The 144,179-nt window shown below is 39.8% G+C and overlaps 1 protein-coding gene and 1 non-coding gene across 3 annotated transcripts; both read right to left on the reverse strand.

The window, feature by feature from the left end:
• Window positions 1-38,528: 38,528 nt before the first annotated feature.
• On the reverse strand, window positions 38,529-108,309 carry MBD2 (methyl-CpG binding domain protein 2). Of its 2 annotated transcripts, XM_016933740.4 has the most exons (7): window positions 107,643-108,298; window positions 88,936-89,095; window positions 72,776-72,913; window positions 49,795-49,885; window positions 48,242-48,419; window positions 43,487-43,625; window positions 38,529-39,002 (listed from the first exon to the last, which is right to left on the reverse strand). In XM_016933740.4, exons 1-6 carry the CDS (start codon window positions 108,182-108,184, stop codon window positions 43,499-43,501), a joined length of 1,236 nt encoding a protein of 411 aa, XP_016789229.2. In that variant the 5' UTR covers window positions 108,185-108,298; the 3' UTR covers window positions 38,529-39,002; window positions 43,487-43,498. The 2 variants fall into 2 exon arrangements, with proteins under 2 accessions (XP_016789229.2, XP_024206615.1); XM_024350847.3 differs by lacking the exons at window positions 38,529-39,002; window positions 43,487-43,625; window positions 48,242-48,419; window positions 49,795-49,885; window positions 72,776-72,913 and adding an exon at window positions 86,620-87,042 and having other exon boundaries at window positions 107,643-108,309.
• LOC112206298 (small nucleolar RNA SNORA30/SNORA37 family) lies at window positions 105,899-106,027 on the reverse strand. The gene has a single exon (XR_002940531.1). It is a non-coding gene; the product is annotated as a small nucleolar RNA SNORA30/SNORA37 family (small nucleolar RNA).
• Window positions 108,310-144,179: the final 35,870 nt, after the last annotated feature.

Genomic DNA, 144,179 nt, shown 5'->3' on the forward strand with positions numbered 1-144,179 from the left:
TTGGATTGAGGATCAAAGAGCTATCAGAACAAACAGCTGGCATCCCATTCTTGGGATAATAATAACAACAGTTTTCAGAGCCTTCTGGAGATAATAAGCTTCATTAGGCAAACAGTATAAGTGAAAGAATATCTTGCTTCTTCTTAAAAACAAAATTTTTTGTTTTTCTACCACTGGGTTTCATGATGGAAGCAAATGAAATCTCTGGATACACGAGTATGGGGGAAAAAAGCATAAGAAATTCTTCAGAGAATAATCACATTTTATATAATGGAAAAAGAGACGCCCAGAGTAGACAAGAACAGGGCCTCTTCTCTTTACATTCTCTCATCATTTTCTTACTGAGAAACTTTCTACCAGAACAGTACTTTTGATTTGTTGTGTATATTTAAGTGTGTAGAAAACTTGTGTGACTTTCATTCCGAAGTATGAGTTCAATCATTACGAACTAATATATCCTCACAAATTTCTGAAGTAACAGCTACCTCCAGATAGCATTGGGGACAGATATCTGAACACAGGGGACCCAAATGACTACAGCATTTAGGATTCTAGCACCAGGAGGGAACTGTTCCAACTGCAAAAAGAATGTTACTCCAGAAAATCACCCACCTCCTAGTACATTACCTTGGCAGGATTTTTAATCTGTCTGGGAGGACTCATTGCATTTAGTTCAGTACTTAGATGACAAAGATGTGATTCTTTCTAAGCAAAGCCTAGAAAAGAAGGCCTATTTTTAAGAACCTTATCTGCCTATGTGAACAAGCAAGGTTTCCAGCAGAGCTGAGTTCTTTGTATTGACTTGAGAAGTGACTCCATGTATAAGCATAGCCAGCCTCTGAGATAAACAAGTCTGAGATGTAACTGGTTAGTAAAGCTTTTCAGGGAAGCAGCCATCGTTTTCTTCTCCCTCTTTAGTGTTTCATAGTTATTAACATTCAAATATAGTCACAATTTCTAAGCCAAATACTAATTTTTATGATCTGATATTTTAGATGAACTGCATTACTCCTGCCTCTGTGGGAAAAGATAACAGATCAGTGTTTCACCAGGTTTTTGTAGCTGTTTTGCTCAGAGGTCAAATTCTTGCTCCTCTCTAAAACTATCAGTAATTGTGCAATAGATTGCAAAGACTTTCATCCAACAAGCTTGTGTGAAATACTATTACATGCTAGACACTGGATGCATAACAATGAGAAAAACAAAGTCCTTGACCTCCAAATACCCTAGAAGAAATGGTCAAAAACACAGATTGCACTATAGAAATATACATACCATATTAGAGATATGAACAAGACCCATGCGAATCTACGGGAGCTGGTGATCAGAGTGGCTATTTCAATGTGGTTTACCAGTTATAGATAATATTTTGGGGCCCAAGAAATATTTTTGTGCTGTTGCTCAGTGTTCTGCTGGAATCTATCTGCTTTCCCTAGGCAGGGCTTTACTGCCAGAGAGGACTTTACAAGCTCAAATCAAGTGTTAATACCACTATTACTATTCATCAGGCTGAAGGGTTATTTTTCTTGAATTCATCTTTAGGCGTCTCCTCTGCTAATTCAATCTCAGTGAGGTCTTTGGCTTCATAAGGATGTGAAGCAATAGAGTTACATAGGTTGGTAGATGAATAAAAAGAAGTGATACCAGAATGTAGACTTAGAGAAATTAGGATGAAATGGGAAAAAGAAATGAGAAGACTGGTTAAGAGCTCTTTCAGAAATTTATTAATAATGAATGTGCACAAAACTACTATCTGTACAATCATGTCTCAATTTATGTGTTATGTGCCATCTTAAAAACTGGACTGTGAAGTAATATTTGAGTCAAATTCTATTTCAAATGTACCTCAAGGCAATTTAAAAAAAAATTGGAAAATGTCTCTGTAAAGCAGAGACTCTCTTATAATGTGAATAATCGTTTCCCTATTGTATGTCTTGTAAGTTGGAGTTTTGTCAGGTTTGCTTAATGAACGACAAACTGCACCTTCTATTTATGTTAAATAAATAAGTAATATTGAAGAGTATGCTGGAAGACTTCATCTTTCTGTGCAGTCTAGTCATTAGGTGCATGAGATCAGTTGCTCTAGTTCTGAATCACTTGCACCAAATAGACCAGTATCCCAGAAAATAGTCAGAATAGGAGGGGCAGTCTCTGCTCCAGGAAACCTTAGGTAAAAAACAAAACAGAAAGTGTTATCTAAGCCAGCACTTTTCAAAATTTAACTCATACATAAAGCACCTGGATTTTGTTAAAATGCAGATTCTAATTCAGGCGGTCTGGGGTGAAGCACAAGGTTCTGCATTTCTAACAAGTTCCTGGGTGCTGATGCCAATGCAGCTGGTCCATTTACCACACTTTAAGCAGTAAGGATCTAAGCTAAGCTGACGAAATAAATGGCAAGAAGCATGTGTTGTACTCTGCAGTTTATCAGCAACTTGAATATCCAGGCAAAATATATTTGAGGCTTCCAAACCATATCAGTGATGAAACAGGCAGAAAAAAAGGGGGACTCGTTAAGACAGTGTTTTCTGTTTCCTCCTGTTTTCTCATGTCGCATTCCCATCCCCATCCTCACTTCTGTAGGAGGGGGCGCTCTGTTTAGTGCAGGGAGTCGGCTACCATAACATTTCCAGCAGAGTCTTCCTATTTCACAACAACAGTGAAAAAGCAGGGTAACTGGGGAACGGTCAAAGGTTTAGCTTTGATCTCGCACAATATCATTCCTCTGAGCCTCCTATGCTCACTCTTTCAAAAAAAAATTAATGCAATGCCTTTTACTCTGGCTTCTTCCTCTCTTGAGATGTCTCTGGAACAATAGAGAGGTGCTGGATATGCTAAGTTTTTCCTTTGAACTAAGGCAAAAGGAGTACCTAAGCCCCAGAATACCTCTGGGCTCTAAGCACTGTATCAACTTTGAAACTAACTATGAGATTATAGTTCTATATTTTTAGAAACACATCTTTAACTGAAAATTTGTGGATAAGCCATTGCACCAACTTTTTAAAAGCCATGGCCCCAAAACAGGCACATAAAGAACGTCACCCTCTCTGGGCCTCAGAATAATTTCTGTACCTTGGTTTTCTCAACAGTCAAAGAGTAATCCATAAGAAGACACACCTCATATTGCCATTGTAAGGCTTCCATTTCTACATGGTTTAGAGAACTCCTTAAAACCACAGATCAATCATGACACTCAAAAGGATTTAACTTCCAATCAGTAGAAGTAAATTGCAGAAAAAATATTCAAAATCAAAATATTGCCACTTAGAAATTGCAGATCGCTATTCTACAAGCTGAAAAAAAATCAGCATATCAGAATTGTTTTTTCAAAGATATATCAGGCAAAAGTAGGATATAAGAGCAAAAATTCTTGCAAATGGCATGCCATGCCAAGTAATTCTACATTTATTTCTTCTTAAAATCTCTTTTTTGTATGATGACTATTTTATGCTTCAAAGGAAAACCAGGGTATACAAAACAATTTCTATTGCTAAATACCCTGTCTGTGTGCACAAAACCACTATAAGAATACACATTCACTTAGGATAGATATCAATATTATATGTACTAATATACTGTAGATGCTCATAAATATTAAAGACATGCAGAGAAGGATACAGGAACATAATTTTTAGGTGACATTTTTTAACTAATGTGGTTTTTACTGTAAAACATAACCTGTGTGTGTTTCAATAGATATGCCATATCTGCCCTCTAGTGGAAAGATGGGATTAGCACTTCAAGCTTGCTGTTCTGGTTTCCACAACAGAAATTTGCCTGCAACTAGAGGAACATCGTTACTGAACTACCAGAGGAGTATGGATTCCGTCTTGACTGTCATGTTATGCTAGGAAAAAGACACATCTGGGTATGTCTTTCGGTTAGTTGGGTAGGCTCTGCAGAGGTATGAGATATGAGAGACCAGAGAAATGGAGAGCCCTTGGGTAAGATCTCAAGCGGAAGCCATTATGCCCATCCACTTGGTCACATGACAATGTTCTAGACGCCAAGGGATCATTTTGGGCACAGCACGTATCCTTCACTCAGACTGTCCTCTGGCCCAAGAAGCTCTGGTCTTCTGCTAGAATTTTAGAAAGCTGAGAGCTGCTCGTAAAAAACGATTTATTTTCAGGGTTATCATGGAAGCAGAAGGTAGCACTGCCCTGGAAACAAGAGGGTGTGACACAAAGCTAGGGGAATGATGTCCCCTCACTTCCTCTGTCAGCACAGCATGGCACCATCACATCAAGGGCACTGGACATGAAATAGCCTCAGCAGTGTCAGTGTTTGAGCACAGGGCAATAACTACAGGACCCTTTAAGGATGGCACAGCACAACTTCAGGGGCCAAGAGCAAATACTGGTAACCAAGAGCTGCTTAGCAAGTAGCAGCACCAGAACCAAAAACAAGGCACCATTCATTGCAGGGATCCACATCACCAATGACCTTGGCAGAACAGGTCAGGATATGTTGTCGAAGAGAAGGAAAATGGAAACGTCTTGTGGTGGCTGACAGGATTATATTCATAAGCAGCATGAGATACTCTCTGAAGATCGCTAGAAATAACTGGCTTTTGGAAGATCCTAAAATTGCAGGACAGGAAAGAGCCAGACAAGTAGTATTTAGACTACTATTGTGAGCAAGCTAATGTGGCTTGATAAAGAAAGTCCCATCAGTCCTGTGCACCATCTGGAACATTGTCATGACTTACCAATATGCAACATAAATTTTCTTGCTGATAAGGCAGCAACAATTCTGATGAATGAACACACATCAAGAACAAAGGAAACAGAAGAAGGCTGGAAGAAACTAAATAGTTTGGTTAAGACTGGAAAAACCCAGGCTCCATAGAGAATAAACCCCAGAGAATCTTCAATCGTCTAAACCTCAAACATACAAGGAACCTGTCAGCATCTTCACTGTGTTAATTATTCCCACCATGGGAGTTCATGTTTTCTATGTTTCAATTGGGCTTTTCATTTGAGTATCAGAACTCCTTATCATCATTCATACCAAACTTGTCCCACAGGTTTTCACCTCTGGATTTTTCCATGCCACTTTAAAAATCTTTTTCGTCCGCAATGTCTGGTACAAAGTAAGGGACCAATACATTTTAAATAAACATATTTTATAAGTTAAATATCTTCCCCAACACAGAAGGCAACCCATTCTTAAAACTTACATGGAAATCAGGCCTCACTTCACTCCACCTGCTTTTTACATCTATTCCTTCAGAATTAGTTAGACATTAGGAATATCCCAGGAATAAGACATATCAAAATCACCAGATGCTAAAATTCTCATCCATAATTTCTGCACTAAGTTTCCTAAAATCAGTGTGTATTACTTTTAACATCAAAGTCAAAAAACAAAATTTAAAAAATCTTTTCAGCTTAAGTATCTTCTCATAAAACATTTTTACCTACATTTTTACTCTCTGTTAATGGTAGGGCCACACCTCCCAATCACACAGTATCAAACCTCAGGTGTTTCTGGATTCTTCCTTTCCCTGTTGCTCACCTCCCAGATGCAAACAGTCTCCAGATTACATTTGGGCTTTTTTCCCACCTTCATAAATTATCTTGCAAACATCTTTTTTTTTTTTTCCATTTCCTCTGCCGCTACCCCGCTGAAGATTCTATGACCTTATGGCTAGATAGCTACAATCTCCTGTTGCACTTCTAGCTTTTCCCTGCTACATCCTGAAAATATTGCAAGGTTAACCTTAACTTAAAAATATATAGGCTGGTTGTTCATGCCTGTAATCCCAGCACTTTAGGAAACTGAAGTGGGAGGATCCCTTGAGCCCGGGAGTTAGAGACCAGCCTGGGCAAAATAGCAAGACCCCATGTATATAAATTTAAAAAAATAGCCTGACTTGCTGGCATGCACCTGTAGTCCCAGCTGCTTGGGAGGCTGAGGTGAGAGGATTGCTGAAGGCGAGGAGGTAGAGGCTGCAGTGAGCCATGATTGCAACACTGCACCTTATCCTGGGCAAGAGAGACCCTGTCTCAAAAAATAAATAAAAGATAAATAAATAAATATACACACACACACACGTATAATTTCTTTGGTTTTGAGCAAATCACTACAGTCAAAACTGTCATTGGTCCCTGTATTAGTCTGTTGTCACACTGCTAATAAAGACATACCTGAGACTGGGTAATTTATAGAGAAGAAGAGGTTTGATAGACTCACAGTTCCACGTGGCTGAGGAGGTCTCACAATCATGGTGAAAGGTGAAGAAGGAGCAAAGGCACGTCTTACTCTTACATGGCAGCAGGCAAGAGAGTATGTGCAGGGGAACTGCCCTTTATAAAACCATCAGATCTCATGAGACTTATTCACTGTCATGAGAACAGGATGAGGGAAACCACCGCCACGATTCAATTATCTCCACCTGGTCCCTCCCATGACACACGGGAATTATGGGAACTACAATTCAAGATGAGATTTGGGTGGGGACCAAAAGCCTAACCATGTCAGTCCCTCATTGCCTTGAATAAAAAATCCAAATGTTCTAGTTTGACAAAGTTCTCTCCAGCTCCCGCTTGGCATTCAGCTACCCTCCTAACTTCTACAGTCCCTCTTCTACCCACCTCATCACAACCTTCTATGAATTCTCTGCTCCAAATAAATGGGCCTGCTCTCTGTTATTCATACAGACCATCTTATTTCCCCCAGTGAATTTATGTCACTCACTTTTCCATATTTTAACATTTTCTCCCACCTCCTCTCACTAAAATAACTTCCTCTTTCTGGCCGGGTGCGGTGGCTCTCACCTGTAATCCTAGCACTTTCAGAGGCTGAGGCAGGCAAATCACCTGAGGTCAGGAGTTCGAGACCAGTTCGACCAACATGGAGAAACCCTGTCTCTACTAAAAATATAAAATTAGCCGGGCATGGTGGCACATGCCTGTAATCCCAGCTACTCGGGAGGCTGAGACAGGAGAATCACTTGAACCAGGGAGTTGGAGGTTGCGGTGAGCCAAGATCGTGCCGAGCCGAGATTGCGCCATTGCACTCCAGCCTGGGCAACGAGAGCAAAACTCCATCTCAAAAAAAAAAGAAAGAAAGAAAAAGAAAGAAACTCTTCCTCTTTCTTCAAGGCCTAGGTCAAGGCATCCCTCTTCAGAGATTCTGTGAACTCCCAGTCTTGTAGTGATTGCCTTTTCCTCTGAACCTAGAACATTTATGGTCCACATTACACATCTGATAGTCTTCCTTAATGGGACCAGTTGTCCCCAGTTTGTGTGGAACAATCCTGGTTTGCACCTGTATTGCTGGTGAAGTACTTAATAGCATTTACAAATGCTCAAAAATGTCCCAGTCTGGATGATAAAATGCAACCATCCACCTTATCAAACCTATCTTTGCAAAAATCTAATCTCCCTGGCTGAGCTTCAAAGGACTCAATGATGGAACTGTGTCCCATTCCTCTGTACCCCATCTGCACACACTACTCTGTGCTTTGCCCAAAGGAACGGCTCAAACAGTGCTTGAAAATCAAGTCTTATTATCCTTGACAGTGGAGAATGCTTATTTTGCTTATAAACAGATAATTCCATGGGTAATTACCTACCCCATCATCCTCCCCTACACATACACACAGAGAGAGAGAGAGAGAGAGAGAGAGAGAGAGAGACCCACCAGAGTACAATGAGTCTAAACTTCCACAGACACCATATTATTCTCTTTCTCATCCCAGCTGAGGGTGGGGAAGGGGTTCCTTTGTGCCTTGCGGAGCACAGAACTACACTTTTAGATTTTAAATGTCCTTACTAGGGATTGGCCTGAAGCAAAATTCTAACATTTTGCCATCAATAACACTCATTTTCTCTTTTAGCACATCCACTGCCTCCTTCATTCACAAAACAATGAAAGAATATCTGCCTTGTGCTAGACATGAAGCAAGATCCCGTGGACTCAAAAACTCAGCAGCAGTCTTTCCCTCTAGGAGCTTAGAATCTGTCGTCTGACAAACAATCAAGACTCTACAGGATACACTCTAGGAGCTTAGAATCTGTCGTCAGAAAAACAATCAGGACTCTACAGGATACACACTATTGAGAAATGGATCCTGTGCTGGGGGAGCATAGTGGAGAAAGCACCTAATTCTTATTGGTCTGCTTGGATGAGTTGAGGAAGATTTCCCAGAAATGACATTAGAGCTCAGTGACCAAATAGAGAATTAGTAGGAAAAGGCACGCCAAACAGAATTGCAAGGAAATTGTCCTGAAAAATGTCAATTAAGTGTGTAAGAAACATGCCAGGCATAGGGGCTGGATGTGGGGAAAGGAATGGGCAGAAAACATGGTTGAACAGGGAGCGTGGAGCCAGATAGAGCCTTGCTAAGAGGTTTAGGATTTATGTTATAAGCAAAGATACACACACACACACACACACACACACACACACACACACACAGAGAGAGAGAAGATTTGTTAATTTGGGAAGTGGTATGACTAGATTTATGCTTTAGATAGCTCTCCCATGGAGAAAGCTCCAAAACTCATACACAAAAGTTTAAGGACAGCTTTCCTCAAATGAGAGGTTGCATGGAGAAGCTGTGTTTGCAGAGAAACTACATCATTATACTTACAATGTATGTTTACATAGGATGGCTGGATGGGAAGGGTGGTTTAATAGAGATTGTGAAAAAGCGTCTGGGTTCGTTGGCTCAGGCCTGTAATCCCAACACTTTGGGAAGCCAAGGCAGGCAGGCCACTTGATGTCAGGAGTTTGAGACTAGCCTGACCAACATGGTGAAACTCCATCTCTACTAAAAATACAAAAATTAGCGAGGTGTGGTGGCACATGCTTATAATCCCAGCTACTTGGGAGACTGAGACAGGAGAATCGCTTGAACCTGGGAGGTGGACGTTGCAGTGAGCAGAGATTGGGCCACTGAACTCTAGCCTGGGTGACAAAGTGAGACTCTGTCTCAAAAAAAAAAAAAAAAAAAAAAAAAAAGCTAGAGCCCTCTCCACCAAATAATTACCTATTTTACTCATTTGGCACTTCATATATGCCCTTTGTTATGGTTGGATTTTGAGGGAAAGGAAGCAGCCATGGTGGATCAGGAATGTGAGGAATTGAAAGAGAGGAAGAGAAGCACCTGGCTTGGGCCACTGGATAGATAATGATGCCATTAATAAAGGTGGAGAATATAGGCCCCTGAGATTTGGGGGTGTATGATAAGCTTCGTTTTGGACATGCTAAATTGGAAATGTTTGTAGGAGTTCCAGATGAAGTAATTCAATTGGTTATAGAACTATGTTAGAAGAAAAACTTAAGACAAATTAAATTTAACAGAGTTTAATTGAACAAAGAACAATTTGTGAATCAGGCAGCCACACACACCAGAATAGGTTCAGAGTGATTCTGGGCCTGCCATACGGCAGGATAAGATTTATGAACAGAAAAAGGGAGTGAGGTCCAGAAAACGGAAGTGAGGTGCAGAAACAGCTGGAATGATTACGGCTCAGCATTTCCCTTATTTGAACACTTGAATAGTCAGCCTCCTGTAATTGGCAGATGCGCCATGATTGGCACAAGAGTAGATTACAGTCTGTTTACACATCCAGTTGGGTTACAGTTCACTATATAGGAAGAAACCTTTAGGCTGAACTTAAAATATGTAAGGAGGTGACTTTGACTTAACAATTGTCAGTGTTAGAGATCAGGGGAAAGATTTGTTCTCAAGCTAGAGATTGGCATATTTTTTGCACCTGAGTACTAATTGAAATGGCAAGAAGAGATGATGTCATCCACGGAAAGGATGGATATCAAAATGAAATGGAATCAAGGATTGTAGGAGAAGCACAATTAAGGGAGGCTGGAAAGGTGGTTTCATTTACCGTGTTGACATTGATCAATTGGTAGTGTCTGCAGGGAGTCCCCAAGGAGGACTCTAGGGCCACATTCAGGGTGCCAGGATGGATTCACAGAGTTGTTAGTCAGCAGGAGAGGTGGAAGTGGTGGCACCTCAGATTTAGGAGGCTGACAGAGGAAAAAGGACGCAGCAAGAGGTGACAGTGCAAAAGAATGACAAGAAAACACATCAGAAAGACATGTTTAATGGAGGCAGGTGCATCAGGAGATGATACAGAATTACAGGCTGAAGCAGGGAGGCTGGAAATTAGACATTTGCGATTTCATGGAGAGCTGTCTCATTGATTTTGAGGGGGCAGAACTGAGGAGAGTTGAAGAGCAAAGGGGAGGAGTTTAAATGACCTTAGTGAGGGAAGTCAATGCCCTCAAGAAACTCCCAGTGTCTTACCCACACTGTGAAGCGGCCCAGTTCTACCTAAAGGAGACTTGCCCTTCCAAGACAGTATCTTTGGTTTTAAAACTGGCTTTGTTTGCACCTGGCCTAGCTAGATCAGGACTCAGAGCCACCTGATCGCCACTGAGTGGACGATGCTCCCCAGCTGCCCTGGAGAGTTCGCTGGGGTCAGTGGGAGAAGCTACATGGTGTCTGGGATCCTCATTGCCAGACTCTCTTTGTCTGGGCATGCAAGAGTTCCAGTGAGAGTCCTAATCAATTTTCCTCTGAGTAATTGCACTCCAGCCTGGGCGACATAGTCTCCAATGTCTGCCCAGGAATCTCAGCAGAATTCTTCATCCCAGCCTACCACTTTGGTATGTCCTGTGTTTTGGGGGGTTTTGTTTTTGTTTTTGTTTTGAGACAGAGTCTCACTCTGTCACCCAGGCTGGAGTGCAGTGGTGTGGTCCTAGCTCACTGCAGCCTCTGCCTCCCAGACTCAAGCAATCTCCCGCCTCAGCCTCCTGAGTAGCTGGGACCACAGGCAACCACCACCACACCCAGCAAATTTTTAGTTATTTGTAGAGATGGGGTCTCACTATGTTGCCCATGTCCTGTGGGTTTTTTTTATCATCTCTCCCACAAAACCCCACACTACCCACAACATGCCCTAAACTTAACTATTCTTTGATAATATAACGAAAGAAGTTAGGAAGTTTCCAATTTAAAAGACAGGCTGGGTATGGTGGCTAACGCCTGTAATCCCAGCACTTTGGGAGGCCGAGGCAGGCAGATCATCTGAGGTCGGGAGGTTGAGACCAGCCTGGCCAACATGGTGAAACCCTGTCTCTACTAAAAACACAAAAATTAGCCAGGTGTGGTGGCACATGCCTGTAATCCCAACTACTCAGGAAGCTGAGGCAGGAGAATCACTTGAACTCAGGAGGTGGAGGTTGCAGTGAGCAGAGACTGCGCCACTGCACTCCAGCCTGGGCGACAGACTGAGACTCTGTCTCAAAAAAAAAAAAAAAAAAAGGCAAAGGCCAAAGGGACATATACATACCAAAGGAAAAGGAAACACACACACACACACACACACACACAACAAACCGAGGCTCTTTCACTAAAAGAAATGAAGTTGGGGGCAGCTAAAGGGAAGTAAAAGAACAGCAGGCCCTGCCCACCCTGGCAAGAACCCATGAAAGGACAGCGGGAGGGGAGAATCTTCTAGGTTCAAACAGAAAATGTGAAAAGCATCATTTTTGAAAATAGCATTCCCAATCCTAAATTTCAAATTAGAGCTGCCTTTGATTGCAAATGTTTAAACTTATATTAAAGGAAAATGACCATCAAGGGGATTGTTTCTGGAGTCAGGCTCAGCATGAAGTAATGGGACTGTTACCTCATTAGAATGAAATAGGAACAAAGCTATGCTTGAAACCTTAAAGACCCGGCTCCAGGGCCTGAGCTTTGGCCATTTTTTACGCTGCACTGACCCCTAGAGGTTCTTCCTTTTCATTCACAATGTGCTATACACTTGGCCCAGGGGAAAAAAATAAAATAAGAGAAAATGTTGCTTTTCTTTCTTACAATCAAAAGGGGTATGAAAAGCAGGAAAAAGAAGGAAAGCGTGATCTCACTGCCAAGTGCTATCAATTAAAACCGCCTTAATTAGAGGAGCAAATCTCGTCAGTGAATTTCTCGTGCCCCGAGCACCAGCAGTTAAGCTTGCTGCAATATTAGTAAAACAGATTGGGGACAAGCACTTGCATTTTAAATGTGCATCTTTGATTCCCTGCCCCATGTGGCAGCTGAGACCCTAGACCAGCTGCCAACCCCATCCAGTCCCTTCCCAATACAAGGACGGTGGGAAATTGTGGCCCTGTCTGAAGACCCAGTTGCTTGGATTGCCTTATCACTGCCACGTAGCTTAATATCTCACCCAGAGGAGAAGGTTGAGTCCCCAGAGTGCCCACATGCACATTAGGTTGAAACACACCTCCGCTGGGGGAAGCAAGCTGCATCACTGTTATAGGGTAGGGGGAAAAAGAGCGTGGCATGTCAAGTCCTCACAAGAATCTTAATGACACTCTTATGGCAATAGAAAATGTGGTTTTTAACCCACAGGCCATCCAGAGATCTGTCCTCTTATGGAGAAGAAAGGGAGGAAGTCAGAAATATTGAGGGAGCTGGAATTTCCAGTCTGCAAGTGTGACTTGGGGGCAATTTTAAGAGTGCATGTCCCTCAAATTAAGGAATTAATCCCTCTTCAGGGCAGACAGTCCAGAGGAATAAGGGATCCAAGAGGGGCTGGGACATGTGCTCTAAAATTCAAATAATCCACAACTGTGCATCCATCATTATAGTTATATAGATTATATGACATAGTTATATATAATCTACATCATCCATAGTCTCACTAAAAGGGAAGAAGGAAAAATGTAAGGCCCTTTGGAAACAACAGTTTGAAAACAATAGCTTGGTTACTCTCTAAACATCACGTACAGATTTTCTCACATGTGAAGCTGCCCAGTCCTACCTAAAGGAGCCTTGCCCTTCCAAGACAGCATCTCTGGTTTTAAAGTGGCTTCATTTGCAACCAGCCTAGGATCAGGACTCAGGGCCACCTGATCGCCACTGAGTGGACGATGCTCCCCAACTGCCCTGGAGAGTTCACTGGGGTCAGTGGGAGAAGCTGCATGGTGTCTGGGATCCTCATTGCCAGACTGTCTTTGTCTGAGCGTGCAAGAGTTCCTGTGAGAGTCCTAATCGATTTCTCTCTGGGTAATAATGGTCTTACCTGCACGACAGCTACCCGAAAGCTCCTTTCCTCGGCGGTGGCGATCGTTACCACCTCAAACAAAGCTGGCCTCTCCAGAGCATGCACCTGGGAAGAGGCTGAATGTATTGAAAACTGGTGAGCCTGAAAGAGGAAATCTTAGGTAAATCTCTTTATCTCTACGAACTGTGGAGGAAGCATTTTTAAACCTGTATATATATGGGTGAATCTTATTCTTTCTTATAAAAAATGAATATGAGAAAAGAACTTTTATCTGAGGAATGCAAGTCTTTTTAACTGATCAGGCCTACAGAGACACAACAATGAGACAGCAATCACGCACGACTCCCCACTTTGATCTATGTATTCATCTCTTGAAACTGCTTGCTAGTGCCACAAATAGCCATAGATTCACCTAAGAATGCTGCACCGGACACGATTACCCACATCCTGTAGCTTAACAATGTATAGCCAATCACTAATCAGTGTCATTTCTATAAACCCATGAGAATTCCTGGATTTATACAAAGCAATTTTGTATCAACCCACTCCCTTTCCCTCTTTTTTGCCTTTAAGAACGTGCTTGTAATAAAGGCCAAAAGAAGCTCATATCCAAGATTACTAGGGGTTGAGTCTTCCAGGCAGCTGTCTTCACTTTGACTCAATTAAACTCTTTACGTTGTATGTTGTGTCTCAGCCTCTTCCTTTTAGGTCTACAAAACTTACAAGAGGAGGGAGTTATTTCTAGTCTAGACATTTGATTTGACACCAAAAATAAAAACATGGAAAGTAATTAAACCTCTTATGTCCTGTGGTTTAACCACTTGCCTTTTTCATGAAATTACACTTGTGCCTTAGACACTGGCCCAAGCATTATGCATCTGGAATTTCAGGCTGTCTTTACTACTGATCACCTAGTAATTGATTGGGCAGTGATCTGATTTAATGGGTGAGCTAGCTGAAATAATTGGATTGACAATTTCCATAGATGAGGTGTTCACTCACCACACCATCTTTCACCCATTAGGATGTTATGCATTTACTCCAATAGATTCAGAGAATCATAATTATTCACAAAATTTTCCAATTTCCCACTGCAGTTGTCACTCAGAAAGTATGCCAAGAAGCTCAGCAGAAAAAATGCCTAAATATGTAAGCCCTTATTAAATGATTCACCTCACTGTTGCCAACCTTCAGTCTAGGAGCTCCCATTTTCATTTACTTAAGGAACCTTGACACAGTCCTAAGGCATATAGGACTACGAATGCCTTAAAAATGTATCCCATTTCCTTACACATATATTGAGTTTCCAGATAGTATCAGAACAAACACCAGTTGCAAAATTACAAGGCTTCACGGTTACAGCTATAATTCTGGAAAACTGGGAGCATACTCACATTTCCCAATTACAGAAAGATGTCACTAATATTTACTTTCCCTGCCAGTTGTGTTTGGTTAATTAAACATCTTTTGCCTGAGGGAATGAGGAACTTCTTGTTCTCCCTGGGTTTGGAAGGTAAAAGTAAGTAGAGATTAGGCAGCCACTGGAATCACAAAAGCAAGTGCTGCCTGGCTAACTCCAGTCCCCACCCCAGCCTGAGGCAAATGATAGAATGTTCTATTTAAAGAAGCCCATTGACAATACTACTGTTCTTTCAAAGCCTAGGAGAATGTAAAAATTGTATTGAGAGTGTCTTTTTTTCCCTGCCTTCAAAATGTTGGGTATACATAAAGTGATTGAGAAAAGAAAAATAACTAAGGGAAGTCTGAGCTATGTGAGCTATGCAAAATGCATCAGCCCCAGAAAGGCAAGAGTATGGGACTTCAGTCATTTATCAGGCCCAGAAAGATATGAGTATGGGACTTCCACTCCTACCAACCCCTGCCTGGGGACAATTGTTTAAAGGCATTTTGTTCCTGACTTGCTGTTTCACTCGTAGTCTTTATGTTTCTGGAATTTGTGACACAAAGAACAATGTATAGCCAATCATAGCTTATTATTTTAATGTAGATTTTTGGTTAACAATTTAGGAACTCTCTCTTTTCCTTTAAAAACCTACTTGCGGCTGGGCGCAGTGGCTGACACCTGTAATCCCAGCACTTTGGGAGGCCAAGGCGGGCAGATCACCTGAGGTCAGGAGCTCGAGATCAGCCTGACCAACACAGAGAAACCCCATCTCTACTAAAAATACAAAATTAGCCAGGTGTGGTGGCGCATGCCTGTAATCCCAGCTACTTGGGAGGCCGAGGCAGGAGAATCACTTGAACCCAGGAGGCCAAGGTTGCAGTGAGCTGAGATCACGCCATTGCACTCCAGCCTAGGCAAAAAGAGTGAAACTCTGTCTCAAAAAAAGAAAAAAAAAAAAAAAAAACCTGCTTGTAGCACCTGCTAATAGGAGTACATATTCAGGGCAACTTGAATCTATGCTTGCAATCCTCAAGCATGACCCAAATAAACTCTCTACTTTTATTAATTTTGCTTCTGCTTCTTCCTTTTAGGTCAATATACTATGACATTCTAGAAAGCTTGATAAAGTTTTAAAGATTGTTATTTGTATTATTAAAGCGATTTCTGATTATTATAGAGTTTACATGCAATTATCATTGTCCATATATCCCAGGCAAATATGAGAGTTTAATTTAGGAGGTTTGGATGTTGCTTGAATGCATGATTGTAGAAACACAAAATTATTGACTAAGTGGAGGTAGAGAGCTCTAATACTAGCAGTTACCAAAGTGAGATGCATACACAGCAAGGGCTTTCACAGAACTTTCAAATTCCTTCTCATTGTAAGTTTTGGGTAAAAAAATGTAAGTTATGCCAATAGTTATTGATATAGTTTGGATATTTTTCCCCACCCAAATCTCATGTTGAAATGTAATCCCCAGTGTTGGAGGTGGGGCCTGGTGTGAGATGATTGGATCATGGAGGAAGATTTCTCATGAATGGTTTAGCACCATCCTCTTGATGCTGTTCTCAGGATAGTGAATGAGTTCTTGCAAGATCTAGTCGTTTAAAACTGTGGGACACCTCCCCACTCTCTTGCTCCTGCTCTGGCCACATGATCTGCCTACTCCCCCTTCACCTTCCACCATGATTATAAGTTTCCAAAGGCCTCCCCAGAAGCCAAGCAGATGCCAACACCATGCTTCCTGTGCAGCCTGCAGACCTGTGAGCCAATTAAACCTATTTTCTTTATAAATTACCCAATCTCAGGTATTTCTTTATATTAATAGCAATGCAAGAACAGACTAACACAGTAATGAAGATCATTGATTCTGTGGGTGCAAATAACATGGCTTGGAATTCTCGTGTGTATTATGATGAGAAAGGACAAGTAGTCCAAGGTCATGGTTAACACTCTTAACCCAGGCACCTAGTTTTGAATCCTGGCTCTGCCATTTGCTAATTCTGTGACCTGAGTTTCTTAACCTTTGTGTACCTCAGTTCCCCATCTGTAAATATTACCTTCCTCAAGTGTCCCTGTGAGGATTAAATGAGATCCTATTTGGGAAGCACTTAAAACAGAGTCTGGCACATTGTCAGGGTTATACAATGCTATATATGTGTTTGTTGAATACAATAACAAAACATGGAGTGTTTGTTATTAATTGGAAAGATGTTGCGAGATAAACAAGACAAAATCCCTTTACATCAGTCATTAGATCATTTTTTTTTGCATGACAAACATTTTAAGAGTCTGATAGAAAAATGTTCATATTGTATAACATAATAAATTTTGGCATATGATTTCAGCATGTTTATGGACCCCTACCCCAAGTAGCCCATGGGCTCTAGATAAGAAGCCTTGCATTAAACCAAAATCATGTTTATAGTGAAAATATGCTGGCACAATGAACATTCACATACATTTAACAAATATAAATGGCCAGGCACGGTGGCTCAAGCCTGTAATCTCAGCACTTTGGGAGGCCGAGGCGGGCGGATCACGAGGTCAGGAGATCAAGACCATCCTGGCTAACACGGTGAAACCCCGTCTCTACTAAAAATACAAAAAAAAAAAAAAAAAAAAAAAAAATTAGCCGGGCATGGTGGCGGGTGCCTGTAGTCCCAGCTACTCGGGAGGCTGAGGCAGGAGAATGGTGTGAACCCAGGGGGCAGAGCTTGCAGTGAGCCGAGATCGCACCACTGCACTCCAGCCTGGGGGAAAGAGCAAGACTCTGTCTCAAAAAAAAAAAAAAAAATATATATATATATATATATATATAAACATCTGAGATGTTGTATGAGGTATTTAGGGTGTTAAGTGCAGAGCTGTGTTCCCACACCCCCAACCCCTGCCAAATTCATATGTTGAATTTCTAACCCCCAGTAGCTTAGAATGTGACCATATTTGGACCAAACTTAATCCTTTAAAGAGGTGATTAAGGTCAAATGAGGCCATTAGGTTGGGCCCTAACCTAATGTAACTGGTGTCCTTATAAGAAGCAGAAATTTGGATATAGACAGGCACAGAGTGAAAACTCAGGGAAGGGAAGATGGTCACCCACCAGCCAAGGAGAGAGACCTCAGAAGAAACCAATCCTGCTGACATCTTTATCTTGAACTTCTAGCCTTCAAAACTATAGGAAAGTACATTTCTGTTGCTTAAAACAACTCCGTCTGTCATACTTTCCTATGGAAGCCCTAGCAAACCAATAGCCAGGGTAATAGAAAGAGTGGGAGCAATGAAGTACCCTACACCAGAAAGTGGAAAGGTGGCAAAAAAGAGGAAGAACATTTATTCCTTTATACTTTGATGTGTTGATATTGAAAAAAGATGAAGAAAAACAGTGAATTCTATTGGAATTGCTACTATGAATTTTATTGGGACCTTGTTTTGAAATACTATTACATGCTTTGAAATTCCTAAAATATTATAATATGATACTATGTAAGATACAATTTATTACTCCCAATGAGTCAGCAATAAATACAAAGCTTTTCATATCCACATAAATTCAATTACATGGTAAGAGGAAAAGAATTCATAGGCAAGTACTCACAAGCATGAAAGATGTAGGTGTAGGTATTTATGTTTGGGGGAAAACTGTGGCTGTCCCTTGTTAAAAACACTCATTGGGTTTGGCCAGAAGGCAAAGATTGCATCTCCCTGTATAGTACCTAGACTATCAGCATACATAATTGAGGGTAATGGTAGGGCTCTATTTCAGGTAGATGGGATGTGAATGTTAACACCAAATGTAGGTTCAAGGGAAATAATTGCTCAATTCTGTCAGCCAACCCTGATTGCTTTTCCTCCCCTGAAGCAGATTCTGAAATGAAGCTATGCACGCTGTGGTGCTAATGAGAGAAAAGAAAGAAGAGGAGAGGAGGATGAGTGGGGTGGCTCGTGCCTGTAATCCCAGCACTTTTGGAGGCCAAGATAGGAGGGTCACTTGAGGCCAAGAATTTGAGATCGGCGTGGGCAACATAGCGAGACTCTTTCTCTACAAACAACAAAAAAAAATTAGCTAAGGGATGGTGGTATATTTAAGCCTGTAGTCCCAGCTACTCAGGAGGCTAAGGCAGGAGGATTCCTTGAGCCGAGAATTCAAGGCTGCAGTGAGCTATGATCAGGCCACTGCACTCCAGCCTGGGAGACAGAGTCAGACTGTTTCGAAAAGAAAAAAGAAAGAAAGAAAGAGAAAGAAAGAAAGAAGAAAGAAAAGAAAGAAAGAAAGAAAGAAAGAAAGAAAGAAAGAAAGAAAGAAAGAAAGAAAGAAAGAAAGAAAGAAAGGAAGGAAGGAAGGAAAGGAGAGGAAAGAAATGGTTCCCCATCCTAGAAATGGTTCTCTTTCATGTAGCCTGGGCAATCGTTACATACCGGCTCTGTAAAGAAATCACGACAAAATGTCTGAGTATGGTAAACTTGAATAGGACCTCAGAAGAGTTATTTTAGAAATTTAGCAGTAACTTTTTAACGCCTGCTTCACGGAACACATTTCATTTTAAGTATTTCACTGACATTGATGAATGAGCTTGCAATGCTCATCTTAAATTTTCTTGAATAAAAACAATTCAGAAACTGGTTTGCACATATTTTTTATATTATTTTTAGAAAGAATGTAGCATTCAGGAAAGACATTAAATTGATGACTTATTCCCAAGAGTACAGAAAGTTTCCCATTTACCCTGCCTGGGTCATTAACTCTGCTTGGCCCATCTGAACCTGAGCTATCTGGACAGCTAGGAAAAAAATGAAGGTAATGAGGCTGCCTCCCCAACCAAAGGCTAGAAAAAGTGAAGCATTAAAGAAACACAGCAAAGATGCAAAATGCTAAAGAAGCAATATTTTCTAACATATCTAAATGTGGCTGCTTTCACCATGGGACTAACAAAGATGCAAAATGCTAAAGAAGCAATATTTTCTAACATCTAAATGTGGCTTCTCTCACCGTGAGACTATTCCTTTATTTTCTTTCAATCTTTGACGCAAGGTTTTGTTTTTGCTTTTTTTTTTAATCATCATTTTTCCTTATCATTTCCTGTATATATGAGTATGGTCCCATCTATACATTTTTAAATAGGGCATAAGGAATATATATGTATGTATTTCTATCATAAGCCACATTTTCTCACCTTTCTCATTCTTTCCTCATTCCCAATTCCCCTACTGCTCTCAAACTCTCCATTCACCACTTAATAGAGGTTATTTTACTTCTCTCAATTCTGGAGATTTTACAATAATTGTTGCCAAAAAGGTTGTTCTCTCCCTTTAACACAATCTGTCTTGCTCTAGGATCGTGGTGGTTCCCCAGTGCCATTATTTCTGCAAATATACTAACCTGACCCACACGGAGAGAATTGAGAGGTGAAGATGGTGTCCTGTGTGGACCCTGGCACCACACTGCTGGGGTTCAAACTCAGTCTGCGGCCCACCAGCTGAGTGGCCCTGCTGAAGGTCCTCTAGGACTCAGTTCTCTCATCTGCAAAATTGGGATAGTAATCTCTCTCTTGTAGGGTTACTGTGAGTTTAAATTGAGATCATGTATATCTGGTGTTATTGTTATTACAGTTGACCCTTGAACAACATGGGTTTGAACTTACATGCAGGTTTTCTTCTGCCTCTACCACCCCGAGATGTCAACAGCAACCCTTCCTTTTCCCCCTCCTCCTCAGCTTACCCAATGTGAAAACAATGAGGAAGAAGGGCTTTATAATGATGCACTTCCACTTATTGAATAGTAAATGTTTTCTCTTCTTTTTGATTTTAATAACATTTTCTTTTCTCTAGCTTACTTTATCACAAGAATGCGGTATATAATACATATAACATACATCATATGCATTAATTGACTGTTTATGTTATTGACAAGGGTTCCAGTCAACAGCAGGCTATTAGTAGTTGAGTTTTTGGGAAGCTGAAAGTTATGTGCAGATTTTTGGCTGTGCACATTATTCCAGGGCCAACTATATTTCATGAGCTAGGCTCTGGAAGTTCACCAATTCAGTAAGGACTGATTAACATTTTCTATGGAAGCAAAAATGGATTGTGGTAAGAAACAGGAAAGTAGTATTTATCCTGGATGTATCTTACCTATGTAATTTCCCAGGCAGGAAGGGCAGTCATTGCAGGACATTCTCTCCCTTTTCCAATGTGGCCCCCTAATTGATCACAAGAGTGACTCTGGGTTCTTGCCTCCTGTATCTCTTCCCCTTCTCATCTGTTTCTTCACACAGGGTTCTAAAAGTAGTTGCATCTTTTGATAGCACATCACTGAATCAAACTGAGAGTTATTTCCTATGCTCACTAGTTCAGCCTGCCAATTTTTCATTATTTAGGATTACTACAGATGATGAAATCAGATTTCACCTTTTCTTCTTCAGGAATTAACCAAAAATTGTCCCACAACTATCCAAAAAAATACAGAAATTGGTCTGCCATCAAGAAAGGAAAGAAATTAAAACTGAAATGTATGTAGTAAGGAAGATGCTATTATGACTTATAAGTTCCACATTTGGACTACCATGGCTAAGATCTACCTGGAAAGTCTGCCTTTTCTCAGAGCTTGAGGAGGGTCATATTACCATATTATTTTTATAATATGGTAAAATATACATAATATAGAATTAAGTAGATTCACATTGCTATACAACCATCACCACCATTCATCTCAAGAATGTTTTCATCTTCCCCAACTGAAACTTAGTACTCATTAAACATTAACTTTCTTAATATCCCTTTCCCTAAGCCCCTGGCAATCACCATTCTGTTTTCTCTGATAAACGATAATTGAGAAAGGCAACATACCCTTTTCCGGCCAGATCTGCTGAATCTATCCTGCAGATTTGTGGTATGGTAGATGTTGCAGCCAGATGTGTAGCCTCCTATCCACATTTGTTTAATAGTATGACAGCCAAAGAAATTCTGATCTCTAAGGATGAAAGTCACTAAGATAAGAAAAAGGTCACTCAAAAATACTACAGAAATGTGGAAATAAATATCAGAATTAAGTTATAGTTCCATAAGAATATCATTAGCATTATACTATATTGTTTCCTTTTTCTCTTTAGCCCTACAAAGATTGTGATTACCAGGCAAATCACATCCCCGTATTATCTTGGGTTAGGCCAGAGGATAAAAATGATGTCCAACTCATTATCTAACATAACTATCTTATTTTTATTTTTATAATATGGTAAAATATACATAATATAGAATTCACAGTTTTAACAATTTTTAAGTGTACAGTTCAGTGGCATTAAGTACATTCACATTGTGGTACAACCATCACCACCATTCATCTCGAGAATGTTTTCATCTTCCCCAACTGAAACTTAGTACTCATTAAATACTAACTTTCTTAATATCCCTTTCCCTAAGCCCCTGGCAATCACCATCCTATTTTCTCTTTCTACGAATGTAACTATTCCAGATATCTCAAGCAAGTAGAATTATACATTATTTGTCTTATTGTGACTGGTAGATATGGTTTGGTTCTGTGTCCCCACTCAAATCTCATGTTGAATTGTAATCCCCAGTGTTGGGGGAGGGACCTGGTGGAAGGTGATTGGATCACAAGGGTGGATTTCCCCCTTGCTGTTCTCATGATAGTGAGTTCTCATGAGATCTGGTTGTTTAAAAGTGTGTACCACATCCCTGTTTGCTCACTCTCTTTCCTGCTGCCATGTGAAAATGTGCTTGCTTCCCCTTTGCCCTTCTGAGCCATGATTGTAAGTTTCCTGAGACTTCCCAGCCATGCTTTCTGTACAGCCTGCAGAACAGTGAGTCTATTAAACCTCTTTTCTTTATAAATTACCCAGTCTCAGATAGTTCTTTACAGAAGTGTGAGAATGGACTAATACAAAAAAATGGTACCAGAAAAGTAGGGTGTTGCTATAAAGATACCTGAAAATGTGGAAGCAACTTTGGAACTGGGTAATGGGCAGAGATTGGAACAGTTTGGAGGGCTTATAAGAAGACAGAAAGATAAGGGAAAGTTTGGAACTGTCTAGAGACTTGTTGAATGGTTGTGACCAAAATGCTCATAGTGATAGGGACAGTGAAGTTCAGGTTGAGGTCTCAGATGAAGATGAGAAACTTATTGAGAACTGAAGTAAAAGTCACTCTTGGTATGCTTTAGCAAAGAGACTGGTGACATTGTGCCCCTGCTCTACAGATCTGTGGAACTTTGAACTTGAGAGAGATGATTTAGGATTTCTGGCAGAAGAATATTCTAAGCAGCAAAGCATTCAAGGTGTTACCTGGCTGCTTCTGATAGTCTATGCTTATATGTGTGAACAAAGAGATTATCTGGAACTGGAACTTATGTTTAAAAGGGAAGCAGAGCATAAAGTTTCAGAAAATTTGCTGCCTGACCATATGCAAGAAAAGTAAAACCCATTTTCCAGGGAGAAATTCAAGCCAGCTGGAGAAATTTGCATAAGTAAAGAGAAGCCGAATGTTAATAGCCAAGATAATGAGGAAAATGACTCCAAGGAATTTCAGAGACCTTTGTGGCAGCCCCACCTATCACAGGCCCAGAGGCCTAGGAGTGAATAGTTGTTTCATGGGCCATGCCCCGGGCCCCGCTGATCTGTGGCCTGGACATGGCACCCTGCGTCCCAGCTGCTCCAGCTCCAGCCATGGCTAAAAGAGGCCAAGGTACAGCTTGGGCTGTTGTTTCAGAGGGTGCAAGCCTCAAGCCTCAGTAGCTTCCACGTGATGTTGGGCATGCAGGTACATAGAAGGCAAGAGTTCAGGTTTGAAAACTTCTGCCTAGATTTCAGAGTATGTATGGAAATGCCTGGATGTCCAGGCAGAAGTCTGCTGCGGGGGCAGAACCCTCATGGAGAACCTCTACTAGAGCAGTGCAGAGGGGAAATATGGTATATGAACCCCCACAAAGAGTCTCCACTGGGACACTGCCTAATGGAGCTGTGAGAAGAGGGCCACTGTCCTCCATACCCTAAAATGGTAGATCCACCAACAACCTGCACCCTGTGCCTGGAAAAGCCACAGGCATTCAATGCCAGCCCATGAAAGCAGCCACAGGGGCTGTACCCTGCAGAGTCACAAGGGCAGAGCTTCCCAGACCTTGGGAGCCCACCCATTGCATCAGTGTGCCCTGGATGTGACACATTGAGTCAAAGGAGATTATTTTAAAGCTTTAAGATTTAGTGACTCCCCTGCTGGGTTTCAGACTTGCACTGGGCCTGTAGCTCCTTTGTTTTGGCCAATTTCTCCATTTTGGAATGGGAGCATTTACCAAATGCCTGTATCCCCATTGTATCTTGGAAGTATCTAACTTGTTTCTTATTTTACAGGCTCATAGGCAAAAGAAATTTGTCTCAAATGAGACTTTGGACCTGAACTTTTGGGTTAGTGCTGGAATGAGTTAAGACTTTGGGATACTATTGGGAAGACATGATTGTGTTTTGAAATGTGAGAAGGATATGAGATTTGGGAAGGGCCAGAGGCAGAATAATAGAATTTGGCTCTGTGTCCCCACACAAACCTCATGTTGAATTGTAATTCCCAATGTTGGGGAAGGGACCTGGCAGGAGGTAATTGGATCATAGGGGTGAATTTTCCCTGGGCTGTTCTCATGATAGTGAGTGATTTCTCATGAGATATTGTTGTTTAAAAGAGTTTACCACTTCCCTCTTCATGCTCTCTCTCTCCTGCCACCAGATGAAGATATGCTTGCTTCCTCTTTGCCCTTCCACCATAATTGTAAGTTTCCTGAGGTCTCGCATCCATGCTTCCTGTAGGGCCTGCAGAACCATGAATCAATTAAACCTCTTTTCTCTTACCAGTGTCAGGTGGTTCTTTATAGCAGTGTGAGAACAAATATGCCAGCTTTGTTCCATCTAACAGTTATTAAAGTAAGCAATAAGTGCTTTCTGGTGATATAGACTGGCCATTCATTCAAAAAATATCTGGTCTCCTCTATGCCAAGAACTGTGGGGAATAAAAAACATTGCTTAGTCACTACAATCTGGTTATGAAGATGAGACAAAGCAATAGGATTGGTTAGGAATAAGACTGCATAGAATAACAACCCCAAATGACCGTAACCAACTGCCAGAATGTGGGATACAGACAACTGATGTCATGAACAGCAGAGGTGAGAAAAGATCAAAGTCGACTGGAGTAAGGGTGAAGCGATTTATAAAGAAAGGGCCTTAAAGAATTGATTATATTTCTGTAGAACTAAAGGGGAAAGAACTGGGGACAAGAACAAGAGCAAAACCAACAATAGTGGAAAGACAAGGACAGAAGATGAGCCTAACAGGGTGTGCAGGTTACTCAGTGTGGCCCCTTGTCCCAACCCATCTTTCTCTGACTTGCCCTGTGTTCCAGAAAGCTGGGCTCTACACACATGCCCTCTGGCTTCCTGTTCGGTTCTTGGTGTGGCTGGTCTCTGAATGTTTAACAAGCATTTGATTCAAACACTGCCAACACCTATGAAAATAATCCCTTCATTGAGTTCCTTCCTTGAGTAACATTTAGTTAATCTGTTCAAGGGTGGCATCAATTTCCTGCCAGGCTTTGACTATTATGCTGGGATATGTGTTGCATTTGTAGAGTATTTTACATTTTCATGATTGCATCCAGCACAATCTTGAGCATATATTGAGGTGAATGAATGCAGTTCTCTGAAGCAAAAAACACAATGGTTAAAAACAGAGCAATTGCATCATTTGTGCCTTTGACCTACATTGAATTTGGAACTTCATTATGTACAGAATATAAGGCTTCTCTTGTATTTGATTCTCCCAACAACAAAAAAATTTCAAAATGTGTCAAGGTTATCAATCTTTGCTATTAGAACAGAATGAAGTATTATCCTTCAACAGGTGAAAGGATAACAATGGATTTTAAAAATCTATGGCAATAAAATAATAAACTCTTGATATGTGAATTATTCTCAATGTATTATGTTAAGTGAAAGAAGCCAGACCCATAAGTCTACATACTGCATAATTCCATTTATACAACATTCTGGAAAAGGCAAAACTATAGAAACAGAGAACAAATCAGTGGCTGACAACAGATCAGGGTAAAGAAGGTGTTGACTATAAAGGAGTATCACTAAGGAATTTGGGGAGGTGATAAAATAGCTCTGTGTAATTACGGCAGTGGATTCTATTCATTTGTCAACACTCAGAACTGCACATCAAAAAGGCTAAATTTTAATGTATATATATATTTTAAATAAACTCAAGTTTCGTTTTAAACCAGAATGGGGTGGGGCTATTGTCTCTCACTCCAGACAGAGTTCCAGTTCCTGTCTTCACTGCTCTATGTTCTCTGCTCATATATGGCCCTGTGACCTGAAGGTATTGGGAGATCCCTAAGTCAAACACCAGGATCCCTGGAAGCCAGGAAATGAAGCTGTTGACATTATGTGGCCATAGAATTCTCTCTGGAGAAGTGGAAATTCCTCGACCCTGCTCAGCAAAATTTGTATAGGGATGTGATGTTAGAGAACTATGAAAACTTGTTCTCCATTGGCCTCACTGTCTCTAAGCCAGGTTTGATCACCTGCCTAGAGCAAAGAATAGAGCCCTGGAATGTGACGAGACATGAGACAGTAGTCAAACATTCAGCTATGTCTTCTCATTTGACCCAAGATCTTTAGCCAGAGCAATGCACAAAAGATTCATTAAAAAAAAAAAAATACCAATACTGAGAAGGTATGGAAATTGTGGTGGTCATTATAATTTACACTTAAGGCAAGACTCATGATATGGTATGGCTCTGTGTCCCCACCCAGATCTCATCTTGAATTGTAATCTGAATTGCTATCCCCAGGTGTCAAGGGAGGGACCTTGTGGGAGGTGAGTGAATCATGGGGATGGTTTCCCCCATGCTGTTCTTGCGATAGTGAGTTCTCACAAGATCTGTTGGTTGTTTAAGTGTTTGACAGTTCCTCCTTCACACGCTTTCTCACCTGCTGCCATGTAAGACGTGCCTGCTTCTCCTTCTGCCATGATTGTAGGTTTGCTGATGCCTCCTCAGCCATGCGGAACTCTGAGTCAATTAAACCTCTTTTCTTTATAAATTTCCCAGTCTTGGGCAGTTCTTTTATAGCAGTGTGAAAATAGACCAATACAACTGGGAAAGTTTATAATGACTGTACTGATTTACATCCACACCAACAGTGTGCAAGCATTCTCCTTCTCCAAATCTTTGCCAGCATTTGTTATTGTTTGCCTTTTTAATAATAGTCATTCTAAAAGGAGTGAGTTAATATCTCATAGTGGTTTTCATTTGCCTTTCCTGGATAATTATTAATGTTTCACATTTTTAATATATCTATTTGTCATATGTGTGTCTTCCCTTGAGAAATGCCTAAGCTTTTTCCTTATTTTTAATACATATTTGTTTTTGTTATATAGTTGGTTGAGATTCTTAAATATTTTAGATATTAATTCCTTGTCAGATTCATAATTTGGAAATATTTTTCCCATTCCTAGGTTATCATTCCATTGATTGTATCTAGTGCTGTGCAGAAGTTTTTCAGTTTGAAATAATCTTATTTGTCTGTGTTTACTTCTGTTTCCTGGCATTTTCAGGTTAAATTCAAAAAGTAATTGCCCAAACCAATATCGTATTTTCTTTTACCTTATGTTGTCTTCCAGTAGTTTCAGATGTTATATTTGAGTGTTTGATCCATCTTGAGTTGTTTTTTATATGTGGTATGAGATGAGATGAGGGTCTCATTTCTTTGTTCTGCATGTGGATATCCATTTTTTCCCAACACCATTTACTGAAGAGACTGTACTTTAACTATTATGTGTTTTTGTCACCTTTGTCTAAAATCAGTTAGCTGTAAATGCATGGATTTATTTCTGGGCTCTCTATTCTGCTCTATTGTACTATGTGTCTGTTTTTATGCCAATACCATGCAGTTTTGCTTATTATAGCTTTGTAGTATATTTCAAAGTCAAGTACTGTGATGCCTTCAGCTTTACTTTATTTTGCTCAATTATTTGGACTATTCAGTGTTTTTTGTGGTACCATATAAATTGGGTGATTCCTTTTGTATGTGAAGAATGTCATTGTTATTTTGACAGTGATTGTATTAAACCTGTAGATCATTTTAGGTAATATAAACATTTTAACAATATTAATTCTACCAATTTATTAATAAAGAACATCTTTCTTTTTGTTTGTCTTTTACTTAATTTTTTTTTTTCCAGACAGAGTCTTGCTCTATCACCCAGGCTGGCATTCAGTGACACAACCATGGCTCATGCAGCCTAAACCACCTGGGCTCAAGTAATCCTCCCAACTCAGCCTTCTGAATAGCTGGGACCACAGGTGCATGCCACCATGTCTGCGTAACTTTTAAAATTTTGTAGAGATGAGGTCTCTCTATGTTTCCCAGGTGAGTCTTGAACTTCTGGGCTCAAATGATTCTCCTGCCTTGGTCTCCCAAAATGCTGAGATTACAGGAGTGAGCCACCATGCCCAATCTTTACTTAATTTCTTACCTTAATATTCTTTGGCTTTTAATGTAGAGCTCTTTCACTTTCTTGGTTAAATTTATTTCTAAATATATATTTTATAGCTATTGCAGTTGTGATTGTTTCTTGATTTCTTTTTCAGAGAATATGTTCTTACTGTATAGAAATGCTACTGACTTTTGTGTTTTAATTTTGTATCCTGAAAGTTTGCAGAATTTATTAGTTCGACGTTTTTTGGTGGAGTGTTTAGGATTTTTATTATATAAAATTACATCATCTGCAAAGAAGGACTATTTAACTGTTTCCTTTACAATCTGGATGACTTTGATTTTGTTCTCTAAAGGCTCAGATTTGGACATCCAGTACTATGTCGAACAAAAGTGATGAACGTGGCCTTACCTGTCTTGTTATAGCTCTTAGAGAAAAAGCCTTACTTGTTTTTGTTTAGTATGATGTTACCTGTGCATTTGTCATGCATGGTCTGTATTGGGTTGAGGTACATTTGTTCTACACTGAATATACTGAGAGTTATTATCATAAAAGAATGGTGAGTTATGTCAAATACTTTTTCTGAATCTATTTAAATGGTATACTTGGTCCTGAGGTCAGAATTTGGGGAAATGCATCCATACCTAGAGGGGTCCCTGATAGGGCATCACATTTAACATTCTGTGGACATGACCTGTGAGTGTCTGACTCCCAAAAGAGAACTGAGGCCCAGGATTGTCATCTTTGTTCACTGAATTATGCCTAGTTTTTTAAAAAGCAACTGTACAAATTAAGTGCTTAATATATGTGTTGAATAAATGAACCCCAACCAGAAACACAAAAACAAAAATAAAATGGTATGTAGCTTTTCAGGCATGCGGGAACACTTTAGAATTCTCTACCCTCCCCTCCACCCTCCATTCACTTCTGGAGATTGACAGTTACCTGAAAGGCAAAATGAAAGGATCAGACTTCTCCATAGAGCCTTAAAAATAGGTATTTCCTTAAATCGGGTTTTGGCACTATTGATATTTCGGGGTGTGTCCTGTGCGTTGCAGGACTTTTAGCAACATGCCTGGCCTTTATGCACTTGATGTCAGTAACTACTGCACTATTCTCCCTTCATTGTGACAACCAAAAATGGTTTACTGTTGTCATGTATTTCCTAGGCAGTCTAAGGCAAAGCTGTCTTAGACTGAGAATCACTGCTTTAGACTAATTTTAAGAACTACTTTGGCCAGGCCCAGAGGCTTATGCCTATAATCCCAACACTTGGGAGGCCAAGGCAGGAGGATGGCTTGAGCTTGGGCAACATAGTGAGACCTCATTTCTATTTAAAAAAAAAAGAAATTAGCTGGGCATGGTAGCATGTGCTGGTAGTCCCAGCTACTTGGGAGGCTGAGATGGAAGGATCACTTGAGCCTGGGAAGCCAAGGCTGCAGTGAGCCAAGATCTTGCCACTACACTCCAGCCTGATTGACAGAGCAAGACCCTGTCTCAAAAGAAAAAAAAAAAAAGAATTACTTCATAGAATTGAATATGCCAAACTATATATGGTGTACTTTATAGGGGTTTAGAAAGTTTTCTAGGGTAATTTTGACTGGGTGGATAGAAAGAGATATTTTTCACCTTGATATATCGACTTTGGAACCTCAGGACTGCCCAGATAATGATGACTTTATTATAGAAATAATATATGTCAAGACTTTGTCTCTTGTCCTATAGCCTCACTGAGTTGGTTTATCTCTTTTATTAGAGTCATAAGATTAGAACCAAAATAGTTCTAATATGGTATAGACAAAAAATGTATTTAAAAAGGTTTAAAATATATTAAAGATAGGAAAGACCTATGGCTTTGTAATTGCTATAATAACTAAGTATTATTGCTGAATTTTAATGGAGATCATTGCCTTTGCTTTCCAGGAGGTAAAGTGTTTGCAAGATTACTCGGTCTATGCCCTTGTTGTATATTCTTGAACTATTTATTTGCTCCAGATTAAGGAAAAAGAAAGCAATTATGTCTTAATTATCTTATCTAATTTGTGAAGAAGCACAACAGAGAAATTATCTTGCTTATTTTATGCGATGATTACAAGAAAGTATTCCTACATAGAAAGAATAAAGTTGAAAAACAAAGCGTTAGTGGAATGGCATTAAATGCTAATTGCTCTTAAAATATGATAATTCTAGAATACCTAAATATTAGTTTAATTATCAAGGGAACTTTTCTCAGGGCCATAGTAATAAGCAAATTAGTGTTTACTACCAAAATACTTATCACAAAGTATGAAATAAAGAATCTGGCCTTGCCCAAATAAAGAACTAGCCTTTCCCCTCAGTGTCTGGGGGATATTCTAGGTCATATCTGATAAAAGGTGTCTTCTTTTTAGGGTGTGACCTGGTCAGACTGGATTTTAGGGTAGGGCCACATGTGTCAGGGTAGGATCTGACCACTCCAGAAAGATCAACCATGTGAGTTAGGGTGGGGATTTTGTGTTATGCATTCAGTTGACCTGGAGACTGAGTAAAATCGTGTGGGCAGTCAATCAGTCATGTCTTAAGCACAGTCCTGGTTAAAAACTCTGAACACCAAAGCTTAGGTGAGTTTTCCTGGTTGGCAATACCCCGTATATATCACACATCAATGCTAGGAGGGTAATGTCTCCTCACTCAATGGGAGGAGGACAATGTGGGCTTTAAGTTTGGAACCCTTGCAGACTGTGTATCTCTCTGGCTAATGTTAACATGTATTCTTTCCCTACAACAAATCATAACCATGAACATAATAATTTTTAGCAAGTCCTGTGAGTCCTTCTAGCAAATTATCAAACTTGAGGGTGGTTGTGCAAGTTTAGGAGATTGCAGTGGTGTCAGAAGTGAGGGTGGTCTTGTGGAAGACTGTGTCCTCCAACTTTGATACTTAACTCATTTGGGAATGAGTTGATGAACTCATGCCCAAATCCATTCTTTTAAGAAGTCATATTCATGTCTTAGAGGAACTTATAACTTAGGTAATATGAGAAGCATTTGAGGAACAGGCAATATGTACTCATATACAAGGTGTCAGGCAGAGTCACGCTACTGAGAAGGGACAGATTGGAGGGAGGAATGCATTTGACAAGGCTTTAGGAAAGAAATGTGATGCTTTTTTTTTTTTTTTGGCTTAAGTAAAAGATGGGATCTGGAAAAAAAAAAAAAAGAAAAGAAAATATAGGGTCCGGACTGATTGTGAGAAAAAAAGAAGCTAATTCTACAGAGAAACCAGTAAAAATGAAAGCACAAAGGTAGGGGAAAGCACAAAAGAATAGCAGGCAGTTTGAGACAGAAGATTGAAGCAGGTGTTGTGGTTGTCCCCCTAGCAGCCCCAACACTCCCATATGATGATTAATCTAAGCCATCTGGGGTAATTCCAACCCCCTTTCTCAGCAACTAGTTTAGGAATGGGCGTGTTAACCAATTCTAGCCAATGAGGTACAAGGGAAAGTGTTTGGGGCCTTCTAAAAAGCAGGCATATGGCTGGGTGTGGTGGCTAATACCTGTAATCCCAGCACTTTGGGAAGCTGAGACAGAATTGCTTGAGATCAGGAGTTCAAGACCAACCTGGTCGACATAGCGAGATCCTATCTCTATCATATATTTAAAAGAGTAAATAAATAAATAAATAATAAAAAGCAGGCACAGGAAGACATCTATCTTCTCCTTCTTGCCATTGTCGTGTCTGGACACCTGGAACCATCTTGCTACTGAGCTGAGGCTGAAGTCAATTCACGAAGGAGAGGCCATGATTAGAAGACTACACAGAAGCAAAGCTAGAGCCCTGTGGTTTGCATTAAGAATCTAAAGTAGCCTAGAATTGTCTTTTAGATACATTTAATGTACATTTCCTTATTGTTTAAGCCATCTGAGACTGATAATCTGTTACTTGTAGCTAACAGTACGTGGCAGGCAGAAGGCCCTTTTCCAAAAAATTACCCATGCTCTAATGTCTAGAAATTGTAATCATGTTAGGTTACATGGCTAAAGTGATTCTGCAGATACAATTAAGTTTGCAGATCTCAAAATGGAAAGATTATCTTGGATTATCTGGGTGAGCTTAATCTAATTAAATGAGTTTTTGAAGGAAGAGAACTTTCTCTGGCTGGAGTGAAAGACATGAGGCAGAAGGGGAAGTTGGAGCAATAAGACAAATTGACCTGATTTCTGGCTTTAAAGATGAAGGCAGATGGCTGGGCATGGTGGCTCATGCCTGTAATCCCAGCACTTTGGGAGGCCGAGGTGGGCGGGTCACCTGAGGTCAGTAGTTCAAGACCAGCCTGGCCAACATAGTGAAACCCCATCTCTACTAAAAATATAAAAATTAGCCAGGCATGGTGGTACGCATGCCTGTAATCCCAGCTACCCAGGAGGCTGAGGCAGGAGAATCACTGGAACCCGGGAGGCAGAGGCTGCAGTGAGCCAAGATCAAGCCACTGCACTCCAGCCTCCAACCTGGATGACAGAGCGAGGCTTTCAAAAAACAAAACAAAACAAAACAAAAACAAACAAACAAACAAACAAAAACGATGAAAGGAACCATTAGCCGAGGAATGTGGGCAGCCTCTAGACATTGAGGACAAACCCCGACTAACAGTCAGCAAAAAACCAGGGACCTCAGTCCCACCCTATCACAAAGAAATTTCCCTGAGTAATTTGAATTATCTCCATTCTTTAATTCACGCCCATATTTCCTCTTGCCTTTCTACTGATCTTTAATAAAATGGCAATAGAGCCTATGGAATGTCATTTTAAAAAAAGAAGAAGAGGAAGAACAACAACAACAAAGATTGTGACCATTCCTTGAATGAATACAAAGTTCCAGTAAAGTTGAGTGTGTTTCTGACTCACTGAGTAATAATGCATTCACCCTTCCCCCAGCCCTCCACCCCCAGTGTTAAATGTTTTCAGAGTTAGGTGACTAATTCATCCTCTTCTCACAGCAGCTTCTGTAAAACCAAAATCTTGTTTGTTCCAAAAAGCCACATGAGTTTCTTAAAATGAAAGTCATAGTTGGAAGGTTATAGTTTTCTCATTTGTAAAATTATACTAAGTGACTCGGCTCTTGTAGGAGACAGAGGAGAGGAAGAGAAAGGTTTAAAAGAAGGCATTCATTCCCAGTAGCACATTCTACCATGTTGCTATTTGTATCAGTCCCCTCAAGTTTCCAAATGTTTCCGTTTTCTCACAACTAGCTACTGTTGGGTGTAAGGCCTTCGTATGAATCATGCTGTGTTCAACAAGCATATTCTTGCTTGCTATCAACCTCTCCCAACACACACACAATTAACTCCCTGCTTTGGTTCTCTCTCAGTCCAGGGAATATTTATCCAGTCAGCAAAAATCAAGGTAACTCCCCAAAAAGCATATTCCAATACCTAACAATTTACCAGCGTTTTTTGTTTGTTTGTTTTTGGGGGAAGCGGTTGCTCCCATTTATGAAATACATTACCATACGGAGGCCACTCTGTTAGGTATTTTGTTAACATTAATTCATTAAATCAAAATGAAAAGTCATTTGGAGGCTACCAACAAATGCAACAACAACAACAACAACAATAACAAATCAAGCTGTAGATGATCTGAATTTGTATGTGACAGCCATTCTGCCTCAAGAGTGGAGTGAAATCACTAGACCAGCCCTCAGTGTTTCATTCTTGGATATACATTCCCCACTGAGAATTCTACAGAAGCTACTGATACTACCCCAGGAGAAAGGCACATCGTCATAAAATTGTGTATGTAATGGCAAGAATCTGGCAGGCTCCTTGACTCCAGGGGAATATGGACCCCCGATGAGGAGTCCTGCACTGGAGCAGTGGTCTCAAAACTCCTTTGCTAATAAATCCTTTCTGAGACAAAAACGTATTCCCAAATTTATGGATATTTACTTACAAATAATATACATGTACTGTTCTACTAATATGTATATTAAAAAACACTCAAAAATTAGAATCACAATAACATTAGATAAAAACAAATATTAAAAGGTCCCAGTCCCAGTGAATGGTTTTACACATGCCCTACATCAGGGGCCCCAAGCCCTGGGCGGCAGCAGGCTCGTACTGATCTTCAGCCTGTTAGGAACAGGGCCACACAGCAGGAGGTGAGCAGGTGAGCAGGCATTCCCGCCTGAGCTCCGCCTCCTCTCAGATCAGCTGTGGCATTAGATTCTCATTGGCGCACAAACTCTACTGTGACTCCCACATGCGAGGGATCTAGGTTGCACACTCCTTATGGGAATCTAATGCCTGATGATCTGAGGTGGAATAGTTTCATCTCAGAACCATCACCCCACCCCACCCTGCTCTTTGGAAAAATTGTCTTCCATGAAACCAGTCCCTGGTGCCAAAAAGGTTGGGGACTCTTGCCCCAGGGCCTATGGTCCAGTTGCATCTTGCTGCCAGACTTCTCAAAGGATCAAGTTCATGAGGCAAAAAGCTGAAAGTACTACAAAGAAAAGGCTAACCGTCGGATAAAAATAATTCCTAACATTCTGTGATTAAGAAGCTTTACCTATTCTCACCTCTTTTATAAGATAAATAATCCTAGTAAAGATTTCTCAGCAGGGAGGTTTACTGGAAAAGCTTTGACTAGTCACCCACAAAAGGACTAGATCTCCTAGGAAGAATCGCTCTGCTTTCAGGCCACAGTCATACTGTACTTGTTAAACCAGACTGTGTTGCTTTTTGTCAGCTTAAGACCCGAGTGGAGAATAGCATTGGAAGGTTGTGTGGCGTTCTCGAGACAGAAAACCTTTACATTCAAATTTCCCTCTCTGAATCTTATTGGCCAGGATAAGTCATTTAACTTATCTGGGTCTTAGATTCCTTAACTCATAAATGAGGAAAAGAAGAATATGTACATATTACATGGCTTACATGTAGATTAAAATTCAAAGATAGCATTAATGGAGGTGAAAGTGTTCCATAAATTATTAAATGCTATATAAATGTGAGGAAATAAAACACTTTTTGTTTTCCCATCATTAAAAGTCAAATAATTGATAAAAGTAACTATTTTCACATAAAATTTGCATGTGCCCTTATAGAGAAAACCAGCATGCAAATTAAAATTTTAAAGCCTACTCCAGATCCTTCGAGGCATGCATTTTGACAGCCTGCTGCTCCAAGTCCAAATCCCACAGCTACTGCTAGCTAATTGGGCTGTAACTGACTGGTGTTCCCTGCCCTACCTGTGAACTTTGGGACCCCACCCCCCAGTCTGATGTCCCCTGTGCCCGAGAAACATGATCCAGAGATGTCCTTCATGGATTAAGTCATTGAAGATGACTTACACAAACAGTTTTAAAGCTTCAAAATTTATTGCTGTACATTTTCTCATAGCATTTACTATGGAAATACTAATAGTGCAAATATTTATTTTGGACTTCATAGCATTTGAGAAATCACAAAGCTTGTTTATATCTTTGCAATTATTTATGAAGATCTATATTATTTTAAAAATCCAAACGAGTAATCTTATATTCAAAGAGATTGTATAACACTCTCTAGATCTCCTCTTTAGACCAAAAAAAAAAAAAAAACACCCTGGAAGCCACCAAGGGCATTTCTTTCCTTTATAATACATACAGCTTCTAACACTTTTCCAACTGCATGACTCTTGTTCATTCACAGATTCATTCAACAAATATTTAATGACAAGCTATTACGTGCCAGGCACTGGGCTAGGCTCTGGGAACATGAGGATGAAACAGCACAATCTCTGCTTTTACGATGCTTACAGTCTAATAGTAGAAACAGACATGCAAAAAAAAAATTACAATACAATACAATAAAGTGCTTCCATGGAGGTATTTACAAAGTGCAGTGGGAACAGGGAAGGCGGGAAAGAACATCTGCCTGAAGAAATCAGGGACAGCTTCACAGAGGAGGTAGCCATTGAGCTGAGACTTCATCAATGATTAGGAATTCACCATGTAGACGGGCAGGCAAAAGGTGTTTCAGGCAAAGAGAACAACAGGTACAAAGACACAGAGGCCCAAGGGGCACTTCAAAGAAGCAAGTAAAGAGGTTTTTCTTGAGCTGAAGGTGCAATGAGGAATAGTGGCAGCATGAGGCCAGACAGACAAGCAGGGATCAGATCAAGAAGAGCCTTTTGACCAGTCTTCCATTTATTCAGCAAACAGTTACTGAGTGCTTACTAGGTGCCAGTCACTCAGCTAAGTGCTGGGGCTGTAACGGGAAATCAGACAAACACATCCTTGCTCTCATGGAGCTTACATTCTAGTAGAGAAATAGACAAAAAGCCAACAAATAAATAAAATACAGACTTAGAAAATGTCTACAAAGGAAATAGGGTGCTGAGGCAGAAAATAGTGTCACAGGGATAGGCGGTAGTTAGGGTTATTAGCAAATGCCTCTTGGAAAGGATGTAAAACTCACACCTGCAGGGATAGCGACAATAGTGTGCTCCAATGTGAGCACCCACTATGTGCCAGGCACTGTGCTACACACTTTAGAAACAGTCTATCTCACTGAATCCTCACAACAACTCTATGAGGTAGGTATTATTATTCCTATTTCACTGAGGAGGGACAGGCTCAAAGAGATTAAATAACCTGACAAGTCACACAAATGGCAAAAATCAGGATTCAGACACAGGTTCTCCTAATTTCAAAGTGTGTGCTCTTAAAAATCACTCTAAACTGCATACAAAGATAAGTGAGGGAAATAATACAGTCACATTTGCCTGTTTTGATGATCTTTCTGATGACTATGTGGAGGGATGGAGAGAGGGAAGGGGAAGAAAGTGGACAGGTGAGCAAAAAAGGAAGCCACTGAAAGTCCAGAGGACAGGAAAGGCAGTTCATATGAAGGCAGTGATCGTGGGGATGGAGGAGAGGTGGGGTGCAGTCAGTAGTTCTAATAGGATTGATGAGAAGTCAGAAGCAAGGGAAAGGGCAGCATTGTGCTCACTCCTGGGCTTCTGCCTTGCGTAACTGGAGAAGATGGCTTGCTTTTACCAGAGTGAGGGAATGGAAGAGGGTGGTAGGTTTGTGGGGACCAGGTGATGAAGTTTTGAACATGTCTTGTGGGTATATTGGGAACACCCTGGACTTATGGGATGGTCCCCAAGGGACACCATATAATGGCTTTCATACCTTGTTCTCCACCTGAGCAAAGTATATAAGCAAAAAAAAAAAAAATATATCAGTTTTATATGTGTATACATTGTGTTTTTGCTTTTACAAGCTGTTTAGAAAAGCACATATATCTTGGCTGGATTGGTTTGTAAAAAGAATATATGATCACCAAGGTGAAGTTACCCCAACCCTGATCACAAATGAAGAATCGTGGACTCGGGGGAGGAAGAGAAAAGCCCTTGGACATCCATTCTCACTAGTCATACTAGCTTTTAAAAAGAAATCACTATGATCCTCACCCCCACCCCAGTTGGGACAGTCTGATGGGGCGGGCAGGCACCCTCTACCAATTGGCCTCCCAGGGTCTACAAGTTTCCCTGCTCATCCACCAGCAGGACTGCTTCAAGGAAACTAATGGCCCTAGGGTCCAGGGATCAAAGTTGAGCGTAAATCAGGAATTCCAAGAAGTATTTATGTAGTTTGGCATAAAAGTCCAGGAAAAACAGCAGCCCAAACAGCAGCCCAAACCTAGCTAGTCATATTGCTTTGACTATTCCCCTCTTCTTCCCTGCCTTGGAAACTGGAGGTAGTGGTAATAAAATGTACAGGTGACACTCATGTGGAATTGGTCATACCCCTGACTGCATCATTTAGGTTCTAATTTTAAAAGAACTCAAGAGTTAAGAAATAAACACACCTTTTCTATAGAATGATTTTACTTTTGCTCTGTCTCTCAAAATTTGTTTTCATTTGCTTATAACCACTCCCTCCCTTCCTTGGTATCAGATTAAGTATGTTTTGATTTTAGAAATCGTTTAATAATGTAATGCTAGTTTTCATAATTAAATATCAATAAATTCAAGTGGTATGAAAGTTACACTCGCGAGTTTCAACAGAAAAAGAATGTTAATATTTTGGAGGCCAGGCCAGGTACAGGTAATGGTTTGTAAAGTATTACAAACCCTTTCATTAAGCAACTCTACCTAGAAGCTGCCTCTAACTGTAGCCAAGAGTCTGACCTGCACCTGATAACTCAGTAAGCTAGTGGATGTTAGAGAGTGCCAAACATTCTTTAAAAAACAATAAACATGGACGCCTTCTAGTAACACCTGAAGGGTCCTTGTGTATCTGACTCATGCCCAAGGGAAGAAAAAGCCTTATTCTTATAGAACTATCAAAAGTCCAAGTCACAGGCAAGGAAAAAAAAATTACACATGCTAGGTGATATTTAGCAGAAATTCTTAGAAATTCTGGTGAAAGCACAATTCTCACAATGTCCAGAGGCAATAGTTCATACTGCAAATATATGCGCTATCTTCCTCCACCTCCATGTCAAAGCTAAGGCCCAGGGATCAGAGTTGAATGTAAATCAGAGGAAGGCTAACGAGGGGTTTTTTATTGTGTGCTCTTCAACAGAAAGAATTCCAATCAGTCTGTGAATATAATCATTTATTTGTCTTTACAGTGATGATGGAAGAATGTACAGGTGTCCCCTTTCAATAAAGTATAAAAATATGTTTATATACAGTGAAGTCACAATAATCTTTAACTGGGAAATTTATTTAGAATTCCTGATCTGTTCTTATTAAAACTGTGGGGGAAACAAATGTTTTACGTAAGTGCTACATTTCCAGTAGATTGCACCTGGCATCAAAAGCTCAGCTTCATCTTAGGGTCCTGCTTGATATTACAAAAGACTAATTTTAAGTCCTAGGACTCAAAATAAACATGATTTTTTGAATAATAGATATATACATCAAAAATACATCTAAAAAGGCATTGGTTAGTGCTATTAAAAAGCTCTATGTGCTCGGGTACATTGTTTTTCTTACAGGCAAAAGCCAGTGGAAACATTTTTGTTCAATTTCTAGGAATTTTCTCTTGGGGAAAGTCGGTCGAAAGTTACCTGTAAAAAAAAAAAAAAAAAAAGAACAAACTTAAGTAATCCAGTGATTTATCAGGTGAGAGGTCAGCAATACTCAAAAAAGAATTAGAGATTGAATTCCACTTAAGAACCATGTTTTTACAGCCTTGATGAACATGTAGTTACAGCACTTCATAAATAAAAAGTGCTCAACATATCCCCTCATTGTTTCGTTTTATTTTGATGATAACCTTTACTATCCTGTTAATTTTCCAAAGAAATCATATGTATTCTTCTATATGTTTATGAAAATATTTTCTAACTACAATTAACTACATCAGCATAAAAAGAGAGTTCAAAGGGCATACAAATGAAAAAGCAGAACAGATACAGACCAATCCAAATATATTTTGAGAAAATGTAGAAAAATTTCTACTCAAGATACTTTATTTTACTTCACAATTTCTTTCACAAGAGCATTTACAGATGACACGTATGCATCGAGTCTTCCTATTGTTTAACCTGGGTGAAATGGCACTGTGCAACTGCAAATTGAACTATTTATGTATTTGATATCCTATCTCATGTATAGCTAAATATATTCACACCTTTGTTTTTACAGTCATCTTCTTCTTCTTCTTAAATTTTACTTAAGTAAAATTTAAGTAACACAGTAAATTGCGGCCTGTTATTTAACTAACCAAATAAATAAATGAATAAACATCCACCTTACTAATAAGCAGGATTAGAAAGAGCTGAGGCATGATGAGGCTGGCCGACCTGAAGGGACCTTGGTTATCTCTTATGAGCCCGTGAAGATGGCCACGTCTCACCCTTTGCCCAACTAAGTCCTACCTATACCACAGGTTATTATGGACAGCTGATTGAGTCATGTGGTCATGCTTTAGTTTATTAAAACTTTTAGATATATATGGGGTTATTTGAGTAAGGTAAATGTAATTTTCATAATTAAGAAGTACATCTAAATCTTCCGCAATCTATAAGTCTAATGGCTTGATCTAATAATGCCATTCTCAAGTTGGGAAGATTACATAAATAATTTGAATCTCTCCCTACCTAACATGCCAAAATAATGGCTACTTTTAAAGAACTGATTAAAATTCTAATCATTCAACATTAGTTTGTTATTACTATTATCCACATTTGTGCAAGGCAATGAGCAGTTGCCAAATTCTGTGTAAGTATAGTGCCAGTGCCTACAACACAGCCTCGCTCACATAAACAAGGGTATAGCCTGGATGTCAATCTGCAAAGTAATCTGTAAAGGAAGCAAAAGTCGGCCGGTAGCACATGCTGTAATCCCAGCACTTTGGGAGGCTGAGACGGGTGGATCACCTGAGGTCAGGAGTTCAAGAGTTGAAGACCAGCCTGCCCAACATGGCGAAAACAGTCTCTAGAAAAAATACAAAAAATTAGCTGGGCATGGTGTCAGGCACCTGTAATTCCAGCTACTTGGGAGGCTGAGGCAGGAGAATCGCTTGAACCCGGGAGGCAGAGGTTGCAGTGAGCTGAGATTGCACCCCTGTACTCCAGCCTGGATGACAGGAGCGAAACTCCATCTCAAAAATAATAATAAAAAAAAAGGAAACAGAAGTCTAGTAAAACCTCAATTAGGTGACCCTTGATTATCTGAAATGATTTCATGAGAAAAGTCTAGAAAAAAACCAAAAAGCCCTGACAGAAGAGAAGGGCTTTCTGAGAGTCTATTCCGAAGCAACAGTGCAGAATCTGGATCAGGTGAGATCCAGATCCCTCTGTGCTCCAGAGACGGTGTGGCTGCAGCCATGGACAGTAGAAACACACTTCAGACTTCCCTCTGAAAGACTTCCAGCATATTAAGTATACTCATCAAAGCCCATAAATACATCCTTGCCAGCTTGGAAAACAAAATCCAAGTATCAACACAGCATCTTCATGTCTTCAATAAGGGAAGAGAAAAGAGCTAAAACAGCACTGAACTGGATTGAAATGATTTTTTTTTTTTTTTTTTGAGACAGAGTCTCACTCTGTCACCGAGGCTGTAGTGCAGTGGCACGATCTCGGCTCACTGCAACCTCCGCCTCCCAGGTTCAAGCGATTCTCCTGCCTCAGCCTCTCAAGTAGTTGGGATTACAGGTGCCCGCCACCATGCCCAGCTAATTTTTGTATTTTTAGTAGAGACAGGGTTTCGTCATGTTGGCCAGGCTGGTCTCAAACTCCTGACCTCAGGACATCCACCCACCTCAGCCTCCCAAAGTGCTGGGATTATAGGCGTGAGCCACCACACCCAGCCTGAAATGATTCTGTATAGTCAGGAAACTGTGACCCAGAAGTGAGTGCTGCCATGGATGGACATGTAAATGTAAGACATTATATGTATTATTGGATTTTGGTCTTGCTGTGGCATGAAAGATAAAGGCACTCACGGACGGGGATAATTGTGTTAACAATTAAACTCACCCTCCCTGCAATCCCTACCCCTAGCCTATTCCCCTACCAAACAGAGTTCTCTCCCACCCAGCTCAAGTGATGGCTCAAGTGAAAACCCTGAGGCATCCTCGCCACTCTCTCACCCGCACTTCCAGGCAGTCACCTGGTCACGTGATTCTTTCTCCAGATATATCTCAGATCTACCCATCTCTTCTTCTCCCAACCCATTGGCATGTCAACATCCTCCTAAAGCCACCATCATCTCTTGCGAGACTACCGCAGCAACATCCCAACTGGTCTCCTTGCTTCCAAGCTTTCCCTACTCCAATCCTTGTATTCATGCAGCAGCCATAGGGCTCTTGTAAAGAAGCAAATCTGATCATGCTACTGACTCTTCAGTGATTCCTGCTAATTTTCATGATCAATCTCAAGTGGTCATCAATCTCCCTAACAACCCACAGGTCCTACGTGACTAGGTTCACCACCCACACATTCCCCCTACCCCTCCCCAGACATACTACATTCCAACCACGTGGATAATTTCTTCATTCCTTAAAGAAACCAAGTTTCTCCTTGCTGTTCCTTCTAATGGGAACACTTTTACCCAAACCTCTCCTGGCTCACTCCTATATATCTTTCAGGCTCAACATAAATGTCACTTTCTCAGAGAGGCTCTGTTGACCCTTGACAGCATATTAGCACCCCATCCCTCCCTCTGTTTTGGCTTCAAAGGAAACTAGTAAATAATTGGTTTTGGGGTGCCAAAAAGGAAGACATGGCCTGCTGAAACAAAGCAGGATGGAAGCCGGGAAGCAAGACGTCACAGAAAGCCTTAAGATCTGCACGTGCTCCTCTGAAGACAAGGTATGCCTATGGCACAGAGCCATGAGCCTGGAATGTGAGTTTGAGATAAGATCAAAATGTGCATTTTTGTTGCTGTTTTTTGAGTCAGAGTCTTACTCCATCCCAGGCTGGAGTGTAGTGGCACAATCTCGGCTCACTGCAACTTCTGCCTCCCGGGTTCAAGCAATTCTCGTGTCTCAGCCTCCCGAGTAGCTAGAATTACAAAATTACAGCTATTCTACCACGCCCAGCTAATTTTTATATTTTTAGTAGAGACAAGGTTTCACCATGTTGGCCAAGCTAGTCTCAAACTCCTGACCTCAAGTGATCCGCCTGCCTTGGCATGCCAAAGTGCTGAGATTACAGGCATGAGCCACCAAACCCAGCCTAAAAATGTGTATTTTTTAAGGTAAAGTATTTATTATACTTTTTAGTGTCTTTCTTGTTCTCCCTGCATCAAATCTGTGCTAGGGAGAATCTAAGAAAAAGAAAGAGATTTTGCCTGCTTTGCCACCATAATTTTAAAGAGGAAGCAATATGCCCTGGAGGCTACTGTGATGGAGATGACAGTCACCTTCTTCTTCTGGGGCCGTTCCTCCCTACCTGACAAAGTCCTTTTCTTCTGCTGCTGCTCTTCTCTAGTGAGCAGAGTAAGGTTTTCTAAGGAAAACCTTAGAGGCTTTCCACCTGGTCTTAATAAAGGAGACTAGATCCCTTGCAAGTGACTGCAGGGGTGTGAATGTCCTCCCAGTATGAGAACAAAAGAATGCAATAACTTATATGGTCCTTCAATCCAGAGAGAAGAAACAAACAACAGCACATGGAGAACCCGAGCAGAGGAGTAGCTTTTTCATTCACTGCTGAGGAAGCTAAAGGGAAAATAACAAGAAAATACAGCGACACCTTTTTTTTTTTTTTTTCTGAGATGGGGTTTCACTCTGTCACCCAGGTTGGAGAACAGTAAGCACAATTTTGGCTCACTGAAATTTCTGCCTCCCAGGCTCGAGTGATCCTCCCACCTCAGCCTCCTGAGTAGCTGGAACCACACACACACAACACCACACCCAGTTAATTTTTTGTATTTTGGGTAGAGATGGGGTTTTGCCATGTTGATCAAGCTGGTCTCTAACTACTGAGCTCAACTGATCGCCCGCCTCAGCCACCCAAGTGCTGGGATTACAGGCAGAAGCCACTATGTCCGGCCAAGAAAACACACCTTAAGTTCCAAGTCACTCTCTCTGGTGTCAGTTTACCTGATCATATTCTTAGGCTTCATCTCCACTGTCCATTTCAATATCCATCTCTTCTGTATCAGCAGCTCGCGACAAGATGTCTGCCATCAGTGCTTCTTCCAATTTCTTGCGTACTTGCTGTACTCGCTCTTCCTGTTTCCTTTTTAAAAACAGAATAAAAAGGCACTGAGAATTTGGCAAGTAATGACAATATGAATCTGCTACAGAAGTTCATCCTTACTTCAAAATAATTAAATTCCTAAGAAGAATAGACTTCCTTTTCAGATTTTTGCAGAGGTTGCTTCTACACACAAATCAAACCTCACCAATGAGCCTTGCCAAAAAGAGGAATGTTCACAGAGGCAGTTATCCCTCATCACACATGAAATTCTAGAAAGAGCAGATTGACGTCAGTGACCTTTTCTTCAACTTTGAAAATGTCAACTGTGTCAAGATTTGGGTTTATTCCTATAAGGACAATTAGAAATAACTTAGAAGCAGGAATAAAAGATGGAGGGAACATAAATAACGAAGGAAAAGTGACTTGTTCATAGAAGCACTGAGAAAGATGGAGGAAGCAGAGGCGTGATAAGCTGGGGTTTGATTGACATTCTGCGGCTAGGTTAGTTAGGAGAGAGCTCTCTCCTGGGTTCCCAGGTCTGCAGGCAACAGGTCAGCACGAAGGAGCCAAGACTACATGATCCTGCACACCGAGGACAGACACTGAAAAGCCTCTCTTCAAATAAGAAAGTGAGTTAGTTAAGAACATGCCATGAGTTTCTCTGTGTCTCGGTGATTACAAAGGAACCTCAAAAGTGAGGGTTAATAACTCCAAGTCATTAAAAAGGCTCTGAACCATTAGAGCACAGGAAGAAAGGCTATCAGTATACACTTACCTTTAAAAAGTAAAAAAAAAAAAAAAGAAAAAAAGAAAAGAAAGTAGATCCCCCAGAGGGTAAGAGATAAATTCCTAATATGTGTCTAGCAAACAAAGCTCGGTAAATAGAAATTGACATCCAGAACCAAGTAGAGAAGCAAAGGTTGAAGAAAGACAAGAGAAGAGAGAAGACTGGTAGGAAAAGATTCCAGTGGGAACAAGAACAGAAGGCAATGGCAGAGGAGGGAGGGTCAGCAGAACAGAAAAGGGGGCAAAGCTCTTGAGACCAGAAGAAAGGAGATAAGGAAAGATGCAGACAGGGAGATGAAGATGCAACAAGGAATATACAAAGGGTTCTACTGAAAAAAAAAAGTAATTTTCTCTACCAATAACCGAGGAAGACAGATTGCAGCAATTCCCAAACCTGGGACAGCAGAGAGGTAGAGGAGCAATGCTATAGAAGATTGCACTAAGGGTCCCTGAGTATTCACTCCATTGGGGCTCAACCAGCTGCCAAGTTATATTCAGTCTACTCAAGATCACACCCCTTTGACCAAATAAGACTATGTCCAAGGTAGTCAAGGTAACATATATGTACTGCTTCCCACAAAAACTTTGGATATCTTTATTAAACTCCAAAACACCACAGAGTTAAAAGGTATAGACTTCCACTTATTAAATGAATTTTCAAAAAGAGGGAAGCTGTCACTGGGTCAGTCTTAGCTCTATAGCCTCTGTCATATTAAAAGAAACTGGAATTTGACAGATTTTCATGTCATGGGGCAGGGTCAAGCAGAACACATTTATTTCTTATACAGTTAGTCTCACCTCTGGGTCAGTGACTCAAAGTTTATGACAAATGACATATTGGTTTCACTGGCAGTCTCTCACTAGTAAGAGTACAAGAATCTTCACAGCTGTCCTAGAGTAACCTCATTAGGAAGATGGAGAAAATGGAGCAAATGGCACCATATGCAGTAATTTGGATGGAGAATTTTATCTTAAACTCTAACATTTGCCATTGATTTTCTTCTATCTTGAGCATTACTTTCCACATTTGTGAAAGCTGAAATTTAATCATTTGCCCATTGCTGTAGGCAGAATTGTAAGATGGTCCCCAACAGTCCCTCTTCCCCAAAACCACCCTTACGTGCACTCTTTATATAATTCTCTCCTCTTAAGTGTGAGCAGAACTTGTGAATATGATGGGATATCTCTCCATGATTAGGTTACCAATCAACTGATTTTGAGTCAATCGAGAGAGATTATTGTAGTGGGCCTGACCTAATAGGACCCCTTAGTGGAGCTGGGATCTTCCTGACAGAAGCATAAAGGGGCACATGGAGGAGCCACAAGACAAGGAACTACAGGCAGCTTCCAGGAGCTAAGACAGCCACCATCCCATAGCCAAGAAGAGAACAGGGGCCTTAGCCCTAAAACACAAGGCATGAATTCTGCAACCACCATATGAGCTTGAAAGAGAACCCCAAGCTTCAGAAGGGAACACAGTCCGGTGACACTTTTAAGACCCAAACACAGAAGCCAGTCATACCAGGCCCAGACTTCTGACCCCACAGAACTTTAAGCTGATAAATGGGTATTGTTTTAAGCTGCAAAGTTTGTGAGAATTTGTTACAAAGTATTAAAAAACGAAAGTACTCATCAATGCAAACATTATAAAATACGCTAAAAATACTTGAGATATATCTTGTTGGGGTCTTCAGTTGGAGGTTTAATGTAGACAGACTATTGGATACCCAATTAGGTAAAGAGTAACAGTTCCATTTGCAGTAATTTATTTTGAACATGTACTAATTCAACAAGGAGTATTTTCTTCCTAATTTCTGTCATGACAATTAAATCAAATGAGCAATTTGTTGACAAATTTACCCAAAAAGGAAATCATCCAGAATTGGCTTTGAGATAGTTTCCTCAACTATCAAAAGAACTGGTGTTGAAGCCATCAACATTCCTGTGATATAACTCAGAGAACCTCCGTCAACACATATAAGGACCTGGCAGAATCCCTGCTGATTAATTCAGCATTCATTCCAAGATGGAAAAGAACTTGTCTCTGGAGTAATTTTCTTCCTCAAGGGTAAGAACAATCCAATGAGCAAGTTGATTCCTTTCATTGATTTTACATTTTGTTTTCTTAAAAAATAAGGTTTTTAAGAAACTTCATTCATATTCATATGCAATCAAGGCATATGAATACAACTTTGCACCACTTTTTATCTTTGCAAAATAATTACTTTAAGACCCAAGAAGGGCTTTCCCATTATAAACCTAGCTAGACTTACCCATTTAAAAACACTTTCATGTCAACTTTGTATGGATTTTTTAAAAAAATACAAATATAGGCTGGGCGTGGTGGCTCACACCTGTAACACCTGTATCCCAGCACTTTGGGGGGCCGAGGCAGGCGGATCATGACGTCAGGAGTTCAAGACCAGCCTGGCCAATATGGTGAAACCCTGTCTCTACTAAAAATAAAAAAATTAGCTGGGCATAGTGGCGCTCGCCTGTAGTCCCAGCTACTCGGGCGGCTGAGGCAGGAGAATTGCTTGAACCCGGGAGGCAGAGGTTGCAGTGAGCTGAGATTGTGCCACTCCACTCCAGCCTGGGCAACAGAGCAAAACTGTCTCAAAAAACAAACAAACAAAAGAACAAATATAAAACATTTTAAAATTATATGATTTGAAAGTGTCATCTGCTGATTTTGTCTAGGAATAATACTCAAATTAAACTGATTTACATTCAGGGGACAGAAATAGTGAAGTATACACAAGGTCATATTTTTAATATACTATAATATAATATAAATGCAATATAGTACAGTATCACTATAAAATAATGATATTGAGGTCATAAAACCCACATAAGAATTGCTCTGTGGTCTTACTAACTGGAATACTTTTGCTTTTCCTATGCAATGGTTTGCTTCTACTTTCTGGGTTCTACCAATCTCAGCTGGATGTTTTCCTTTTACCATTTGCTGCTGAAACCCTAACTTGTGAGTCAGCCTTAGAAAGAGTGAAAGATGTCAGTAGACATAGTTTGTGTCTTGTCTCATTCCTGGCTCTGTTTTATTGCTTTACCTGTGGCTTCTTGTTTCTTACTTGCTTCTCTTCTTGCTCTACCGTGTCACAAGTAAGTTTAAGAGCAGCATCACTATCATCTGATTTAAAGAGAGATTGGTTTCCAGACAAACCAGTGAAGGAGGCAATCAGAAAAGGCATAACTGAGTGAAAGGGGTTCTTTATTTTTATTTTTCTAAGACAGGATCTAGCTCTATCACCACGGCTGGAGGGCAGGGATGTGACGACAGCTCACTGGAGCCTCGACCTCCCATGCTCAAGCAGTCCTCCCACCTCAATCTCCCAAGTAGCTGGGACTACAGTTACATACTACCATGCCTCACTAATTGTTAAAAAATTTTTGTGGAGATGGGGTCTCACTGTATTGCCCAGGCTGGTCTCAAACTCCTGGGCTCAAGCGATCCTCACACCTCGGCCTCCCAAAGTGCTGGGATTATAGACATGAGCCACTGTGTCTGGCAGAAAGAGGTTCCTTAGAATAGAAAGTCAGAATCCCAAATTGCAAAAGACACTGTAAAAATGATGCTTAGGGAATATAACTGATCTGGTGCCTGTCCTTTGGACAGGACCATGATGATACCCCTGGCATGCAGCATTTATACCCCTTTCAAGCATGTATTTGTTATAATGGTCTTTTTTCACCTTCTATCAGTTTCTGAAAAACTCTGTTAAAAAAGAAAAGTATAACTTTCTAGGTGATATATCACTTACTAGATATGCCACTGAACCTAATGAACAGTATAAAATTTACCCAAATGTAAAAACCCAAGTTTATGAAGTCATGTTAAACTGCATTACCTGATGTCTTCATCTGTGACAATAAAAGCTTTGCAGAGGGGTTGAGATGTGTTAAGCCAAACAGCGGGGTTCTTTTCCACAGCAGCGGAGACTTGCCCTGTGATTGGCGCAGAGCTTGTGTGCAAAGCACTGGCAACAGCAGATAAAAGGGTCTCATCATTGCTACCTGGACCAACTCCTGCAATGAGAAACAAGTACTAGTTAAAGGAAATGTCTCAATGTGCTGAGCAAACTTTATGTGACATAAAACAACTGATATTTTTGTATTCATTTGGGATCATATATGTTAAACTGACATAAGACAAAGCAGCAGAAGATAATATATCTACTTAATAGATATGACACACTAAAGAATTCACACTAAGGAAATAGTAACAAAATAGCTGAGCATTTTTTCTTACTTTAAAAAACAAATCCTCATGCTTGCTGTAAGCTTATAGCTGAGCATTTTAATAATACTTTACCAGAACTTTAAAATGCATTTTCCAAGGTACTAAACTTTTAAAAAGTTGGCTTTATTTCCTCAAGCAATGTTAATTATTTTAATGAGGTAAGACTTTGTGAAGCGACTATACTCAAGCATCCCTTTTAATGTATTCCTAGAGTACTGGTATAGTTTCTCCTTGTAGCTTTTAACATTAATTTCCAGCAATATCTCAACAATTATCTTCTTTGTCTCAGGATTCAAAGAAAAAGCCAATGCAAGCAAGCTGTGTCTGTGGCTTTAACAGCTTTTTTCATAAACCTAACAAAATATCCAAAATCAGAGAATTAATAACTGCACACTTTGATTACTTGTAAGATACTGGTACCATGGTCACATTTAAATGCAATGCTTAAAGTCCTAAACCTGTTTAACTAGTTAAGGCCAACATTTCCAAGAACATAAAGGGATAAGGCAATAATCTAACCATGAATTATGAGGATTTTTGAGCAATCCACTATATATCAAGCTTTAGAAGCCAAAGTTTTAATACTTGAAAAATAACTCTTCTCTAGAACTTGGAGTTCTCATACAGCATGAAATGTAGACTAGTGACTGAGTTTTCCACCCCAGATCCCACTGGCTGCTGTTGCTGGACCAAAGTGCATCTGTTCCCACTGCTACTTAGAGCACCAGTTTGTGGAGGGAGGGGCAGAAGGAGAGCTGTTGGTTGTTCTTTTGGGAAGAGGATGAGAGACAGAGCAGGTGGTAGGGCCAGATGTTGCTATAAGCAGGAAGCTTTGAGAAATTCTGTTACTCATCCGCATCCAGTGCTAAAAGCAGCACATGGGTTAGCTTCTACGATGAACCTAACCTAAAGCCAAAATGTTTACAAAGAAAAAAATCTAAGATAATATACTACACTGCAGCATCCCTGCAACATACAAGTTTCTCATGTACCTTCTTCCTGGCTTTACTAAAACACAAGAGGTACGTCATCCAGCAAGGCATAGGACCTCCCAAAGCAAAGGCCTCCTGTCAGTCATTGCTGAATCCACAGCATCTAACAGAGTGCCTGGCATGCAGTAGGTACTTGATAAATGTCTGCTCAACTGAACTTAGATAATACCTTGAAGACCTTTGGGTAGTTCCATGGTTTTTATAATTTGTTCTGTTACATCTGATGCACTAAGTCCTTGTAGCCTCTTCTCCCAGAAAAGCTGTAAGGCAAAATATCACTGTTAATAGATACATTCTTGAAACAAGAAAGTAGCGCATCGATGCTGTTGAATAATGAAATTTAAATCATTTCAATAGTTTCCTATAATTTCCTCATTTTTTCCTTATAAAAAGCTAAATGATATTCCAAACATGAATTATTTCCACACATCATAATCCTCTCAGATGGCATTGCTCAAAAAAGGTTGTTTTACATAACCTATTCACTTGTTACAATACTATAGAAGGTTATATGCTGTATACTATGTATAGTTTCTTATAAGGTATCTTCCAAAGAAAATAATTTGAATTTTTTAAAGATTCACCTGGCATGAAATTTTAATGCTACGACTTATTAAGGAAAAGAAAACAAATTATATGATGTGTTATCCCCCTTTATCCAATATCATTAGAGAAAGAGCTACTCCAATATGGGATTTTTCCAGTACAATGAAGTTTAGCCCTTTAGCACACTTTAAAGGAGAAAAGACGATTTTCAATGAAAAGTTTTCTAAAATGTTTTAGATGCCTCCTTTATTTTTAAACTGGATGTCACATTCATGAGTGACTCTTTCCCTGCTGCACAGGGCCTGGGTCACCATGGTCACTTAGTAGCCCCAGGTCATCATTACGGGCATCAGTGAGTACACTGAGTCGCTCCTCGTGCCCTACGGGCTATGGAGCCTTTTGCTTATTCAAACACTAAATGGTCCAAGGCAATTATGGTTTTTATTTTATATCCTTTTCATATTTGATTCTCTCTCCTAGTTATTACTTTTCACTAATATCACTCATCCATTCAACATATCTTTATTGAGCTCCTACTAGGTGCTGTGCTCACCCTGCAGATGTGACAGTCAGTAAGAGAGACAATGTCACTGTCCTCATGCCTCATCTCTTTTCTAGTCTGTTTCACATTTACTGCAGCCAAAAAAAAAAAAAACAGATAAAGGAATTCTATAGGACTCTGTATAACTGTCTTTAATCCTGGATACCAGGGCCTGTCACATAGTTGGTACTGAAAAAATATTTGTGGGAATGACTGAAAATGGGAGCAACTGGACTCAGCGTGAGGATCTGGGGGACGCACAAACCCATACTGAAATCTCAGCTGCAACACTATCTCTAGATAGACGACCTTGGACAAGGTCTATAACCCATACTGAAATCTCAGCTGCAACACTCTCCATCTCTAGATAGACGACCTTGGACAAGGTCTATAACCCATGCTGAAATCTCAGCTGCAACACTCTCCATCTCTAGATAGACGACCTTGGACAAGGTCTATAACCCATGCTGAAATCTCAGCTGCAACACTCTCCATCTCTAGATAGACGACCTTGGACAAGGTCTATAACCTCTTCAGAATCTTCAATTTATTTCCTCTTCTATAAATGTGGCAACAATGGCTATCACAAAAGATTACTGTGGGAGTTAAATAAGGCAATATGTATAAAGTATCCGTTATATACTGGGCACAAGATTTATCGCATTTGCTTTTAGCAAACTGTGGCCACTCTGAGGGCTTTTGGGGCTTACATTCCGACTTCTGGATATATGTGAAGTATCAGATAATTGTCCTCCAGACAAATGAGAAGATAAAGTAGTGTAATTCTATTTATGTCAGAAGAGCAATATGCTGAATTTGTAATAAGCACAACGCTAGCACCAAGGAAGGCCTTTGGTATATGGTAACATTTCCTTACATCTCCCTGCTAATCACATTATCAGTAGAATATGTTGTCAATATAAGCAGGTCAACAATATGAGGATATAAATATATTAATCATCATGGATGAAAAGTAGTAAGGTGAAGGTAATAATTGATGAATGCAATAAATGTCCCAAGAAAACCTGCCCTGCCTGCTTTCTATTTGCTCTCTGGTGGAATAACATCATCTGTGTTTTGAATATCACAGCTATATAAAAAAAAAAAAAGGAAAACAAAACCCAGTTAAATTTCTAATGACAAAGCATCTAGGAGAATTAGTGAGGATAACATTAGTAAGTGCTTTTATAATTAAATATAATTAAACATTTATATATATGTGTATATATATATACAATTATAAAAGCACTTATTAATCTCATAGTCACTGATTTGTAAAAATAAATCAACACTACCACATAAAAGCATGGGAATTATGAACAGATACATTGTTTATATTTTACATCTAAAAGTTCCAATTCCAGATATTAAAAAATAATTTGTTTTATTCTATCATTTTTAATTCTCAACTTTCAAACTTCTATCAGTAACAAGGAAAACAATACAAAAAATTTATAAAGAAAAAATTAGTAAAAATAAATCCTGGACTGAAATACAAGTATATGGCTCTAGCTTATATCACATCCTGGTACCACCACATGTCATCTGATACCCCGCAACTACAGCTGAAGTTAGAATCTGATATGTGTGGATGCCCTCTTTATAAGAGAGGACATAAGAAACTAAGATTTTGCGTATGCTCTTTCAATAGTAAAAGCACCATTTCCAGAGTCCAGGAGCAAAAATAATAAAATTGTTATGCCATGAAAATGGAGATACATATATATATATTTTTTTTAGGTATGCATATTTGTGTGTGTGTGTATCTTCTCCCATCCACAACCCAGGGGAGAAATGGGGAGTGAAAAAGTTCAGAGAAGGAAAGGAAGCTAGTTTAAAAAAAGAAAACACTTAACTGGTCAAGGTCACTTCCTCTCCAACCTTTCCAACACTCACTCAAAGCTAAGAAGCTCAACTAATTTCACTGAAAACTGAAACAGTCCTCAGGAGGTAAATGTCTGTTTACATCTCAGTATGTTCCTAACTCACCTTTTCTGTACATCCATCTTCTCAGATCCCTGTTTTATTTGTTTGGGTGGAGGACGAGGGCAAGGATTCTTTGCATTTTAAAATGCATTTTAAAGGTACGTACAGTAGGCATTATGCTAAGTGAAAGAAGCCAGTCTTTCCCACTCTGTGTGATTCCACTCCTATGATACCCGGAAAAGGAAAACCTATAGGGAAGGTTGCCCCAGATTGGGATGGAGGGGAGTCTGACAACAAAGGCTCAGCACAAGCAACTTCTTTGGGGTGCTAGGACTGTACTTTCTGGTTTTTAATACACTGAGACTTTATCCAGCTTATATAATGACCATGTTCTTTTCTTTCCAAGCCTGTTCCTCAAGGAATGGCCCAATGTGCACTATCGCCCTTTCCCAAGTCTACTGCAACTTTATTAGCCCACCCCCTTTCTAGCCAACTTGCACTAAACGTACTCCAATAGTCAGTCAGCTCCTCTCACCAAATTCCATGATCTTTTCTCATTATCTTTGGCCACTATGGGCCTCAGTGCTTCAGAGGGAGCAGGGAAGGAAAAGGTCTTCCTTTGCCTAAGTTTAATATTTCCTGATGTACTCACTTAGGTGAGTAGGTTTTTCTTTGGCGATTCTGTTCACTTGGAGGTCTCCCCACTCTATTACTTTCTCAACCATTAGAAGTCCAAAGACAGTAATATTCAAAAGGTGAGTAATATTCAAAATATTCAAAATATATGTAAGGACTCCCCCTCTATGATGGCTACCTAGTCTCTGGCACTACAGTTCATAAGCACTACTGCTGTCATAAATCCTAAACTACTCACCGAAAATCTGATTTCCCCTGCCAAATCCAGTGGTTTTCTCAGCTTAATCTTGCTGCCTGGTGTGAGGCCAAATAACCAATAAATAGAATATGTATAAGGAACAGTGATTTAATATTTGGAGAAACTCCCAAAATGTGCTATCACTCTCAGTTATTACATCTCCCTCTAATCCTCACTAACCAGACGCTCTGAGTACATCTAATATCTTGTTCTCTTTGTTACCTTCCAGTATATTAGAACATTGGCTAGTTCCACATGCCTATCACCTTATAACACTAATGGTCTGGGCAATGTCCTATCCAGGAAACCAGCTGATTGAGGGAGAAACATGGGATGGAATTAAAAGTCACTTAAAGCCACAAAAGTGCCTAAAATTTAAGTGACAGTGCAGAGCATCTTTGGAGAAACCATCTTAGTAGTCACTGCAGTTCATCTCTACACATTTTCTCTGCACAGTTCTCCTAGTAAGGACATCAACGGAAGCACAGCTGCATGTACTTTACCCCACTTAGTGTCCCAAAGAACAAACATGAAGGTGTATTACAAAAACTGCTTCTTTAGTGAGGTCAATGATCAAATCTGTTTACTGAAAGTAAAATGAACCCACGATAGCATTTTCTTTTCATAATTGTTATATATTTAACTTAGACTTTGAGGGATTTTGTTCAACTTGCCTTATGAAGAATATCTAAAGAGGATGAGAAAGAAACAGGGATCACAAACAACTCCTCGCCACCATTCACAGACACCGATCCCTATTCTGATGCTCTGGGAACTGAGGCTGATAATGTTGATTATTATTTACCTTCATCACTCCGAGTTTATTAATATTACTCTAAGAGATTTGTACTCTTTAGTGAAGAACAAAAGAGATGGCTTACTAGGAAAAAGGAATTTGAGGATCAACAATATTCAACAAATACTCTTTGAATGCCCATGATATGCAATGTGTTTTTCTCGCACTGGGGATGCTTGGTAGGATAATCGGCAATCGCTGCCCTCCAGGAGGTGTTTGGTGGAAAACATGCAAAACTCTACAAGGCCGACCGCAATAATGAAGATCCAAAACTAACTTCAATTTGGGAAGACCCGGAAAGGCTTCTAGGAAAAGGTAGCCCTTGAAAATTGTGTAACAATTCTATAGGCATGTAGAAGAGAAAAGACTATTCCAACCCAAGAAATTGTATGGGCAAGGAAGTAACAGAGTGCAGGTCAGTGTTTCTAAAGATCTTATAAAGAACAATAACCAAGGTGGCTTATTTTAAAAATATATTCCAAGGCCTCATCCCCAGAGATTCTATTCAATAGATCTGGGATTAGAAAGCTAGTTTTATTTTTTTTTTTTACAAATACTTAAGGTGATTCTGATGCAGGTTCGAGGTATGAGAAAGACTGGTTTGGTTTGTGTTGAAAGAGTGGTAGTAGCCAGGTGTGGTGGCTCACACCTGTAATCCCAGCACTTTGGGAGGCCGAGGCGGGCAGATCATCTGAGGTCAGGAGTTCGAGACCAGCCTGACCAAGATGGTGAAACCCCATCTCTCCTAAAAATACAAAATTAGCTGGGCGTGGTGGCGCATGCCTGTAATGCTACTCAGGAAGCTGAGGCAGGAGAATCACTTGAACCCAGGAGGTGGAGGTTGCAGTGAGCTGGGATCGCACCATTGCACTCCAGCCTGGGTGACAGAGCAAAACTCCATCTCAAAAAAAAAAGCATGCATGTAGTGGGGGTGTAGTGACCACCAAGATCTCCAAGTATTATTCTTCACTATGCTGAAAGATTTTAAAAAATATTATTCCATCCTCTTCCTTGCAGACAACAAGAGGAAGACATTTGCCTTCCTATTATTTCATTGCAGGAGGAGATATGTTTATTTAAAAGCAGATAAGTTTATTTAAAAGTAGAGCTAATTGTTTAGGTTAAATGAAGAAAGGGCTTACCCAATGTTCTGTTTTACCCAGTGAAACTATGCCCAGTCATACTGTCTTGATGAAATAGGGGGAGGAAGAGGAGGAAAACTACCACTTAGCCATCAACACCTTTCCATAGGCCTGGCACTGTGCTAAGCACCTTCTGTACAGAAATTCAGTTAAACTTTCCTGCAGCATTTTGGAGAAGATATTACTCCCATTTACAGATAAAGAAACGGAAGCATGGGGAACTTAAATAACTTACACAATTAATCAGTGGTGCAGCTGGAATTAAAACTTAGGTCAGTGTGATTAAACAGTCCTTCTCTTAACAAAAGCTCTGAAAGAGCATTTACATGTTTGGCTCTTGTTAGGTTATATAGTACAAGCCTCAGACACTTCTACTCATGCCATCAAAGGCTGATAATAATAGATCAGTAAACTTTAAGAGAACTATCAAATTACTCTTAATCCATTTAACTCCTAAGTAATAGATACTGTATAAGTCTCAATTGTAGGTGATCTGTGCCTGATGCTGCCTCTTCCTTAGGCAGAATTGAGAAGACAGGCTTATAATATATTGAAGCTAAAACCAGCATAGAGTTTTATGGGGATATCAAATTGTCATGAGAAGTAGCTCACATGGTAAAAAATAAAGAATTGGTGTAACATATTTTCTCTGCAAATTAGCGTTCTTAGACCACAATTACAAATATCAATCACATAGAACATGAAATTGTTATTTGGTGGATAGAAATTAAAGAGACCCCACTCCAAGAAAACACTTCCAGATAAGCGACACTAACAATGGTATGGGAGCAAGTATTTCAAAAAATGGAAAAAGAAAGGGAGTGATTTGCATATATAACTGAAGGCTTTTGAATTTTTTCTTAAGAATACTGTTTCAGATTAATTATACTAATAGCTACTTCTCATGACCACACTGAAAAGCATCTACATCATATATCCTAGCACGATTTTCATTAATCATTATATCCAATGAAAAGTACTGATGTGTCTCTGTTGTGTTAAAAAAAAAAATTCACTAGACAAAATGAAACTGACTTTCCCTGTATACTCACGACCTCAACTTGACAGTCAACCCTGAGGACGGGAATATCTAACTTATTAGCAGAGTGAATGGGATTGGGTTTTAGAATCTGAACAACCAATGTTCAAACTTGCTTTTTCACTAGCTTTATAAATTGGACAATTGACCTCTCTAAATATCGGTTTCATACTATATGGAATGGGACAATATAAGCAATCTCAAAGGGTTATGGGAACAAAATGAGGAAGCGTTATAAACACTTGAACATGCCCAGTACACAGCAACTATCATTTTACTATTTCGTTTCACCTGTGGCTTGTAGCACATTGCTGATCATACAATAGCACTTAATAAGTAGTTGGTCATTTTATTAAAATTAGTAAGTATAAACAAAGCAAAAATAATCAATTCTGAAAGGTAAGTATTAGCAAATGAAGAGTCTGAGCACATGAATATGAATCTTCCCTTCCCTTCCCTTTCAGTTGGGGATTTCTTGCTACTACAAATATTTTAAAATTATTCCTCTTCCTCCCCTCCTCCAGGCCAGACTGCCTCTCACCTGGACCTAAGGTCGGTTGGGAGTACTTTGGTAAGCAGTACTGGCTATATAATTTACTGGGCCCAGAACAAATTAAAAATGTGAGGCCTCTTGTTAAAAAAAAATATTAAGAATTTCAAGGGTATGGCAGCAGAGCATTAAACCAGGCATGGCCCTTCCTTCTAAGTGAGGGGCTCTTTTAAGCACAAGGCCCTGTGTAACTGCACAGGTCACATGTCCACAAAGCTGGCATTGGTGGCAAGTATGACGCAGCAGTACAAAGAAGGAGAGAAGAGTAGAGAAAGGAGGTCCCTGTGCTGTGCAGCAGTACGTAAGGAAAGGCTGGGATGTAATCTCATCCTGAAACTTTCTTAAAAGAAGGAGAACAACAGAAAACAGTTCTGGCCAGATCTATGCAACACAATCTATGCAATAAGGAAAGGAACCTTTCCTTAACTCCTCATTAAAATAATGCAAGGATTTTTCATCCCTGTTGTTTCTCATTGGGAGGAACAGAATCACTACTAAGGCTCTCCATGGTGGAGCAGTATTAGTAAGGAAGATTGGAAGACCAGGGAATGAGGAAACCAGTATTACGGGGAGGAAAGGACTGAAGCCTAGAAAAGGATCAGAATTTTGCTCTATTTAAAGTCCAGTGGAGAGCATGGATAGCTTTTAATTAAGATTTCCTAAAACTGTAATCTTCTTGTTATTTTTAGTCCATCTAGTTTCATGTTATGATGATGGTAAAGCCCTTAGAAAAACCTCAAAAGAGCTGTGAGCTTGTTTCAAGAATAGAAGGTGGGAGAGAATCAGGGAACACAGACTATATTTCTATGCTGCAATGAATCAAAAAAGGCAAAAACAACCTTAACCAGTAGCAACTGTCTGGAGCAGAATTTCTCAGTCTTGGCATTCTTGACATTTGGGGGTAGATGATTATCAGCTTGCTTGGTTTATACACCCACAAGATGTCAGTAGAAACACCCTAGTTGTGACAACCGAAAAATATCTCTGGATATACCAAATGTACCCAGGTAGGTGGGAAGTGGGGCAGTAAGAGGAAATGGAGGAAGCAAAATCATGTCTAGTTGAGAACCACTGGTCCAGAGAAAGAGAAAAAGGATAGGGAAATAGGAGGTTTATAAAGGCAGGTGCCCAGATCTCACAGCAGAAACAGAAAGAAGGGCCCCTGCCAGCATGCACCATCACTGCAAGCTCCTCTCTCAGTTCTCAGTAGTGTCTCTCCCAGCTCCTCATTCATGGGCCTTAGAAGAACCAATCTAAATGGCTTGGAGGTGGATGCCTCTTTTTTTTTTACTGCCAGACAACTAGGAGTGGTGGAGAATCCAGTCATTCTGGAAAGTAAGATAAAGCACAACTGGGAGAAACATTTCTTACCTCAGAAAGTTGATAGTCAATGTATTTGCTGCTAGAAATGTGGTTGTAATTATTTTTAATAATTCAGATATACTTTAGATTAAATGGTATTTTATGGGTCGGTCTGGGACACTAGAGCCATTTATAATATCATTTCTATTGGAAGATGTAGAGTTCCAAATAAATGAAACATGAAATTTTATATCACAACCTATAAACTAGAAAGTGTCTGTACAGAGAGATTTTAGATTTTAGAAGGGGCTCTCTTATTTACCACAGGATCGGGGTTCCCACACATGTGTGAATCTGTCACTGACTACTGAGAAGGGCACGGCTCCATTTAGAATGACTTTAAGTGTTCAAATGTAGGTACAGTAGCAAAATAGAACAGACAGGTTTATTTGGAACACGTTAATTTCCATAAATTAGCAGGTAGCTATCAGTAGGTCTGGCTTATTCTTACATGAAAACTGGAGAAAATTCACCAAACTGAGTCACACGAAAACCTAAAACTTATTTTAGCTCTCATGTATTGTCTTAAAAAGCATCTTCCCTTTTGAAATTATAATCTCTATTAGAACAAAGTGAACTGACCAGAGGAACATGCTGAACTTCAATAATGAAACTAAGGGAAGTTCATCTAAAATTCCTACATATCCAAACTCCTGTTTTTTATTGTTTATTTTAGACACCATAGCTGAATATTAACCCCCAAGCCAAGAAGCCTACAGAGCAACTTCAGACTGACTAGAAAAGCCAGGCGTGAAGCCTGAAGGTCTAGAGCCTCTATGAACATCATCCTTTCCACCTCAGATCTCCTCCTATTTTAGAGAAAAAAGAATCCTGCTGCCCTTCTAAGATTATCCCACCACCTGCGCTCCTGATCACATCTTCTACCTCCTCCTCATCTTGCCCCATCAATTTGCCCAACTTCTCTTCTCACATTTTCCATTTTTCCCCTCCTCGCCTGGGACTTCTTCTTTTAAGTGACAGATGCACTTAAACACTGACAACTTAAAACATGTCCTTATTCACACTGCTTCCCCCTCAAGCCATCTTTATCTTCCCCTCCCACTAGTAGAGAGAACTTGTGTCTTATTTCCTCACATTCTGTTCATTCTTTTCCTTCTAACCCAGGCTCTGCCCCTCTTATTTATATGAACACTGACCTTGCCCAAGGTCACAGTCACCTAATTACCAAATCCAATTCCTAGCTCGAGCCTCCCCTGTCCTACTTCACTGATACATTCGCCTGCCGTCCGGGGACTGAGGACCTTTTGTGATGGTTCTCTGTATGTTTCTGTATTCTTTACAACTATTAAGCAACAAATTAAAATGTCTAACATTAATTGTCAAAGATTTAGACTACAAGCATTTCTTTTCTTTTTTCTAATGAAAAAAATTTAAATGCGTAAGATATGTGATATACTTTTTAAAGCATATGAAGACAACAGTGTTAATGCCTTATAAAACAGAAGAAGCAAAAGTTACTTTAAAAATCTCACCATTTTTAGAGTTTTATCTGCAATCTACATCTGTCAAGAGCATGATGCTAGACACGAAATTCGCACTCAGATGTTTGTGGGATGAATATTTGGCTAAGTAGAGGGAGGACAGGGTGATAGAAAGTGCTGGTTTGGCAGCTAAATGCTTTAATCCTGGCTCAAACACTAAATAGATTTGCTTGGGCAAAGTACTTAATCTCTTTGCATATATTTTCACTAGTAAACTAGAAGTCTTAGTAACTGTCAGATCTATCTCAGGTTATCAAAACACTAATAAAATATGAGAAAGTTCTTTGAGAATACAAATCTTTTATCAAATTGCTCAGAATTTTTTTCTAATGTTAGGATTCCATCAATTGAATGAATATCTTACTTTCATAAGACAGTTACTAAATCTAATCACATAATAGAGACTCTTGTCACATAACTGTCGATTAAAGCAAAATCCAGAAAGTGTGTACTTTCTAGTCACTCTCAAAAGGCTAAATATACAAGACACTGGGTTAGGGCTACGTGGATGAATGGTGTTTCCTGCCAAGAAGAAATTCACTGTCCAGTTTATAAACTGCTTTATTTCCAATCAGCCCCATATAGTATCTGAATTGTCTAGTTATGGTCAGCAAAAACAACTTAAATACCATGGCCTGCAAACATCAAAGATCAAGTATGAGCTACCCTCTTATTTTGTCAGGGTGGCCTAAGAAGAAAGAGCTAGATAATGACAAGAAAATTATTGCATAAACCAAGGAAAAGGTTATTTTGTGTGGCTGTGCAAACTACAATGTGATCTCTCGTTAAGGCAAAAGATAATTTGGGCTAAACAGGATAGATGAATAAAGCAAAGGGCAAATTTTAGGGCTGATGAAGACAGAGGTGCAGCAAGCATTTGCTGTAGTTGTTTGACTAAATTTTGCCATCAATACTCTCTAACTTACACACAGTGGGTATACAATACTTGTCAAGTGCCTGAAAAGGTACAATTATCCCAAGATGACCATGGAATAAGAGTATCATTCGTGGTGCCTAGATTTTTCATGTGCTCCTCCCACAGAAAAAGCTACAATCATTTTCTTATTGATACGCAAGTTCATATAGGAACTTAGATGTGCTCCTTCACTACTTTTCACATATTTGTCACATGTCAGTATACTTGGAATTATTTGCTCAGTGTTGATTTTCAGATTCAAAGTTTTATGAAGATGGGGGCATGTTCGACTTTTTTGTTTATATAGCACCTGTTAATCAGCAATATCTGCTGTGAAATGAATAAACTGATGATTTCAAAACCCACTCGACTGCAGGAACTTTGATCTCTAATAGATAAGGATCTATCATTAGTTCTTTATAAGAAGATGTGCGCTTAAGAAAAGCTTTCTTGAAACTAATCTCGGTAGTGTAAATTAATTCCTTTTTTTTTTTTTTTTTTTTTTTCTCGAGACGGAGTCTCGCTCTGTCACCCAGGCTGGAGTGCAGTGGCGCGATCTCGGCTCACTGCAAGCTCCGCCTCCCGCGTTCACGCCATTCTCCTGCCTCGGCCTCCGGAGTAGCTGGGACTACAGGAGCCCGCCACCACGCCCGGCTAATTTTTTGTAATTTTAGTAGGGACGGGGGGTTTCACTGTGTTAGCCAGGATGATCTCAATCTCCTGACTCGTTATCCGCCCGCCTCAGCCTCCCAAGATGCTGGGATTACAGGCGTGAGCCACTGCGCCCGGCCAAATTAATTCCTATTCTTTCTGTAGGACACTAACAGGCACTATTTTTTTTTTCCTCTCTCTTTTTTTTTTTTTTTTTTGAGACAGAGTATCACTCTGTTGCCCAAGCAGGAGTCAGGGATGCAGTGGGTATGATCATAGCTCGCTGCAACCTGCAACTCCTGGGCTCAAGGAATCCTCCTGCCTCAGCCACCCGAGTAACTGGAACTACTGGCCCATACCACTGCGCCAGCTAGTTTCTTAAAAAATTTCCTGTAGAGATGGAGTCTCACTTTCTTGGCAGGCTGCTCTCAAACTCATGGCCTCAAGCAATCCTCCCATCTCAGCCTCCCAAAGTGCTTGGATTACAGGCATAAGCCACCATGCCCAGCCGTTCTTCCTTTTTAATACCAATACATCGAGAAATAGAAGTACATAGGCACTATTTAGAATATGACATTAATCAACCACTAGAATTAAAATCAGGTTATAAATCCTCAAAATTACCAGAAGTATAAATTTAAATGAAAAACCCAGACCACAGAACAAAAACAGAAATACCAAAAAATAATCACAAAATATTAAAAACAGTATATAAACACAGTGACAGAATTAGGACTAAACATATCTGTAAAACAATAAATGTAAGGGTAAACTCACCAATTATGAAAAAGACCTTCAGATCATATTTTAAAACAAATTTAAAAACTCAACTGTATGTTTTATGCAAGAGACAGATTTAAAAATAAAGAGACTCAGAAAGCTGGAAATAAAAAGAAAGGGCAAAGAAATAGCAAACAAATACAGGCATAAAAAAAAACAAAGATCCCAATAGTACTATAAGATTACTTCAAGGCAACAGTGTCAAATAAGACAAGGCATAATCCATTATAAAGAAATAACTTCTATAAAAGAAATGTTTTCTTATAAAAAGAAATTTGACAGAATTGGATTTGAATTTCAATGAGGAAAAGCTCATATACAGACTGAGTTCAAAACTTGTTAGGAAAGGTCTCCCCAATACCTCATTCCACTTTTCATTTGGATACTACCAATATCAGAGAAAAGAATATCACAATAGATACTGTAAACATTAAAAATATTACTAGAAATATATAAACAATCTTTTGCCACTAACTTTGAAAATTATAAAATGCACAAATTCCTAGAAAATCACATGAAAAAAACTAGAAAGAAAAAATGAATATTCTTCCATGTATCTATTTTAAAAATTGAAGCCTGAGCAACATAGTGAGACCCCATCCCTACAAAAAGTAACAGAATTTTTAAAAACTAGCCAGGCGTGGTGGTGTGCACCTGTAGTCCCAGCTACTCTAGAGGCTGAGGTGTGAGGCTCACTTGAGCCCAGGAGGGCAAGGCTGCAGTGAGCTGTGATCACACCATTACACTCCAGCCTGAGCGATACAGCGAGACCTTGTCTCAAAAACAAAGAAAAAAAACGAATCTGTAAGTTAAAACTTTTCCATAAAAAAAATAGGCTGAGATGACCTCCCAATTAATTATTCCAAAAAGAAAATTTTGTTTTTTAAAAATGCCAATTTTATAGAAACTCTTCCAGAGAATATAAGAAGAAGGATCACCTCCAAGCTCATTTTACAAAGCCAGAAAACCTTGATACTAAAGCTTGAGAAGAAAATTACAAGAAAAGAAAAGTACAAGTCAATTTCAATCATGAATATAAAGGCAAAACATCCTAAACCTAATAACAGCAACTCTAAACAGTGATAAAAATGATAATACATTACAACCACATTGGGCTTACTCCAGGAATTCTAGATCTGTTTAACATTCAAAAACATCAAACAGTGAAATTAATCACATAAACCAATCAATATGATACACTTTATTAACAGAATAAATAAACATTATTTGATCACTTAACTAGGTAGAGGAAAATAATTGATAGAATTTAATATCCATTCATAAGAAATATTCTTAGTAAAATAGAAATAAAAGCAAATTTCCTTAATCTGACAAAGAATATTTACAAAAAAGCCTAGAGCAAGTATCACATTTAATGGAGAAACATTAAAAATGTTCCCTGACATCACGAATGAGACTTGAATATCTGTTACCATCAATTCTATTCAACATTGTATTGGAAGTTCTAACTAATAAAATAGAAAAAGGACAAAAAATCAAAGGTTTAAATATTGTTAAGAAAGAAAGAAGGAAAGAAAGAAAAAGAAAGAAAGAAAAACTCTCATTGACAGATGACATGTTTATTCACATGTAAAGTCCAAAAGAATCATAGATGACTTAATAATTTAGAAGGATAACTGAAATCAGAGTCAATACACAAAATCAATTCATTTCTAATATTAGCAAAAGATAATTAGAAAATAAAAATTTTATAAATGACACCATTTACGGTAACATCAAATATCTAAGAATCAATTAAAGATATATAAGATCACTAGACTGAAAACTATAAAAGCTTACTGGAGGAATACCTAAGATTCGTGGACTGTAACACTTAATATTATAAAAATATTAATTCTCCCCACAGATCTACATCCTAGCAGCATAAAGAAAATATTTTTGATGAGCATGTGGCAGAAATTTTAAAATCAGAAAAGGTTAACTATAATTATATTAGAAAACCTAACATAGAGTTATTGAGATTAAAAACAACAAAGAATTATGACAGAAAGGAGTGGCAGGGCATTACTTACCCTACCCAGAAAAATTTTCATTCATAATAACGTAAACCCTGACTATTTAACCTATTTACCTAAAATCGTGATACATCTAGGTTGGGAGCATGACGGCAGAGAGAGACAACTATGTAGTCACCTATCCTTGGGGAAAGTAAAGAAATAATGGCTAAAATTAACAAAGACAGCCTAACAAGTATATTAATTAGAAATATGAAGATAATTATAAAGAGATATGATAAGAATTAAGAATAAATGTTTCTGGCAGAGACTAGAAGACTTAACTGGAGTAGTAAACTACTGTTTTGAGAAGTAGTTTTTAAAAACACTATTCGATTTTTTCATCTGTATTCCTATGTTACTTAGAGAAATAAAAAAAAGTTCACAGATCCTCCCTCATGACAGTTGTCATGTTTTTAAAATGAACTAGAAAAATACACAATTATTGGTAACTATGAACCAACAGCCTATGTATTCCGTAATTTTTTCTTTTCTTTTTTTTTTTTTTTTTTGAGACAGGGTCTCATTCTGGAGTGCAGTGGCCTGATCTCGGCTCACTGCAATCACTGCCTCCTGGGTTCAAGCAATTCTCATGCCTCAGCTTCCCAAGCTGGGACTACAGGCATGCGCCACCATGCTCGGCTAATTTTTGGCATTTTTAGTAGAGATGCGTTTTCACCATGTTGGCCAGGTTGGTTTTGAACTCCTGGCCTCAAGAAATGTGCCTGCCTCAGCCTCCCAAAGTGCTGGGATTACAGATGTTGAGCCACTGCATCTAGCCTCATTCCTTAATTTTTAAAAATTCACATGTAATGTCTCAACTGCAATTCTTCCCTGCATAAAGACTGACCATATCTCCAGACTCTCTTGGGCCCTAGCCCATCATCTTTTACTAGCTCAACATGCAACAATTACTTTAAGAGTATAAATTTTCTACCACTCAAATTCATATTTTATTATTTTTAAAACATATTGAGCTACCCTTTATTATATCCATATTTCTGTCAAAGATATCATTCTCCCACTTTATTCTAAGATTCTTCATATAGGCAGAGCTGATAAGTCAATAAATTTTGTCAATTATTTATTTTATTCTTTTTTTAAAGACGGATTCTTGCTCTGTCGCCCAGGCTGGAGTGCAGCGGTGCGATCTCAGCTCACTGCAACCTCCACCTCCCAGGTTCAGGCAATTCTCTGCCTCAGCCTCCCAAGTAGCTGGGATTACAGGCACCTGCCACCACACCCAGCTAATTTTTTTTGTATTTTTAGTAGAGACAGGGTTTCGCATCTTGGCCAGGCTGGTCTTGAACTCCTGACCACGTGATCCACCCGCCTCGGCCTCCCAAAGTGCTGGGATTACAGGTGTGGGCCACTGTGCCCGGCCATCAGTTATTTTATGACCAGCATAAAACACACCTTATTGCTTATGCCCTAACTTCCTGTAAGAGTTTCTTCAGTGATCTCCTAACCCTGTCAGTCCTCATACTATATACAGTTGACAGACTTCTGTCTAGAATGTTCCCTCCATATTTCTCTGCTTTTGAAGACCACATGCTCTCTCACTCTTCTGGTGTTTTTTTCATTGCACTTAACACAACATGATACATTATCTATACATGTATTTGTCTGACTCACTTCCTATTCTCACACTAGATGGAAAGTTCCATGACAGCAGGGACTTTGTCTTGTTCACTGCAGTATCCCATTGTTTAGAAAAGTACAAGGTGAAGGCTCAATAAATAATTTTTGAATGAATGAATAATTTAATTCACTAATTCAACTAATTTACATATTAAGCACTTACATAATAGAGAAATTGGGGATAAAGCAATGAATAACCTAATATAGTTGTGATCAGAAAAGAAGAAAGAAGAAACACTAAGGAATGTCTCTAAATCCAAACTTGGTAAATCAGGGGTTTTCTGAACAGAAGTGACGTCTAAGTTCTTGATGTCACTTGAGAGATGAGTAAGAAACAGCCGCTGAAGGAGGGAAAGGAAACAGCACAAAATCTGATCAAGGTATGTAAGGGTCAGGGGTAGGGGATGAATAGCATATACAAAAACCTGAAAAATGTTCCATATGATTTGAATGTAGAACAAGAGAAGAAGGTGAGGCCAGAGAGGTAAGCAAAAGGGCTTGGCAGTCATGTTAAAGTGTTCTGAATTTACCCTAAAAGCTACCAGAAAGCACTGCAGGGTTTTCAGCAGTATAACACTATTAACACTATCAGACCATCATGCCAGAGGAACACCTGGCTGCAATATGAAGAGTGAAGTAAGGGAACAAGACAGGAAGCACTTGCACCCAGGAGTTCAAGACCACCCTGGGCAACATAGTGAAATCCCATCTCTATGAAAAACACAAAATTAGCCAGGCATGGTGGTGTGCACCTGTGGTCCCGGCTACTCAGGAAGCTGAGGTGGGAGCATCACTTGAGCCCAGGAGGTTGAAGCTGCAATGAGCCGTGATTGCACTCCTGCACTTCAGCCTGGGTAGCTAAGCAAGACCCTGTCTCCCAAAAAAAAAAAAAAAAAAAAAAAACACACACAAAAAGCAGAGAGATTAGATGAAATGAATAATAATAAAATGAATAATAATTAGAATAAATGAATAATAATAATAGTCTCAGAACGGAGCAAGAGAACATTCAGGAGGTAGGATCAATAGGACTTGCTGGCTAAATAGACGCTTGGGGTGAAAGATAGGAAGAATCAAGGATGATGCTCAGGTTTCCAGCTTAGGCAGCCAAGTGGACAGTGGTCCTTTCACTGAGATAAAGCACATCTAATAAAAGGCAGATTTGATTGGATGACAAAGGAGTTCATAGAGATAAAGCAATAGATTACAGGTGCTGGCGAGACTTCCAAGTGAACAATGTTAGTAGGAGAATTGACACAAACGACTGAAGCTCAGGATGAAGATATAAATTTGGAAATCATTAACATATGGATGATAACTGAAGCCATGAGAATGAGTGAAATTACCCATGGAGGGCTTACATACAAAAAAGAATGCATAGTATTCCCCGGGAAACCTCAACATTTTAAAAGACAGATAGAGAAAGAAGAACCTAAGAAGGGGATTCAGAAAAAAAAGTATGGAGGAAAACAAAGAAAGTGTAGAGTCAAAGAATGAAAGCAAATGTTTCAGAAAGAGAGGTAGTCATATTGTTTAACGTTAAAGCAGGGCAAGAAATTTAAAGACCGAAACTTGTCCATTCAGTTTAACAAGGAACATCAGCAATTCTGAAAAGAACAGTTTCAGTGAGAACAAAAGCTATTATTTCAGAGACATAAACATACTGAGTAAGAGGTAAAGCAGATAGTAAACACACACAATGCCAAGAAGTTTGACTTTAACAAGAAAAGAAAGGGAACAAACGCTAAAAGGGGAGCAGTGAAGTGGATAATTTTTTTTAAGATGGGGTGGATTTGAATATATTTAAATGCTTTGGGAAGAAGCCAGTTTAGAGACAGGGTGAAGATAAAAGGTAAGTGACATATTCCACTGGATGGGGTCTCTGAGAAGGAAGGAGGAAGTGTATCTGAAGAGTACAGGTGTTGGAATTAGCTTTAGGCCACCAGGATATTCCTTTAAGTTCAGTTCAGATGGGTAATATAAAAGCTACTCCCTAGTTTAAAAAGCTCTAAATGTTTCTCATTTTTAAAATTTAACACAAATGCCTCAGTCTATTTAACTTTATACATATTGAAATAAATATAAATTTAAAATAAAATACCCTTTTAAACTACTGAATTACTTCCCCCTACCCAAAAAAAAAGTACTAATAATACTCAAAGCTATAGAAAAAGAGTCCCCAACCCCCAGGCCACAGACGGGTAGCGGTCTGTGGCCTGTTGGGAGCTGGGCGGCACAGCAGGAGGTAAGCATTACCGCCTGGGCTCCACCTCCTGTCCAATCAGAGGCAGCATTAAATTCTCACAGAGGCGCGAACCCCATTGTGCTCTGCGCATGTGAGGGATCTAGGTTGCATGCTCCTTATAAAAATCTAATGCCTAATGATCTGAGGTGGAATGGTTTCATCCCAAAACCATCCCCCTCGCCCTCACCTGGTCCATGGAAAAATTGTCTGCCGCCAAGCCAGTCCCTGATGCCAAAAAGGTTGGGGACTGCTGCTATAGAAGGTAAGCTGAAACTGGAAAGTATCTAACTTATTGATAGTCTTTTAATTTGGTACAACCCTTTGGAATCAATTTGCTAGTATGTACCAAAAATGTAACTATTCACACTAATTATATTTCTGGGAATCTAGCCCAAGGAAACATTATAAAATATTGTTAGAAAATATTTTTTACATTTTAAAAATATGTCCAGCATATGTTTCATGCCTGTTCTAAAGATTTCCTCAAGCCTCCTAGCAACAGTAACCTCACTTTTCTTAAACACCTATAGCACTTGCCTGTACTACTCTACTATTCATTTGGCACTTTGTATATGGCATCTTCCCAACAGTACCCAGAGTAATATTTTTAAGTGTTATAGGACACATCCTCTATTTTCTCTGCCCAGTCAATTTTTCTGTCCAGAGCAAAGGAATATATCCACCATGAGACTCTGCTTTAGCTTATCTATTTGTCAGTCATTAAGAACATTATAATGAGACTATACTAGAAATAACTGTTAGAGATTAGAAACAAGAAAATGCTGCTAGAATGCCTGAAATAGTAACCCTCTGGGTTTTAGCAACTGAAAGCTGATCTATTTTACACACTTTTCATACACAGTGACTTTAAACTGCACATTTACACAATTTATCTTTTATCAGGAAAGTTTCTTCTAATACAATTTAAAACATTCCTTCTAAAAGAAAAGGCTGGCTTCTGGAAGTAGGTAAAGGAAAGTTTCATATCCTTGAAAGGGGAATTGGCAAAATGAAATAAAAGGAAAAAAATCTAAGATCAAGTGGAAGATTCAAATCTGCTTCTTTACTGTTAAACAATTACCCCTACAAAAAAGTGAATATTCTATAAGAAATGTAATTACTATTCAAAGACTGTCAAAAACACAAAAGCCTTTTAGCCCTCTATAATCTAATAATTAAAAGGAAGAAGTAACAGTTCAAAGATGAAGCTTCTTTGGGTTGAGGCTAAAAGAGAAAAAGAAGCAATCAAGAGACCAGATAGTATCAAAGATGACAGCAGCAAAGAAATAAGAAATAGAAATGGTAGTTCTTCACATTATGAAGGGGGTAAACTAGGAAAGGCATTGTTACCAGCAAAAATTACAACTCAATTAGACTAAAAAGATCTTGAGATGTGTTTTATGCATCTAGCTGAATAAGGATATTTCAGTGATTACTGTTTGGGATAATAGTCTGATAACTGGCAGAGTTCCCTCCTCCCCACTACAGGGGTCTTTTTAATCTAAAGAAAAGACAAGCAATCATCAAATACACTGATGCTATATACAAGAATGGCTGGCTACTACCCTATTATAACTAGGTTTTACAAATTCCATCACTACCTTAAAATTTTAATTATAAGTAGAAATCACTACTGAATTCTGTTTAATGCTTTTCTTTTCATACCCTAATTTGCACTTTTAAAGCTAAGGCATTTTCAAGGAGTCAATACATTAAAAATTCATAACTTATATATTTTATAGAATTCAAATTAGGCTGCCATATAAATGACCTGGGCATAGGATGTTGGTTATAAAAGACAGAATTATTATTTTTAATGATTGCTTCTCATCTAAATTAAACATTTCAGATCTTCTCACAGTAAAGCCTAGTTAATATTCAGAAGCCTAATCCTAGTTATAGGCCTCAAAATTCAACACTTTAAAAGGAATTACAGTATCACTATCTTGAACATCTTATTAAAAGAATGTGATACAAAGAATAAAAACATTTATATCTATGGGAACCTCAAAAATAGAAACCTCATTGTCTAATTCATTTACTGTCTAATAAAAATAACTTCTCCAATTGGAATATTTGGCAATTTATATTATCAACTGAATTCAATGAATCTAAGAATGGATAGCAAAATTGGAAGAAACATTTCTGCCTATGTGTATTTTGCCAACTATCTCCTCAATTACAAATAGCTGATTAGCAGTCATCTACCATATGTATATCAAAATAGAATTAAAACCAACATCTTTCCTTTACTAACGAACTGAATCTAAACTGGAATACTTGGGATAACAGATCATGATTTTTAAAACATTAACATGAAAATTGTCTTTTTACTATTTTCCAATATTCTGCCCAATGCACAGTCCTATTGGTGAGACGGTGGTCAAATATTACCTCAATTCTTACATTGATGATAAGGAAAGAGGAAAGACAACTAATGTCTTAGCACAATCAAAAGCATCCAGCAAAAATTGTCAGGTACCATAAGGATAAAGTAAAAAACAGCCAAAGCTTTTGGAGAAGTGGCCTGCTAAATAATTTTAAACACTTCCTGTCTATGCAAGCTAAAAGGAAGATTAAACCCTCAAAAGATCTGGGTTGAAATGACGTAAGTTTTTTGGGGAGAGATGGAGGAGATAGAACTTTGCTCTTTGGACACATACCTTTCATTTGAGAATAATCTCATACGCCATAATAAAAGAAGGAAAACTTAAAACTATTCAACATACCAAAGAACAAGGAGCAACTAGTCTGGTTATTTCAACTTTAAAACTCTAAGTTACCAATATCTCTATAGCCAGGTAAACACCCAGTAAATAATTACTAGAGGTTTTTAAAACTGTGACTGAATTTAGGTGCAGAAAATAATTAAATTACTGTTAAAACGGCCAGAATTTGCTAATCAATTGATCTTTAAATAAAACATTTGGGTTTATAGACTACATTGAGAATGATTTGGCAAAGAAAAGATGAGGATAAAATCTATTAAATACTATCTGATCTCATAAGGAAACTCAAATTTCCAACGTGGAATGATATTATTAATTAAAGATTACATTCCACCTTCTTTATCTTTCAGAATTTTTGAAGCAAATCTGTTTTACCCAATCATATACTTTCAAAAATTTCAATTAATAAATATATTTGTGGGGAAATGATTTTTAAATCACCAAAAAGTCAAAGGACAAGATGTTCAAGACTTTAGACAGTATCTGAGAAAGAATACAACCAGGGAACGGCTTTACCAAGGTGGGCAAAGTTCAGAATGCCAGAATTCCTTCCCTGTTGTAATGAATATACTGCAACCTCCTGTGGTTTCATGACTATCACTGGGTGTGGTAGTAAAACAGAAGGGAAAAGCCTCACACAGAAAGCTGAATGGCCCAAAGAAAACCTAAGTGGTGACAAGAGCCTAAAGGCACATGCAGGTACGCATCTTTTATGTTGGATGTGATACACTTACATGGCCCCTGTTGAATCTCTTGGGGACCAACAGTAAAGCAAGTTTAGAACTTCAAATCTTGAGACATCTATAGCAAGATGCTGATCCAATGTGGCTCCAAATATCTTCTGTTTTCCTGGCTCACCTGAAGAGGAAAAAACACTACAGAGGATGTGGGAACTGAATTTCTTTATGTAGTTTCTTCTAGAGCAACTGTCTGAAAGTTTTGGCCCAATCCTTTATGAAGTCTGGAGATGAGACACTTGAAGGACTAGTGAAAAACAAAATTCAAATGAAAAGGTGGAGTGAGACATCTAAAAGGGGAATACGAGAGCAAAAGATAACCGTCGTAGGTAAATCAGTGTTTCTAATCCTTAGGTGGACTCAGGTGGGAGGAGGCAGAGAAAGGAGAGAAAAAAAAAACGCACAGATGTTTCTCCCTCCACTCCCTCACCCCAATTGCTACTAAAAATTCATGAACTACCTAGGCTTTTTGACCACAATTAGGGAGTGAATAAGCAAGGTTACGTGGAAGGTTTAAGCATTTTGTCCAGTCTCCCTCCCCGGGCTATATGGCATTAATAGGCAGCAGGGAGGCCTTTCAGGTAATGCTTTTTTTCTAAGAAAAGATTCTGGTGGAATACAGCTTGAAGCAATAAAGAAAGAGAAAAATAAATTGAATTGGTACAAAAATGGAAGTCACAGGACAATATACCATATTGACAAAGTTTATCTAATTCTGTTTTTCAAAAGGGGTGGGACAGATTTCACAAAACAAGAAATCAGAATAAAAAGTAGTTTTAGCTTCCAAATAATAGAAAATATTTTTAAACTAAGCAACACAAACTACATGCTTCATTCTTCTATGAAATATTATCCTTGGAAAGATAATCTTTAAAAAACTAAGATTAGCAGAACCAAGTCTGATGTATATTACCACACGAAAAGCATAAAAATGTAGTCCATATTATGAATTAGATTCATTATTGACTTCTTAAATTTTTTCTTAAAAATATTTTACCTAAATTTTGCATACTTCAGCATTCATGTAATAGCCTAGGACATAAAATAATTTTCTTTCCAAATATACTCCATTTTAACCAGAATTTATTTGAATTATTTCTGGTAAAAATACCAGCATTTTTCTGAAAAATAAGATTGGAGAAAGAATTAGATCCTTACCTGACGTGGCTGTTCATTCATTCGTTGTGGGTCTGATTTCACTTTATTACTAGGATGATTTGTGACTTTGGTTACCGGTTGTTTGAAAATTGATGCTGTTTGTCTAATTGGCAATGTTGTATTCAAGTCTGGTTTACCCTGTGAATATAAATGTATTTTTATTTAAAATATTATATATAAACACAATCAGATGACTTCCTACTAATTCAATATCTATTACTTTAAATCAAATTATTCCAAACTTCTCAGTCTATCGCAGCATTTTAAATACTCTAGGGTACATTTTAAGCACCTAATAAGTGACACATGTATGAAGTTTCCTCAAAATATATGAAAAACTTTTTGTATACTTTTTTTTTTTTTTTTTTTTTTTTTGAGACGGAGTCTCACTCTGTCGCCCAGGCTGGAGTGCAGTGGCGCGATCTAGGCTCACTACAAGCTCCGCCTCCCGGGTCTGCTTACGCCATCCGCCACAGCCTCCCGAGTAGCTGGGACTACAGGCGCCCGCCACCAAGCCAGCTAATTTTGTGTATTTTCAGTAGAGACGGGGTTTCACCGTGTTAGCCAGGATGGTCTCGATCTCCTGACCTCATGATCCACCCGCCTCGGCCTCCCAAAGTGCTGGGATTACAGGCGTGAGCCACCGCGCCCGGCCAGCTTTTTGTATACTTTTAAGTGTAAGAAAATTCTCTACATAAATTTCGTATCTGATCAGCAAGGCACTAATGACTTTTAAATGAACAAATATGTTTAAGATTGGTTTATCCAAAAAAAGAACTTGGGGTTTTGCTTGTTTGTTTAGGGACAGGGTCTCACTCTGTTGCCCAGACTGGAGCTCAGTGGCATGATCATGGCTCACGGCAGCCTTGACCTCCTGGGCTCAAGCAATCCTCCGACCTCAGCCTCCAGAGTAGCTGGGACTATAGGCAGTGCCACCAGCAGGCTAAGTTTTTGTATTTTTTTTGTAGAGATGGGGTCTCCCTACATTACCAGGCTGGTCTCAAACTCCTGGACTCCAGCTATCTGCAGGCCTCAGCCTCCCAAAGTGCTGGGATTACAGGTGTGAGCCACCACACCTGGCCAAGAACTTTAAGGATACCAATCAGGATAGCAATCATTTCTACATTCTGAGAATGGAGGAAAATATTGGCATACTTGGGCATTAAAATATAAACAACCTGATCAGCAATTAGGAGGCCAGACTTACATAAAACCACATAAATTAACCTCTTTTATATAAAAACAAATAAGTACAAATGGTAATTCTAATTCCAGCAAACAGAACTCAATTTAGAAAAATGTGATAAGGAAGTGTTCCTTATTTTTAATATACAGTAGGTCTTTGAATAATGTCGTTTTGTTCAATGTCATTTTGTTATAATGATGAGAAAAAAAAATCCATTCCCAGCCTAAGCCCATCTGTGTGAATTTGGCATGTTCTCCCCAGGTCTGTTTGGGTTTTCTCTGTGTACTCCTGTTTCCTCCCACATCCCAATGATAAGTGCACTTTAGGTTCAGTGGTGCATCCACATGGTCCCAGCCTGAGTGAGCGTGAGTGCGACCTGCGATGGGATGGGGTGCTGTCCAGGGTGGGGTCCCGCCTGGCACCCTGAGTTGCTGGGAGAGGCTCTGGCCACCCACAATCCCGAACTGGAATCAGTGGGTGAATAATAATCTTGTTTATATTAATATTTCTTAAATGTGCGGAGAGCTCACGTTAATTTCAGTGTTTATCATTAGAAGTGTTTTGGTCTTTATTTAGAAGTTTGGGATGTTTTGTGACCAGAAATATGCCACAGGAACTTAATTTTTGTTTATATCAATTAGCCTAGAGTAAATATGTTTCATTATACATCATATGGCTAAAAGTCAGTTTCCAAGAACCTATCAACAACATTAAGTGAGGACTTACTGAATATTATATTTAATACTTTTAAAGGAGGCTTAACACTGAAGCTTCGTAAAGCCATATAACTTATTTACCTAGTTTTAATCAATCAATCAATAAAATCTAAGATGTGTTCCAGTGAGGTCAAAATGTGGCACAGAATTGCTATTAAGTTCATTTGCAATACTCTTAACAAACAAGAAAAGGGAGAAAACACAATTATCGTGTTTTCTCAGATTCTGGCAAAAAGGATGAAGTTACATATACCTGAAAACAAAATACGTCTGATATATTTTTGATATTTACAGGATATTTGATGAACTTTTATCTTTACTACTACCCCCACATATAAATTGTAATCTCAACTTTCATGCTCCAGAACAGGGGTTCTCAAACCTGAGCATGCATCAGAATCACCCAGAGGGCTTGTTAAAACACAGATGACTGAGTCTCACCCCTGGCACTGGGCATTCAGCAGGTCTGAGATAGGGCCTAGGAATTTGCATTTCTATTAAGGTCTCAGGTGATATTGATGCTGCTAATCCTGGGACCACACCTGGAGAAACACAGCTCTAAAACAAAGATTGCAATTTGATGGCAAGTGGATCAAGCCTAACCCAGAGATGAGTGTTCATTTTTTAGTGCCTTTAATGAATTAAGTCAGCACCTAAAAATCTAGAGTCTTCATATAAAATCCAGAATTCTAGCTTCTCTTAAAAACTGAAAGATCTAGAAATACTGGACTTGGTTTGGCAACAATAGGCTGTGACTGATTAGAAATGGCTGTCCAGTAGTGGCCTCAGGGTCTCCTGTTGCAACATTCCTCAACAACTCACATTTGCATTACCTGTCTGGGCCCTGTAGGCACTGAGTTTGTGACCTCTACTTAAAGAACATTAGCATGCCTAGAAATGTAAGCCTCACAATAATCTGACAATTATTACAATTACAATATTCTTTAGATCCAATATTAAATGTGTCCTCACCTCTACACCTCTCCACACAACACAGCCCTCCTGTTTGTATTGGGCAATCCTGTCATTCCTTTATTTCATTTTTTTCCCCCAATGTCTCTGCTTACCTTTAAAAGATATGCTCATCTCAAATGACTAACAGTATTATTTCTCAGGTATTTAGCTTTATCTTTATGGATTTTCAAAAAATATATAAAATGTGCAAATTTGGCTGACAAGCTGCAAAGTAACCACTTAGGTTGCTAACTCTACGAAGTGTGAGGCTCAGGAGTACACATTTTAAATGCTCTCCTGGTCATTCTGTGATGCAAAGAAAGTTTGAACACCTCTGATTTATGACATCTCGTCCATTTGGAGGCCCTAAGTGAAGTCACCCAACCTGTTAACAACAGCAGACAATATTCAACCCTTAAGCAGCTTCACACATAAATGCTTACAGGGAATTTCTTGTCACTAATTAGGTACAATCAGTATGTATCACTAAACGATGCCTTGTTTGGCTTTTAATGTTTTTGTTCTTGAGACGGAGTCTTGCTCTATCACCAGGCTGGAGTGCAGTGGCGCGATCTTGGCTCACTGCAACCTCTGCCTCCTGGGGTCAAGCAATTCTCCTGCCTCAGCCTCCCGAGTAGCTGGGACTACAGGCACGCACCACCACACCCAGCTAATTTTTTTTTTAGTAGAGACAGGGTTTCACCATGTTGGCCAGCATGGTCTCAATCTCTTGACCTCGTGATCCGCCTGCCTCGGCCTCCCAAAGTGCTGGGATTACAGACATGAGCCACTGCACCCGGCCTTTGTTCTTAATAAAGAATGATATACTCTGCTGGTATTAGAACAAAGGTGGCATCATGTGTCTACTTCAGTAGACACACAGAAGTATTTGCAACCGTCTGCATGAGTAAACATATTCAAACCTGTGAGATTCTCATTGTTACCAAGGATGACTGGAGGCAACTACTCTAAACTGTTTCAAACTATGAATCCTGAATCCATGAAGACTGGAAAGGAAGCATGGAACACGTCAAACTATTGATGCTACACTGGTAAGATGGACGTTCTTCCATTCACTTATGTTTCTGTGCAATAAAAAAAAATTAAAAGAAAAGCCTGGCTAAAATATTTAAGATACACAACTAACTTCCATTGTCTAATGAGACAGTTCATTGCCTACTGGCACAGAATGAGACATTATTCAAAATGTGCTGCATTATTCTTCACTCAATCTTATTTTGGTTTTTAGTATTTTTTCTCCTTTTAACTGGCCTAGAAGCTCTGACGACAGAATGTCTTTAATTTATTATTCTAAAACAGTATCACATGAAGCTGAGCAATCTGTAAAGCTGGACTAACTAGTTTTCCCAGAAACTGTCACAGAAACAGTCAGTTCTATTACCTCTACCCTGAGGACTGCCCTGAGTCACTATTAATTTATGCCCAGCTGTGTGTCTGAGTTTTTCTACAGTTTAGTTTAGAATCTAAAGGACCAATCTACCATCACCTTCGGAGTTAAAAGCCAGACACTTTTTTATGGGACAAGATTAAAGCTGTTTATGTATATGCAATCTTCTTATATCTTCAATATAAGAAAAAGTGAAGCAGAAATTCTTTGTTACAAAATTAAACTGGCAAACACATTCTAATATCAGAACTAAGTTTCCAACCTTTGACAAAACTTACGTACAGACTAGCCCTCAAATCAAAATTTAATACATTTTATAATAATGTGTGTATTAGGCTGAAAGTATTTTTCTTGAGGATCTATTTTATCCCCTAGTTGCAGGGAGGAACATAAAAATAAATCTTTCTTATTTTTAAAAATTTTACTTCCTCTCTTTCCAGTAAGTATCTGAGATATATCTTTTGTACACTCCCAAAGGACAAAATACACAAAAATTAATTTTTAAAAACAGAAAATCAAGGACAAGGAAAAAAACAGATATCCTTTGGAAAAGATCAATAGTGATACTAGAGCTAAGCATCAAATGTGGATCTGAATTTTCAAGGGGCCTGGGCAAAGAGAGAAACATTCAATTACACAGATGCCATGGTCAGAAAGGAGGACGCATACCAAGTAATGAGGAAAACAAATAATGTCCAGGTATTAAATCTAGAAGAAAATCGATAAAGACACTAAACTTCACAACAAATATTAAGCAGATTTCAAATGCTCTTTCTTTTTTCAGTGACTTTCCATGAAAACCAAGAACATAAGACTTAAAGGACAACTCAGTAAAGGTGAGTCTGAAAGGGCCTAATTATTGCATAACCTTCCAATGATCTCACGTGATTAAGGATACAAGAGAATAACTAAAGAGGCAGATGAAGAACATGTATCATAAGCCAGTGGCTGTCAAATATTTTTGTATTTCTACCCCTTATGAGAAATTTGAAAATATATATACCCCACCTGCATTTTAAAGTCAGCAAGAATATTTCATATTTTAATGTAATCAGTTGCAAAGGATGCACTTACCAGAAGTAATTTAAATGCTAATACTTTAATAATAAACTGTTAAATCTAACAGAATCTAAATGCACCCACCATTACCTACATTACCTATTTATATACAAACAAACTCTTCAATGGTTATAAATTTTCATTCCCTTTACTCTTTGAATAATTCCATTTCCAAACTTATTTCTTATTTTAAACTTGATAATCTTTCACTGATCATTTATGTATCATGAAATTATTTCACTTTCTGTGACCATAAAGCTCTTAGTGATAAAACAACAAATTTCTTCTGGTTTATTATAATTATTAGTATATATGTGACCAAAATAAAGTATTACAATTTTTAGTACATAAATTACATATATAGAAGTTGTGTGTGTGTGTATATATATATATATATGTAGCTTAATGAAAAAAATTTTTAAAATAATTTTATGTTCTCAAGTGTGTATTACTAATTGCTAGAATGGGACAAGGTATAGCATCAATTCTATTCCTAGTCTTCCTTTTTCATAGATGTAGCACTGAGAAATGTTGTTCACATTTATGAGTAGATAGAATGAATTTTATTCCACGTCATTCAAATTCTCTGAACTCCTTTTGAGTTATATGATAGAATGTAACAGTGAACCATCAAAAAAATTTAAAAATCAGTCAACGTCTACATAAAGTCCTCTAAATTTTGTTGAAAGCAAGTAATTGTACTTGTGGAAAGAACTGACTGTGCCTGAGTCATTCGTGTTCTCAATCCAGTATCTCATAGTGTCCCTTTAGGATATCAAACATTTTGTACCATGGTAATATTGCATACAAGTGAGAAGTATGCTGTTCTGTAAAATGGGAGGTTGACTATAAAGGAGAATTACAGAAAAAATAATGTGTACTTCTATCACAGGTTACATTCTCAGATCAGCTGAAGGAAAGAGTGTATATGGAATTTAAAGATATCGAAATGGATTCCTTTAAAACCATCCATGTCTATGAATATCATGTAAAGCCTCCACACAGCATAGTTTGAGCACCAGGGACTTACGCTATACTATATTGTAAATACCACTTTTTTTCAGTATGGCTTTGAAATAAAGTGGTATGACAGTTCAAATTGTACACATTCTAGGGTCCAAGCCTAGTAGACTCATTTTATCTTTAAAATTCACACAAATTTTGCACGTTACCTTAAACATTAGTCATGTTTAAGGTAAAAATGTTGCTCTACCTACCCAAAATGTTCAAATAAAACTGACACTTCCAAGTATTATTCAAGCGTCATTTTAATTCTGTGGTTTTTGCATACACCGCACACTCCCCAAAAGATACTCCAATTTGAGAAGCAGAGACTATATCTCTAAGGTCAGTTTCCTCATCTGTCAATGAGAATAATAATAGCTATTGGATAAAATTCTTATAAAAATCAAACAAGATAATGCATGTTATGCTGCTGCTGCTGCTGCTACAAATGCAGCTTTCATTCAGTTGATCATTGAACAAAACTGAGTGCCTACTACGTGGCAGGCACTAACTGGACCATCCATATACAGTCATTAAAAAAAAGAAAAAAAATCAGCCCTTAGTAAAACAAGTTTAGAGTTTATAGTCATGTTGGTACAAATTCTAAATAAATAGCAGTTATTTATTTAACCTAAACAGGTTATTGAACATGCTATTAAAATTTAGAAATTTAACCTGTTAAGTTTTCCCAGAAATAAAGCTATCCCCTGGTTCAAACAAAGGTGTGCCTGAGTGATACCTTTAGGTCAAATCAAGGCTATTCTCAAAAAGTAATTGGAGATTTGCTCCAGAATATATACGGTAGTCCATAGTGAATGTCCTTCCACAAAATCAAATGCCAACAATGGAAAGTGCCTTACAATTCTTCGTAAGTTTTTAATTAATATAATTCACATACCACAAAACTCATCATTTTAAAATATACAATTCGGTGGTTTCTAGTATATTCACTAATTTGTGCAACTTCATAGGTTTTTACAAAAAGTAAAGAAAAAATTATCTGGTACCCATGATGTCTATGCAGAAAATCCACTTAGTCTAATATTCTATATGGGGAACAAGATTTTTTAAAGGAGATTAATGGCATATTAAAATATTAATAGGATGGATGGAGTACACTTTGAGCTCATTAAAAAGGACTACACCTGTTCACAGAAGAATGATTACAATTCATCAATGAAAACACGTTTTGAAGAGTTCTGCTTGAAAAATAACTTACTGGAGCTTTAGTTAATGTAACGGACATCACTAAAGATGCCAGAGTTTCAGCCAGATATCCTAGAACAGTCCTACTCAAACTCAGACAGTTATTCTATGGCGTTAATCATCTCCTTTACTTCTCAGTTGGCATTAGCTATGTACACATCCTTGGGAGAACTATGGAAATAGTGACACAAATAGTTTTCTGTAGGGCTTAATTCTATTGCTGACCTGGAGTCTACAAGTTAGGTTAACTCTTCAGGACCTATAAAAGTTCTGTTAACACCTGGGCATACCAAACAAATCTTGTTAAAGCCATATCATGGACAACTCTGTCTCCGAATCTCCCTTCATGATTATCACTATAGCCAAGTCCAGACCCTCTCAGAAAGTTCTATCACGCTTAGACACATTTGAAGCACTAGTTTATAATATAATACAGCTAGTATCATACTGAACAAATCATTCTCATCAGCAAGCCTATTTGCTAACATGGCTAACATTCTTCTGTCACTCTGCTTCCTAGCAATCGCTATCCAATCAATAGCTACATGACTCAAATTAGCCAAAAGGATGGAACAGTACTATTATTAATAGCTAATAACCTGATTATCTTCATTAGCTAAAGAATATCAGCTAAATATCCTTTATGTATTCACTTATTAAAAATATTTTTGTATATGAGAAAATTAGCTCTTTGAACAAGAGAACATGAACTTGTTCTACTGTCTTTTGCTACATCTTTCCCTTTCTTCCTTTATTCATTCATTAAACCAGCACTGTCCAAGTCACCATCATCCCCACCTGGACAAATACAACAGCTTCCTAACTGGCGTCCGACTTCCACTTCTGTGTCTCTACATTTTCCACACACAGTCAAAGCAGTCGTATTTCCCCCTATGTAAAACCCTCAGACAGCATTCTATACTATTCCTTATGCTGGCTGGCACAGCCCTATTACCAGGCTTGCCTACTTAAACCTCACCTAGTACTACTCCTCCACTCCCTAAGCTCCAGCCAACCTGGCCTTTTTGTCTTCACATGATGAGTGCATCCTTCCTTAGGGAATTTACACTGGCTACTCCCTCTACAAGGAAAGCTTCTCCTTCTGGTTTTGTATAGCACCTCAAATGTTGAATATTTAAAATTGATTTTATTTACTCACATAAATTATTTCCCTAAAGTGACCTCAGTAAATGGCACCTCTATCTACCTAATCTAAAAACCAAGAACTCACCCTTTAGTACTCTTTTTCTGTTATGCTCTACACACGACTCATCAGCAAAACCAGTCAATCCTATTTTCAATAGATTTAGAATCTGTCCACTTCTATCTCCACGGGCACGCGTCTAGATCATCATCATTATCATCATCAAAATCATCATCATCATACTACAACAGCTACTTGCTCCTCCCTTCTACTTTTGATTTCAGTATCAAATTAATAGGAACCTGTACTCAACAGTGGCCCACACTTATCCCTTGGAGGGACTTTAGGGCCTAGAAATGCTAGACTTATCACCTACGACCTATTCGTTCCCCTTCCCTGTCCCCAACTTTATCTACAGAGACCAGACAACACTCAGTTGAGCAAGACTTTAATAACTGACAAAAAGGGTATCAGTATCTTTGGCAACAATTTTACTTTCTCCATAGGTCAGGAATGTTGGTGGAATAAATGAAGTCTTTGTTTTCAGTTTGGATGGAGGAATCCTAGGAAGGTAGAAGCCAAGAGGCAGTTCTTACCACACTATGCCCTACCAGGAGCTGGTCATCAGAATGGTCCTACCACAGGGCTCTGATGGTGGTGAACTGACCATGAAGTACCTCAGGCAGAAATAAGTCAACCCAGTAAGGCATTACTTCATTAACTGAAAAATCCATAGTCAAACAAATGCCTAATCTGAGCTGCAGCAAGTGACCTGGCTCTTCACCTACTCCCTCACATCTTCTGCCAAGCTCCTTCTCCTGCTTTTAAAAAAGTGGTTATTTTTCAGTTATAGATTCCATTGAGAATTTGAGGAAAATAAGCTCTTGGAGAAATGTACACAAGGCTGGATGCTGTGGCTCACGCCTGTAATCCTAGCACTTTGGAAGCCAAGGCAGGTGGATCGCTTGAACCCAGGAGTTTGAGACCAGCCTAGGTAACATGGCAAAACCCTGTCACTACAAAAAATACAAAACGTTAGCCAGGAGTGGTGGCCTGCACCTGTAGTCCCAGCTACTCAGGAGGCTGAGATGGGAGGATCACCTGAGCCCAGGTCAAGGCTGAGTGAGCTGTGATTGCACCACTGCACTTCTCCCTGGGTGAGAAAGTGAGACCCTGTCTCAACAATAAAATGTACACACACAAAAATTGCACACAATTCAAAGGTTCCTGGAGGTCTTTCTGAGGCATGGTCGCCCAGATTAGAAACCTCCCTGCCTACTGGTTCCTTCCAAGCTGACCTCTTTAAATCTTTAAAGGAAAAATAACCATAATGTTCTTTGATCATGCATTCTCTTCTGAATATTGTCTTCTCTCTTCTTCTCATTCAAGCTTCTTAAGAGTAGGCCAACCATTTTTGTGGAAAGGGGTAAAAATGCATGTATGTGTACATGTTCGTAAATGCATATAAGCTCTAGACAGACATACAAAAAGCATCATTAACAAGTTTCCTCTAAAGAGGATTGGGACTAAGAGACAGGAGAGAGGGAGACATTTTTCACTGAATATCCTTTTCATTATGGGCCCAAATTACTTAACCAAATAATAATAAAATTTTAAAACATCTGAAAGAACAGGCACATTGTGTTTCTAGTCTCTCATTTCCCAGAAACTTTCTGGAATTCTTATTCAGGACTTATCCTTTCTATCCATTGAAACTGGTAAAGTCACCAGTTGCTTCATAATTTAGAAATCCAATGGCTAGACAAAGTCTTTATCCTCCCTGATCTCTAACAAAAATCTTGTTTTCCAGGTTGTTGTAACACCACATTCTCTTGATTCTCCTATTTATTTTCTGGAAGGTCCTCTTACTCTCCACAAGATTCATTTATTCATTTAATTCATGGACCTACAGAGTGACAAGATACACTTCATTTGTCCTTATTTTGGGCATTATCAATGACAAAAACACTATGAAAGGAGTTCTCAAAGTGTGACCTGAGAATTCCTGGGGGTCCCCAAGATCATTTTGGAAGTCCAAGAAACAAAACTATTTTAACTCGATCTTCCTCACTCCACCCCCAAAACTTGCCCTTATCCCCCTATTCCCTGACTCCCCTGCCCCAAGTGACCAAAGCCAGGGTTATTGCAGCATCCATTCTCTTTGTGTAACCATCAGGTACTTACATCTAATTTCTCAAGTCTCACCTTTCCATACTTCCTGCACAGGATTCATTCAGGCCATCTTTATTTTTCTAGACTACAAGAGCCCAACTATTCTCCCTACTTCTAGTTTCATCCCTTCCCAAATCCAGTCTCCATACTGTGCCACACTCTATATACCCAAATCTGATTCTTATCATCACCACTAAGTTTCTCAAACTACACAGAAATTGCCACCAAGATAGGTAAGCTCTTCACAAAATTTTTTATTATTGTTGAGGATAATTAAAACAAGTACTTTCTAGATCATGTGACTGAGAACCTAGCATACAGCCATATACCAATCCAAGTGTGTATTTATACTCACAAAAACATACTACCACCTTAAACCAAGATCATTCATGAGAAATAAATAATGGCAGACTTAACACACAACTGATTCCATTCAAGAAAATATGATGTTCTTTATTTTCAAACGTATCCAATTTGGGTGAATAGAGAAATGTGACGAAAGAATTGAGCCTTTCCAAGATACCAGTAGTATTGTCAAGCAAAACTAAAAAATAATTTGTTCCATACCATATTCATATTGTAAGCAATTTGTAGAATATGTCATATGTCACATTAAATTAATGTTAGGGAACTTGAATTTTATTAGTTTTGTAGATTTAATTTATAAAACATTTGATGTTAAGACCTAGAAACACAAATTCAGTATGTTTATACATCTAAAACACTAAAATAAACTTCTAGTGACAAACCAAGCTGCATGAAGTCCCCTAAACATATCTTGCACTTAGAATCACTGTACTCTTCTTTATCCAATCCTAGAGTGTCTCCAATTAAATTTTAGTATCATCTTGCCTCTCCTCCCAGTTCCCTGCTAAAAATGTTGAGTCACATCTGTGAAACCCTGCAACACCACCTCTTTGAAAAATCAAACATAAATCCCTAAACAATATTTAGCTTTTGAAGCAAAGGTTTGGTTTTTATTTGCATATTGAGAGGCAAAGCTTATTTGCATATTGAGAGGCAAAGCTCCGTGCTGTTCAATAGGATAGTGACTAGGTACATCTGGCTATTTAATTTTAAAGTAAAACTAAAAATTGAGGCCGGGCGCAGTGGCTCACGCCTGTAATCCCAGCACTTTGGGAGGCCAAGGCGGGCGGATCACGAGGTCAGGAGATTGAGACCATCCTGGCTAACACGGTGAAACCCGTCTCTACCAAAAATACAAAAAATTAGCTGGGCATGGTGGTGGGGGCCTGTAGTCCCAGCTACTTGGGAGGCTGAGGCAGGAGAATGGCGTGAACCCAGGAGGCAGAGCTTGCAGTGAGCCGAGATCACGCCACTGCACTCCAGCCTGGGTGACAGAGCGAGACCCTGTCTCAAAAAAAAAAAAAAAAAAAATTGAGTTATTCAGTCAGACTAGCCACATGTCAAGCACTCAACAGCCACCTGTGGCTGAAAAGAGTCCCGTCATCACAGAATGTTCCCCTGGATATGCTGCTCTGTAACTTTTTCCCTTTAAGGTCTGAGAAACCTGCTCATGACTTCAAATATAAACTGTGCTGATGACTTCCAAATCTTTCTCTAGTCTTTTTCCATTAACCTAATGGAATATCTTCAGTAACCTTCTTGATATTTCAACGTCAGTTGAAGAGATGGAGGTGGTGGTTGGAAATAATTATGGCAGTCAAGAAAATCAATAAGGTATAATGTAATCAAGAATGGAATCGATTTTCAGGGTAAGGTTAAGATTGAGTTTGAGATATCTGAAATAGGTACTGCAAAAATAGTAGTAGAGATTAAAAATGATGCCCACTTCACCCTACCCACCCATCCTAAAATAATTAAAAACCACTCTGCAGAGTTCTTAAAAAGATATCTTTCTGGCCGGGCACGGTGGCTCACGCCTGTAATCCCAGCACTTTGGGAGGCCAAGGAGGGCAGATCACGAGGTCAGGAGATCGAGACCATCCTGGCTAACACGGTGAAACTCCGTCTCTACTAAAAATACAAAGAAATTAGCCAGGCCTGGTGGCGGGTGCCTGTAGTCCCAGCTACTCGGGAGGCTGAGGCAGGAGAATGGCGTGAACCTGGGAGACAAAGCTTGCAGTAAGCCGAGATGGCGCCACTGCACTCCAGCCTGGGCGACAAAGCGAGACTCCATCTCAAAAAAAAAAAAAGACGTCTTTCCAATCACACCTAAAGATATTATTCATCACCAGTAATTCACCTCTGATATGGAAAACATGTTAAAATCATAGCTTATAATTACTTAATGTAAATTATAATGTAGCCTGTTTCAAAGTTCATTTTGTCAATTAAAGCTCTAATTCTTTCAAGATAAGAGTTTAAAAACAAAACATGTTGGGCGTGGTGTCTCACGCCTGTAATCCCAGCACTTTGGGAGGCCGAGGTGGGTGGATCACCTGAGGTCAGGAGTTCGAGACCAACCTGGCCAACATGACGAAACCCCATCTCTACTAAAAATACAAAAATTAGCTAGGCGTGGTGGTGGGTGCCTGTAATCCCAGCTACTCGGGAGGCTGAGGAAGAGACAATCGCTTGAACTTGGGAGGCGGAGGTTGCAGTGAGCCGAAATACCCCACTGCACTCCAGGCTGGGCGACAGAGCAAGACTCTGTCTCAAAACAAAACAAAACAAACACAATAATGTACTGAAGCCAGATTCACAACCACAAAGCAAAACATTACCTCAGATTTCTATTAATTACTTTAAAGCTCTTAGCTTTCTTTACACTGTACTATCATAAAAAAGACATAATATAGTTATTACTTAACTAGCCACAAATATATTTTCTGCTTTATAGAACTATCTAATATGTTGTTGGTGTTACTTTCCAAGAGAACTTATTTTTTAAAATGCAAAACTCCACTTTCTGACCATTTAAATAAAATCAGATGCCAAAAAAAGACCATGCCTCCAAAAATTAAGGCAGAAAGCTTCAGAAAACAATGAAAATGAAAGGTATTTCCAAAATAATGTACGGTATAATTTATTTATTTAATAAACATTTATTACCACTATACACTTCTAGAATGAGGTGGATGGTAAATCAAATAAACATAAAGCAATATTAAGTACCTACCGTGTGCAAAAGCAAAAAAAGACATGGTCCCTGCCCTCATGGAGCTCACAGTCTAGCTGAAGCAGACAAACAAGTCACAAATACAATGGCAAAGCACCAGGGAAGCATTATGGAGGAAAGGATTGGTTCTGCCTGGAGTATGCAGGGCAGGCTTCCCAGAGATGGAGACAATGAAGCTGGGTCTTGGATGAGTAGGAGTTCGCCAGATGAAGGGGAAGGGGGTAAGCACATTCCAAGCAGAGCAAACAGCGTATGAGCAAGCAGAGTCTTGAAAGCGCATGCCATGGTGCAGGACGATGAGTGTTCCAGCGCAGCTAGAGCAGAAAGGTGCACACAAACTGAAGAGATGAATTAGTGTTTGGTTTTTGATGAAACATAAGTGTCAGAAAATAAATCTGCACATTACACTTAACGTAACTAAACTGTGGTTCTGGTAACAGTACAGTAATCTAAAAGTACTCTTCATTTCATAAATACTGAAGCCCCTTTTATAGGTACCCAGCACTGTGTTTTAAGATGGCAATTTTAGAAAAATACACCTGAATTTTCCTCTGTGCATTTAAGAAGCAAAGTAACCCCAGAATAAAGGTTTCCTGAAGCTGAAATCACAGTGATTTACACACACACAAGGTCCTAACTTTTGCTAACTTGGGCTCCCTCTACTGCTATTCTTACCTTTCTTAACATCTTCATAGTGACCAACTCAAATCCACCCCATAGTTAAGCAATACAGAGGCAATTTAGCCTTCTCTTTCATTCTGCCTCTCTAAACAAAGGACCTGCCAATGTCCCTATGAAAACCAATGCAAGGTATGATATGAAGAAACAATGCATTTTGACCTCTGTATCAATTATCAGGAATTACACTACTGTAAACTGCACAAATTGAGGGAAGCCAAGTATGAAGCAGAGACCCCATGCCCCTCAGAAAATGTAAAATGACAAGAGGCAAGAGAGCTCGGGTCAGAAAGTTTCCAACGCAGGCCACCAGGCAACACTATTCACCAAGGTGGCTTGGTGCTCAGGAAGGGGGTGGCTTAGGGAAAGAGCAGTGTGGAAAGCAAAGGAATTAACATGGTCAAATTTACTTTGCTAGATGTTCTATATAAATTCCCATTTACTCCTTACAACAATGCTAAGGGAAAATTTTCTTACTTTAATTTTACCAATGAGAAACTGAAGGCCCTTGGAGCCTAAGAAAGTTTCTCATGACTGCATCAGCTAATAAGTAGCAGAGCCAGTTCACCAAGCCATGCCTTCCTGGGTCCAAAGCCCTTCTTACTCCACTACACTGCCAATGGGTTCCTAAAATGAACACACACTCCCAAGGGACTTATGGGGTTACATCAGTCACATCTTAAGAAAGAGAGCCCCTACTTCTCCCTCCACTATTTTCACTGTCAGTGTGAAGACAATGGTGGTGGCAATACCCATACACACAGATCCTTGAAGTTTAGAGGAAGAAAAACTAAGAAAAAATAGTCACATATGTTTAGTTGTCCCCAGGGAAAAAGGAGCTTTCTTTGTAAAGATATTGGGTCCTTTAACACAATTAAATTAGTACAGGCTTAAGTATCTCTCATCTGAAATGCCTGGGACCAGAAGAGTTTCAGATTTCAGATATTTTTCAGATTTGGAATGTTCAAACTGTATCATAATTCAAATGAGATTTGCTTAAATTGCTATACAATAAACTATCAACCGAACAGCTCGATAAAACTAAGCGCTAACGGAAAAATATCCAAACATAGAATTAGGATATTATTCAAAAAGTCATTATCCTCAACATCATCAAAGGTCAAAAAAACACTGCCCTTTCTCAAAATCTGAACCTGAAAATCAAGACGTAATTATAAACTATGGGGTGAAGATACCTGACACATTAAAATTTTGCCACTTTTTGCACAACAGGAACTATTTTGAGGGAAAAAGAAAAAAGCAGACAATTAACACCAAAGAAACCTTTTGTAAACAGCCCCAGTGGGTCAGAAAGTATGATGTTCACTGACCTAGAGAGATACTGAAATGCTGTTTTCTACTGTGCACAATTTACTTATGCTCTCTCTTGCTGGGACAGGGTGGGCAGGGTATGGGGACATGCACGGGACATTTGGACAACCAAAATTCCAGTCACTTAATTATGATGTGAGATACTTTTTGGAGAGCTTTCGAAGTAGCATATACATACGATAAGTAAATTAACCAACCTTATTTTGATTGAGAGGATCGTTTCGCAGTCTCTGTTTGTTCTTCTGTAATTTACTAGGCATCATCTTTCCAGTTCTGAAGTCAAAACTGCTGAGATCAACAGTATTTCCCAGGTACCTTGCCAACTGAGGCTTGCTTCTGAACTTCTTACCACTTGGACTAAAAGAAAGGTAAGGTTAATTGAACAAAAGGCAACAATATTTACTCTAGGTCTCCACATAAGCCTTTTCTTCGTGTCTTCCCCTACCCTCAATTGATACCCCATTCTAATTTTACATATTTTTAAAGAAATGTTAAAGTTTTGCTAGGCGCGATGGCTCACGCCTATAATCCCAGCACTCTGGGAGGCAGAGGCAGGTGGATCACCTGAGGTCAGGAGTTCAAGACCAGTCCGGCCAACATGGTGAAACCCCGTCTCTGCTAAAAAACATAAAAAAATACAAAATACAAAAAATTAGCCGGGCGTGATTGTGGGCGCCTGTAATCCCAGCTATTCAGGAAGCTGAGGCAGGAGAATCTCTTGAACCCAGGAGGTGGAGGTTGCAGTGAGCCAAGATCGCGCCACACTCCAGTCTGGGCAACAAGAGCAAAACTCTATCTCCAAAAAAAAAAAAAAAAAAAAGTTAAAGTTTTACAGGGAACTCCGTAACTTCCCTGTAAGAAAAAATCAAGTGTCACCTAATATAATGCTCCCCTAGGTAGTCCACTGGAATACATAACATGTTGCCACAGCCTATCCCACTGGTCACTCAGCAACTACTGCGAGAACCTAAATCCAAACTTCATGCACAGTGTAACAGGCATACTAAAAATGTCTTCAATCTCACAAACTTCCTTTCCAAATTGATTTTGAAATGCTTTCTTTTCCCTGCAAGTATTACATATACAACTATGCCAGCAATAATCAGAAAAAACTTGAGAACAAATTCTTCTCAAGTCAGCAACCCTTGTTTAAAACACACACATACACACACACACACACACACACACAAATATGTGGAATCTATGTGATATCTGAGCTACCAATTTGGGCTCGTAACACTCACAATAAAAAAATTCTTACATTTTGACAATATTTAAATGCTCTCTAATACTACTGAAATGAGAAAACTAGAGCAAATATTTGTGAATGTGCTTGTACAATGCTGACATGAGTTTTGTTAGCCAAACTCCTCCCTTAGGGAAGCATATGAAGGATAATTTACTTCTTGTAAGTAATATTGCCAAAGCTGGAAAGTTACAAAAGTGCCAGAATTATACGGAGGACTAGTCTTTCCTAAAAAATTTTTTTCCTGTGTGGCATTAATCTGTAAGAAATTTTTTATAGGAATAATGCCCCAAAGTGTTACCTAATAAATTTTCTGAACTAAATAAATGTGCTAGAACAAAGTCAGTGTGATATGTCACAAGAAAATTGTGAGAATTCTAGAATACTGCTCAAAGAAGCCAATGTGTCACATTTAGAACTTAACCTTGCACCAAGTGACCACAATAAAAGAAAAATAACTCATAGGAAGATAAAAGGAAAAAGGCTGAAAAACCAAGCAATAAATATTCTCTTGGAACAAGAAAACTTCTATCTGGGTCAAATACACAGCAATACACCCCGGACTTGTCACAAACTCTTTGGTATTCTGTCCCACCACACTTCAAGACAACTGAAGATGCTATCAACATTCTTTTTCCACAACCACATGACTTAAGTATTCGTGAAACACAATTCAAGGTATAGAGTTCAGCAGGCAGATGAAAATAACAACCAGTAACAACAAGAACAATACAAGAAAGCACCAGAGGAAAGAGTACAGGATTCTACACAAGCAAAGCTCAACTCCAACTCTAACCTAGACTTCCAGAATACTCGGTATCACAAAATAAAATAGCAAGTCACTCGCAATATTGTCCGAAACTTGAACCATCTCTGCCCACCACAAAGTTCCACCCCAAAACCTGATCTTCTATATTCCGCACCTGTGTCAGTGGCGCTGCTGTCCACTTAGTGCTTTATTCTCCAAGCTAGAAGGCCACATCACAATCTTTCAGCGCCCCCATGTCTCAGCCACACATCCAGTACCAAGTTCTAAATGTTCAAGCTCCTCAATGTTGACAAAAAAGCTTCACCTCCTTAATAAGTCATCGAAAGCTTTATATCTGTTATATAATTTTTCCCAGACTCTTTTCCCACCAGCTTTGGTAGCCTACATTCCAAACTCTAAATCACCAAAATATGCCATATACCTTTGAATCTTCCAGTCATGTCTTTCCAGATGGAAGGAGGAGCACAGCAACATCCTGCCTATCAAAAAGCTATTAAATCCTCCAAGCCCAGCTAAAATATCCTCCACCTCAACTAGGAAGTCTTCTGGGATACTTCAATTCAAGTCAGAAATAATCTACTACCACTCGAAATTCTATTTTCATTACAATATTTCCTATATATTTCCTTGCTGAGTCAAACAACAATGCCACTCTTAAACTTCAAACACCATTATAGGCTAGCACTGAACAAGGTAACTTTCTGAGAGCAAAAAACGTTATCAGTTCAATACTAAAGGATATAGTTTTCATTTGCAGACACAATGGGATAAATATTATTGTTTATTTAAAAGTTATATGGCAAAGAATTTTTAAAACTAAGCTAGAAAATATTTTCATGATTAATGTGTTTTACCACATAAGAAATAAAGTATTACTAATGACCTAAATTAATATGAAAAATTAGTAACATTACTCTGCTATTATGTCACTTATAAAATGCTGCAATAGCCAGGCGCGGTGGCTCATGCCTGTAATCCCAGCACTTTGGGAGGCCGAGGCGGGCAGATCACGAGGTCAGGAGATCGAGACCATCCTGGCTAACACGGTGAAACCCCGTCTCTACTAAAAATACAAAAAAATTAGCCGGGCGTAGTGGCGGGCGCCTGTAGTCCCAGCTACTCAGGAGGCTGAGGCAGGAGAATAACATGAACCCAGGAGGCAGAGCTTGCAGTGAGCTGAGATCGCACCACTGCACTCCAGCCTGGGCGACAGATCGAGAGTCTGTCTCAAAAAACAACAACAAAAAACAACAACAACAACAAAAAGCTGCAATAGCCATATGGTCCTTATTATCAGATATCAGATACTCAAGTTATTGGTAAACGACATTCTGATAAACTACTTAACATACCACAAAAAAATGAAAACACAAAATCCACAAAATAAAAATGACAATTCTGTGGCCAGGCACGGTGGCTCATGCCTGTAATCCCAGCACTTTGGGAGGCCAAGGCAGGCAGATCACCTGAGTTCGGGAGTTTGCGACCAGCCTGACCAACATGGAGAAAACCCATCTCTACTAAAAATACAAAATTAGCCAGGCGTTGTGGCGCATGCCTCTAACCCCAGCTACTCGGGAGGCTGAGGCAGGAGAATCGCTTGAACCCAGGAGACAGACGTTGCGGCAAGCCGAGATGGCGCCACTACACTCCAGCCTGGGCAACGAGGAAAACTCTGTCTCAATAAAATAAAATAAAATGACAATTCTCAATCAGCTGTCCCTCAAATAGATCTCTTTTGTGCAATAAAAAACAGCTCTAGAGTAGACACCTTATTTCAACAGATTCATTTTCCAGAAGATGAAATACTCAGGCAGTAACTCTTACCAAAAAGATAAGCACACTGTTCTTAGCTTATGGCTTAGAGACAAATAGGAAGCTATTTATGAGGGAATCAATTGACAAACTTCACAAATTAAACCTGCAATAAGTAGTTCCTTATCTTAAAGTTGAAATGTCAGTTATCCACTGCAGCTGAAAACATAATAGAGCCTCACCACAATGTTCCTCTACAGAACAAAACTCATTAGAGACCAGTTCATTTTAGATCTCTCCCCCAAATCAAGATAATTTGAACTCAATTAAAAGGCTATACTCACGAAATGTGATCACTTATGTTTATCATCTAGATTAGCAGTTCATCAGCAGTTTAACACGGCTTCATATTATTTCTATTGTTTATTGATTTTAAAAATGAAATGGGGGGCCAGGCACGGTGGCTCACACCTGTAATCCCAGCACTTTGGGAGGCCAAGGAGGGCGGATTGCCCGAGCTCAGGAGTTTGAGACCAGCCTGGGCAACACGGTGAAACCCCATCTCTAATAAAATACAAAAAAATTAGCCCAGCGTGGCGGCGTGCGCTCGTAATCCCTGCTACTTGGGGAGGCTGAGGCAGTAGAATTGCTTGTACCTGGGAGGCGGAGGTTGCAGTGAGCTGAGATTGTGCCACTGCACTCCAGCCTGGGCAACAGAGTGAGACTCCATCTCCAAAAAAAAAAAAAAAAAAAAGGAAGGTATTTATTATAAACAAAAAGGCTAGACATCCTTTACTAATAAACTAAGTTGGCAATGAAGGAAAAAAGGTAGAAGTTTTAACTATTAGCATATCCAAAAGAAAGCTGGAATATTCACTAGTAACCAGTAAATTCTTATTCATAATGAATAACCATTTCCTGTTTTACAGATGGAATTCTATGAAACATCTGTATTGGATAGCACAAGTATCTATCATATATACTGCTGCCTTCAGAAAACAGTAGTACAAGCCATTTTCTTCTCCATAACTGCTACAGTCTGTCTGTGGTGCTTTAAGGAAAGTCAACCTGGCTGCCCCAGGGGATTTTAGGCCGGAGACTTTACTCTTCAGGAGGTGAAAGCAAACATGGAGGAGGGCAAGGCCCAAGGGAATGATTAAGTAGGAATTCTGCCCATGAGATGAGATACAGACCATCTGTACAGTAGCAAACTGACCCTGGGAGAGGCAAACTGAGGAAATAAATGCTAGATGAACAAAAAGACTGTCACCTAAGTTCTAGTCTTACCCAAAGTGATTAAGTTTAATCACCTGTCTACCCTTGATAATGGCTGCTGTAGGTCCTGGTCTCAGAAACACCAAGACTTAAAGTGACTAAGCTTTTATTTTAAAAGCATCAATTTGTAACTTAGGGAAGTTCAAAACCTGTTTAATTCTAGAAGACTGAGTGAGGGATATTAGTCATTTTCAGTTCTCTCTGCCCATTATGATTACTTCTAATCCCAGTAATGAAATACTATTTCACTTTCAACCACAAAAAAAAATTCCCTACCAACTGCCCCCTAGATATGCCATTCCTGAACCAACTGTGATCACACCTTTAACTTCTTCTACCCACTATTTAAATAAACTCTGAAAAAAGCCCTGAAGAAACATACTAATTAAATGAAAATCAAAACATGAATTGTATTTTTCCAGTTCACATAGGAACATTTCATCACTTAAAAATAAAAATAACAAAAAAAAAGTAATTGAAACCAGAAATACTCAGATTACGCTCACTTTAATTTAGTGGTACTCATATTTTGTCGCACTGTGAACTTACTTGTAATTACCATTACCTGAGCTAGACAACTATAACATGCCCTGCCAGTCTATGACATAAAATTCCATCTCCAGAAGACCTGCTGCCTGCATGTGAAACTGTACTCTGAAACCACCGCTCTAATATAGCAGAAGATACCTTTTCTTGTTTCTTTGATAACATGGATAATCATAATGTTCAGTCAAACCATTATGAGGCCAGGGCTCTAAATAAACACAAGTCTATTTTCAAATCAATTTCTAACATGATGGGGGTAGCAGTCACCAGACTGGAGTAAGATGAAATGGCCTGTGAGTGACAAGGGGTGTCACAGATGGCAGATGGCTAGCTAGATAGCTAAACAGCATGTTCAGAGGCACATCACTTCCCATCAGTATCAGGAAATACTTTATGGGGAATAATAAAAATCTCCACACTAAAAATTCTGTAAGCTATAGCACTGGAAATGTTGAGACTAAAAGAAACATCAACTTTCTATTTTTTTAAATCTCTTTAAATGTTAACACTTACTTCTCACTTACAACAGTAAGTATTCAACGAAACATTTCCCTAACTTTAAATAACAATTTTCTTCAGAAATCAAACTTCATCTGAGACTAAAAACATGAAATTAGAATTATTGTTTTGTACTTAGATACAAAACAATCAGAAACCCGCCAAATTAAAAGAATGTATATTATTGCTATACACACACACACACACACACACACACACACGAGAAAAATCTACCTAAGTCAGCTCCCTGTACCTCCTTAACTCCTTTCCCCTTAATCTTTAAATGTAGGCCTTTCCTACAATGCACCATCCTCAGCACTCCTCTACAGCTTGTCCCTGATAGATTTTATCTGCTCTTATTTTATTCATATCTCCCATGTCTGATCACTTCCTAAGTGATCACCTTTAAACACAGCCTTCCTTTCCATTGCCACTGCCCAAATCAAGTCTGCATCACCTCAGGTCTAAATCACCATGATAAGCTAACTTTGCTCGTCTCTTTGCATTCTACACTATCCACATAGCCCTTCCTAAAACACCACTTTGACAACAGCTCTGGCTTAACAGCCTTCAGTGGACTTTTACCCCATAAGCAAAAAAGCCAAACATCTTAGGCTTGCATTTTAGATCCTTTTTCCTATGGCCTCCTTTTTTTTTTTTTTTGAGACGGAGTCTCGCACTGTAGCCCAGGCTGGAGTGCAATGGCACAATCTCAGCTCACTGCAACCTCCGTCTCCTGCCTTCAAGTGATTCTCCTGCCTCAGCCTCCCAAGTAGCTGGGATTACAGGCGCCTGCCGCCAAACCCAGCTAATTTTTTGTATTTTTAGTAGAGACGGGGTTTCACTATGTTGGTCCTATGGCCTCCTCTTAACCTTTCAACCCTACTTTCCACTCTTACCTAGTGACCTTTGCTCCAGCCATATTGGTTTAATCACTCTATTCTGAATAGTCTAAATGGCTTCTACAGTTCTTTGCAAGCACCATGTCTTCTACTTGGTCCATAATGCATGATGCTACCCCTAGTCTCCAAGAGCCCAGAAATACCAATCCACCTTATATACTACCTCTTCCACAAAGCCTTCACAGAACCCAGTAATAGGAATTTTCTTTCCTCTGAACCCATATAGTAATTATTGCCTATGTTAGGCAAATAATCATGAACTGCCTGTTGGCCTCATTCTAGCTTTGAAACACTGAGTTCTGCACTGGTAGAAATTTTCACAAGTTACATCTTCTCAAATAGCATATTGAATACTTATTTATGAATGAACTTACTTGACGTCAGATTTCCTTCAAATAATGAAGGTTGGGTCAGGAGTAGTAAATTGGGATAGGGATGAAATAAGATTGACTATGTGTTGACAAATTGTTTAAGCTGGGTAGTTCCCACTACTTTTGTATGTATGAATGAAAATTTCTCTATTTTGTTTAAACATTAAGTATGCTAGCTGAAGATTTCCCCCCAAAATAAGAAAGCTTTAAAAAAAAAATATCAAGACTCTGGGCAAGTCAATTTGAGCATTAAAGAATCTGCTGGTTGGGCAAAGTGGCTCACACCTGTAATTCCAGTACTTTGGGAAGCCGAGGCGGACAGATCACTTAAGCCATGAGTTCAAGACAAGCCTGGGCAAAAAAGGCGAAACTCAGTCTCTACAAAAAAACACAAAAATTAGCCGAGCATGGTGGCACGTGCCTGTAGTCCCAGCTATTCAGGAGGCTGAGGTGAGAGGATTGCTTGAGCCTGGGAGGTTGAAGCTGCAGTGAGCCATGACCACATCACTGCACTCCAGCCTGGGCAACAGAGCAAGACCCTGTCTCAAAAAAAAAAAAATTCCTTGGCAGTGGGGATGGGTGGGGAAGGATTATGGGGGTGGGGGGGGGGGATTATTTTTAAAGTATAAGGAAAAAATTTATTAGAGTAAATTACTATAGCTAATAGTATTATCTCTATTTCACGGATCCCTAAGCCCTAGCCCTGGCCACCGTTAAGAACCGGGAGGTACAGCAGGAGACGAGCATTACAGCCTGAGCTCTGCCTCGTGTCAGATCAGTGGCAGCTTTAGATTCTCATAGGAGCATGAACCCTACTGTGAACTGTACATGCGAGGGATCTAGGTTGCATGCTCCTTATGAGAATCTAACTAATGCCTGATGATCAGAGGTGGATCAGTTTCATCTCAAAACCATTCGGGATCCATGGAAAAACCGTCTTCCACGAAACCGGTCCCTGGTGCTGAAAAAGTTGGGGACCACTGCTCTGTATCATTTGTTTAAAAAATTAAAAACCAGGGTATGCCACTAAAATGCGAAAAAATGAATTTATGTAGAATTCTACCTAGTCTCATCCTTAAGGCATTTGCTTTCTGAGAAAGGAAAAAAGAAAAATACTGGTTATTTTGGTTGAATTGGGGACTAGACACTGCTACGACACTGTCAGAAATTAAGTATGTTTGGGAATTATTTCAAAATATAACTAGGGGGAACGGGGTGAATACAGATAAAGCAAGACTGGCCAGGAGCTGGTAACTGTTGAAACTGGATGACTATATGGGGATTCATTATACTTTTCCATCTATTTTTGCCTATGTCTGAACTTTTCCATAATTACAAGTGTGTGTATGTAGGTATATGTGTGTGTGTATACACATATATATCCTTACACATATATCTTACATATATACATACACACACATATTAATATTTACTTAGACAAATATGCCCAAAAACCAGACTGGAAGCTACTATGTCAAAATTAGCAATGGTTCTCTTTTCTTTCTTTCTTTCTTTTTTTTTTTTTTTAACAACAAACATTGCCTGATAAAACAGTAGTTCTCTTTGGGACTATAATAATGACTGTCATTACTTCACTATACTCTTCTATATTTTCCCAACTTTCCCACTGAGCAGGGGTTACTTTTATAACCCATACATACTATACATATATATATATTTTGTTTGTTTCTTTCTTTCTTTGTTTTGTTTTTTTTTTTTAGAGACAGGGTCTCACTCTGTTGCCCAGGTTGGAGTGGCGTGGAGCAATTGTGGCTCACTACAGCCTTGAACTCCTCGACTGAAGGAATCCTCCCACCTCAGCCTCCAGAGTAGCTGGGAGTACAGGCTCAGGCCAACATGCCCAGCTAATTTTTAAAAATTTTTTGTAGGGACAGGAGTCTCACTATGTTAGCCAGGCTGGTCTCAAACTCCTGTCTTCAAGTGATCCTCCTGCTTCAGCCTCCCAAAGTGCTGGGATTACAGGTATGTGCCAGCATACCTGACCTATGCATAATATTTTTTTAAAACTCTGAGGAACCTTTATAACCTAAGGTCTGCCCTAATCACATTTCAGAATACAACAAAATACAGTAAACCTTCACATAATTACCAAGCATGCGCTTCTATTTCTGTTGGCTAATTAAACGAAGAGAAAGGAGCTAACATTTTACTGATGTACTAACCACCTACACATGGCAAGCACATTTAATCTCAAAAAATTTCCACGAGGTAGAATTCTTTTTTTTTTTTTTTTTTTTAGACGGAGTCTCGCTCTGTCGCCGAGGCTGGAGTGCAGTGGTGCGATCTTGGCTCACTGCAAGCTCCACCTCCCGGGTTCACGCCATTCTCCTGCCTCAGCCTCCCTAGTAGCTGGGACGACAGGCACCCGCCAACACGCCCAGCTAATTTTTTGTATTTCTTAGTAGAGATGGGGTTTCACGGCATTAGCCAGGATGGTTTCGATCTCCTGACCTCGTGATCCACCCGCCTCAGCCTACCAAACTGCTGGGATTACAGGGGTGAGCCACCGCGCCCGGCCTCCACAAGGTAGAATTCTTACACTAGATTTATAGTTGAGGAAACAAAAGCTTACAAAAACTTATCCATCCAAGATTAACACAGTAAAGCAAGATACAAGCCCCATCTTCTGACTCAAAAGTCTCCATTGTTTATTCTAAACCAGGACAACCAAAGTGTGGTCTGTGTGCAAACTTACTGGTCCTCAAGTAAGTCCGCGAGTGTAGAGAAAGCATTTGGAAACTGTCATGGTAACTTGACAGGGTAAGTTTATGTGACTCAGGAATCTGGTACTAAGAAGTTGCAACATGTTTTTTGTATGTTCACTTTTACTTCATTTTTCTCTTCTTTTTTAATACAGACCACTCGAACAAACGCTTCACATTTACAGCAAAACAAAAAATAAATTAGTTAAAACTAGATAGAAACATAGCCTCCCAAGATGATAAAAAGCAATTTCTGAGGATAGATTTTTTTTTTTTTTTTTTTTTGAGATGGATCTCCCTCTGCTGCCAGGCTGGAGTGCAGTGGCGCGATCTCAGCTAGCTGCAATCTGCAGTCTCCAACTCCCTGGTTCAAGCGATTCTCCTGCCTCAGCCTCCCGAGTAGCTGGGATTACAGACACACATCACCACGCCCAGCTAATTTTTGTATTTTTAGTAAAGAAGGGGTTTCACCATGTTGGTCAGGCTGGTCTCGACCTCCTGACCTCGTGATCCGCCTGCCTTGGCCTCCCAAAGTGCTGGGATTAAAGGTGTGAGCCACCAAGCCCGGCCTTTTTTTTTTTTTTTTTTTTTTGGAGACAGAGTTTCGCTCTTGTTGCCCAGGATGGAGTGCAATGGTGCAATCTCGGCTCACTGCAACCTCCACCTCCGAGGTTCAAGCGATTCTCCTGCCTCAGCCTCCTGAATACCTGGGATTACAGGCACCTGCCACCATGCCTGGCTAATTTTTTCTTGTATTTCTTAGTAGAGATGGAGTTTCACCATGTTGGTCAGGCTGGTCTTGAACTCCTGACCTCAGGTGATCCACCCACCTCGGCCTCCCAAAGTGCTGGGATTACAGGCGTGAGCCACCGCATCCAGCCCTTGAAGATAGATTTTTTTCAAGCAAAATATAAAAGAATTTTAATATTAAAAATGAAACCAAAAGTCCTATAAATCATTTTACACCTAAAAGCCTAGGTAATATATATACATCAACACTACACACACACAAGTTTGAGGAAAAAAATTACATTTACTTCAGCTATTCAATATTTGTATACCTGATTTAGGGCACGGCAGGATGCTGGTAACTGCAGCCCCTATAAGGGCAGTCAGGCCTATGTATACAGCCAGATTAACCATAACTTTTTGGATTAATAGAGAAATGTATTTACTGTTTGCTTCACTTAGTGAAGATTTATGAAAAATGTTCCATATTATACCAGGGACTATGCTGGATACTGAAGATTCAAAAATGAATCAGACACAGCTCCTGACACTGAGGAGGTTCAGAATCTCATGGGTAACAAAGACTTGCCAACTATTTCTTAAAGCAAATGTGAGAAGAGTTAACAGAGTAATACTCAAATGCCATAGGAGTTTCCCATTTCTGCTAGGGGACTCTAGGAAAGGCTTTTTAAAAGAGATGAATGCCTGTTAAAAAGAATTTTAAGGACATGCATCCTTGCTTATCCATGCATTCTTCCAGTGTAAAAATAACAAAGAAAAGAATACCAAGACACAGCATTCAAAAAAAAAATCTTCAAAAGGGGACGATGGGCCAGGCGCGGTGGCTCATGCCTGTAATCTCAGCATTCACATGCCTGTAATCTTAGCATTATGGGAGGCCAAAGCAGGTGGATCACCTGAGTTCAGGAGTTCGAGACCAGCCTGGCCAACATGGTGAAATCTCGTCTACTAAAAATACAAAATTAGCCGGGCATGGTTGACACATGCCTGTAATCCCGGCTACTTGGGAAGCTGAGGCAGGATAATCACTTGAATCCAGGAGGCAGAGGGTGCAGTGAGTGGAGATCACACCACTGCACTCCAGCCTGGGCAACAAGAGCGAAACTCCGTCTCAAAACAAAACAAAACAAAATAAAAAATAAAAGGGGACGATGTTCTTCTTCCTCACATCTGTAAAACACCCGATTACTCCTGAGAAATGCTAAGTGTTCAATTTTAAAATCTAATTTTAAATTTTATTATTTATATTCACATAGAGTTTATGTACATCAAGTTCCCAAAATGAGTTTGAATTTGTATTATACTGAGAACGAAGACAGGATGAAATCATGAAATCTGCAGATATTATTCAAACTTCATTCTATTCCATATTTTTATTCTCCTTCCTTGGGAAGTTTTAATTTTTAGAAGTTCTGATAAAATTAAGTAAAACACCATATTACAAAATTTTCCTAATCGTTTCTCACTGGAAATGGCAAAGAACAATGAAGATCAATACATAAGAGCTGTAAGAGGCATTAAGATTCCCAGCCAAACACTAAATCCAGGAAGAGTTTATGGTTTAGTTCTAATTCATCATGCATGTCTTGAGAAGATTTTAAACATGAGTAAAAAAGTTATGAATTTCTATGAGCCCCACTATAGAATCTAAAAAACAAAATCAAAAAAAGCATCACTTCCTTTAAAATTCCATTAAAACTAAATTATGAAAAAAATGACGATATCTCATTAACAAAATTTTTAAAAGCAATGTGAAAAAATCTACCAATTTCTGTTGGAGATTATTTTTAGAATGTATATGCATCAGTTCCTTTGAGCTATGTATTTCCTCTAATACAAGTATTGTGGGTGTTGCGGCAGGTGAGACTTTGCATGTCAGATTCTAAAAATCAGATGTAGGACAGACAGCAATGCTGCACCCTAACAAAAATTCCTTTGGTATCTCACAAAAAGATGTGCTAGTACAGCTAAGGAAGATGTATCAGAGCACAATCTCCACCACACCTATGTCTTTCATTTCTGGGTGCAGGCTTCAATCACACAACATCAAGAGAAAAGACTTAAAGCAAGCCAAACTTTCTATTATGCAATTAAGCTCTTAATAAATATTGGATTTCTTTCCTTTCTCTAACTAGAGATTTTTTAAAAATTGATCTGTACGGTATATTTCAACTGTATCTCAAACCTCAATATCTGAGAAATAACAGGGTTAATCCTAGGTTGAACATTTATCAAAGAGAGAATATTTCTGAACAAATTGATCACTTTTATTACTCAGAACAATACTGCTTTAATTATGTGGATTTATTACATTTTTTTCCCCTCCAGGATTATTTAAAGCTGGAGGGTTATCCTTTGGTACAATAGCTTCACTACCAAATAGGATTTAAAATTTACCCTTTGACATCTTCAGGATACAAGTGTAATAGTAAATAATCACATTATCTCAATGGCACACTAAGCCCAATAAAGATTAGACATGGGGTGTTGCAATATTTGAGAATACAAGTAGGGATCTCTATGCCATGCAACAGAGCATGGTGGTTAGAAGTTCTGAGGTTAAACCACCAGCTTCAGGTTGTACCTTTGCACTTACTAGCTGTACAACCCCAAGCACGCTACTTCCCTTTGCTAACTCCCAATGTGTAAAATGGAGATAATTGTACCTATGTTTCATACGGTCATAAGAATCCAGTATGATAGGCTGGGTGCGGTGGCTCACGCCTGTAATCCTAGCATTTTGGGAGGCTGAGGCAGGTGGATCTCAAGGTCAGGAGTTCAAGACCAGCCTGACCAACATGGTGAAACTCCGTCTCTAACTAAAAATACCAAAATTAGCCAGGCGTGGTGGTGTGCACCTGTAATCCCAGCTACTCAGGAGGCTGAGGTAGGACAATCACTTGAACCCAGGAGGCAGAGGTTGCAGTGAACTGAGATTGCACCACTGCACTCCAGCCTAGGTGACAAAGTAAGACTCCGTCTCAAAAAAAAAAAAAAAATCCAGTATGATAGCTCATGTAAAGCATTTAGCAAAATACTACTAATAGCTGCCAAAATTCTGAGAGCTGTAACACAAATACACATAGAATTAAGGCACAGAAGACCCTACACTACTATACCCGACGTTACACAGTCGATGAAATTCAAATGCCGATTTCTCACTTGTGTCTGTGCACTATGAGCAACCTATTTACCATTTTCACTGTATCTCTAATATTCAAAATTCCAGAAAAAGGCTTTCCACAGTACCTTCACATTGATGATGAAAATTAGAAACTACAAAATGCATAGCCTTATTAATAAAATACCTCAACCAATTTTATCCCAACACACCACCACAAGAACAGAAATAAAGCAAAAACTACAAAGTCATTTTAAGGCTTGTTTTACAAAACGTTAGGTGGAATATCAATTGGTAAACCCTTATTTAGCGTCTGAGTGTTTGGCATTGTGTCGAGGGGAAAGACAGCTATGTGAGAAAGCCACGAGTTCTAAGTAAATGAATATGAGAGTTATACAAGGGACACCAAGTTTAACTACATAGGAATTATGAGAAAGAAGACAGTATCAGAAAAGGCTTTTTATTGGAATCCAAGAAGACTTTAACACAAATATGTAAGAACTATGACAATAGTCACATTGCTTACCTGGGTCCACTCAGTCAGTTTTCTAGATACTACATGGAGGGTCCATTTATTTTTTGTTTGTTTCTTTGTTTGTTTTTAAAGGCAAACCAAGGTGAGGGGAGGAGCATGGTTGAACCTCAGTGATTCAGAATTCATGCTCTTGAAGCATCATACTAGTCTTTAGCAACAAATGGCACACACACACACACACACACACACACATATATATATATTTGAGACTGTGTCTCACTCTGTCGCCCAGGCTGGAGTGCAGTGGCATGATCTCAGCTCACTGCAAGCTCCGCCTCCCGGGTTCACGCCATTCTCCTGCCTCAGCCTCCCGAGTAGCTTGGACTACAGGCATCTGCCACCATGCCTGGCTAATTTTTTTGTATTTTTAGTAGAAACAGGGTTTCACCATGTTAGCCAGAATGGTCTCGATCTCCTGACCTCGTGATCCACGCGCCTCAGCCTCCCAAAGTGCTGGGATTACAGGCGTGAGCCACAGCGACCGGCCTAGACTTGATTTTTTTAAAAAAGGCAAGGGGGGCTACTAAAAGACTATGTGAGGAAGAAAATATTTCAAAAATATCAATCAGCAAGTGTTATGCAAGCAACTAGAAATGACAGGAGTCAAGTAGACAAGTTAGAAAGTTATTGTTCAAATGATGGCAACAAACTTTTTCAGAAAATATACCAATGGATCCAATCAAACCACACCCTTTTAAACAAACACGCTAGATGATAATATATGAACCACCACAACACTATCAGTAATCCTGACAGAAGGCATAATTATATTGCGTTAACTGGCAACTAGGGGCACGCCTTCCTATTAGAACTTGGCAGTTTCAAAACAGCACCCAAAAAACATACTACCAAAATTTGAGGCTTTCTCAATGAGCTTAATTTCAGTCCAATTAATAAGTGCCTGCCACACCCTACATTAACAGGCACAGATTTGTTTAAATTAATCTCCCCAGGGGCAGGCTAATTCAAGGGTTAGTATTATTAGAATCTGTGTGAACAATTGGGTGCAGGTGTTCACATTACCAACAGGAGAATTAACTCTTAACCCACTTTTAGCAGATAGTGGGTGTTTGGTGAACTAATGGAATTTTTAAATATGGGGACACTAATATGTAAAGCAGTGACACTGTAAGCTGAAAAATAATTTGTCTTCCTTTACAATAAGTGACTGCCATCATTCATCACAGAAAGCTACCGTCACAAGTCAAATTAACTACTGTATCACAATTATCATATTACGCTACATACACCTTACTGACTCAGAATGTAACGTTTCAGAAGAAAAACAAGACTGGTTGTTAACAATCCTGCAAAGTAACGGAACCTCTGTAGACAGTTAATAAACAGCAGACAATGCTCCTTTTGGCCCTGAACGAAACAGGTTTGGCACAAATCTGTTCAATGTGTCCTTTCCATTTTACATAAACAAGTAAAAGGCAAATCATGCTGCAATGTCCCAGAAAAAGACTTTCGTTTTAGAGAGCAATTACCACTATAGTGGCTTACGACTTGCCTTAAGATGAATTTGTTTAGAAAGTTTGTTTTAAATTGATCATATCGGGGCCGGGCGCGATGGCTCACACCTGTAATCCCAGCACTTTGGGAGGCCAAGGCGGGTGGATCACGAGGTCAGGAGACTGAGACCATCCTGGCTAACACGGTAAAACCCCGTCTCTACTAAAAGATACAAAAAATTAGCTGGGCGTGGTGGTGGGCACCTGTAGTCCCAGCTACTCGGGAGGCTGAGGCAGGAGAATGGCGTGAACCCAGGAGGCAGGGCTTGTAGTGAGCCGAGAACACACCACTGCACTCCAGCCTGGGCAACAGAGCAAGACTCCGTCTCAAAAAAAAAAAAAATTATTAAGTTTGTATTTAAAAATTTAATGGCCAGGCCTGGTGGCTCACACCTGTAATCCCAGCACTGGCCGAGGCAGGTGGATCACAAGGTCAGGAGTTCAACACCAGCCTTGCCAATATGGTGAAACCCCATCTCTACTAAAAATACAAAAATTAGCCGCGCATGGTGGCAGGCACCTGTAGTCCCAGCTACTTGGGAGGCTGAAGAATCACTTGAACCCCAGAGGCGGAGGATGCAGTCAGCCGAGATCGCACCACTGCACTCCAGCCTGGGCGACAGAGCGAGACTCCATCTCAAAAAAAATAAAATAAATTTAACATCAGAAAATTTACACAACATCCAAGAAAATGTTAAGTGGCCACAAATCCAAATGAGCACTACAACAATCTGACTTCTTGAAATAACTTTTCCAACTACAAGGAAAACCAACAAACAAAAAGCTTTGCAATACCCAAAGTTAGTCTGAACAAAAACATCATCCCAAAACCAAACAAACCATATCCCAGGAGAACTGCCACAGAGAGTAAAATTCAAAGTTTAAGATGTTCTACTGAGAATAGCCTAGTCATCTATTCCTCAAGGAGTTCAATCACAGATACAGAATAATCTTGTCAAATATAATTGCCTACAAGACATCAGCACATAGTTCACAGAAGGTTATGCAGACTGCCTGCTTAGAAAGAAAACAGAATGCTCTGTTAATGAAATACTAGAAAACGAACAATTGTGAACGGCACTAAATGAAACTAATGAACTTGAGAAGACTAATCTTTTTTTAACCACAATAACCTTTTTTTTTTTAATCAGAAGAAATTGTCCCATTGAATGACAGCTGCCACTGGCACAGTCCCAGGGCAAGGATGCCAACAAAGGTTTTCTCTCAGCACCAGCTACCAAATCCTGGCCCCACAGCCTGAGGGAGGACCTGTGAAAGTGCTCACAATAACTTTCTTACCATTAAATCAAATATTTAATGATGAGGAAATACAAACCAAGACTATCACACTTTTTCTTTTTTTTCTTTAAAGAGATGGGGTTTCACTCTATTGCCCAGGCACAATCATAGGTCACTGCAGCCTCGAACTCCTGGACTCAAGAGATTCTCTCGCCCCAGCCCCGTAACTGGGACCACAGGTGATTACTACCTTCTCATGTTTAAAATAAGTTCTCCATTTTATCATATGAGGTTTCAAGATGAGGGTCCAGATCAAGTGGAAGACTAAGTTCTACGAAACATCACTTTTATTTTTTAGTTGAGGTGAAGTGAACTTACTACAACTACTCATCCATATATAGCAACCATCAGGAATGTGTTCGTATTTACATGCTGCACCAGCAGTGATCACATTCTTGTGTGTGCATATGTATGTATATATGTGTATGTACATTTCTTTAACCTTTTCAATCTAGTTAAAAGTATTTTTAGTTCATAAGCATGGTATGTGTACAGACACATTTTCCCAGAACTACTTGAAGAGGACAGGAAATCCTTTATAACATTATTACAATAGCTAAATGACAATTGTCTCCAATACCCATATACATTCCCTGAAAAATGCTTCAGTCAGTCCACAAACACGTACCTCCAAACTACTGAATACAAGTTTATATTATCTTCTATCAATAGCATGGCTTATTACAAAATTTAGTAAATGTGTATTAAGTCCAGGGATGTCAATTGCCATAGGCACTTTCTTGAGCTTACTGGGTCACACAAACTGAAGACATCAGCAGCATGACCACGGGATTGCAAGATCACACTAAGGTGAAAAACCTTGAATCATTTTAAAACAGGATGTCTCAACCTCAGCACAGGTGACATTTTGGGCCAGATCATTCTTTGTTGTGGGAGCTTTCCTTTGTATTATCGAATATGTAGCAGCATCTCTGGCCTCTACCCACTAGATGCCAGTATCACACCCTCCCCAGGTGTGAGAACCGAAAATGTCTCCAGACATTGACAAATGTTCCCTGGGGAGCAAATTTTGGTCTAGGAGTCTAAAAACTTAGTACAGTGTGTCAGTTTCAAAAGAGTATATTCTGCAATACCAAGAAGTTCCAAAAAAACTTCAGGCATTCCAAATAGTTGCTTTATACAAAACTTTCTTGGATGAAGTAAATGAAACCTTGTTACTGTAGATAGCTCATTCTTCCACATGTGCATGCTTAACACTTGTGATGATGAATCTGGGACAGGCTGGGACAGGAGCCAACAGTGACTGGGTTTTATAGTTTCGATGAATTACACCTCCTTTTAACCCTTCAGTGGACTAACCATCCCTGCCAGGCTAACCCTTTCTTCGCAGACCATCTTCCCCGACGCCTTCCACATAAGATGCCCTCCTGCGGGCCCTCACCTTTTGACACTGCCTCCCACCGCACTGGGGTCAACTCTCACCCAGGGGTTCCGCCACCTTCCACCACCAAACCAGCCTGTCCCTGCCACATGCCCCCCGGGCCCCAGCGCTCATCCTGGCATCCCCTGACCAGGCCCGCTCTTGACCCCTGACCCCGGCCTGACCCCGCCATCCCCCTCCCCGCCCCCAGGGAGGTACCTGAAGTAGTAGACATCGCTCTTGCCAGCACTTAGCCCAGATTTTCGGATCACTTCCTCCTTCTTCCATCCGGGGGGGAGGGCCGGGCAGTCCATCCTCTTCCCGCTCTCCGTGGCCCGGGGTCCCCTGGGCCCCGGCCCCGCGCTCCCCGACGGGAAAGGGACCGGCTCCCGCCGGGGGGCGCCGCCGCCACCGCTGCCGCCGCCGCCGCAGCCGCCGCCGTCGCCGCCAAGGCCGCTGCCGCCACTCGGGGGACGGCCGCGGCCCCGGCCCCGGCCCCGTCCCCGTCCCCGGCCACGGCCCCGGCCCCGGCCACGGCCACAGACGCCGCCGCCCCGGCCCGCCTGCTTCCACCGCCCCCGGCCACGGCCGCCGCCCCGAGCGCCTTCCCTGCGCACGCCGCTCACCGGGGACGGGGCGAGCGCGCTGCCCTGGCCCCCCTGCTCTATGGCGGAGTCGCCGCCAGCGCCGCTGCCGCCCGCCGCGCTCTCCCCCTCCTCCTGCTCCGGGCAGCAGCGGCCTCCCCCCGGGTGCGCGCGCATCCAGCCCCCTCCCCAGCCGGCGCTGCGCTTCTTCCGTAACCGAGCCCTTGGAATCCCGGAGACCCGCCCCGCCCGCAGCGCGGCGCGCGGGGGACGCGCGCAAGCATCATAGAGCGGGCGCGCACAGAGCGGCCCTCCTGCCCGGGGCGTGGCCCCGGCCACCGCCTCTTAGGTCCTCCAAGCGCTCTGGGCGGCCATCTTGTCTCCGCCTTCTCGGGGCCACGCCCCCTCCCGCGCTTTTCCGGCCCGGGCCCCCACTGGGCGCGCGGAGCTGGGAAGGTTGGTCGGGCTAGCCACCAGCTGGGGGTGTCATAGTGACTGTGGTTAGTTTGTTTCAAACGGGGTAACCTCCACCATTATGTGATTTTACCTATGTTTGCTTCCCAATTAATGAATAACAAGCAAAATAGATCTTACATTACATACTCACCAACTCGGCTATTCATTTAAGGGGGTGATAGCCCCTTTTCCCGCCCCTCTGCACAAAGCTTGCAGGGGAGCTTATAATGAAGGAATGAAGCAAAGTGTCCCATTCGCTGAATACCAGTTCCCTTCTGAGCCTGGCTTCAGAGCCATTGACAGATTCTCCTGGAACCTTGTAAGGATGTAGGAAAAGAAATGATAACTTGGAATATGCCCATGAGTCAGATGGGGCTTACCTCTAGATTCTCCTTAGAATGACCAGAATCCCTAAATCCATCTAGAAATTTCCAGATGTCTTTGTCTAATACAAAAATCAGTGGCCTTTTATTTGGTAAATATTCCATTATGTTGAAAGTCCAGCCTAACTTACTGTCACAAGCCTTTAGGAAACTGTGTGGTATTCTTTTCGGTCTGCCAACTTGAATTTTAGAAATGCATATTTTCTATAAGTTGTTGAACATTTATAGAAGTGTGCTATTGATATTCAAGATAATATATTATGAAATATTTGGAAGATTGAAAAATGTAAAGCACATGTTATCAGCCTGATGATAAGCTATCTTGGGTTTCTATACTCATATGCCCTAAAAACTGAGGACCAAGTTTAACGTATAGAAAAAGTTGATTAATATAAAGCAACAAAAATCTAAAATTAATTTGGTTTATCTTTGCAGTATATGCAAACATTAACTCATACACGCAAACTTGTCTGTCTCTAAACCTGACCTTAGTCTTCTTTTAATGTCCTTTAGTTGAAAGACACTAATTTGTGGTTTCCTACAAGAAATTTAGAAATGTGAATCTAAAAAATCATCAAGAAATGAGTTCTGAGGAGATCAGTACTGGAGACATTCATTTAGAAGTCATCTGTGGGCCGGGCGCGGTGGCTCACGCCTGTAATCCCAACACTTTGGGAGGCAGAGGCGGGCAGATCACCTGAGGTCAGGAGTTCAAGACCAGCCTGGCTAACACGATGAAACCCCGTCTCTACTAAAAATGCAGAAAATTGGCTGGGCGTGGTGGCGGGCGCCCGTAGTCCCAGCTGCTCCGGAGGCTGAGGCAGGAGAATGGCGTGAACCCGGGAGGCGGAGCTTGCAGTGAACTGGATCACGCCACTGCACTCCAGCCTGGCCGACAGAGCGAGACTCTGTCTCAAAAAAAAAAAAAAAAAAAGAAGTCATTTGTGGCCGGGCGCGGTGGCTCACTTCTGTAATCCCAGCACTTTGGGAGGCCGAGGCCGGCGGATCACGAGGTCTAGAGATAGAGACCATTCTGGCCAACAGGGTCAAACCCCGTCTCTATTAAAATACAAAAATTAGCTGGGCGTGCTGGCGTGCGCCTGTAATCCCAGCTACTCGGGAGGCTGAGGCAAGAGAATCGCTTGAACACGGGAGGCGGAGATTGCAGTGAATCAAGATCGCGCCACTGCACTCCAGCCTGGCAACCGAGCGAGACTCCGTCTCAAAAAAAAAAGTCATTTGTGAAAGTGACAGTTGAAGGAGGCCCTGCAAGTAAGTAAGCTCTCCAAGGAAGGGCTTGCGTGGTTAATAATAAAAGGAAAGAGGATCAAGAACTGAATCTTGAGGAATGCCAATACTTAAGGTTCCACTGAAGGAATAAAGGAAAAAAATGATATTAAAGTTTGTATGACATAAGAGAGTACTCTGATTTTCACACATAATGGAAAGTAAAGGGTAAACATGAGCAAAAATCTCAGTAGAAACGGTAATTGAGACAGGTAGTTGAGACAACAGATGGGAACAGGTATACTTTTGGAAAATTCTACCTTTTCATGCTGTGCTAATAAGGCTGTAGATCAAATGATACATTGGATATAAAAGCATGCTTAAAGAAATAAATCACAGGATTTTCGGGTCATTATTTTGACTTCTACTACCAGATTCCATTTGCTAAATCCCAGAAGATGTAGCTTAATGTTCCCTCTGTTAAGAAAAATCTCATTTAGACATGTCAAAAGCTTTTTGGTTACACTTGAACTTTTCTGCTGTGATACCATAGAGCAAAGTAAAAAAAAAAAAAAAAAAAAAAATTAAATAAAAATAAATGCTCTTATTTATTCTCCCACTAAAAGAAAAAAAAATACTCCAATTAAGGCAACAATAAATTCCAAAGGGGACTAGATTGAGAGCTAAAAGAGTTAAGAATAGATGCTAAATACCTGAGAGACAGACCCCTTTGTTTCTCTTAAAATACTGGACAAATAATAAACCTTTTATAATTCTAGGAAAATGCATTTTCTATCACTCCTCCAGGAAGCATAGCAACGTTATTTTTCTCGGGTAGTAAAGTTGTGACCAAATTTTCAATTTGGTCTCTCTTACAATGGAGAAGGCTTGCTAGCTTATCTCTTGGAGAAAGTGAAAGACAAAAGCAAGATAGGATTATGTATGAAATCTGGTCCACTAAATGAACAACAGAGATGTAAGCACCTGTGATCTCTGCCTCCCAGGTATAAAGGCAGGTGCTAAAACACCAACTGTCACCCCTAGAAGACTATTCTTTCTTTGATTTTTCCCTTTATTGTTTAGTAGGTAAAGCTGAATGAAGTTAAGCCATTAAAGAAAAAGTTGTGGCCGGGCGCGGTGGCTCACGCCTGTAATCCCAGCACTTTGGGAGGCCAAGGCAGGCAGATCACAAGGTCAGGAGATCGAGATCATCATGGCTAACACAGTGAAACCCTGTCTCTACTAAAAATATAAAAAATTAGCCAGGCGAGGTGGCGGGCGCCTGTAGTCCCAGCTTCTCGGGAGGCTGAGGCAGGAGAATGGCGTGAACCCAGGAGGCGGTGCTTGCAGTGAGCTGAGATCACGCCACTGCACTCCAGCCTGGGCAACAGTCTCAAAAAAGAAAAGAAAAGAAAAGAAAAAGTTGTTTTAAAGAAAGGTGTTAATATGGATTTTTATTTTGAAAATTAGAAAAAATTCAGGTAATGAAACTTCAAAGAATATTAGGAGGTGAGACTGATTTTGAGAACTATATATTTTGTCAAATATATAACCTGCATTTAAATCTTTGAGTGTGATAAAATACCCAATAAAAGCAGGTGTTTTTTTGTTTGTTTGTTTGTTTGTTTTGTTTGGTTTGGTTTTTGTTTTTTGGTTTTTTGTTTGGTTGGTTGATTGGTTTATTGGTTTGTTGTTGTTGTTTTGGCCTCCTGTGTAACTGGTACCACAGGTACGTGCCATCACACTCAGCTAATTAAGACAATTTTTTTTTTTTTTTGTAGAGATGGGAGTCTCCCCGTATTGCCCAGGCTGGTCTCAAACTCCTGGGCTCAAGCAATCTTCCCGCCCCACTTCCCGAAGCCCTAGGATTACGGGAGTGAGCCACCGCACCCAGCCAGAAAAACGTTTCAAATATTGGAAAACCTTACTTTTTTCAATGAGCATTTTTGCATCAAGGGGTAACAGGGACATTAGAGTTTTTTTCTCTTAGACTCCAAACAGTAAGGTCAGAATTTATCAAGACATTACATAGGAGTAAGGGCACAGCCGGGGGTGGTTGGGGGAGGACATTTTCCAGCACTAATTAACAGGTTTTATGATTCACTAGGTTGGCCCAGCTACTGTTCTCACCTAATTCCCAGGCACAGCATGTCAGGAGGCCAAATGACACTTTCCAGTGCAAATGCTTGTAGTATGAAGAGGGCAGAGATCACCTAGTGACCATCAAGCAGGCCATCCAGAGGCAAAACTCCTTATGTGAGGAATTTAGAAGTAATTAGACTCCCCTGTTATTTAAAGCTGGCATCTGGGTCCAGGCTTCTTTCCCAAAAACTTGTAAGTAACTAGAATTTCTACATGTCTCCCATGCATGCATGTCAAAACTTATCGTGCAACCCTTGCTGACATTAAGACACCAAAATGTCCAAAAATGTAATCATTTATCATGACCTAAGTGGTTAATATGGCCCAAATTCCCTTTAAGCTCCTGCTTTAAGGTTCATAAATATCCCTAAGGAAAATCCACTCAGTCCTCTCTTGCTGAGGCGCCCTGCTGTACTCTTCTGCACTGTTCTTTCTTTCTAATAAAACTTTCTTTTTCGAACCTATACTGTCTTCTGTAAATTCTTCTTACTACCTTATGACCCGTGAGCCAACCACTTTCCGATGCCAGGGCTCTGACACCTCACCTGGCATAATATAAAGTTTTTTTTTTTTATATACCCTTCCACTTGGAAAGACTACAGAGGAATCTTGCACTGCATAGTTCAAACTAAAAAGAGAAGAGTTAATTACCTGAAAAGCAAGAGAAAACAAGAAGGGGTAAATTTTGAACCAAGGGAAATCATTTAAGAAGTGTCTGGTATTTTTTAAATTCCTGTCAGTTGTTATATTTGTCATAAGTAAATGTTTAGGAATAAAGGATGGAGACATGCTTATTTTATTTAACTCCCCCAAAATAAAAAAAACAAAACAGTGCAACCAATGGAAAGAAAATGGTCTTTAGGTTTTAGAGCCCTCAGATACCAATTAATATGCTGAACAGTGGTTTCTGGCTGCAAAACACCAGAATGCTAGGACATGTGATCCATTAGAAATGAGGGCTGACTATGCTATGATTGCGGCTCACAAGTGAGGGAGGAGTAGTCACTGAGTAAATCAGAAAATACATCTCACCAAGAGACTTTGTACCTAAAATGGCTTTCCCAAGTCCTCACGCATACCTCACAAGAGGCAAGGCAAAGACTAGAACTCCAGTTTCCTGACTCCAAGTTTAGAGCTTTATCTGCTTTCACTGCCTGTCCCACCTTCAATGGCCTCTTCACTCTCACGCTTGCTGCTACTTCAAATTGGAAAAAGATTGTTTCCACCCACACTCTCACCCTAACCTTCCGTTTGGCTATTTTCTACTTATCTCTTAGGTTTCACCTTAGACATCACTTCATCCAAGTTGCCTTTTCTAACCTCCCCAGAAACCCCACTGCTGATTCAGTGCCCCCCAGGTTGTATACTCTGCGCCAAACTAGTATCATTTGGTACTTCCTCATCCATTTATTGTACTTTATTGAATTAGTTTTTTAATTGTCTTTTGTCCCCCACCAGCCCACAAGGCACTTTTCATATTCACCACTGCATTCTCCGTGCCTATTACTGGACTTGCCAGGCACATGGGAAGGGTTCATTAGATACCTGATGAATACATTGAATTAATACATTTTTTTTTTTTTTTGAGACGGAGTTTCGCTCTTGTCACCCAGGCTGGAGTGCAGTGGCACGATCTCAGCTCACAGCAACCTCCACCTCCTGGGTTCAAGAGATTCTCCTGCCTCAGGCTCCTGAGGAGCTGGGATTACAGGCACCTGCCATCATGCTCAGCTAATTTTTGTATTTTTCGTACAGACAGGGTTTCACTATGTTGGCCAGGCTGGTCTCAAATTCCTGACCTTAGATGACCCTTTTGTAAAAATTGTATAGTCTTAAAATAATGAGCAGCATGTTTGCTTCTCAATGAAAGTATAATCACATGGATTATATAAAAAAGAAATTCACAGCTCATCCAATCTTTGAAAATTTGAAAAGGTTTCCATGCCTAAGAGATATTTAACAATAAATTTGACTTTTTTTGTATAAATGTGGGGTACAAGCTCAATTTTGTTACATGCATCTATTGTGTAGTGATAGTCAGGGCTTTTAAGGTATCCATCAAACATATAATATACATTGTACCCATTAAGTAATTTCTCAGCAACCACCCTCCCCCACCCATCACTCTTCCAAATCCCCACTGTCTATTATTCCACACTCTATGTCCATATATACACAATAGTTAGCTCCCACTTATAAGTGAGAACAGTGATATTTGACTTTGTGTGTCTGGCTTGTTTCACTTAAGGTAATGACCTCCAGTTCCATCCGCATTGCTGCAAAAGACATGATTTCATTCTTATTTATGGCTGAATAGTATTCCATTGTATATATATATATGCCACATTTTCTTCATCCAATTATCTATTGATGAACACTTACATTGATTCCATATCTTTGCTATCGTGAATAGTGCTGCAATAAACATATGAGTATGGATATATTTTGGATATAATGATTTCGAATAATTTCTTTAACTTTGGGTTGATAAGCAGAATTTAACTTTATTTTAATTAAAAATGAGGCTTAAATTCATTTTACAAATATGCTTGTTTATAACAGTTATAATGTTTTATTTAGTCTCTTCTACATCAACTTTAACTTGAACTGTTCATTAGCTCCTCAAAAATATTGTAGACTATATATCATAAAAGATAATCACAAAATGACTACTTCTGAAAAACTATTTCTGAATTGAAATATTTATCTGCATTCATGTTTCCGCTCATTTGACTTCAAATAATTTGACTCCTCCTAATAGTCCAAGTTATATATACTCACATGTGTCTCATGTCTTTTTATTTTGGAACCATCTACAAAGTTGTCAGGGTATTTTCTTTATGGCTTTGCTCATTTCTAATGGGCCCCTAATCTGTAGTACTTTTGAGCATAGTTTAAAAACCTAATAGAGGGCCCATGATTTGCCCCAGTGACCTTGTTCTGAAACGCTTTCAGACTTTGTATCCCAAATCGTTACCTACCTCAAGACTCCCCAACAAGTTAATCACAGTTATATACCATTGTACACAATTGCTTCTCTCCAAGCAGCTGTTATTATTGCCACGTAACCTTCTACATATCTTGGAAGTCTGTCCTCTGGGGTGGGGGATTAGAGCAATGGTGACCCAGCAACTTTCTCTGTCACCATCTGTGGCAGACACACTGGTTGGCAAAATCAAACACCCATTAGCAATTTGAGTTTCCCTTGCCCACCTTCTCTATAGAAACTAGAAAGTATAAATACTCACTCTCCCAATCTCACTTAGGCAAGAATAGGAGAGAAGCAAGAGTGACTGTGGGAAACTGTTTACTTCTTTATCTAAAAAAAAAAAAAAAAAAGAGACTGGGCATAGTGGCTCAGGCCTGTAATCCCAGCATTTTGGGAGGCCGAAGTGGGTGGATCACCTGAGGTCAGGAGTTCAAGACCAGCCTGGCCCACATGGTGAAACCCTGTATCTACTAAAAATACAAAAAATTAGCCAAGCATGGTGATGGGCGCCTATAGTCCCAGCTACTCAAGAGGCTGAAGCAGGAGAATTGCTTGAACTTGGGAGGTGGAGGTCGCAGTGAGCCGAGATCATGCCATTGCACTCCAGCCTAGGCAACAAGAGCGAAACTCCATCTCAAAAAATAAAGAAAGAAAGAAATAAAAGAAATAAAAAGATATGATCGGCACCCCCCTTTTGCCCTTGTTCCTGCTGGAACTTGGGCGTGATTTCTGAAGCTGTGACAGCCGTCTGGCAACTATGAAGCAACGAACACTAAGATAAAAGGCCAGCATCCTAAGAATAGCAGAGCCAGAAAATGGAGAACTGAATGATATTATTGAGCGGCTGAACTGTCTTGCAACTGTTTATCTCCAGACTTTTTGTTATATGAGAAAGACCATGTTTGATTAAACCACTGTTTAGTTTTTGGATACGTGCAGCAGAAAGCATTTTTTGCTCAAATAAAATTTCTTCCTTTAATGGATTGTTTAAATCTTGCTAAAATTCAGGCAGCTCCTAAACTTGAGACCTCGGTGTAAGAGATTGCAAAGAGTAAAGGAAGAAGCCAGAGAGAAATATAAAGAGAGAGAGAGCAGGGGAAAGTGGTTAGTAGGCTTTCCCCTAGTAGCAGCAGTCCAGGAGAGGTCTCCCTTTCACACTCTGGTGGAAAGAAAGTCATTCCAAGGGGCCACCTCTACTTGGGCTCTAATTCCCTTGCTAGGCACAATGGAAGCTCCAGCTCCAGAAGGTATGGCCCAGTAAATTATCTTTGAACCTGATCATTTCATAGCAACTGTCCTCTTTTCTGAATACAGTAACAGGTATGGGGAAGGAGACCCTTGATCAGCGTTTCTCCAACTGAGATCCACAGATGGACTCAGTTTGCCAATTCCCTACCACAAAATTTTGGCATAAAATTTTCATTTCCATAATAATGTTTTTATTTTCTTTTAAGCCCCAACATAAGCATACAATGGACTGTCTGCATAACCATCTGGTATCTGAGTCATGTTTCCTTATTTCACTGCCCCAGCTTGATCTAGTTGGTAATAAGGAGTGCTACTTTGAATGACATTGACTAATGATAAAGGAACAGATGCCAACATAATATGCAAATAACGAGTTTGTGCATATGAAGACTTCAGGGCACATTGAATGAGAGTTTTGTAATCATTCCATCAGAGAAAAGTGGTGGGAAAACTTAGTCACCTGAAGAACACAGTGGCATCTATAGGCCAAAACCCAAACTATCTGACTAGTGTCAATTTGCGTCATCACTTTGGGATCAATAATTTGGTTTCTAGGAAAATAATAATCTATAATAGCAATTTGACTTGACTACTGTTTAATAATTTGACTTGTATTTAACTTATAAATTTATTCAATTTTTATAATTACGTAAGAGCCGTAAGGTTAAAATGAGTTAAATGAGGTTAAAATGAGTTTTATGTTTTCACATATTTATGTAACATCAGAACAAGAATATAACACAGGTTGGGTGTGGTGGTTCATGCCTGTAATTACAGTACTTTGGGAGGCCGAGGCGGGAGGATTGCTTCAGTTCGAGAATTCAAGACTCAAGACCAGCATGGGCAAAATAGTGTGACATAGTCACTACTAAAAATAAAACAAAAAAATTAGCCAGGCATGGTGGTGCCTGCCTGTCGTCCCAGCTACTCAGGAGGCTGAGGCTGGAGACTTGCTTGAGCCCAGGAGGTCAAGGCTGCAGTGACCTAAGATGGTGCCACTGAACTCCAGCCTGAGCAACAGAGTGAGACCCTGTCTCAAAATAATAGTAATTCTTATTATTATTTAACTCAACACTGTGGAACAGAGTCCTCAGTAACTTTTTCCTTGAAAAAGAAATATATATCCTTTTTCAATTTTGAGAAACAGTTCTCTAATTTTCAGGCTCACCATCAAATTCTTTCTTCCTATGTGATGAGATTTCTGAGAAATTAATAAGTGTCTCTCATGACCCATCTTGAAATTCTTTCTCTCCTTGGCTTATGAGATGTTATACCCTTCTGATTGTCCTTCTATTACTTTCCAGTTCTGTTTGGTATACCTTTTTTCTTGGATAGTTCCTCAAATGCTCTGTTCTCCCAGGTTCCATCTTTACATGCCTTTTCTGCTCATGCTACCTGCTCCGCCTTGTCAATGTCACCTACTTACCAGCTTTAGCTACAGGAACTCACCCTTGCCCTCCAATGACAACATGGCTTGTGCGACATTGGCAAGATCATCCTATACATGCTGTAGATAACCCTATAGCAGTTTTCCAGATGAAAGATCACACTCATTGGCTACTTTTGAGGTCTTGAGGAGGTCCTAAAACTAGTACCCCTGTCCCTCCTGATTAGTGAAACTAATTAAGAAACAAGAAAAGGAATGAGAAAAATGACATCCAGAATAACTCCATCATGAGAAAGTATCGCTTAGAGGATGTGTGAAAGCTGAATGGGCTTGTCACTGAATTCCAAAATTTAATGGCCTAACCTACCTTGCTGTAACGAGGCTGTCGACAGTCTCTCTCCATCCACTTCTTGAGGTCTGGCCTTTACTCTTACATTTTGTAACATGACCAAGAATAACCAAGAACAAATGTGCTAAGCAGGCAGGAAAATGACAAACAAAGAAGAAAAGAGAGGAAGGAGCTGAGCTACCAAGATCCTGTTCTTTCCAAATTCACCATTCACTCTATCTCTTCAGGGGATTGGGGAAAAAGACCACAAGTGTGAAGAGAAGAAGGAAAACAACAACAACAACAACAACAAAACACTGTTGAAAAACAGGAGTAGAAAGGTGACATTCCCCTTTAATAGTAATATCATTTGTGAGTGCTAAAAACTGTTTCCTTAAGTGTTGTTTCAAAATCATGTTACCCCATAAATATATATCTACTACATACCCAGGACAATTTTAAAAGAAATTTTAAAAAATTTTAAGTTAAAGTGTTGGTATTTTTTCTGAGAAGTTTGGAAAATATTCAGATGAATTAATACTAAATTTAGAATACCAGATTATAAAATCTAAATTGTCCAAAAAGATAGAAGGACAAGATATTGCCATAATATTTCAGTAAAGTAAAGCAAGTTTAGAGATTTCACTGGGACATATATTGTAAAGGTAGGGGTAGCACAAGAAAAAGTCAGTAATGTGATTTAAAAGAAATATAATTTTATTCAGGTCTAGTTTTTGCCTAACCTTGTTTTATCATGAAACAGTTAAGATAAGGAGATAATCTCTGAACATACTTCTTTTAAATGAGCCTTTTGTGACCATTGTGAGAATATATATATTTTCTTTGCCAAAGAACTATGACTTTAGAATATGTGTTATTTACTCTTCCAAGATACAGCTGAATTGGAGGGGGATTGGGTTGTGCAGATGGCACTTTTTGCATGTCCCTTGCTCAGATAATTGGATTGTAGAAATAAAAGAAATAATCAGGATGTCAAATTTTAACATTCCTTTTACTCATGGATACTTTGGTGTTGCTCTTATTTCCATAGGCAGAGGGCAGATGATTTTCAGCCCCATAGAAATAGCAGAATGTGCAGGCTACTAACTTCGCTTCCTTGAACTAACATTATGATATCATCACCGGATTCCTCAGCACAACAGCCTGTTCTTAACTCACTTCCGAATGTTTTCTCTCACTATCATCTCGAGCACTTCCAAATGTTTTCTCTCACTATCCTCTTGATCAGGCCATCCCATTCTTAGGTTCTTACTGTGCCTTCTCACTATGTCTTAAACAGATAAATTCCTTCAGCTGATTACATTTCAAATGCGTCACTAGGTTGGCCAGAAAGCGTTGGTTTCTTCCTATCTTGTTTCTTCCACTTTTTTAAATAAAATAGATTTTTCTAGGAGGACACTATTTAACTTTTCAGCACATATCTCCAAGTTTTTTTTCTAGGTACATAGAAGCCCTGCTTTCTGTATATTGTACCATTTTCTTATTCTTTCAAGACATTTTAAGGGTCTTTCCTGCCCGTATACACAGAGATTCCAAACAGCTTTCCTATGTTTTACTCATTAATATGGGCAGCCAGGATCTCCAGGCATTTGAAGAAAGCCTTTAACATGGAAAAACAGCGTAAGAAAAAAAAAAAAAAACAGCGGAAAAAATAACTTTGGCAGAAACAGAGGAAATAAAGGGAACTGAAGAAGCTTTTAAAAAATCTGATGATATAATATTATTCAGAGATTAACATACTCGGAAGATCCTTTAGGATGAACCAGACAATGTTAGAAAAGAACAATTGGCCGGGCGCGGTGGCTCACTCCTGTAATCCCGGCACTTTGGGAGGCCGAGGCGGGCTGATCACGAGGTCAGGAGATTGAGACCATCCTGGCTAACACGGCGAAACCCTGTCTCTACTAAAAATACAAAAAGTTAGCTGGGCGTGGTGGTGGGCGCCTGTAGTCCCAGTTACTAGGGAGGCAATGGCATGAACCCGGGAGGCGGAGCTTGCAGTGAGCCCAGATCATGCCATTGCACTCCAGCCTGGGCAACAGAGTGAGACTCGGTCTCAAAAAAAAAAAAAAAAAAAAAAAAAATTGGAGGATAAGGAAGAGCTCTTAGAAATGTAACTATAATAGCATAATTTAAAAAAAAACAATAGAAATATTAGAAAATCGTTAAGAAAATCTCCCAGAAAAGGATGTTAAAAAAAAAAGGAGATCAAACAACGAGGTCCAGAAACAAATAACAGACATTCCAGAAACAAATAACAGACATAACATAGAGAAATGATTTTTTTCTAATTAAGGAATTTTTCTTGACATGAGCCCTCTAGATTGAAAGGCCCACTGAGAACCCAGCATAATGAAGAAAATGCCATCCCACGCCTACATGCAATGTCATGAAACTTCAGAACATCACAAATAAAGGCCATAAAAGCTTCAGAGATAAGAAAATGCGCATGTTAAAGATTGACAATAAGAATATCGTTGAATTTCTCAACAACACTGAAAGCTACAAGGCAAAGAAACAATCCATTTAAAAATTTGCTTTTAAATTATTTTCAAACTAGGATTCTATACCCAGTCAACAATCATCCTCAGAACTACAAGGTAGATCTCAAAAAATATGTTTCTCAAGCACCCTTCCCTAGAAAGCTGCTGGAGGATGTGTTCTACCAAAACAAAGGAGTAAACTAGATTTATGAAGGTGAGAGATCCAGGCAAGAGGGATTCCAGCACAAGAGAGAGGGAAAGGAACCCCAGGATGATGAGGAATGAAGCTCTTAGCTGCACAACAGGCCTGAAGAGCAATATTCCAGGTTAAAGGAAGAGGACAGAGGTTACGGAAGGCACATCTCTAGTGGGGAAAAAAAGAGGATTGGTTATCTGTGCTGATGGCTATGTAGAAAATTATATTAAAAAGCTCTTGGAGTGTGTGGGGAAAAGATCGGTGATAGTTACATAAAATACTAAGAAAATTTTAAAAAGAGGTCATCATTGAACTTTGATGAAATTCTTTGATGAACTTCCTTGATGAAGGGAAAAAAGAAAAGAAATATAATCATGGTCATAATATAGTGATATTTTGTAGTATGTAACGGTGGTTAAGTGATTGAATCAAAAATTAGAAAGGTGAACCTACAATAGAGGAAGCAGCTAAAAAAGCAGAAATGTGTTACCTCGGGGGAGTGGGACTAAGAAATAAAGAGATGCAACAAGGTACTGCATATTTCCTTTATATACTTCCATTCTTTAACTTTTTGAACCATGTGCCTGTATTATTTTGAATAAAATTTGACAATTTTAAAAAATTGTAATGTGATTTTCTTTTGGTACCTTCACTAACAACCTAATGATATTAAGGTTAATTATCTCTTTTTCCTGAGTGGCTATTACATGCCAGCCCCTGTGTTTGACACTATGCATGCATCATGTTTAATCATCACAACACCATGCAAAGTAGATATTATTATCTTCAGTGTACAGATGAGAAAACTAAGGCGTTGAAAGATTAAATTACCCATCGCTGTTTACCCAAATGACAAATAATAAATTTGAAGTTGAGCCTAGGTCCATCTAGTTTTAAAACCTAGGGTCTTTCCATTACACATCGTGGGTAAGTACAACTATACATTTCTTTATATGAAATTTTAATTTTTGTACGGTAACTAATTATTCCCTGTGTGCACTTTATGTACATTTGAGTCACTGTTGTTTGTGATGGCGTTATTCCTTAAATTGACATTTTCAGCATGTAACTTAATATCTTCTTCAGGCTCCTAGTATATAGTACTGGAGTACTCTTCCTGTTTTTCCTTTAGCTGACCTGAGGTTCAGAGATTGCTCTCGGCTGTAATTCTGAGCCAAAATAAATTTTTAGCACCGAGTGATAGCTCTGAACTGTTCATGGTGTTTACTGGCAAGTCTGATTGCTTGGTGAAGGCAGAATAAAAATACCTGTTAAAGAAGGAGAGTTGTGTCTAGAAAATCAGAGTCCCTGTAGGCTCAATGACTACAAAGCTGAATATTAGAGCAGCAGTCTTACCAGAGACAGAGAGGAAAGCTTGCTCTTTGAGTGAGAATTATGCCCTCATTCCTTCCCCTTACTCATCTCCTTCATCTATTAATCAGGGAGTTCTAATATAGGAGTTTCATGAAGATAAAAGTAAATAAAAAGATTAAAGCAATATCAAAACATTTAATGAGAAATATTTTTTCTTTAAAAGACATATAAACAGAAATGTTTGCAAATGTTTCTAAACATGCCATTTGTCTAGAGTAAATACATAAGAAGATAACACTTCTTGGAATCTAGTAGCAATGTTTTAAAATTGCTCAAGCAATCCCCTAGCTTCAGCCTCCTGAGTAGCTGGGACCAGAGGCATGTGCCACCATGCCTGGCTAATTTCTATATTTTAAATTTTTCTGTAGAGACAAGAGTTTTGCTGTGTTGCCATAGCAAACTTCTGGCTTAAGCGATCCTGTTGCCCCAGACTCCAAAAGTGCTGGGATTACAGACATGATCCACTATGCCTGGCATCAAACTAATTATAGAGAGAAATGGAGAATTAATAGATGTATGAAAATATGAAAAGATAAATTTGTTCTCATTTTAGCATATATCTTCTGCAAACTTTTCAAAGCCAAATCATGATCTATCACAAAGGAAACAAGTAATTAGTGAAACCACAAATTAAAAAATGATGAATTTTACAGTTTTAAAAATGAATAAAAAATTATATGGTTGCCATATAGATAAGAAATAGTTTCATTAAACATTGTTATTTTTCTGAAGATTAGGCAAAACAGAGACTTTTAAAACAGTGCTTCAGGGGAATTTTTTGAGGCGTTTCCCAAATGCATAATTTTTTTAAAGTCCAAGTTTTAGCTTTCTGTATACTTTTCATTTTAAAGCAATCTCAAACTTCCGGAAAGATTGCAAGAACATCTGTTTCCTCACCATTTTAAAACAAAATTGCTAACACGACCTTCTATAACCCCAAATATTTTAATTTGTAATTCTTACAAATAAAGACATTCTCCTCCTTAATAATGGAAATGTAACCATCAAAATAAAGAAATTAAAATTGATACATTACTATGATCCTCAGACGACATTCAAGTTCTGACAATTGTCTCAATGATATTTTTTGTTTTTGTTTTTGTTCTTTTGAGACGGAGTCTTGCTCTGTCACCCAGGCTGGAGTGCAGTGGCACGATCTCGGCTCACTGCAACCTCCGCCTCCCAGGTTTAAGCGATTCTCCTGCCTCAGCCTCCTGAGTAGCTGGGACTACAGTGACATGTCACTACGCCTGGCTGATTGTTTTGTATTTTTAGTAGAGATGGGGTTTCACTGTGTTAACCAGGATGGTCTCGATCTTCTGACCTCGTGATCCGCTTGCCTCTGCCTCCCAAAATGCTGGGATTATAGGCGTGAGCCACTGCATCCAGCCATCCATCAACTTTTAACTTATTGGAGGTCATTTTATGCTGCTGGCTTAACTCATTTTTGCATAGAGCTTAGCAAGCAGTTTATTGTTTTCCTCAGGTTCTTAGTATAATATTGAAGGACTCTTCGTATTGTATTTTTCTCTAACTGAGCTGCATTTCAGAGATTATGCTCAGCTATAATTCTGAGCTTAAAGAAATTTTAACACTGAATGAGAACACTGAACTGTTCTCAGTATTTATTTGCCTGGGAATAAAGCATCTGTGTTAGTTTTCTTTTGCTAGATAACAACTTACCACAAATTTAGCCGCTTAAAGCAACACACATTTGTTATTACACAATTTACATGGGTCAGGAGTGTGGAAATGGCTTCACTGGGTCCTCTACTAATGGTCTTGTCATGGGATCCTTGGGGCGTTTCTTTGCCAGCTGGAAACCTCTGTGGTTAGTGGCGCCTTTGCCCGAGTTTTGCTCTGGCCCGCTGGGCTTGTTCCGCCCACTCGGCCTGGCAGGCTGCGCTCAGCTTCCACTACCAGCCTGGATCCCATGTCTGCCAAGGGTGAGCCAGGCAAGGAGCAGTGAGGGGTTTGTGAGCAAGCGTGGGGTCTGGTCACTGCGCATAGCCAGGCATGCTGGCTGCAGTGGGGCGGGCAGCTCCAGGCCCAGCACAGGCACCGGCTCCCTGCGATGCTGCAGCTAGACCAGGTGTACCATAAGCAGCTTCCACAGCTGACACCGGGGAATGCAGTGGTGCCCAAAAGCTTGGAAACACCAGGAACCATAGATCCCTAAAGAGGGTGTCACAGCCCCGGCTTGGGGAGCTTCTAGGTCTGGGATCCCTGAAGGGTTGCAGCTGTTCTCTGCTTCTCTCTTCTAGTCACCCTCAATGTGGCGAAAAAGGGACATGTTTCAGCCCTGCTTGTGTTACAGCTCTTTTTAGCCCTGCCATTCAGCGGGTCCTGAGTTCTTGTCCTGCATCCAGGAAGAATGAGGTATGCAGACAAGTGGAGGATAAGCAAGACAAAGAGGAGCTTTATTGAGTGATGGAACAGCTCAGAGGAGACCCACAGTGGGTAGCTCCTCTCCATAGCCAGGGTGTCCTGATGAGTGTTCAGCTCTCAGCAGAGAGGGTAGCTCCTCTCTGCTGGGCAGATTTTCCCTGTGAGTGCTCAGCTCTCAGCAGAGAGGGTACCTCTTCTCTACAGGCAGGTTATACCAATGAGTGTTCAGCTCTCAGCAGAGAGGGTAGCCCCTCTTGGAAGCTGGTTGTCCCGTGTCTCTCCATCCTCACCTCAAGTCTGGCTGAATGAGGTGGGGGTATGGGCCTCAGGGGGAGGAAGTGTGGGCTGATTGGTCTATGGGTGGCCATGGGCGGGCCCAGGTCAAAGCACCGCAAGTTCCCACTCTGGCCCCAGGGATGGGCAGCCTGGCCCCCAGGCTTCAGGCCCAAAGGGCTTGAAGGTGGCGCTTCACCAGGGACCCACCCCCTTCCATCCAGGAGCCTGTCTGCCTCCTGCCATTGTTCATGATGCCCAGGCTGTTCATGCCAAGGGCCGCCTGCAGGCCAGTGCTGGGCTGTCCTCAGTACCCCCCTGGCCTCTCTCTCATGTTTGTCGGCACCCAAAGTCTGGAGGGGTCTGAGATGGCAGGTGCTGCTGTGTCAGCACTGTCCCAAGCCTGTGCACACCCTGCCAGGCTGCAACAGCACTCGGGTTCAGCCCCAACTTTGCTTCAAGATTGGATTGGGCAACCGGAGTGGGAGCCAACAGTGGGGAGAAACCAGACAGTGGGAGCAGGCACTTCCAAGCCTGCAAGGGAAGCGGCGGCTTCCTGGGTCCCCAAGAGTGCAGAGATCCCTGGGCCCATAGCCACAGCTTTTGTGGCTGCAGCTGTGCCTGGGAGGGTAGAGCTCCTGCCTGCTCCTGGCTCCCAAGAGCACAGGGGTACCTGGGTGGCAGCCGTGGCTTGGGCAGCTGCCGTTGGGCCTGGGGAACTCCTGGCTCCCAAGAGAACAGGGGTGCTCAGGTCACAGAAGGCTTGAGCGGCTGCAGGCGCACCTGGGGAGCTCCTGCCCCACCAACTCAGAAGCGGCGCAGCTTCCACTTGTCCCCGGCTCCAGCAGGCTCAGTGGAACCCCGCGCAGCCCTGGCGGTGCCTTCTCTTCACGTTTTCCCCGCAGTGCGTTGGCCCTGGCCATCCCCACACAAATGAACCCAGTGCTTCCAGGGCTGGCCCTGTGAGTCCCGGCTGCGCCCTCAGCTGGGTGCTCGTGGGCTCCTGGGATGCAGCGGGCAGTGAGGTTGAGGTCACGGTGGAGGCTCCAGACCTGGGAGCAGGTCCTGCCCAGCTGTGCGAGGTAGGGGTGGCACATTTGGCTGCGTCGGAAATGCGGGGCACAGAGCACCCACCGCCACTACTGCTGCTCCCACAGCCACGCCTGCTGCCACTGCTCGTGCCTCCCTGCTGCAACCAGCATGATGGTAGCAGCCGCTCCGGACGGCCTGCCATTGCCATAAGTCTCATTTCTGAATATTATGCTCTTGGGTGTATTGAAGGTATTGACAAGGGCTACAGTCTCATCTGAGGCTCAGACTCCTCTTCCAAGCACATGTGGTGGTTAGCACAGTTCATTCCTTGCAGCTACCGAACCCCCTTTTTTGAGCCAGGATCTCACTCTGTTACTGGGGCTGGAGTACAATAGCACTATCACAGCATACTGCAGCCACAACCTCCCCGGCACAGGAGATCCTTCTGCCTCAGCCTCCCGAGGAGCTGGGACTACAGGCACAGCCACCACATCCAGCTAATTTCTGTATTTTTTGTAGAGACAGAGTCTCACTATGTTGCCCAGGCTGGTCTCAAATTCCTGCACTCAAGCAATCCTCCTGCCTCAGCCTCCAAATGTTCTGGGATTACAGATGCGAGCCGCTACATCCGGCCAGCTAGCTATAGAATTCTTGATGGTTTGTTTCTTCAAGACCCTCAGGAGAGCCTCTGACTTCCATCTAGATACCCTTTGTTGAAAGGGGTCATCTGGTTAAATCAGGCCCACTAAGGATAATTTCCCTTTGATTAACATAAAGCCAACTAACTGGGGACCTTAATTACATCTGCAAAATTTCTTTACCTTTGCCAGCTGACATAATGTAATCACAGGAGTGATAGCCCATCACTTTTGCCATATTCTATTCGTTGAAAGTTATTTAAAGGTTCTGCTCACACTCAAAGGGGAGGGGAGTATACAAAATCTATAGCTTTTCAGGGTCACATGTAAGATTCTGACCACCACAACTTTTCTACCATCTGGATTAATATATTTAAAGTGTTTGGTTTTTTTTGTTTTGTTTTGTTTTGTTTTTTTGAGACGGAGTTTCATTCTTGTTGCCCAGGCTGGAGTGCAATGGCGCGATCTCGGCTCACCGCAACCTCCGCCTCCCTGGTTCAAGCAATTCTCCTGCCTCAGCCTCCTGAGTAGCTGGGATTACAGGCGCCCGCCACCAGGCCCAGCTAATTTTTGTATTTTTAGTAGAAACAGGGTCTTGCCATGTTGGCCAGGCTGGTCTTGAACTCCTGACCTCGGGTGATTCACCCGCCTCAGCCTCCCAAAGTGCTGGGGATTACAGGTGTGAGCCACCGAGCCTGGCCAAAGTTTTTGTATTGCTTTAATGGTTATTGACTGTTCTGACTTAGCTTTTTGTTTTTTCTCGTCAATTTTAATTTAGGTTTTTGCATGTCTGAACACAAAAAATGGTACAACTAAAAACACTCTTAGAACATGTGGGTACCACTGTGAATTATCAGTAACAAGTAAATGTACAGCATATTGAATTGTGATGTTTTCACATTAGATCAGTTTGACATTTATTTTAAATTTTTGAGTTTCTTGCCCGAATTTTTTTATAAGGAATGAAATCAATTGTTGGATATCCTTAGTAATTCAATTTAGAGGCAAATATTTGTTGTCATCCTCTCAAGCTTCTGAATCAGTTTAATTGAAGAGTATACTCAGTTTTCAACTGGCACTGGTGAAGAAAAAGAAAAAAAAAGAGAAACAACCACCACCATTTGGAACTTCTTGTTTGTGTGAATCTGGAATTTCACACAGACAAGATATAGAAATGAATGCTGATGCTGATACATCACCAACGGTCATCCACAAACTCTCCTTGGGAAATCGTGTGGCCATTATTCTCTAGTTACATTATTTTTATTAAGGATTACAAAGTAAATACATAGTCATAAAATTATTCTGTTATGCACAGCGGGGTGGTGATTGAGGTGTGTGTGTTTTTTTTTGTTTTTGTTTTTGTTTTTAGATGGAGTCTTGCTCTGTCGCCCAAGCTGGAGTGCAGTGGCGCGATCTTGGCTCACTGCCACCTCTGCCTTCCGGGTTCACGCCATTCTCCCGCCTCAGCCTCCCGAGTAGCTGGGACTACAGGCACCCATTACCACACCCAGCTAATTTTTTTTTTTTTTTTTTTGTATTTTTAGTAGAGATGGGGTTTCACTGTGTTAGCCAGGATGGCCTCGATCTCCTGACCTCATGATCAGCCCACCTCGGACTCCCAAAGTGCTGGGATTACAGGTGTGAGCCACCGCGCCCGGCCCGAGGTGGGTGTTTTGAGTGAGATTTTGGAAATTTTGCTTGACTAAAGGGTCTGTTGCTTGAAAAACATTTGAAAGCCACAAAACAATTTGAGCAATGATAGTAGTGTATTGGGAAGCCTGGACCTGTAGCTGGTAAATGAATCTAAGAAATTCAGGAGCCTCATCAAGTAATAATTACATTCAATTCCTCCTTCGATTACAGCGCTATTTTATAATTTGACCATATCTACCTAGTCTGATAACAGGACTACTGACGTCACCTCTTTAACCTACGGGTTTATTGAACCCACTTAGGATCACATTCATGTTCTCCTACAGTGACACATGATAACCCATCTTGTGTGGCTGATTAAGCCATACATCTGAATAAATAACTCTCCTACCACCAAGAGCTGACTATATGCATTTTATCAGACAAGGTCTAGTCTTGACTGTCAGCCATTGTTTTAGTCAACTGTAGGCTTCAAGATGTTCATGATACAATTTTCCAAACAGCGAAAACAAAGTAGATTCCTTGGTATATGCTTTTAAGTGACAAAGATTCCTCCTCTGCAATGGGGCCAGGAAAGGACCTAAATTGAAAGATCCTGAAGTGCTAGCTTTTTCAATGTATTTTGTTGTTGTTGTTTTCAATTTTATTGAGGTATAATTGAAGTACACCAAACCAAACACATTTAAAGAGTACAGTTTGATCAGTCTTAACATATATACATACCATAGTCAAGGTAACAAACGTTTTCATAAGCCTCAAGTTTCCTTTGCCCCTTGGCAATCCTTCCCTGCCTCCAACCCCTTCTCCAGAGAGCCACTGAGCCTTCTGTAACCATCGATTAATTAGCATGTTCCAGACTTCTACATAAATGGCATTATACAGTACGTACTTTTTTTTTTTTTTTTGGCCTGACTTTTTTCATTCAGCTACTTTTTTTCTTTCTTTCTTTCTTTTTTTTTTTTTTTTGAGATAGGGTCTTGCTCTTTCACCCGGGCTGGAGTGCAGTGGTGCAATCACAACTCACTGAAGCCTTGACCTCCTGGGATCAAGTGATCCTCCCACCTCAGCCGCCTGAGTAGTAGCTGGGACTGCAGGTGAGTACCACCATGACTGGCTAATTTTTTCTGTACAGATAGAGTCTCACTATGTTGCCGAGGCTGGTCTCCAACTCTAAATCCTGGACTCAAGCAATCCTCCCACTTCAGCCTCCCAAAGTACTGGGATTACAGGCATAAGCCACAATGCCAGCCTTCATTCAGCAACTTATTTTAAGATTTATCCATGTTGTGGTAAACAGTGAACATCAATACTCTGTTCCTTTTTATTGTTGAGTAGTATTTAACTACATGGTTGTACCACAATATATCTATTCATATATTGATGGACATTTGGATTGTTTTTGACTATTGCTAAAAAGCCTGCAATGAATATTTGCAATCTTTATACAAGCATATGTTTTCATTTCTTTTGGATAAATACCTAGAAGAGGAATGACACATAATAGATGTATATTGAACTTTTAAAGAAACTACCAACAACTTTCCACAGTCACTGCACCATTTTGCATTCCCACCAACAGTGTCTAAGTGTTCTAGTTGCCCCATATCCTCATCTTCATGTGGTAGAGTCAGTTTTTTTTTTTTTTTTTTTTTTTTTTTTTAAAAAGAGTTGAGACTTTCCTGAGGCAGGAGAATCACCCGAACCCAGGAGGCAGAGGTTGCAGTGAGCCAAGATCATGCCACTGCACTCCAGCCTCCAGCCTGGGCGACAGAGGGAGACTCTGTCTCAAAAAAAAAAAAAAAAAAAAAAAAGTTGAGCCTTTCAGTGGGTGTGTGTATTGGCATCTCACTGTGATTTTAAGTTACATTTCCCTGATGACTAGTAATGTTAAGCGTCTTTTCAGGGCCAGGTGTGGAATCCCAGCACCTTGGGAGGCCCCGAGGTGGGCAGATCTCTTGAGCCCAGGAGTTCAAGACCAGCCTGGCCCACAGGGCAAAACCCTGTCTCTACAAAAAATCGACCTAAAGAGGGGATAGTTTTTAAACCCTTTTGGTCTTTACCATTTGAATAATGAAGAGTTATGTTCTCCTCTTTCAGAGATGCTGTATTTACACACACACACACACACACACTCTCTCTCTCTCTCTCTCTGTCTCTCCACAGCCCCACCCCCCATCTTTGTTCTTCCCCAAGCCAAGAACAGATGTTTATTTAATTAGTGAAAGGAGGAGAGTCTGACAATCGTAAGGCTATTGTGGGGTTAATGGTGCTGTGGCCCAGCCTTTAGAATCCTTTCTGGGTTTCCTCCCCCGAGGCATTGTGGGCTGACTCTGCTTCAGGTTCTCATCAGTAAGCTGGCAGGTGTGTTCGGCCTCCTGCAGGCCCCGACAGGCCTTTGTTCTCTCAGAAGCAGCTTCTCACCCTGCCACTAAGTGGAAGAATCAGGTTTGCTGTTCACATGGGGCTCTTCATTTCCAATTCACCATGGGTAGAGCTATGAGAGATGTAGGAAGGGGACCTCAGGATAAAACTTCTTTTTCCCCTCCATAACCACTTTTACTGCTAATAAAGTTGAGAATCAAAACATTTTTTACCTTCTTGGGTCTATTTCTGAGTTAGTAGAATCTGGAGGGGATTTTAACTATGGCTTTGGGGTTAAAAAACAACAACAAAAATAAAACGCTGTGATTGACTTATGTAAACACATGGCTGTTCTGTTCCCTTTGTGGCCGACTTGCTCAGCTCAGCGGAAACGCAGTTAACGAAGAACTCTGTTTGTTGTCCCACCTTCTTTGCAGATGCCTTCAAGATCAGACTCCCTCCTGTCTTGTTCAATACTTAAGTATTTAGATACCTTGTAAAAAGCCTAGGTGTTACACAGGCATTTGCTGAGACAGGAAACAGAGGAAAGCATAAGTCAAAGAAACAGTAAATTTCAAGGCAGAAAGGGCTGATTCAAAAGCATTAAATAGAGCTATAGTCTGATAACATGATGCTAACCTGAGAAGCTCAGAAATTTTTCCTTGAAGAATTGATAAAGGTGACTCAGGGAAAATACCAGAGCAGGTATGGATGCCAGCAAATCTGGTTTGTTTCAAAAGCAGACGACGTCTCCTTTAATTTACTGAGTTAAAAATGCATATAATATTTTTATGGCATACATTTTCCCCTTAAAACTGTATATTCTTTGTGATCATGATCTTAGCAATAATAGTTTTGCCAACCACAGTCCCGTTCAGGAACATAACCTCTATAATTGATGAACATGTTCCTTTTAGATTTGTGGGGGGGTGGGGGTAAGGGAATCATTAAATATAAAAATAAAATAATTTAAATGTTCTGATTGAAAATCATAAGCTGGAGGCGCATCCAAAATACCCATGGGTGTTGGAAGAATACCCTCTTTGACATTATACAATTATAAATTATATCAACATTATAAATTATATTGATTCGTTCCTGAAATTTTCTCCAGATATTTAAAAACAGATCAGTAAAAACCTCAAAACTGACTTTGTCCTTCTAAAGTTTAAAATTTCATGACTGGCCGGGTGCAGTGGCTCACACCTGTAATCCCAGCATTTTGAGAGGCCAAGGTGGGTGGATCACCTGAGGTCAGGAGTTGGAGCCCAGCCTGGCCAACATGGCAAAACCCTGTCTCTATTAAAAAATACAAAAATTTGCCAGGCATGGTGGCACCCACCTGTAGTCCCAGCTACTTGGGAGGCTGAGGCAGGAGAATGGCTTGAATCCAGGAGGTGGAGATTGCAGTGAGCCAAAGTCACATCACTGCACTCTAGCCTGGGTGGCAGAGTTAGATTCTGTCAACGGAAAAAAAAAAAAAAAATTTATGATTAGTTAGCCAGCTAGAGGTACAAACTCACATGAGGCCATCTGAGAATTCGATAATTTTTAGTGTTATCATAAATTTATTACCTATAAAAGTATCTATAAAATCCTGGATCTGGCCATTCAAACCTTCTCCGACAGTGGGGTTAATCTGGTGTTTGAGATTATGAAGGTTCTATATCTGACAGACATTTTGGAGGCCTTTTCAATTCTATCATCTTAAGACAACTGCCTTGAACTTTGTAAACTGCAGTCTTTTCTCTGAAATCTACTAATATCTCCTTATATAATTCATGTGAATAAAAGGCTTGAATTAAATAGGGCATACAGTAAAAGACTTTTGCTATCAGAACAGTTCAAAAACCTTTTCAGATTTGTGGACTTCAAGTCTTGCCAATCTTTTAACCTACTTATATTCTATCAATGAGATCTGTTTGAATGGACTAAAGAGTAGATTCAACCCAATGTCAAAGAGAATATTCTTCCAACACCTAACACTATAGATAAATTAATTTGTTGCCTATTTCATCTACTAGTTATGACAGCATCCTCTTCAATAATTGCAAGTCTAAATTTTCAGATCAATACTGAAATGAGTTTCAGGCATGACTATTCTGCTATTAACCTGTTATACTATTTTAACATCTTATAATGAAGTCAATTGAAAAAAGATAAAATTATTGGCAGCTTTTATAGGCCACTTATTGACCTTGAACTAAAGGCTAATCTGTACAAGCTCAATATAGATCCTGGTTGTTGACACTTTTATAAAACCTGCACTTCAGTGGACAAGAATAATGTCCTGGCATATTTCAAATAATGTCCTGGCATATTTCAAATAATGTTAAATATAATTCGAAGCCACCTACAATTCTTGTGTATTTTCTTTAAATAATCTAGCTTTTTCTAAATTTTATATTTATTTAAACTCTCTACAGTGGGTGCTTAAAAAAATAGTTGGCTCTTGTGTTTGTGTTCTTTACAATATCAAACCATGATATGGAGAGGATAAACTTGAGCCACCAAGAAGTGAATGCTGCCTAGGAAGACAGTTTGCTGAAGTTAGAAAGTACTGGTCTAGGAACCAGAAAACCTGATTCTGCCCAAGAGTTAGAATTGTGAGTGAGTTCTTTCTGGTTTTTAGTTTCCTTATCTGTAAAATAATAACCCAGTTCAATTGGATAATCTCTATGATCCCTTCCACATTCTGCATACTTGGATATCTACTGTTTCTAAATATTTTGGCATTTCTTATAAAGCCCTTTCACATTTACTTTATTATTTTTTCCTCACAAGAATTCCTGAAATAGATAAGGCAGAAGTTTAGAGGATAGATAGGTTGGGTATCATTTTAGATGTGGTAACTAAGGTTATGGGAGATTAGGTGTGATATGGTTTGGCTGTGTCCCCACCCAAATCTCATCTTGAATTCCCACGTGTTGCAGGAGGGACCTGGTGGGAGGTAATTGAATCATGCGGCAGGTCTTTTGCGTACTGTTCTTGTGATAGTGAATAAGTCTCATGAGATCTGATGGTTTTAAAATGGGGAGTTTCCCTGCACAAGCTCTCTTCTCTTGTCTGCTGCCGTGTGAGACATTCTTTTCACCTTCTGCCATGATTATGAGGCCCCCCCAGCCACATGGAACTATAAGTCCCTTAAATCTCCCTTTCTTTTGTAAATTGTCCAGTCTCAGATATGTCTTTATCAGCAGTGTGAAAATGGACTAATTCAAGGTGATTGGTAAAAATTACCTATCTGGGGACTGGAGCAGTGGCTCACGCCTGTAATCCCAGCCCTTTGGGAGGCCAAGGTGGGCAGATCATGAGGTCAGGCGATTGAGACCATCCTGGCTAACACGGTGAAACCCCGTCTCTACTAAAAATACAAAATTAGCTGGGCATGGTGGCACACACCTGTAGTCCCAGCTACTCAGGAGGCTAAGGCAGGACAATCCCTTGAATCCGGGAGCCGGAGGTTGCAGTGAGCAGAGATCACTCCACTGCACTCCAGCCTGGGTGACAGAGCAAGACTCCACCTCAAAAAAAAAAACAAAAATTACCTATCTGGTAAATAGCAGGACTGGAACATAAACTCAGATCCTCTGATTCCAGCAAATTTCTACATAGGCCACAAAAACACACACAACAGGAAGTATAACTGCTTGGAATCATTAGTTATATGCATGAATTACTTCTAAAGGAAGTGATACTTCCTTTAACTACTGAAACTACACTACACTTAAACTCAAAGTTAATAATAGAAATAAAAGTAATAAAATAACCAGTGCTTTATTGTAATATGAATAGGAGGGTAATTACAATGGTTTGGAAAATAACAGCTGAGCTCTGAGGGTTAGGTTTGAGGCTACAGTGTGGAGCACAGTTATGATTCAGTTATGGCTCCCCCCTTACCGGAAATGTACCGAAAATGTACAGAGGTGTTTGGAGAAGCAAAGCTATGAGGAAAGAGGAAAAACTGGGAAACCCTCATTACATAGCTAGGTGAAAATTAATGAGAAAACTAATGGCATAAAAACACTTGAAAAGCAATAGCATATGAGAAACATATCATGTACCATGTTGGATAAAAGTAAGACTAGGAGAGGATATAAACTTGATGGTTAGATCGCAGTAAAAACAAAGTTTGTGCCTACAGAATTACAGCTTTAAAAAGTGATAGGACACAAGAAGCACACACTGAAATACGAAGGAATAAAGGACATGATGTGCAAAATGTATTCTGAAATAGTTAAGAAAAAATAATTGTGTTTGTGTGTGCGCGCGTGTGTGTGTGTCTCAAAATGTTAAAGAGTGATAAATCTGGGTAAAGGATACATGATAGTTCTTTCCATTATTCTTAAAATTTTTCTGTAGGTCTGAATCATTTCAAAATCAAATGTAAAAGAAAAAAGCAGTGATAGGAGCACAGCCATTAAGCCATTCAGCAATGTTACAAGACTTTTAATAGAGCTGAGAAGAATTTCATGTAGTATTTCATACACAGATCAGTGGACTTGAATTCTGGTTCACATTTGTCCTCTAAGTAGCTATGCAGTCTTGGACTATTCTTGGAAAAATTGGTTTTGGACTAGATCAGTGATTTAAAAACTCTTCTGTGGATTCTGGAAAAGTATTTTGGGCCCAAAACAGCAAAGCAGGAAGTATGCCAGGCGTGCCTTCCATCCCTGTCCCCGTTTAACTGGAGAAGCATTCCTTTTTTTTTTTTTTAACTTACTTTTTTTTTTGAAGTTCCCATTGTTTCAAAACATTTTTTTTTTCCTCCCAAAGCCAGTGAACTAGATGACCTTTAAGGCTGATTTCAAGCATGAGTTCACAGGCTTCAGTTGTTTGGGGGGAAACTGTGGTATATCAAACCCAAGGGCCAAATCCCCCAGCCATTGGCTCCTGTAGAAACTCTGAGCTAAGAGTGGTTTTTAAATTGTTTAAATGGTTAGAAAAAAAAGAATACCTTGATGAAACACACCCATTTGTTTACATTTTGTCTCTATGGCTGCTTTCACTTACAACAGCAGAGTAGAATAGTTGTGATAAACATCAGAGACCTTATACGCAGAAGGCCTAGACATTTATTATCTGGCCCTTATAGAAAATGGTTGCCAATCTCTATGGTGGAAGTAATAGCCATTAAAACCAATAACCATTATAAATTATAAATTTTAGGACACTCAGTGATTTCTGTGCCAGATATTTAGACCAAAAAGAAAATTGTCCTTTTTTCTTTTTGAGACAGCGTCTTACTGTCTCCCAGGCTGGCGTGCAGTGGCATGATCATGGCTCACTGCAGCCTTGACCCCTAGGCTCAAGTGATCCTCCCACCTCAGCCTCCCCAGTAGCTGGGATCACTTGCGTGTGCCATCACACTCAGTTAATTTTTATATTTTTTGTAGAGACAGATTTTTGCCATGTTGCCCAGGCTGGTCTTGAACTCCTGGGCTTAAGGGATCCTCCCGCCTTGGCCTCCCAAAGTGCGGGAATTACAAATGTAAGCCACTGCACTTGGCCATGATAATCCATTAATTTTAGTGAAAGAAACTTCTTCTTTCTTTATTTCCTCAATTTCAAGGCATGTCTCATTAATCCTGCTGAATCTATGTTATTGAAACAAAGGAGTATATAAGCTTACCCTGCATAGTATTGCAAATGGTGGACAGTGAATTCAAAGACCTACCATGTGGAATTCTAACATACTCAGCTTGGTGTGTCAGTCTTTCAATATACAGATTTTTCTCCAAGAACTTAGGAACAGTAAGCGAAAACACACCTTAAAACTTTCTATAGGACCCGTGGAAAATGAGGGAGGTATGTTATGGTTGAAGTCAAGCTGTGGGCTTAGCTACAGACTATAGTGTAACGAGAAGCCTCTGAGGATGGGTGTTCACTGGTGTTAAAGGGAAAATAAAAAATAATATATATATATTATTTTCTGAGTCGGAGTTTCGCTCTTGTTGCCCAGGCTGGAGTGCAATGGCACGATCTCTGCTCACAGCAACCTCTGCCTCCTGGTTTCAAGTGATTCTCCTGCCTCAGCCTCCCGAATAGTTGGGATTACAGGCATGCGCCACCACACCTGGCTAATTTTGTATTTTTAGTAAAGACGGGGTTTCTCCATGTTGGTCAGGCTGGCCTTGAACTCCTGACCTCAGGTGAAGAATATTCTTCTAGGGAATATATCAGTGATAGAACACTTACAAATACCAGATCTCAAAAAATTCTGTTGGACAACAAACTCTTTAAGGAACACAAGGGCTGGGGCGTGGTGGCTCACGCCTGTAATCCCAACACTTTGGGAGGCTGAGGCGGGCACTGAGGCTAGGGGTTTGAGACCAGCCTGGCCAACACGGTGAAATCCCCATCTCTACTAAAAATACAAAAATTAGCCAGGCTTGGTGACATGCACCTGTAATTCCAGCTGCTCAGGAGGCTGAGGCAGGGCAGGAGAATAGTTTGAGTCTGGGAGGCGGAGGTTGCAGTAAGCCAAGATTACACCACTGCATTCCAGCCTATGCGACACAGCAAGACCCTGTCTCAAAACAAAAAACAAAAAACAAAAAAAAAAAAAGAAAAAGAAACTCAAGGCATTGGAGAAGCCTTTCTATGGCTAAAATATTTGTAAATCTGAGAGTGAGTCTATTTATTTAAAAGCAATATTAATTTCATGTGCCATTTTCATAAAATTATTCCAGCAAAAACATTAATTGCAACAGCAAGCCTTTCCCATTGTTCCCTCAGTGAACCCCCAAAATTCAAAATATAATCTTCATTTTCATTTGTCTTACACTAACATGTGCCATACATCTTACAGGCAATTACTGAATATGTCTTTGATGCAGTAAGACAGGTTCTGCCTAATTCTCTGACTCCACAGGGTTCAATGATAAACTCTGGAAATGAAAAAAACTCAAAACCTTTTCACGAAGCCTTCCCCCAATTTTTATTTAAGCAGTAACAGGTTTAGTTATTAGCTGTAGGTCTCCCCTGCTAACAACAATTCCTATGGTAGTAAAAGCTGCGTAGGAAACTATCAGTAAAGCCCATATAAGAAGCCGTGAAACCAGGCTTAGAAAAGACTGAAAAATGAGTGTTGTCAGCTTCACGCCTGCAGCAGCATGCGAGGGCAAAGGTCTGAGAGAGAAATCCTCAGTTACCTTTTGCAGTAGCCTGATTTCCAGCCCATGCATTTGTTTATTTATGAATGCCTTTCCCTCTTGCAAGAGCTCAAAGTGTACCCGATGGACTTAAACCAACAGTAAGAAGCGGCGATGACAGACGCTGAGTCCCAGCTGAGTTGAAATACTGGTACAAGAAACATAATGAGAAGGAAAGAATCTAGCATTTTCTGAACACTTAGTGATTAGGTCAGTGCCTCCCTCCGACTTTGATGTGCATGTGAATCATCCGAGGATTGTTTTAACAAGCATATTCTGATCCAGCAGGTCTGGGAAGAGACCTGAGATTCTGCAGTTTTTTTTTTTTACAAGGTTTTAGCGACTGCTACCTGCTGTTTCCAAGACCATACTTTATCACAAATCCAGATCCTTCATATTTAATACTTAAAATAAATTTAAGAGATAGATATTATCATCTTTTAAAACAGACCTTAAAAGAGAGGTTAAAAATTCATAAATGGGGAAACATGAGGGTTATCTAATAACAAAGTTCATATTCTTTCCAGTACGCTAATAACACCCCACAGGAGTAACTGATGCTTTATTGTATGTTACTGTTTTGAAATTTGAGACCGATGCCTCAAATATGCCTGATCACCGTGACATTTGTCTAAAATTCAGATCTTCAAGCCCCTGCACAATCTATTTCACCATAATTTATTGATGAGGTGCCTAAAAGAAGGTACTTTTAATGATAACTGATTGGTGATTCTTGGGACCAGGAATGTTTGGGAAACTGATCATCTAGGTCACACTTTAGTTTTGAAAACTCCAGTAGGGAACACTGGTGTTCTGTGTTTATTAGAGAGCTTTGAGGGAACATTGTCTGCTCAGGCAAAGAGGATATCAGAACCACTTTAATGCTCATCAGCTCCACTGAGAAGGGCTGCTGGGTCAGATGTAGTGAAACTTGTTGGTTTCATGATATAAGGGATAGGTTTAAACCTGTATCTTATAACAGGGTGCTAAAGTATAGGACCTAATTATGTCACTTTTAATTGTAAGGTGAAAGCAAAAATAGCCACAAAGTTTAATTGCCCTCTTTATCAGGTAAATGATCTTTGTCACTCAATCCAATTATAGAGCATACATATTAGAATAAAAGATCAACTAGAAAATATTTCCCATATCCGAAGTCCATAATTAAATATTTTATTAGAAACGCTCAATGAGATCAGAGTAAGGGTAATTATTTATTTCTGCTTTGAAAGGATACCCTTCAGCCAAGGAGATTACCCATAAATTTTTTACTACGGTTCTGTATGGTAAATATAGGGCCAAGGAAGTAGACTTTTTCTTTTCTTTTTTTTTTTTTTTGAAATGGAGTCTTGCTTTGTCACCCAGGCTGGAGTGCAGTGGTGTGATCTCGGCTCACTGCAACCTCTGCCTCCCAGGTTCAAGCGATTCTCCTGCCTCAGCCTCCCAAGAAGCTGGGACTATAGGCGCGCACCACCACGCCTGTCTAATTTTTGTATTTTTAGTAGAGATGGGGTTTCACTATGTTGGTCAGGCTGGTCTTGAATTCCTGACCTTGGGATCTGCTGGCCTCAGCCTCCCAAAGTGTTGGGATTACAGGCGTGAGCCACCACCCAGGGCCAAAGTAGACTTTTGAAAGTAAACATTAAGAGTTACTTCTTTCAGATCATTGATACTTTTTCTTGCTTAAACAAAATACATTCAGAGTACTATAGTTATACATTTTTAAAGGCATTCTTGATCTTGATACAATTAAGTCAATGTACTTACAAAATATATAATTTTTAGCTTAATATATTCTGTTGTTAACAGAACCTAATAATTCAATTAATTACTAGAAGACTTTGGGTTTTCTTGACTTTCTATATTTTGAAGAAAATATAATTACCTATGACTATGTTCAAATGAAATATCCTATTTTTTTCTTAAAATTAACAAGATATTTCAAGTAAGTCAAAAGACTTCTATATTGAAATCTCATTATGCCACAATTCACTAAGGGTAGAATTTCTTGCAGGGTAGGTCAACCAGTAAATAGTTAGACATTTAGAAACAGCCCAAACTGAGTTTGAAGCCTAGATCAGGCAAGTTACTTAATTTCTCTGAGCCTCCATTTCTTCATCTCTAAGGAAATGGGACATTTCATTGCTGGATTCTGTATTAGACTAGAGACAGTTTAATGGTCAAGCATGCGGTAGGTGATTAATGAATGGTCACTATTATAAAATAGTGTATAATTACTGAGCTGCCAAAAGGGCCTCCTTTTAATGATTGTAATTTACAGGGTAATCTCAAAGAACGAATCTCCCATAACCAGTTTAGCAAAATTCCTAAATATTTACTTCCCCCATTGGAGCACAGTAAAGTCACATGATATCTACATTTAACATATTTAAATTCAACTATATGCATTTGATAAGAAAAAAATAGAAGGAAAAAAATCCCTCAATTTTAATTTATCTGGGAAAATCAGCCCAATATTCCTCTCAATGAGCAAATACTCTGGCATAAATATGAGAAATGTGAACCTTTTTTTCAATGGCCTCTCAAAAGTACCAACATCTCAGTGTATAGAGCATAATTCTAGTATTTAAAAATATACACTTTTGTGCAAACTACTACTAAAGCACAAGCCAACTGCACTTTATCTGCTGCTCAAGTGAAGAAACAACGTTCTGCCTCAAAGCTGGAAGAAAAACTCAATTAGAACATTGAGAAATACTATGCCTCTCTCTGAAGTAACAACTTCCTGAGGAATTTTCCAATGTAATTTTAAAAATATTTTTATTTTGAAATAATTTTAGACTTACAGAAGTTGCAAAATAGTTGTCCAAATAGTTCAGAAAGTTGTTATCTACTCTCTACCCAGTTTCCCCTAAGGCTAACAACTTACATAACCATAGTATAATTATCAAAACCAGGAGATAAACACTGGAACAAAACTATTAACTAAAAAACGGACCTTATTCACATTTTGCCAGTTTTTCCCCTAATATCCTTTTTCTGTCCTGAAATCTGATCCAGGATCTCACCTTTGATTTATTTATTATATTTACTTAGTCTCCTCCAAACTGTGACAATTTCTCACTCTTTCTTTGTCTTTCATGACTTTGATCTGTGGTTCCATGAAGGCAAAGAAATGTAAATCAAGTCAACAGTTTTTTCTTCAGTGCCTTAAGTATCAATTTTTCAGGTAATTCTTTATAAATCCAAAACGAGGATATTTTCTATGGTGGATTATTAATTAATTTGTCATTACACTCGTGAATGTAGCAAATGGCATTACCAACTTGAATTTAACTGCCCAAGTGACCAGAAAGAACAAACTCCTCTTATTCTTGAATAGTTGCTACCTTATAACAGGAACCATTTCAGACACTGGCAGAAGACTCTATAGCTAACGTTCCATTTATCTTATCCTCAGATGGATAGGAGATTCCTCGGCCTTCACAGAATTTGTGAATTCTTTCATCAGGTACTCATTACCATGTCTTTCTTTCTTTTTTTTTTTGAGGCAGAGTCTCACTCTGTCACCCAGGCTGGAATGCAGTGGCGCAATTTTGACTCACTGCAACTTTGCCTCCTGGGTTCAAGCAATTCTCATGCCTCAGCCTCCTGAGTAGCTGAGATTATAAGTGCATGCCACCATGCCCGGCTAATTTTTGTATTTTTAGTGGAGATGGGGTTTCACCATGTTGGCCTGGCTAGTCTCGAATTCCTGGCCTCAAGTGATCTGCCCACCTTGGTCTCCCACAGTGCTAGGATTACAGATGTGAGCCACCGTGCCCGGCCTACCATTGATTTCTTAATAATCTTTCTGGCATTTATTCAAAAGAAAAATAAGCCAAAGCTTATAGACAAGTAAGAATCATCTTACATACAAAGTTTTTAAAGAAGTGATTATTTCAACAGCAGTAATTGTCTGTTTGGTACCAATCTGTTCAAAAATATTCTTCAATTATAAACACTACATAGGCATTAACTCTAATGATAGCATCTTTTAAAGATCTTAAAGCATGGTGACAGAAATGAAAAAGAATAATTGAGACCTAAGAGGTTTAAAAAAGTTTTAAACAATTCAAAGGATAGTAGTTATCAAATATGTGTATGTTAGTAACATTAAAAGGTAGGGTTTATATTACACTTTTGAGTACCAGTAGCAACATATGAGTATTTCTCTAGATAACTTTTTTTTTTTGACAAGTTCTCACTCTGTTGCCCAGGCTGGAGTGCAATGGTGCAATCTTGGCTCACTGCAGCCTTGACCTTCCCTAGCTCAGCTGAACCTCCCATCTCAGGACACCATTGCCTCCACTGCCCATCCTGCATCTGCCTGCCTACCCCAAAAGTGTTGAGAATACAAGCATGAGCCAGAGCCACGGAACCTGGCCTCTAGAGAGACTTTCTACTTTAGTTTTTTCTTCTCTTATTTGTGAAGACTTGAAAAAACTACTGTGGTTTATTTAGATTCTGGTTTGTGAGTTTTTTAAATAAACTTTTTATTTTGGAATAAATTTATGTTTAGAGAATAGTTGCAAACATAATACAGTGAGTTTTCATAAACGCCTTACCAGTTTCCCCTGTTGTTAACATTTTACATCACCATGCTGTTGCATTGGTCAAAACTAAGAAACTAACATGGCTGGATGCAGTGGTTCATGCCTGTAATTCCAGGACTTTGGGAGGCTGGGGTAGGAGGCTCACTTGAGGTCAGGAGTTCGAGATCATCCTGGCCAACTAACAAGGCCACATCTCTAAAAAAATTATTTTAAAAAATAAAATTTAAGTAGAAACCAAAATTAATGTATTTCTATAAACATCTTGTCTTTTATGACCTTGACACTTTTGATGAATATTGGTTAATTATTGGTTTTGTAGAATGCCTCTCAATTTTGATGTTTTCTTATGATTTGATTGAGATTATGCATTTTGGGCAAGAATTCCACAGAAGTAACGCTGTGCCCTTCCGATTACCTTTGATAAGGGATACATCCATGTGGTTATTTGGTTAAGTTAGTGACTGCAGATTTCTCCACTATAAATTTACTATTCCTCTCTCTCTTTTTTTTTTTTTTTTTTTGAGACAGAGTCTTGCTCTGTCACCCAGGCTGGAGTACAGTGATGAAATCTCTGCTCCCTGTAACCTCCACCTCCCGGGTTCAAGCAATTCTTCTGCCTCAGCCTCCTAAGCAGCGGGGACTACATGTGCACACCACTGTGCCTGGCTAATTTATTGTGTTTTTAGTACAGATGGGTTTTCGCCATGTTGGCCAGGCTGGTCTCGAACTCCTAGCCTCAAGTGATCTACCTGCCTCAGCCTCCCAAAGTGCTGGGATCACAGGCATGAGCTACTGCGGCCGGCCCTATTTCTCTCCTTCTCCTTTTTTTTTTTTGGCAGAGTTTTGCCCTTGTTGCCCAGGCTGGAGTGCAATGGCACGATCTCAGCTCACCGCAACCTCTGCCTCCCGGGTTCAAGCGATTTTCCTGCCTCAGCCTCTTGAGTAGCTGGGATTACAGGCATGCACCACCACCCCGGCTAATTTTGTATTTTTAGTAGAGACGGGGTTTCTCCATGTTGGTCAGGCTGGTCTTGAACTCCTGACCTCAGGTGATCCACCCACCTCGGCCTCCCAAAGTGCTGGGATTACAGGCGTGAGCCACTGCGCCCAGCATATTCCTCTCCTTCTACACTCTATTCTTCAGCAACCAGTCACTATGTCTAGCCCACCAGCAAAAAGGGGGAGATTAGGAAAGGGGGAGATTAGCCTTCCTACAGGAGGGCTTATCTACATATAGTGTTTGGAATTTGGTAAGGAAAATTTGTTTATAACAGTCTTTTAAATCTGACATCATTCAGGTGTCAATTTTTCCACTGATGTTGAAATAATATTTGTTGGCCAGGCAGGGTGGCTCACACCTGTAATCCCAGCACTTTGGGAGGCCGAGGCAGGCGGATCGCAAGGTCAGGAGTTCGAGACCTGCCTGGCCAGCATGGTGAAACCCGGTCTCTACTAAAAAAATACAAAAAACTATCCGGGCATGGTGTTATGTGCCTGTAATCCCAGCTACTGGGGAGGCTGAGGCAGGAGAATTGCTTGAACCCAGGACGTGGAGGTTGCAGTGAGCAGAGATTACACCACTGCACTCCAGCCTGGGCGACAGAATGAGACGCCATCTGAAAAAAAAAAAAAAAGAAAGAAAGAATATTTATTTACCGCAAGTATATTTTTGGTGGATTCTATTAAAGTACAAGGCATACACGTTTTCCACCCTAATATGTTCTAATAGGAGAGAGAGACATTAAAAACAAGTAAGATGTAAATAAGAGAATTACATATTGGGATAAGTGTTATAAACGAAACTCAGTAAGATATGAGAGAATGTGGTAACTCTGGGGGAGGCCTTCTGAGTCAGTGCAGTTTGGAAAGGTCAATCTGAG

Source organism: Pan troglodytes, chromosome 17 (genome assembly GCF_028858775.2).
Source record: "Pan troglodytes isolate AG18354 chromosome 17, NHGRI_mPanTro3-v2.0_pri, whole genome shotgun sequence".
Taxonomy (NCBI): domain Eukaryota; kingdom Metazoa; phylum Chordata; class Mammalia; order Primates; family Hominidae; genus Pan; species Pan troglodytes.

What these genes read in the sequence shown, in the direction of transcription:
- MBD2 (XM_016933740.4), bottom strand. Translation starts at nt 108,184, where the DNA reads ATGCGCGCGCACCCGGGGGGAGGCCGCTGCTGCCCGGAGCAGGAGGAG. An exon ending in ACTACCCAAAGGTCTTCAAG is followed by an intron (nt 48,420 to 49,794) that starts GTATTATCTAAG and finishes TTCTCATTGCAG; the next exon opens with GAGTTGGTCCAGGTAGCAAT. An exon ending in GTCACAGATGAAGACATCAG is followed by an intron (nt 43,626 to 48,241) that starts GTAATGCAGTTT and finishes GTTTTTAAAAAG; the next exon opens with GAAACAGGAAGAGCGAGTAC.